Genomic DNA, 141,376 nt, shown 5'->3' on the forward strand with positions numbered 1-141,376 from the left:
TTTCTTCTGAGTTGTTCTGGTTTCTTTTTTCAGCTTGTGGTTCTTGTTATGCACCTGCAGGGGCACAAGAGGGATCTCCACCCAGCTGAGTCATCAGCCTGACTTCACTTACCTACACTCCAAAAGCAGTGCTAGAAACAGAGATATGAAAGAAAGCTGGGAGCTAAATGGCACCTTAAACTCAGGTTATGGACACAACTACAGAATGTCTAGGCTCGCTTTTTTATAACAAGAATACAAAGCTGAAAATTAACTGCAGCTAAAATATTATGTTCATTTTTCACTTGTCCTTCCCCTGCCCACCCCCTAATATTCTTAAGAGGGTCTCTTCTCCAGTCTTCAGAAAGTAGCTGGAAGTGGGGAGACAGAAAAAGGTCCTCATTTCCTTCCACTCTGCAGTTTTAATCTGAAATCTTAGGTGCAATACTGCACACAGAACTCAGAAACTAACATTAATGAAATTCCCTATTGCAAAATGCGCCTAGAACAATGGGAGTTTCAAACACTGCCCAAAAGCCTTCCTTTGAGATTCTGCAGTGTGTTGAGGACTGCCTGTATGCTTCACTTTCTTAACAGTTTCCCCTGTTTTTTTGTCCATCTTTCCTTGGCTCAAAGGTGGAGCCACCTGCTCTGTTCAACTCGGCTTCTTGCACCAGCTACTTGAAGTGGGTTTCAACTGCCTTCTAACCCATCCAAACTTCTTGAAAGCTTTGCTTTTGAACAGGTAGGAATATATTAGCATCACGGCAAGGATTTGGAGACCACTGAAATTGGTTGGGAAACATATCCTTTTTAATTTCCATATATTTGCTAGTTTAACAAGATGACTTCTGGTTGCAATGACCTGTGACCTCGCCATGGAAGTACTGCTGCAAGTCAAACTGCTGTTTTCTGAAAGGTGGAAAAATCCACACACACATACACATCCCCGTCTAATCTTGACTCACCCTACAACCCTAGGCATTAACAGGGAACAATGGATACTGAAAACCATTAGGCTGCTCTCAGGTTCTGTTGGAATATACATATAGTGACTCCCATCCAGCTGGAAGGTAGTTGAAACCAGTTTTGCTTGAGAGAATGTACGCAAGGAGAGCTCAAACCCTCAGGGTCCCTTCCAACTCTACAATTCTATGAAAAGCAAATGCTTTGGGATTTGGCCTGGGGTATTGTTTAAGACAAGAATGGGGAAGCCATGGCACTCTAGAAGCTGTTGGACTGCAGCTTCCAGCATCCCTGACCCTGGCCTAGCTGGATGGGGCTGATGGGAGTTGGAGTTGAATGCTGTAGGACAGGCATAGGCAAACTCGCCCTCCAGATGTTTTGGGACTACAACTCCCATCATCCCTGACCACTGGTCCTGTTAGGTAGGGATGATGGGAGTTGTAGTCCCAAAACATATGGAGGGCCGAGTTTGCCTATGCCTGCTGTAGGACCACAGGTTCCCTATTAATGGTGTAGGGCTTTGTGTGCTGGACTTACATTGCCTTGGGTGGAGGGCCTATGCGCATGCTTCTGCAGCCCAATTTTATAGCCTATACATTTATAGATAAACAGATTATTACAATACGTGATAACTTCCCTACGCTTTCTCCTCCCCCAAAAAAAGAAAGAAAAGAAAATCTAAAATAAATAAAATAAAATAAAATACCATGTAAAGGAAGGATGGGGAACCTGTGGCTCTCCAAAGGTTTCTGGAGTAAACTCCAACTAGCATGGCCAATGACATGGGATGGTTGGGATTATAGTGCAACAGCATCTGAAATGCCACAGGTCCACCATTCATGGTGTAAAGCTGTGAACTTTCTTCAGCTTGGGGAAGAGCAAAACATTAACTTCTGACTGATGAGAAATTACGGAGGCAGTGCTATGGCATTTTGCTTTCTTTTGGATTAGAGTGCACTGCAGACTTACATTTCTTCCTTTTTAAAAATTCTTTATTTTATTTTGACAAAGTAATAATCATAAATAAGAATAAAAATGTGCACCCCACCACCGATACCATTCCATTGTAACTATCCAACCTCCCAAAATTTCAACACCTCTTGCCATGGTTTGACCCCTTCCCGTTTTTACAGTATAAATTCTACAAACACCCTCCATATCTCCTCAAAATCATTTCTCCTGCATATTCCCCCATCTTACCTTAATGGCACGTGTTAATGTATCATTAATAGCTATATCCCACACCTCTTTATACCATTCTTCCATTTCATATTCTGCTTGCCCCTTCCACTTCCTAGCTGTAATAATTCGTGCAGCTGTCAATAAATTTGTCAGCAAGTCCTTCATAGCCTGCAAACCTTCCACCCCATTGTAAATTATAGAATCATAGAGTTGGAGGAGACCACAAGGGCCATCCAGTCCAACCCCCTGCCAAGCAGGAAACACCATCAAAGCATTCCTGACAGATGGCTGTCAAGCCTCTGCTTAAAGACCTCCAAAGAAGGAGACTCCACCACACTCCTTGGCAGCAAATTCCACTGTCCAACAGCTCTTACTGTCAGGAAGTTCTTCCTAATGTTTAGGTGGAATCTTCTTTCTTGTAGTTTGAATCCATTGCCCCGTGTCCGCTTCTCTGGAGCAGCAGAAAACAACCTTTCTCCTTCCTCTATATGACATCCTTTTATATATTTGAACATGGCTATCATATCACCCCTTAACCTTCTCTTCTCCAGGCTAAACATACCCAGCTCCCTAAGCCGTTCCTCATAAGGCATCATTTCCAGGCCTTTGACCATTTTGGTTGCCCTCCTCTGGACACGTTCCTTCTTCAACTGTGGTGCCCAGAACTGGACACAGTATTCCAGGTGAGGTTTGACCAGAGCGGAATACAGTGGTACTATTACTTCCCTTGATCTAGATGCTATACTCCTATTGATGCAGCCCTGAATTGCATTGGCTATTTTAGCTGCTGCATCACACTGTTGACTCATGTCAAGTTTATGGTCTACCAAAACTCCTAGATCCTTTTAAATTGATAATGATGCTACCTCTGGACTTTTTGTCAGCTTTAACCTAGTGGTTTCTGTTATCTCCCTTAAACACCAGACTTTTATTTCTGTCATTGTTGTGTATTGATTCAAGGGTTATCATATCTGTATTACTATTGTCTGTATTCACATTAGGGGAAAGTAACTGCCTTCCTGTTCCAGAAGGAACAGCTACTATTGGTTCATTCAAGTTGCTGCATTTGGATCCTCTCTCTTATTGGTTCCCATCAAAAGGCAGCTTTGTGATTGCTTGAGATTGTTCCCTCCAAAATGTATCCTTTCTAGCCAGTCTTCTGTCCCTATAAATGTAGCTTCCCTCTCCTCAGTTCCCCAGTCTTGTTTGCCTGAATAAAGAGTGTTACATGAAGAAGCTGCCTCTTGCCTGTTATGTCAGAGAGCTGAAATCACTTGCTGAAATCATTATCCCCACGCTACTGCAGTCATATTTGCTTTTACTTGCAAATATACAAGTAGGACAAAGTGGGAAGTGAATGAACGCTCTTAGAGCAGGCAGCAGATCCCCAAGAGAAATCTCCTGCATCCAAAGATTCTTTACCTTCAGCCAGTTCACACCTCCCCCAGGATACACAGTGTCTCGTTCTCACTAAATTCAACTTTTACCTCTTTCTCTGTCTTCTCCTCACAGATGCATAGGTAAAGGTAAAGGGACCCCTGACCATCAGGTCCAGTCGTGTCCGACTCTGGGGTTGCGGCGCTCATCTCGCTCTATAGGCCGAGGGAGCCGGCGTTTGTCCGCAGACAGCTTCCGGGTCATGTGGCCAGCATGACAAAGCCGCTTCTGGCTAACCAGAGCAGCGCACGGAAACGCCGTTTACCTTCCCGCTGGAGCGGTCCCTATTTATCTACTTGCACTTTGACGTGCTTTCGAACTGCTAGGTGGGCAGGAGCTAGGACCGAACAACAGGAGCTCACCCCGTCGCAGGGATTCGAACCGCCGACCTTCTGATCGGCAAGCCCTAGACTCTGTGGTTTAACCCACAGCGCCACCTGGGTCCCTCTCACAGATGCATATCACATTCCAAATGTTGAATAGAGATTTCTAGTTATCATCTTGGGTCATAGATCCCACTGACCAACCCATCACTCTGGACTACTAGGTAACAATCACATTAACAGGACGGTTAGTCAGCATCCATGGCAGTATACATGCATCATGCTCAAGTCCCTTTTAACCTTGTTTTAAGTGAGCTAAATACATCCAGATGCTTAAGCCTCTCAATGAAAGGCCTTGGTGGAGGGGGGGGGTAGATTTTTAAATCATGCCTACATCCCCAATACCCTCTTGATATGTATTTGAGCTATGTATGAATCCACTGCTAAACCAGGAATTGAGAGTAGTGATAAGGAGACTCAGTGGAGATAACACACTTTTATGAATCCGGAAGCTGCGCCTGGACAGATGTAGATTGTATTGTATCTACCTTGGCCAGAGTCTCTTGGGCTCTGCCTCATTCATTTAGAAAGTTCAGCAGCACTGCTATGTCTTGGCAGTGGAAAATAAAGCCTTTTGGATGGGAATCCAAAATGTAGGCTACTTTCCAATTACAGCCAAAAGCCATCCCTGGAGCTTCAGCATGGCCTGTGCTATAAGGGCTGCTAAGAGCTTGTTTGTTTCTTCAGTCCAATTAAGCAACAGCTCTTGATTTTAGAACTAAATAAATGAAACACTTCATCATCTATGTGAGTGCTTGTCTTTGGTATTTACTGGCAAGGGTCTTCCATTTGCCAGGGAACAGATTGAAAGGAGACCATGAGCTCTTTCGAGACTCAGAAGATCAATTTATTCTTAATTGTTTAAGTTGCTTTTTATATAACTGTTGTGCTGGGCTGTGGGATGTTTTTAGTTTTATTGGAAAGAGGTGTTTGAATGTTTATGTTTTATCTGTATATGTAAACAGCTTGTCCTGAAATGTAGAATTCTATCCTGAAAGGATAGAATTTTTGAAATAAATTTAAATATGGGATGGGGTTAAAAGGAGATGATGCGGTGGAGAAGGATTGGAAGAAATTTAAAGACTATCTAAGAAATCATGTTAAAATTAAGATTTAAGAGGAGCAGACGGAAGTAAAAGGCAACAGCTAGTATAATTTAGAATTAAAAGAATAGGTTTAAAAGTATATACTATTGGTTAGATTTATGTGATTTAAAGTTACTACTGATGAGATACAATGTACGCAGAAGGAGAGGGTGTGAGGAGGTCCTTAAGACAATGTAAAGGAGTATTGGAGTATCATAATGTATTGATGTTGTTAGTTTTTCTCTTTTGTTTGTTTGTTTAGTTGTTTTGTGTGTTTTTCTATTGTTTTTACTTTATATTATTTTATTTTATGTTCTTATACCAGAAAATAAAAAACTTTTGGGGGGGGGAAAGGCGAAGAATGTAAATATCCTAAGATCATTCTGTTTAGGAAGGATTTTTTTTAATCACACTTGCACAAAGAATACCTGTAGTCTTTTAAAATGTCCCTGAATTGAACCAGGGGGTGACCTAGGTGACTCCCGAAGTCCTTTCCAACTCTAAATCTCTTTTGATGATTGATTTATAGCAGGGGTGGCCAACTCCCAAGAGACTGTGATCTACTCACAGAATTAAAAACTGGCAGTGATTTACCCCCTTTTTTGGGTTCAGGTCAAAGTTGTTGAGCTTTTTAAGGAAAGGAAGGGACCCAGTGATCGACTGCGATCTACCAAGACCTCCCGGTGGTCTACCAGTAGATTGCGATCAACCTGTTGGACATCCCTTATTTATAGTATTTTATAGTATGTTTGTTGCATTAATATGCTGCTCACCACTTTGGGGGACTGTGGGCCTAAAAGTGATATATAAATATATCTGTAAGATAGCACAATATAATCCTTGAGACAGCCATTTTATAATGTGCCTACTGAGTATTGCTCACATTGCTCTTATTATGGTTGGATAGGACTCTTTAAGCTGAGCACTGTGGGTAACTGCCATTTTTTTTGGGGGGGGGAATATGGCACCCAGATTCTTCTCTGAAGAGTGTTGCTTCTTCCTCTCTTAGAAAATGGCGCAGGCCAGGTGCACCAACTCTTAAGGGGCTGACGTGTCTCTCATCCCCTCAATCTTTGTCGTAAGGGGGCTTGGCGGCCTCAATGCTGAGGGGACTCGGTGCACGTTATGCACATTGCAAATTGCATGTCACAGCTTCAACAGCCAGCTCCTCCAGAGCGCTCAGCCTTTTCCAGATGACACAACATCATGTGCACGCAACGCGTGTGGCATTACACATGCACAATGTGTGTCACTCACGTGTGCCCCCCCCCCAATATTGGGGGCAGCCTGGCACTTCTAGGTCAGGCCATGATGGTTAAAGCTTCACCTATTTAATCTCTATCAAAGGCACAAGAACGGGGGGGGGGGTGGCTCTATTACTACACGTGTACCTTGGTGCTTGTGTGGGATGGTGCTTGGTGTTGACCTGTGACTGGAAAGAGTGGGGCAAATGCTAAGTGTGGAAAAGTCCATAGTATGCAAGGCAAGTTCTATAAGCAACATTTACAGACAGTGCAGAAAATAGCAACACTAATCTGCTTATTAGTCTTTAAACCGAAAAATGTTAAAACTGCTTTCATGTTTTTAACAAGTAGCTTTGTGTGTGTGTGTGTGTGTACGCGCTAAAGCCATCAAAAAATGGAAGCAAAAAAGGAAAGGATTTTACAGTAGATGTGGCCCTGTTGTCAGACATCTGCTTTTGTGCTCTTGCAACTGAAAAGCAGACAGGGATTGGATAATGCTGGCTCCTAAACCTATGGAGAGGTCCCATGTCCCTTTTCAAAAGGCGACTGATTAATTGCTCATTTTGCCTGATGACTCTCTGAGGCAGGCACTAATGCTGACTTCAACAGGGCAATTCAACCCTTTTTCCACTAGAGAGAAGGAAGGAGCTAGCTCTGTCACTTCCCTTTTCAGAATCACTCTGGGGTTTCCACTGCTCTTCTGCGACGACAAGCATGTCATTTTGAAGTTTGTCAATCACAATTTAATCAACCAGCCGCTACATCTGAAGCTTAACTGGTATCAAATCATAATTTGCTTGCTGATTATACCTCTGTGGCAATTTGTCTCTGACTCCATTTAAACGTTCAATGTAAAATGCAGCCGGGTTGTTTCCTCTTCAGCTGATTCAAAGTGCAAGGCAGCATCTGGCAAACTTACAAGAATTTGAGAATAGATGTGGAGTCCCCTGCCTTGGCCCCAAGGCTTCACGCCAAGTGCGACGGGACCAGTCACGCTCCCCTAAATCCGCCTCTGACAGATCTCTAAACCAAAAAGCAGTCTCCTTTCAGATGCATCTTCCACAGTACCTGCCCTAGTCAAGGATATATTCCACTCTTGGTTGGGTATAATCCCTACCCCCCTTGATATGCACCTGCAACAACTAAGTAATCAGGGTACCATTTTTTTCTGACTCCTACTCAAAGGCAGGCACAGGGCAAGGTGATCTGACCTTGCACCCAACCTTCTAAAAATCCCACTTCCAATAGGGGCTTCTATCAAAGCAGCTCAGTAGCAACAACAAGATATTTGGATGCACAAACTTTAGAGTACAGAAGGCACTGCATCATTCACGTGGGAAAACTAATCTGAGTTACACAGTTTTCACACAGTAGTGCTCATCTTCCTCCATTAAGGAAAGTTCACAAGGATCTTGCACCCAGCTTGTAATATCAGTGGCTTTACATTCCACAACATGAATCAAAGAGTCGATGCATGATTGCACTTACATCAAGTGTGCAACAACTCCCAGTTGCACAAAGCACAAAGCAGCTGGGAAGAAAGGACCACCCATAAACAAGACAGTGTGAGCTGATCTTGAGGGCGGATCCACACTGTACCTTTAAATTCAAAGCACATTTAAAGCACATGACTTCTCCCAGAGTCCTGGGAATTGTAGTTTGTTAAAGGTGCTAGAAATGGTAGGAAATGACAGCTCCTAGGATTCTTGGGGGGAAAGAACGTGCTTCGAATGCACACTGAATATGCTTTCTTTGTGTAGTGTGGATCTGCCCATAGTCTATCTAGGATCTATTTTGGAAAGAAGCCAAACTTGCCCTGAGCTGAGATGCAGGTATTTGTTACTGACCTGGTTTTGAATCCATCTTTCGTTTAAGAGCAGCACATTTTTCACCCATCCTGTCAGGGACGCTTTAAGCAGACAATATAAATAGAGCAGAACTGGGGTGCGTTTTTTAAAAGAGCCTTAAAGCATGCCAACTATCTAAATGAGTTTCTGTTTCCTATCCAACTTCTCTTTTTCCTACAATGAAAATGCTACTTCATGAATAGAGCAGGAATTCCCCCCCCCAACCACCCCCTTTTTTTGGACGAACTTTGTATACAAACCCCCGTATAGCTGCACCTTCTCTGTCTCCTTATCTCGTTGCACGGTGCTTATGCCAGCCACATTATGCACAACAGGGGACTCCTGTCTATCTCCCTGTTAATTCAGGTATCCCTCTTCTCCTCTGCATTTTGCACATTGCTGGCGTTCTCGCATCAGTAAATTGCAGGCTGGGGCTCTAGGGAGATGTTGGGCAGACATATGCATAGCTCTTCCATCGTAAAGAGATGTCCAGAATGCAGCAGGAGGAAAGGCATTGTTTATTACAATTATTTCTATCACACATTTCAAGGTGGTGGTGGTAGACGGACCTGTGGGGTGTAGGGAAGGGAGATTTGACTGGAGCGGACTCTAAGGTGGCTTTTGCCGGTGTCCTTCAATGAACTCTATGCTGATCCCTTTCCATGCACACAGTTGAACTGGCAGGCAGTGTTCAAATTACCATTAGATACTGTTTTGAGAAGCTTATGAGGGACACACACATGATTTGACTAAAGTTGGTCAGTGTGGGGTGACCCCCTCGTGGATTTCATTAAGGACTTCCTACTTCCACCTCCCTGTACTCAGTAATGTACCAACTGCCTTCAGGATGTGTGCCATTAATCGTGATTGTACTTTGAGACTGGCATCCAAAATAGGGGGTGTACTGATTTCACATCATTTTAGAAGTATCATGCAATGCCTTTGTCCCTTTGCTTCTGTTCTGTACATGAACAGAACTCCCTGTGCAGGATAATACTTAGACACAAACCACCATAAATTAATTCTTCATTATAATGCTTTCCTAGCCTGGCCACTGATTATTTTGTTCCTTCCTCCCTGCATTTGAAATTCAGCATGCGAAACCCGACAGAACAGAAGCACTTGGAACATGCTTCTGTCCTCCAGCAAGTTCAACAGAAAGAGCATTGCCTGAATCTAGCATTTTTCATCTTCAAAGCATTGCATGGACATTGGCTAATTAATCTTCCCTGCACTCTTGGGAAGGAGGTGACTAAGTACCCTGTGCTATTATGTCGAGCGGCATAAAAATCAAAGGAATTAAGAGATGGGGAAAGACACGGTCTAGCAGAGTAGGTCATGTTTGTTTCCCATGCGCAATCACCTCTGGCTAATGTGCAGAATTATTCTCTACATATTGTTCTCCAGGGCTCTTGTCGAGTCAAGTTTTAAACAGCTTTAGTAACACGATTTCCAGCCAGCTCCCCTAGGATGCTCTTCCCCAGTCTGTTGTATCACTCAGTGGGAGAAATGCTGGCTGTTACTAAGGCTAAGAGTTTGCTCATTTTGCAGCTCCCCCACCCATAGCTGTCAAGTTTCGGATTTGAAAATAAAGGATCAGCACCCTCACCTGTCCCGGGGACAGTCTACGGTTCTCAGGGACAGTCCACGCCATGGTAATCCCCCCAGGCTACAAATTAATTTACACCAGGCTACACACCATCATCTTTCCCCACATTCATATGTGGGATTTGACTGGAGTAACACATGACTGGAAAGGTTTGCAGTTCCACAAACATAGGTGTGCACTGCCTTGAAATAAAAAGAAGTGAACAAAAGAAGGCTCACTAGGGGGCGCATTGCTAAAAAAATGTCAACTTGGTAACCAGAGGTTCAACTGAATAGAATCTGAATCACATGCACCACAAGGCCTATGCAGCCTCAACTTAAGGTGGCTCCCGGCCTGGCTTTTTACAGGCCCCAGCTGACTGCACAACCTGGCCTTTGGAAAGGCCATATAGACAGATACCTTTAGCTTCTGCACCCCTCCTTTGAACACCTGTCAACACAACCACATAGGCGTTTTCCACAACAGCTCCACAGCACAAATGCCTTCTGCAGGCAGGCACCTGTGCGCAAGAAATGTGCTCCGCTCCCCACGTGCAGCATTTGCACGACCTGACAGCACCACACATGGAGGGATAATTCCCACACACAGCTTGATGGGCACATGTGCAACCCCCCCAACCCCATATATATATATATATATATATATATATATATATATATATATATAATGGTTGGCTGTGATGGTCTTTGGTTTCCTGTGTGAGTGGGGTGGATGAGAGTTTTTGACCAGGTTAGCCATATTGATTTGTATGCTGCCGGTAGATTTTTGTCATTGTCTTGTTGGGCTGTGTGTGTGATGAAGGGAAGCCATATCAGGGTGAAGGCGTCATCTTCTATTTGTCCCCATGTCAGTTTCAACTTACTGGTTAGTTTTTCTAGTAGGGCTGTTTCCAATACTACTTGAGCTATGGTTCTTCCAACAGCAATATTGCAGCTGCCAATCAGCACTAGGGAGCTTTCTCACAGAAAGGGACTCCTAGGTTGAAAGCAGCAGTATTTTGAAATAAGTCACTGCTATTCCCAGGATTCTGGCTTAGGGGTGCGTGGTTCAAAAGCCCCATAGGAAATACTATGCTTCTGTGAAAAGTGGTATTTTTACTGGGAACTAAGCAATCAACCATGGACAATCAGTTGGCCATACATTATGTTGACAGTATAAAAAACAGCAATGATAGCAACAATGAAAAAAAAAATTACCAACAACACAGGCCATGAAGAGAACCCAGTATTTACCAGATTGAGTTGGAAGATATTCTCTCAATAAGATGCCACCTCCCTCTGGACACAACAGGCAGGATCTTCAAAGACTTTTGACCCCTCCTCCAGGGTGAGGAGTTGCCCCACCATCCTTCCCAGGGTTCAGGCATGAAAGGTTGGGTCTCTGTTTTGCTCTAAAATCTCCAACTTTTTGTACTGTTTTGTGAGTTTGTATCCTTTTCCCTTTATGAGGTGTTTTTGTGTGCGTTTGTGTTCCCCCACCTATCTCAGTCAGCAAAAGGACCTAAAAAGATATCTTTGTATTTCCCCATTTGTGTTGGGGTTTTCCCTGTTCTTGTGGTTCTTTTCCCAGCACTTGGTGGCTGGGGGAAGGTTTCTTCTAACCCTGACTGACTGGTCCCTGGACACTTTGCATGTGGCCATTCGTGCACTACTGCATTGAGTGGACCTGCCATTACGAAGAGCTCATGGCACTTTCTTTTTTCTCAACAATGGGCCCATAATTTCTCAAGCAAGTGGGGACCCCATTTGAGCCAGGTCTAGAGCTTGTTGCTGGATTTGGCAAGTCCCATACTCACCATCTCAAGGACTGCCTTTGAAAGGGAGTTCAGCACCTGGAATGTTGGCATTCCTTTTCTCGTCTATTCCTACTCTTTGTACAGGAGTGCTAAGTGCATTACATAAATCTTTTGGGATCCCTATCCAATCAGAGCTGATGTGGAGCAAGGTTGCATCGGGGTCTCGCACTTATTCTATTGAGTGGGACTGCCAACTTTGGTTTTGGTTTCCTTGGTAAGAGGAGACAGGACAGGTGGCCAGGTCCTTTCCTACAGGGTCTTCAGTGTGCCATTGCAAAGGTGTAATTTGCCACATAATTCTCTTGTACATCTCCCCTACACCTCGTTTTCACCTGCTAGTTCTATTTCATTGCCTTTCATAAGCAGTGTGTCTGGTTGAGGGGGTTCCTTTGTTGGCATGAGTACTCATTACCAACATTCCCACCCATTTCTTCTGTGCTTTTGTGGGGAACAGGATTCATGGCTACCTCTGCTGAGATGACAGAGGTGGCCCTTCACCTCTCAGGGGATGATGAAACATCTGACTCAAAATGATTCTGCTGCAGATACAATTGGCTTTCATGGGCATGTGATCTCACCTTCTCTCGGTGTCTACAATGGCGGCAACAGGGATCCTCTTTCTTTCAACCCCCTGCCTTTTCCCTTGCTTCTTCCTTAAGAAATTTATATCTAAGGAAATATCCTCATCATGGTCTGAGCACAATAGACAATGTAAGTGCACAGCAAAGTGCACAAATTCTTCTCACAAGGATTCTAAACACCACAGGAGTGAATTCTTGCAGTTCAAGCTCATGGGAGGGGTAGGGGATTCTCCCTTTGTTTCGTTTCAATATCTTCTTACTCTAGAGACCAGTTGTCCTCCAAAAGTTCTAGACTAGGGGGGCTAAAAGGTCTGCTTCTGTCACCATTACTCAGGAGCAGGCAATGCTGACATTGGCATCCATATGTCTGGGGTCCCTCAGTACAAGTGAGGATTGCTTCTGTCATGGGCACCCAAAGAGAACTGTCTGATTTGAACCAGTCACAATCTAAAGTTGTGGTGGAAGAGGGGTCGTTGTCCGAGGAGGAGCCTTGTCTTTTCTCTTGAGGTTTTATCCTAAGAAACATAGGATTGTGCAATTCACTGGTGATGGGACAAACAGGTGCTCTGTGTGTATGTGTCCCACTCTTTGACCACCACTCTTTTCCTGTCTCCCCCGAGGTCTGAATGAAGAAAAATCGCTGGGGAAAATTGTTGGGCAGGATTGACCAAAAAAGGAAGACTGCTAACCCTTATAGTCTTCTTTCTTAACCAAAGGCAAGGATTCTCTCTTACCTTTGCTTGGACCCTCAAATTTCAAAGCCTCCTGATTCTATACGGGTGGCCAGAAGTCTTCTTCCACCTGACCGTGATTAGTCTGGTCAGGGAGAAAACATCTGATGCTGAATGAGGTGTATGCAATTCAATTTGAGAGCATGCTTCGTTATCATTATGTCCCTACCCCTTGATCATGGCAGCCTGTGAAGCATCCGAATTACATGAGGGCTATTCAACACCTAGTGAATAGAATGCAATAGAATTTGTCCCCCCCTCAAGAGAGAGGTCTGGGGTCTAATCATTCTTATTCTTAGGGTCTCAAAAGCACAGGGCCGTTTGGGTTATTTTGGACCTAAAGTGTCTAAACTAAGTGTTTAATAATAGTTTTAATATTGTTTTAAATGTTGTAACCTGCCCTGTAACCTTAGGGTGAAGAGAAGGAAATAAATAAACAAAAATAAAAACAGTAATTGTACAAGAAAACAAATTATTTCTAAATGGAGACCATGTGGTTCATCAGAGGCACTAAGAAAGGGAGACTGGATGGCCTCCACAGACCTTTGAGGCATACAGTGGTACCCTGTGTTACGCACACGATCTGTTCCCGATCACACTACGTAACATGGGCGTGCTTAACTCAAACACCACCCCAAACCCCCCAAAAGTAGTGCAATTTGAGCGCTTCTGCACATGCGCGAAGTGCGCAGAAGCATTCTGCACATCCAGGGATCGCACGCAAGATGCGCATGCTCTGGAAACGCTTCTGGGTTGCGGCCGTTCTTAACTCGAACATGCGCAACCCGGGGTATGACTATCTCCATGGTGCTCTCAGCCCATCACTGGTGCTTTCTACAACAATCTCTACCAGTACTGAGTGTTACCCTTCAGCCTCTTGGTGACACCAAGGGTTTTCATGAAGATACTGATGGCGGTGGCAGCTCATCTCCAGTTGCTCATATCCATCCTTATCTACACAACACCTTGGTGAGGGCCCCATCAGTGGTCAGGTGCTAGATGGACACTCAAGCAATATTAGATTGCCTTTGCAATCTAGGGTTTCATGTTGAATCAAGAGAAGAGTTCCCTGGTTCTGACTCAGGTTCTCACCCATCGGGGGGGGGGGCATCCCTAATATGTTCCAGTTCAGGAACGTATCAATTTCCATTTTCAAAAGAGAAGCAAACAATATAAATCTGTTAGAAGTGGGAACTGGTCCAGAAGTTAAAGCAGCAGCTTTTAAAAATAAAGGACAAATTAAAGCTTGGGAACTAGGAGTCCATTCAAGCTTAAACAGTAGCTTGTTGCTAACCTAAGCCTACATTCTACATTTGAAAAGCAAGGCAGGAATGTGTTGCTCTTCCCTGTTACAAGCGACTCTTACCAAAGAGGCACAAAATTTATTGAAATGGTAATTAAAGATTTTATTTAAAGAGCTTGCCTCATATAGGTTCCTTACACATTACAAACCATGAAGGCAAACCTGGACTAGTAGTGCCCATATTTATGGCTGAACTGCTGATGGCATAGTACTTGATGTAGTGTAGTGACCTTTAAGCTTGTTGCTGCAATTCCGAAAGAAAAATATATGGAACATGTCAGGCCAAAAAACTGTCATCAGCTGTTTCATCTTTGTGTAAGTTACCATCCATCACAAGAAACGGTTCATTTAAAGAGATGTGGTAAACAAGTCAAATACCTTACTGCTTCCATCAATCAGATAGAATCGTTTGGCATTTTAATAAGAAGTAGATGGGATTTTCCTTTTAGACATAAGTGTGATAACAGCAAATTACCAATTAGCACTGATAGTTGACCAAACCCAATTAGCTGCCATGGCTTTTGTCCCATTCAAGCCAGCAGTGAAATAAAAGCAAAATGGAAATTGTAACTTTAAACATTTATTTATGAACTGCTGTTTAATGCTGTATTTAGGAATTCTGTTTCCTGGATCAGATACCCAACACATACAGTCGTTTTATAAGTGGCAGGAAGCTTAGCCTAGCCCTAAAGCTTCTGAGCATGATTGGTATTTAACAAAGGTCTTGCTACCATCTTGTGGTTACACTGACAACTGCAAGGAATCACAAAGGAAAAAGCACTAGCTACATACAAGGAAACAGCACAGGCAGCCTCTTGCATTTCAGAGCCACTTTGTCACACATTTTACATTTTTCTCTATACCTGTGCAGATGTATATCATGTATGAAATTACATTTGAAATAGTTCTTGTTTCCCTTCAGCTGCTCTCCAAACCAAGTATAGTGATATCAAAATGCAGCAGTAATAAATAAAGTAGTCTCTATTTTCTATATTGCATGAATTTAACCTACAAATATTTTCCACAATCAAGACCGTAGTATAGTAATATGTTTACCCTTTCATACACATCACATATGTAAGCATATGTTGCACACCGTCCTGCTCTCAAGAAAAAAAAGGCAAGCCTTCATTTGCCACTGAAGTAGCAATGTTTGTAAAACTATCCATAATAGAGATAATTAATCTCAGAACTTGGGTAGGAAAACTAACCCATCGGGGAAGGGGCAGGAATACTATACTAAAAAGAGCTTCTGTGCTATCTGCAGCTTCTTCCCAACTACTCAATGTTCAACTTAACATGTCTCTTCATGCTCAGTCTACCCATACTCTGATACTAGACTGATATGACCTACTTTGCTGTCAGTACTATATTCTGGAGACCTATTTTTAACTAGCACAAACAACAGATGTGTTTTACAATCTTACTGGACTGTGTGTGCCTATTTACCAAAAAGTCCATTAATGTTCTAGGGCTGGTCAAGCTATCCATCCTCTTTTTGCGCAGATTGTCATTAAGGCTCTGTTTCACTCAACAAAGCATAATTGTTACGAGTCTACTAGACACCAGCATAAATGCACAGGCATGTAAGAGACACTTGCACCATTTTATGCTTGTGTTAGAATTCAGAGGCAACTCTTCCACTTAACTGTAGTTGCCAACCTACAACTGCAGCTGAATTTCTGGAATTAAAAGCCTTGCCCCATCAATTAGTTGTGGAAGCACAACATAGATTTACATTTAACTGCCTTTCAACGTTGACCTGCTGGCCATTTGACTCTCTGATTAGTTTCCAAACACAGAGTGTTGGAAACACCCCCCACAAGGCCATACAGACATATTGGATAAACAAAGATGCCTATCTAGAAAGCCCAAAGGTAGGTTCTCAGTCCTTGGACCAATTCGGCTATTTTGAAGCTACGTAATCTCCGTTTCTAGTGCCCCTGTCTTCTATTCAGTATTATTTATTATTTAAACTTTATTTCTGAAACACACAAACACAAACATACACAAATATCATTATTAACTATAAATGACATGTGGCATCATTTCCTTGTAAAAGAGGCACAGAAATTTTTCGTTCACCCAGAAATCACTGATAAGTGAAAAATAGAAAACTTTATTCCATGATAGTGGGGTCATCAATGTAACTTCCTATTAACGAACTGAAGAAGAGTGCAGAAACTCCTGGCACATGACCAGAACATATTTGCAGCATCCGGAGCAGCTGTCGAGCTGTGGAAATCCTGATATTCTCACACTAGAAGAAGGACAGACAAAAATCTAATAGTTGTAAGGAAGCTAAGGCTGATGCTGAGACAGAAACAGTCATCAATATGCATTTGCTTTATATAACTGATAAAAACTAAAAGGTCACTAAAACCAAACTTAAAAGATAGGACTACCCCACTTATACTTAACCTGCAGTTGTCCCAGTGTGCTAGAAGTCAAAAGGATGTAGACTGCAATACAGAAAGTATCTCCACAATGTCCCGGGTAAATAAAACAAGCACCAACTCCAGTTCTGCAACAGATGGAGTTCTAAACCAAGCAAGAAGAGATGAGCTATGTCCCACCTAAAACTGGTGAGTGCAAACATGCCTGTATTTGAGACCTGGTTTGCTAACACAACCATAACCGAGAGCAAGAAAGAAAGGAATTAAAGGATAACTGGATTAAAGCAGCATCCTGCCTTTCCCCAACATTGGAGCTGAAGAGATGGATGGGACCATCCTAGCAGTTGTCCGGTGATCCACCCGTCTTCTCCTAGGATTGGAGGGGGGGCAGATGCTGTTTGACTGCTATGTTGCCAAGGACCATAGAACAAATTAGCAAGCTTGCTGGCATGCTTTTTGCAGTAATGTTGGTGGGGTGCTGCACACAGTACATACTTAGGACAAAAGAAACACCCAATGACCACAATTTTAGCTCAGTGAGTAAGGAAGTGTGGACCCCTGGTCAAGCAATGTTGACAATTAGCTTTTTATCTCTGTTGTTTATCATTCTAGGTTTTCCAGACCCATACCTCTCTCCATGTCCTTTTAGTCATGGCCTGTGCCAATGGCCACAGTAGCTGAGAATGGAACAAGAAGTGTACAAGCCCGGATAAGATACAAATTTGCAGTATTGGTTCACACTACAGTAAAAAAATAAATCACACAGCAAAAACCCCAAGGATTCTTACTTCCAGTTCACAGAATAGAACAGGGCTGCAGTAACAATCTGCCAGCTTCAAGACAGCGTCCACGTCAACACTGACTTGATTCATTCCACATGCTATAAAAGAGAACAAAAAGAAATATATGTTCAGCCCTGTTTTCCCTGATACAACAGTATTTTTCTTGTGGTTTATGCATATTTATTTTCAGTGTGCATTGAAATACCAAAAATATTTTGTGTTGTTTTTTAAAAACCTTCAAACATTAAAGCCAAAGCTTTGTAGTATAATTGTGTAACATTAGTCTTTTAGTGGATGTAGACCACAATTTGGAGATTCTTATCGGACCCACTACAGAAGATCAAACTTGTATTATAAAAAAATGGTTCAAGTCATCTCTTAATAACGAAGCAGGAGTGCACCATTTTGAGGAATGAAGAGGAAGAAAACAATGTCAACAGCAAAATTCAGGTGGAATCCTGTTACATTTGGGACAATGCAACTGCTACACAATAAAGTTGTGGCTATGATGCTTTAAAGGCTTTAAACAATTAGTGAAAAACATTTGAAGAATAAAACGTGGAACAAGAAATGTGTTTTATACATACCACCTATGACCAGAAAGCACACTTTTCCAAGGAAAAAGTTGGCATCTACATGTAGCAGTGAAGATTCAATATCCTTAAAACTGGTAGAAAAACAAATAAAAAAAGCACCCAGTGTGATAGTTGAAGCTGAAAGATAAAGTTGCGCAACACTAATCTGTGAGCTTCATGGCTATCAAGTCATCCCAATCTTTGTTTGCCACATCCATACCCAACACTCTAACCACACTGACATTAACATTTTTAAAAGAACTTCCTTCATACCCATCTTTCCTACACATACCTGTATTTGCTTTTTACGTTAATCATAAAAACAATCAGATCAATTCGAGGCCGGATGTGATCTCTCTCTGCAGGTAAAGGAAGAGACCTTGTCAAGTGGCTGAAAGAAACCAAGGTGCATTTTTAGTTAAGGCTACAAAACAGATAGATTTAACCTAAATAAGCTGTATAGGAAGGGGGAAACAGATATCATGAACACAGGTATATTCAACTAAACCACTTCAAGCAGGAAGATAGAAATCTAATACTGTAGAACACCTAACTCAGACATCTCCAAACTAAGGCCTGTGAGCTGGATGCGGCCCGTGCAAGCCAATTGTGCGGTCCCCAACAACCGCCACCCACTCTTACCAGCGGGGTGCAGTGCTGTTGCCCAACTCCGGGTCGGTGCGGCAACGGAAATAGCTTTTGCGCATGCGCAAAACGTCATTTGTGGCACATTTTCATGTCTGCGGAGGCCCGTGTGCATGCGCACAAGCTATTTGCAGTTCCGCGTTGACCTGGAAGTGCACCAAAAAAAGTGAGTGCGCACGCATATGGGTGCGCGCTCCGCCCTCCGTGCGATCGGCACCGGAGGAACTGGCCCAAGGCCGGGTACGTTTGGGGACCCCTGACCTAACTGAACATAAGAGATCAAGCCAGTTGCAGTTTTAAATGGCTCTCTCTAAAGTCTGAATATGTTAACTCAGGCTTCCTCAACCTTGGCCCTCCAGATGTTTTTGGTCTACAACTCCCATGATCCCTAGCTAGCAGGACCAGTGATCAGGGATGATGGGAATTGTAGTCTGAAAATATCTGGAAGGCCGAGGTTGAGGAAGCCTGTGTTAACTCTACAAGCTGCTGAACAATGCAACAGCACTATTATATTAATGAAGGCTATATACTTTAGGCTCTCCAAACTGAAAAGAGTATTTACCACTGCCAAGTCCAGAGCGAATTGTGCCCCCCAAAACAGACACAGAAACACAGAATTGTAAAGTTGGAAGGAACCCTGAGGGTAATCTAGTCCAACCACTTGTAATGCAGGAATGTGCAGTCATCCTATATGCGAATTGAACCTGCAACCTTGCTGTTATCAGCACCATGCTCTAACCAACTGAGCTCCTACATGTATTAATAAAATCAAGAACTCAGTTTTGCAAGGGCCATTAATGGGTTGTAAGTAAGATCCTGCTTGTTTTAGAACATTACACGTTCTCCATCGTCATAACAACCTTGTAGTAGGAAACAGTTCACTACCTTAGAACAATGATGTTCCATAGTAACCTCAAAACAGAAATGAGAACAAAACACTAGTATCTTTCAAATGGTAGTTTCCATATTTGAGAGAAATTTTAAGTTCTCTCACCACTTACATATTTATTTTAAAATCTTCTTTTTCCTTAAGCATTGTCTCTGCTAGCTGCTCTTGGAAATCTTCATTTGTTCCAACCAACTGTTAAAGAAAAATAAAATTTGGCTAACAGCTGAGAAAAAAGGGATTATGAATAACAGATCAATTAACAAGTTACCTGCCCCAAAATCCCCATCTCCCTCCACACCTCATTTTTCAAGTCCAGCCCCTATGCCAGGGGTCAGCAACCTAAGGCCCATGGGCTGGAAGCGGCCGGCAGAGGTCATTTGACCAGCCCAGGAGCCACCTCTGAACTGAGCTACTGGCACAGCACGGTGTGGGGACTCGCTTCTGCAGCACTGGAAATTGTGTCTCCACATATGCCAGAATTCGCAGGCGCACATGCGATCCAGCCCATGGAAGGATCTCCGTGAGACCAATCCAGCCCAGGCAAGATAAACCTTGCCAACCCCTGCCCTACGCCCAACTCTCTGTCTTAATCTGCCTTCCAGGATGTGACACCCTCTGGAAGTTTTGGGCTGCAGCTTTGTTGGCAAGGAATGATGGAAGTTGTATGGTAAAGGTAAAGGACCCCTGGACGGTTAAGTCCAGTCAAAGGCGACGATGGGGTTGCGCCGCTCATCTCACTTTCAGGCCAAGGGAGCCGGTGTTTGTCCACAGATAGCTTTCTGGGTCATGTGGCCAGCATGACTAAACTGCTTCTGGAGCAACAGAACACCGTGACATAAACCAGAGCGCAAGGAAATGCCTTTTACCTTCACACCACAGTGGTACCTACCGGTATTTATCTGCTTGCACTGGCGTGCTTTCGAACTGCTAGGTTGGCAGGAGCTGGGACTGAGCAATGGGAGCTCACCCTGTTGTGGGGATTTGAACCAACGACTTTCTGGGAGTTGCAGTACAAAGCAGCTGAAGGGCACGAGGTTGGAGAAGGCTGGTCTTAAGTCATCCGAGTCAACAGTGGTTCAGCTTTACCATTTCACTCGATGGGAGAACTTTAGCAGATGCGGCTCCCATCACCAAGCCTAAGGAACTCCGTGTCTGACTTATTAAAACAAGGGGCTCAAATTTCATCCATCCTTCCTCCTAGCTCAAGAGGGGAAAGAGCTGACGGGGAAATGAACTCTGTACATGGCCTGCGGCTCGAACCCTCCACCCAAAGCAGCTCAGCAGCTGAGCTAACAGAAGCACTCCCGGTTTAGGGACGGTAGAGAACCAAAGCATGGAAGTAAGCAACATAGAAAACCAACGAGAAAGCAGCAAGGGAACCAATGAGAGAAGCCGGAAGGCGGACTAAAAAAAAAAGCCCTAAGGCGTCGCATTGATTTTCTCTGAACAACCAGGGCCCCGGTCAAAAGCAAGCGGGGAAATAACGAAAAGAAACTGCCCGTTTGCGCTACCGGTTGCCGCCCTTCCCCCAGTATCATAAATACGCACCAAAACAGTGGCAGAGTTGATTGCTGGGAGCTTGGCAAAAGCAGCCAACGCCGTCATTGTCACAAATTACAGCAGCGCGACTTCAAGTTTCAAACTGCCGCCAGTACCTACGTCACCAAAACGTCTTTATACGCGCCGCTGCTATAAAAAGTTTGGACGGGGGTGTGGCCTCTAAAAACCCAAGTACTGTAGATGCATTGCGGATTCCGGTCTTATCTGCGCATGCGGAGTTTTGGCTCTTGCCCTGCTGGAGGGAAGAGGGCGCACGCGCGGGCAGCAAACGTTTTCTTTTCTGGTGTTTTATGTAGGGCACTTGCGGGGGTGGCCGTTGGCACCTGCGCGCGCTGTGTGACGTCATTGCTCGTGAGAGGCTCGTGAGGGAGGGGGCGGGGTGTGAGGCTATAAAGAGAGAGGTTTATCTTGGGGAGTTAGTGAAAGAGGGAAACTGGCTTCCTAGCAGCGCTCATTCTAAATAAAATAATAAGCTGGAGGCAAACTTGTAGAAACGTAGCCTCTCGAACGACACTGTTTTTATTTTGTGTGGAGTGGTTCTGCAGCAGTGTTAGGTTTATTATAACCTTTCATATAAACCTTATAGATGCCTAAGGAATGAACGCTATTGTTTGTTTTAATGATGTATCTATTTAATTTTTTTTATTTGTCTTCTCAGGGGAGATGTTCAGGGGTTTGTTTGCACCCAACTAGGAAAATTGATTTAATTGGGCTGTTTCTTTCCTCTTCTCCAGCCTGGTAACTGGCTAAAAATAGAGATAAAGCACATGTTCCACATTTCTTTGCTCAAACAATGTATTAAACAAGCTTTTTCCAACCTGTGGGTTGCAAAGCCTGTGCAAAAGGCTTTATAAGTAAACCCAAAGTAATTACTGCTTTCACTCCTTAACTGGTATGATGATAACTCTTAAAAATGTTTTGTTGGCGTATTATAATGCTGTACTGACTCATGTATTGCTGTAGAAATTGGAGTTCTTGGTAATACCCAGAAGTCAAAAATTAAAGAATCCAAGAACTGTGGCCAGAGTTCTTGGATTCTTTAATTTTTGACTTTTAGTACTGACTGCTGTAAGCAAACATTAAAGTGTAGGACTTGAGCATTTCCAACGTTCACTAACATGTGTCAGGACAGCATTGAAATACAACTGGGAACTGGTGGTTGGCTGCAGACGAAATGATGGTTTGCCACAACAGGCTCATACAGGGTGTTTTGAGTGACTAGTATGGCTCTTTCTGTGGAGGAGAGTAGCTTTTGTCTCTTTCAAGCATGTCTTGGTTGACATCTTCTTGGATCTGGGGAGTTCCCACAACACACACACACACACACTGTGAATTTGGATATAGGGGGATCCCAGGGCCACGGTGAGGGGTGCATAGGAGGAACTGCAAGGCAGGAAAGTGAGGAGATGCCCAGATTCCCAAGCCAGTTACTGGTTGGACAGAGAAAGGAAGAGTTTATATAAATAATAATATGGAAGTTCATGTGTGCTGAGAAGAGCAGACAAGACCTTTATCCCGAACAGTGGTAGCTTATGCCACTTATTCATATTGGATCCCCCACGACACCCACATTCTTCAGATAGAGCTATCTAGGTCATTCACCACAATATATGAACCAAGGAAGAGCCTTGCTGAATCAGGCCAGTGGCTCATTTAGTCTAACATCTTGTTCATAAAGTGGCCAAGCAGATGCCCGAATGGGAAGTCTGCAAGCAGGACCTGAGAGCAAGAGGCTTCTACATTTATTTATGTTGAACAATTTATATACTGCTTATAATTAGACAAACCTCCTTAGCTGTTTCCTTCTCCATACGTTTGGACTTGTGGGTTGCCACACCAAAAATAGTCGGAAACTTCTGCTATTAAGCCACTTGTGTTGCTCAGATGTTGCCTGCTGAAATATGTGGCCGCACTGTGGTTGACATGAACACTTAACAGTGGCCAATAAGCCCACCTACCATGGAGAAGATAACTAGGTCTCTGATTTAGGTTCTCATGTTCAAACCCTGACAGAATTATGCTAAATGACCTACACAGAAGGAAAAATTAAGAGTTTTCAGTTTTAAGACTTGTGTGTATGTAACTCATGCCATCTCTCCAACAGTTCTGTTCGTTTATATTTAAAATTTGGAATCTGCTATATAGTATTGCTGTGTTCGCAATGGCTTGCTTTTTGTAATCAGTTTTGAAAATGAAAAATGGAAAGATCAATCCTTTCTCCATATTTCCTATGTCTAAGGAGTTTTTTATTACTAATATTTATGGAGCCGCAGAACTTTATAAGCAGATGCTGATAGATAAATGAGCAACTAAACGGAAAATACTGACTTCAAGACCAATCAACCTTCTATGGCTACAAGGACAAACCAATCTACAGTAATTTGTTTGCTGTTTCCTTTCATAGTACAACTCAATTTAGCAACATGTTATACTTGGATAACATGTTTCCAACTTGTTCTTGGGCTTGAGGAAATAATACAGTAGTCTATTTTACTGTGGAGGGAAGATGATGTAATGGTATAATACAAAATATGAACAGCATTGTGGGCAGTAACTGTTTTTCACCACATCTTGTGTGCTTTCCTCTTTTGAAATACCATTAAGCACAGACCATGCAAAGGCTTTGTGTGCTAATGCAATCTGACATCATTTTTAAAAATCCTAACAAAGGTTGACAGTTCAGCACATTGCCAGTACTAGACAAATTGCAAGTGAAGTGGAAGAACTCTAGAAATATTTTTGTTCCTCATCAGATTCAGTTAGGGTTCATTGAGAATTATTCTGAAATAGGCTCATTGTAAAGGTATGAGAACAAAAAATAAATAAAACATTAAATCACCAGAAACTGCTATTGGGAATTTTAATTTTTTTTTAAGTGCAATGCTACATTTTGGAGATAAAAGAAATGGGGGAATCTCTTCTTTTATATAAAGTCACCTCTCCGTTTATATAAAGCAGTTAGAGCTATTGCCTGAATTGATGTTATTGTGCAATCTAGGTCACAGCTTCTAACTACCGTATTTTTCATGCCATAGGGCGCACCGGACCATAGGGTGCACCTCGTTTTTAGAGGAGGAAACAAGAAAATAAAGTATTTTTCTGGTTTTCCTCCTCTAAAAGCCCTGTTTTTGTGCAGCTTTTTTGCAAAGGGAAAAGCTCTTTTTTTGAGGATCAGCTCAAAATTTTGCAGCTTTTTTGCAAACGGAAAAACCCTGTTCTTTTTGAGGATCAGCTCAAAGTTTAGCAGCTTTTTTTGCAAAGGGAAAAGCCCTGTTTTGGGGGGGAATCAGCTCATTTTTGTGCAGCTTTTTTGCAAAGGGGGAAAAGCAAAGAGGAAAAGCAAAGAGGAAAAGCCCCGTTTTAATGGGGTCCAACTCACATTTCTACAGCTTCTTAAGGAAAGGGAGCCGTTTCTACAGTTTCCAGACAGATAATCTAATCAGCCAGTCACATGTCGCTGGGGAAACAACCTCCCTCTGCAGCACATTCAACAATGAAGGCCTGGGCAGGTGGGGACTCTTATCTCTCTCCCTATCTCTTGCTGATCAGCTGCTGTGCGGGGTCCTTTCAACACCGCCTTTTCTCTTTGTAAAATAAAAAAGCATGGTCCTCTTTTGGCTCCTGGGCAATTCGGCTCCAGGGACCACCATTCGCTCCATAAGACGCACAGATATTTCCCCTTACTTTTTAGGAGGGAAAAAGTGTGTCTTATGGAGCGAAAAATACGGTAGTCTGAATGCCTTTCCCAATGCTACATATTGATCTTCATCCAGAATTTGATACTTATTTAAGGAATTTCAGGCAGACATCACAAGGCACTTTACAAAAGATCATTACAACAATAGCTTTGATTTTAAAAATGTTACAACAAAATGGAGAGGACAACTGCTTCTTTAGAAGAAGCTATAACTACTTCTCTCTTCAGGGCAAAATGTTCTGCTGAAACCCCTGTGGTGACAGTTGGACTAGCAGTATGTTTGGTAACATCCAGAAAAAAAGCATCACTGGTATTAGCAGCTTACAAGGTGGGATCTCTTATTGAGGCCCAAAGGCTGGTAAGGGCTCACCAAACTGGAAAAAACTGTCATCCCCATTTCACATGGGGCACCCAATAAGATTTTCTCCAGTTTCCCAACCCAGAGCTCATGCTTGTACAACACTGCTACATTACAACACTCCTGACTTCAGTAAGGGAGGAAGAGATAGAAATTCCCTGCATTCTCCAATCCCTTTTCTGTCCAGCATTCTCCATGCCCAACCACATCTTCACTGCTGATTTCCTGTTCTCCATACTTACCTCTCACTCTGTAATGTGAATCATGCCCATAATTTTCTTCAAGGATTATTGCCCTGATTTGTTTGCACTGGTCTTGGTTAAAAATATATACTTACACATAACTAGTTGTGTCAAAACATACACAAGGATGGTCAATAGAATGAATATCAGAATGCATCCCATTGAAAGCAATGTAGCACCAGGTGCAGATCTAATGTGCATTAGTTTATGGGGTGTGGTTCCTGTTCAAGTAAGTGATGCACATGCAGAAGCCTGCTTACAGGTGTCTGGGAAAGCATGGAGTCAAAAGTGGCAACTTGTAAGTGTTGCTGGGGTGGTCATAATATGTGTCTGTTGATGCTCACACATCATTATATTTGCAAACATTTATCCAATTTAAAACTGACTTCCTCAGCTTAGAGCATCTATCTCTCTCCCAGTTCTGCTTGCTTATTCCCTGTACCACGTGCACTGGAGATCTTTCTAGGCTTGTTGCTATGACAACAGCTGATAGTCTGGCTGTGGTGTTTTGATTGGTTGGGGAAGGTCTTGCCTCTTTTGTGAGGGTGAAAGGGAGGGGGCCACCCAAATGGGAGCAAGATGGAAAGAATCCAAAGCCGATCCATTTATGCCAGCAATGTGGGGCGGGGGGGGGGGGGGTGGAGAGCGGGGAAGCAGTCCTCGGCAGCTTCAGATGATGAGGCAGTGTGCTTGACTGTGTGTCATTTACAATTGCATACATGAGCATGCGTACATGCAGGGCAAGCAGCACTTCATTTCTGTCCATGCTATTGACTGCTCTGACACTTTGACGTGCTTGGACTGCATTCCATTGGAGAAGCACTTTGTCCCTTCCTCTGACCCATACATACAGCAGAGAGCAGCATCAGATGAGCGGAAAGCTACTGTTCTGTTCTGGGTAACGACAGATCACAGAGCAGTAGTCTGAATGAAGCATGTATGTGGATCGAGGTAGGTGATGCACCGTGCCCCGGTATTGTACATGCATGACTTCTTGTGTTTAGGGATCTCCTTTGAATTATGTCTATTTGTAATACATCTTCATTTATTTGGACACTGTGATGAAAAACAGAGCCATGGAAATTGAGGTATGGAAGGGAGCACATGGGTCATTTGTTCTAACCAAGCCCATAGAAGAAAATCCTTTCCTAAAGAAGAGAAGAAGAAGCTAGGCTTTTCTTTAAAATCTTCAGTGATGGAGAGGCATGACATGTTCTGTGATAGAGACTGGATGAGAGGAGGATATAGATGCATACCATGGGGCTTAAATTTATTTATTTTATCTAGAAAAAAGTATAGACCACTTAATCATAAAGCTCTATAAGTGGTGTAAATAAGAATAATATAAAAAACCACAGTGCATAAATATGAGTGTGAATAGTATTCTACAATGCTGAGCTAATGATGATTTTATATAAAGTCTGTGTATCTTAGGCTGTGCTGTCCTTATTCTTTTGCAGAAGTGCAGTGATTTTAGGCAGGTGAAGTTTTACTTTCAGTTCCTGATACCATTTTAAAAACATTTAATTTCATAAACTAGCATAAACAGAATCTCAAAGCAGACATATGCAGACTCCAAATATCACATATGGAAAAAAAATAAGGTGTGTGGATTTTTAAAGGAATAACCCTATTTGGGGTCAATAAAGTCCCAGTTCTACTGGGTATTGTTGATTTTTAATCTATGTGGCTGCAGTCTAAGCACACTAAGGAGTAAGTCCCATTTACATCTGTGAGACTTCTGAGCAGAAGTGATTAGGCTTGTGGCAGTAAAATAGATGGATAAAAAAGGTGCATAGGATCTTTGTCTATCAAAGTTAATGCAACATTTACGAGCATCTGAGGATTCACTGGATATTTATTTATTAAAATTACTCATCATATGACTGGCTATTATATTCCAGTCTGGTATGAGGTGTCAATGGCACCTGTTTCTTCCCTTTGCTTGAATCTCTCTCAGTAGCTGCACTTTAAGGATGTCTTTTAAGGATTGTGAGACTCACCATATGAAACCAAGGCCTATTCTTGCTAGTTTGGTTGAGCTGGCATGGGTTGGGTTAATTTCTAGTTGAGGCTGACATATTTTTGTCTGGAAACTGGTAGGGGAAAGAGCTCCTACATTTTTCTTTTTGACCTGTTAAGTTGTTTGATGTGGTAGACCTTTGGATCCTACTAGATAGTTTCGTTAGCTATGGGAAAGCTGTGGGTTGGTTCTGTTCTTTCCTTTTTGTGCCTAGCTGTAGAGTAAATTCAGGGGATATCTGTTCCACACCATGGGAACTGATCCGTGTTCCACCAGAACTGTTTAACGTTTGTGAAACCAAAGACTACAAATGTGGCACCATTGTCATTAAGCTGAAGTTTCCTCCCAGATCTATCTATGTTGTTTAAGTATGCAAGAACAACTAGCATTAACAGCTGCATCTGGTATCCTGGCTTTGTCACTTCTCAATAATTGAGAACCTGCCATTTGTCATTTATGTGTTTGTGACCTCTGTCATTTAATTTCTGTGTGCCCTTTTTGCAGACTCCTTCCTTGGACTATTTTACTCATTTTTGCTGTAGTAATAAGGGGTAGGGAAAACAAGTTCTAGTCATGTGGCATCTCTTCCCTTCTCACCTCTGTTCATTCAAGATCCATCAGCAAAAGTCACCCAGAAGTTTCTTGCTGCCATTTGCTTTATGGAGTACACAGTTTTATATAACATTATATATATTTTAAATATCTGCCAGTGTTTTGCCTAATGGATTTGGCCTCTGTACAATTATGGCAATATGTTGCCAGAGTATATGAAACAGGGCACTTTTGTGCCTGCTTTAAATTAAAAAATCTGCTGCTGTGATCAGCTCTAAATGAAATTGGGGCATTACTTCTAAAATCTAAATGAGAGAGAGAAGTGCCCTCCCAAATGAGAATATGCTTGTAACCAGAGGTGTAGGAAGGGGGGTGCGGACCGCCCTGTGTGTCATCGCTGAGGGGGGTGACATTTGGCACTCTGCTTGCCTGCGACTCCCAAGCCTGCCCTGAGCCATTGATGTGGGGAGGGGGGTGACAAAAATAATTTGCACCAGGTACCACCTGACCTTGCTACGCCTCTGCTTGTAACTTCCTAGTTCTTATACCAAGGATCAATGCCCATGCTGCACCCCAAATTGCTGGATGCTCTTTTTGCATACTGCATATTCATGAAACGATGAGCTGAAAGTTATCCTGTGAAGTTATCCAGAAAGATTTGCCCCTAAAAATCACTGAAATATCTTCACAGGCATTTACCGATACACCCTTAAGACCCCAGGGACAGAGCTGTTCTTTGAAGAGTGACTCCTAATAACTCTAGCAGTTTATATTAACCAAATCCTGAAGTTCCAAAATATAGTCCAAATAGGGGCAGTGGATTGTTGAAACCAGAAAATAGGGACTATCTCTGGCAAAAAGGGACAGTTGGGGTGTATGTGTAGTTCTGAAATTCTCCCACTGAGTCCTGTGGGACTAAATAAATGGACTGCAAGTATCTGAAATGTAGTTGAGAAGGTGGAAAGTTTCCTCCTTACTGGGATCGGGTTCTAATTGCCTCTCCAGTCATGAACCTGAGCTCAAACTTTTACTTCCTACCTTAATGGGAGCAGTGTTGCAGTACACCATCCCTGATGCAGAGTAGCTTAGCCTTCCACACCAAGGATCCCACAAGGAGAAGGACAGTAAAGCAGAATGCTTTTGATGCTTCTCCACATTTCAGACATCATATTTGAGAAGGGGAGACACTGTAAAGCAGTGCCTCCCCTCCCCTCTGCTGCAACTTCTGCTTGGGGGGGGGCAGAGAAGGGTCCTTGGAGCATATTCTGTTTTAGAGGTCAGGACCAGATTTGGAAGTATAGGTCTGGTCTCATCCTTGGCTCTCTCTGATGCTGCTGTGGTGGCTGGGGAGTGGCTGAATGGGGTTGAATAGGTAGGAGAGAGCAGTGGTGGAAAGTACTGAAATGCTCCTTCCTTCATCCATCAAATTTGAAGCGTTGTTGGTTAGTTATTGTTTAATCTAGCAGCATCATATTGGTTCACGGAGTAACCAAAAAGCAGGGGAAGAGGATTCACACAGTTTGCATTTGGACAGTTAGAGAAACAAAAAAGGGAGGAACAGAAAGATGCAAGGACAACACAGAGTCGGAGGAGAGGACAAGGAATGATTGCGAGGAAATGTAGTTATATATATTTTAAACATTTTGTTTCAGCTAGGGATGAAGACGGCAGAGTGGTTAAGATAATAAAGAACCAAATTATGTGAGATAAAATGGGAAGGAATCAGTGGATTCACAAAATATGTCATTGCTATAGTCAATAATAGAAGCAAAGAATGATTGAATAATGAATTAAGGCCACCTGCAGACAGAGGATTTTTGAGTGCCATACAGGACTGTGTGTCTTCTCATGCAGATCACTGCAAGTCCAGATGACAGGCTGGGATCTAACAGGGTCAGCAGTGGCTGCACAGTTGAAAATAATGACTGTAGCGCAACTATCCCACCCTACTTGGTACATCTTCTGTACTTCAGGTTCACCGGTATAGTGCTAACTTGTCAGTGGTGGCAGAAGCTGCCAACTGGATGCAGCCTGAGTGAAAAAAGGAAAGAAGCTGAAAAAAGCAGGAAATGGAGCTCATCTATATTGAATGGCTAGCTGGTCTAGGAAGTGTAAAAGTAGTGGAATATAAAGTTGAGGAAAATGTGTTATCAGTTGAGGTATGGCTGGGATAAAAGGGGGAGTGAAGTCAACAGTCTGGGACCAGTTAGTACCATTTGAAGGTGCCTTTGCCATCCAATCAACAACATAAGCCTTGTTATCTAGCTTCCCTGCTGTGTGCAAAATGATGTGTGGGAACATGAGGCAAGGCTTTGTTGTAGGGGCTAGTTTTAGCTCTCAGTAGGGATCTGCTTCAGGTTATTGGTAGCTGCTGCATTGACCAAACTAGACTGAGTTCTGGATGAGGCAGATCAAGGTCAGAGGGGCCAGAGGCTCCAGAGGAAGTCATGGTTAGGTTGTAGGTTGAGTGGCAAAGGCACCAGGAATATGCACTGCTACTCATAGCAACACATAGATGAGTGTTAAGGAGCAAGGAGAGAGCAAGAGTTGGCCTGTGGGATCAGCTGACACTCAGGTAGGCCGGTACTTCAACCTTGAGGTAAAGCCGAATCTGCCAGGTTTACAGAGGAGACAGAACACAGTGGAGCAGAAGGGTAGGTTCTAGGTCCTGACACTAAATTCCTAAAGATACCAACTTGACTACTTCATAGCTTGCTTCTTGACAAGCGCCAAATATGTTACTTTGTAAACAGACATTTGGACTGGAGTAGTGTAATAGAAGTTTTATTAACTGATTGCACCCTTGTTGTCGTTGTCACCTACCGGTATTTGTTGTTTTATACTATACTGTTTGTGTTTTTATTATTAGGTTATCATTGTTTCTATCTGGATGTTAGCTGCCTCGGATAAAATATTTTAATTTTAAATAATCCAAATACTGCCAAAAGATAAAGGAAATAGGTGCATATTGGCTTGCTTTATTATGATTAGTTATTCCTCCATTTTCTCTCTCAGGGGTATAGCAACTTTACAAAGCACTTCTTAACAAGCAATCTGAGAGAGGAAAAATCAGTTGCTCAAGGTAAGCTATTGTGTGGATTTAGTAGACTTGCATTATTCTTTAGAATCATAGTATAATTATACTGCATTACAAGAGACAATATATTAAGAGAGGCATGGATTAAAGGAGAAAAAAGTGGGGTATCAAAAGTTATGAAAAGTATTTTTTCCCTTTTCTTTTCTTATTCTTCTTCCTTCTTTCCCCCCTTTTTATATTCCTCTCTCTTCCCTTTTTCTCTCTTATCTTTATTCTTCTTTTTTTCTTTCTTTTCTGGCTTTTATTGTGGAAAATATGTATATAAGTTTGTCTGCAGTGTTATGTATTGTTTTCTTTTATTTTCTTTTTTCTTTGAAATAAATAAATAAATTTAAAAAACAAAAAATGAAAGTTGCAATCAGCCTAGTGGGATAGTTGGGGCTAGAGAGCACATTAGTAATTTTGAGAAAGTAAGTACAATGGGTACCAGTCACATAAGAGCTGCTGTGGGGCCATTGTTGTTGTTGTTGTTGTTGTTTAGTCGTTCAGTCGTGTCCGACTCTTCGTGACCCCATGGACCAAAGCAAGCCAGGCACTCCTGTCTTCCACTGCTTCCCGCAGTTTGGTCAGACTCATGTTGGTAGCTTCGAGAACACTGTCCAACCATCTCGTCCTCTGTCGTCCCCTTCTCCTTGTGCCCTCCATCTTTCCCAACATCAGGGTCTTTTCCAGGGAGTCTGTGGGGCCATAGCATAATACAAAATGGCTGCCACATCCAAAAGAGAGAGAGAGAAGACAGGCTCATAAAATTGTGTGGGCATGCTCCTTATCATTCTTCCATCCATGGAAGAAAGGCACCTTACATCAGCCACTGCTGCACTTGCTCACAGAGTGCACCTCTCCAGAACAGAAGGGAATGTGGGAGTTTAACCCTAGGATCTAATGAAATGTGGGCATGTCTAAGGGTTCGTGTCCACTGTAAGAAAGGCTGAACCAATGCAAACAGGAACTGAACAAGGAGGGCAAACCATCTCATGCACTGCGGATTTTTGAGGAAATATTTACTGAGACCTTCTGTGGGTATCATAGGAAATACGCTGGCACCGATGGCTGCTGCGCTAGTGTCTATATAAATATATATATGTTTGATAGTGATTTTGATACTCATCAACCAATACCAACTGCATATGTTTACCTTTCCTTTTTCTAGCAATCATGCCTCATTTCTTGGATTGGTTTGTGCCAATGTATCTGATGATCTCCATCCTTATCTTGGTGGGCTTTGGAGCTTGCATATACTACTTTGAGCCAGGACTTCAGGAAGCGCACAAGTGGCGGACACAAAGGCCAATCATGGAACGAGACCTTCGGAAAACACTGATGATACGAGACAACCTTGCATTTGGGGTGCCTGAAGTCTAGTATTCTTCTTGCATAGATGTGTTGGAAGTATCTAGAAGAAAGCCATCCCCCCTGAAGTTACAAATTAATGTGCACACTCTGGTTTGCTTAGCACTTCTGCAAGTGATGTGGTCAAACCACTCCTTGCTTGGGGCTCTGATAATGAAGCGTTCCTTTTTGCTATTTAGACAAGGCCTGTAGACTCATATCAACTTAGACCTTCTGGTTTTTGAACTTGATCATCACTCCATCACTTGATATTTTTTATCCTCCATATATAAAGAGCGTTTGTTACCTTGCTAGGAGTGGTCACACCTGTACGTGAGCTTTAGACCTCTTAAGTATAAGAAAGCAATATTTCTGCATGACCTGTGTATTTTGGTCGAGTGCCTCCTGGACAAGTGCCCATCTCACAAACCTCACAACAGACACCATTTCATTACTTTATTTAGAGTCTCTTGGGTGAGGCAAAAACCCCAAATTGATTGCACAGACTGAATTCTATTCTCATTCCCAACACTAAGCTCAGCTATGCAGTAGGACACATTACTAGCCAAGTTGTATATATTTTGATTTCAGATCGTTTCACCGCACACAAGCGCCTGTCTGGCTCTGAACTCACTCACTCAGATTTCACTTTTAAAAGTCTGTGCAGATTAATTACCGTTAAAGAATTGCTTTTACTTCTCCATGATTAGGGAATTTGTTTCTAGATGTCGGGTTGTCTGCACTTCTCTATACTTAGAGGATCCAGAATGCTGTCATGTGAAAAGCTGTATTTCACAATCCTCTGCTGCTGCAATCTTTTAAAGTGGTCTGATCAGGAGTCCCCTGTTTAGCACTGTACTTTCTAGATTGTCAACCAGATTGAAAACTGTGAAACACCATCACACAACCTACCTTTCTGCATCCACACCAAAAGCCACTGAGCTAGAGGCTGTGACACTGCAGTTCTAATTTCTATACGTTGCTTCTGGAGCTCCGTTGTGTGTGGTTATGCAGTAGATATGCTCTCTATCCACACAGTGTTTGCACTTTGATCCACACTTCCTTTAGGGATATGTTACCAAAGTACTGTATGAAAACATTAATGCATGTGAAAATAGGCAGGAACCTCTGCTAATCTAATAGTGTGCAGATTGCATACTGATAATATTGGCAGAATATAGGGCCTATGACATGATGGGTATTCTCATAGCTGGTTTTACTGTGCCCATATTATCTCTCACCTTCATTTCAGGGCATCAGTTCTGACTGTAGAGTAGGATTCATTCCCTTGTTGGCAGAGTATGTCATGCTGTGTTAATACACCTGTTCCACTGTGAAGTACTAGTCTTGTGGACATCAGTTTCACCAGTATATATTTCATGTTAGGGACATGTGCCTTTGCTTCTCTACCGTACTCATGTGTGTACATTCCATGTTAAGGTAGCACATACTGTTAATATCTACATCATCCCCCAATTACAGAGACATGTCTATACATTGGATGCCTCATTGGAATGCATTCACTCCCACACCATAGTTTCGTAGAGCATAGTTCTTCTCTACATTCCATACTTTCCTCGCCTCGCCTGTCAAGTGCTGCCTTCTCATACACTTGGATACATTCCGTTGCTTCCATGATCTCATTCAGTGCCATAGACAACTGCACAGTATAGCAGGAACTTGGAATCTTGCTGGAAAGATGCTCACTCCTTCATTGGATTTCCTCCCCAGTCTGCTCACAATGAAACCACACAGCCAGCTGGGGATTGCTCTTACTTGAAAATGTGTGGCATGCTTTGTCAGCAGCTGCTGAATTTGAGCATAGCACATTGCATAAGGTGGTATGTGATTTATTGTGAGTGGCTGCCTGAGGACACTTCTAGTGTGAGTGAGGGTAGTTTCTAGCACAAGGTGGGGGTAAGTGTTTTGGTACGGCTGTGTGGAGCTAGTCTCAAAGCAGGTGTAAAAACCACACTAGGTCTCATTACCTGCATCAAAAATGTCAACAGAACTTGTGTTGCTTCAAATATACAGAACAGGGTGAGATTCCTGCATTGCAAGGGGTTGGACTAGAAGACCCTTGGGGTCCCTTCCAACTCTATGATTCTGTGAGGATGAGACACCATTTCCTAGGTGCCCAAAACAGCAGAGCAGCTTTCTGGTGTGGGGTCATGTGTGTTTAGAACATGGATCTTGGCTAAGTATATGCCATTTTAAGCATTCTAATGTATTAAATTGGCTGCCCCTCTCCAGGGATCCTTGCACACAGCAATAAACTGCATCTGGGCCAGTCTTTCCATTGGGCAGAGTGAGTTGGTTGCCTGAGAAAGCAACTTTTGGGTGCCCTACCAGGGTGGCAAATTGCTTGTTTATATTGTGTCTGTATGTGTTGAGTTTGTAAGGCACCCAAATGTCTTGGCCAGCTGTGAGCAGCATGCTCCAGTGTGCAAAGATCAGATGGCACAGACAGAGCTAATCATCCATTTAACTAGTGGTGATGCACATTATCCTGATCCAACATGTAACATGCGTCTGTGTAAGGGCTACAGATTATTTTTAACCCTGCACAGTCAACCCCTCCTTGGAGTCCTCCATGGACCAATGCAGAAAGGGACCTGCACACACAAATCTACTTCTGTGTGCACAGATTGCCTTTGCTGGATTGGAGCAATTATATTTTTGTTTGAGGGCATGAGACTAGGAAAAAGGCAGCACCATAACTTTCCCAAGTTGTTCTGCTCTAAATGGGCACTTTCCTGTATCCATGACCCATATTTGTTGCTATTTCTACTATAGCCATAGTCTCTGAGTTTCACTTGGAGACCTGTTTTCTGAGCCTTGATTTCATTTGTGAAGACTAGGCTACAAGTACAAATGAATGGACCCCAGGCTGAGCAACGGGGGGTAGCAATAAGTATCCTATCTGGGGCCAGGAGTTTTAAAGACATTGTGGACAGGCTAATTCATTGACTGCTAATACATAGGGGGTGGAGGGTTCTGTGGGACTCATCATGACACACTTTTTTGAACTTAGCCACATAATATTTGTCCTTCCCAAGTTTCTTTTCTCAGGGTTGCATCACATGATAAGGAGAAAAAGAGATGCGTCTTCAGTGAATCAGCCACATGACTTTGCCTGCTGCAAATATGCTTTTCATATTATGTCAAGTATCTCTCAGTGTAAGATAATCTCCGTTAGGAAGTGACTCTGTGACCACACAAGCTTTTTGTAGGTATATTGATTTCAATGGAACTGCAGAATGCGAGTGCAAATAGTCGTTGAGTAATACCCTTGATATTGAGAAGCACTGTAAGGAAACAAATTTTTCTCTTTTCTGTTCAAAATTAAAATTACTGGACACATGAACCTGGGTATATAATTTATATCCTTGCCATTCAGAATTGGTTGGGAGTGAGACCAGCTACCCAGGTTCATGTATCCAGTAATTTTAATTTTGAACAGAAAAGATAAAAATTAACTCCAGCCACGGAGACTGATCAATCATCTTATGGTGTATCCAGTCCAAACTGATTCACATTGAGTGCTATTGATTAAGAGCTCAGTGGAAGTTTCTCACACTTTTCTGTTCTTATCCTTGAGGACATTTGAGGAACTGCATTTGTTACCAGCATGAAATCCACAGTATGTTTTCTGTTTCACGAGCATAAAACATTTTCGAAAAGCCAACTATATAAACAAAAACAAGTCACTGAGTTTTGTGCCAAAATCTGGGAGTTAGGGTAAAACCTGGGAGTTAGGGTTAGAATTATCCCACCTAACTTAGATGGAAGGGGCATCAGCCTATATTTGTGCTTGACTTTGATTAAATAGTAACCACATAAATTGTGTTCTTCGGTGACAACCAATAATTATTCAAAAAGGGAAAAATCAGAATTAGAAGGACCAATGGCCTGTCTACATTCTGTGTGAAGCCCTGGCCTCTTCTCTTGTTTTGTACTGTTTTGTGTGCCAAGTCTTCAATGGTCTTATCTATCCAATTCTGTATCTTACTCCATAGGGCTAACTACCTGCAAATGAACAAGAAGTAAAAAAAATATTTTTGTTTGTAATGTCTGTTTTGATTATGGAGCAATCTCATAAGAGAACTGCGGTGGTTTTGGGATTTGTTGAGAGTTTGTCACTTTTTGTGCTGTTCCTAAACCTACCAGTTTGCCTGTGAAATCTTCAGAATGTAATTGTTATGATAATCTCATGTGCGAATGTTCTGCTTCAGTGGTGGATTTTTAAGCCCATGTGATCTTTTCTTGCATCATGTGCTTTACATGATTGGGCTTTGGTGAGACAGTATGTATTTTCCATTATTGGAACCAACATTTCAGCAGGGTTTGAATCTGATTAATTATAATTAAATATCAAATTTCAATCTGCTCAGAATTTAGAAATGTTAAACTGTTGTTTCTATTTGTAACTCTTTGAGGTGAGAAAGCTGAACTAAAGAAGGTTGAAAAGTTACTCAGTGCTTTGGAACGTTCAGTTTACCTAGTTTTGAAGTTCAAAGTCTAATCCTAGTCAAAGACTAATCCTAAACAGACTCATTAAGAAGTCTCATTGAAAACAGTAGGAACTAATTTTCTGAGCAAACATGCATAGAATTTCTCTGACATTTGGAGCAATTTCAAATGTGTTAAATACCGGTAATTTAACTGGACGTTTGTTTATTTTTAGATTTCAGATTTGTTCTGGTTCTTACTATTGTATTAACTTGTAACATTTGGAAATAGAACAGCTTAATGGTTCAGAAATCAAAACACACATGAGAATTGTGTTTGAAAAACAACATGGAGTTTGGAAACTTGAGTCATAAATTGTTGTGCCTTGGATTATCATGGCTATTTTGGACATTTCTCCTAATCCACAGCCACCAATTAGTGCGCAGAAGGTGGTTTCCTCTCTGTGGAAGTAGGTAAACCTGCAAGTTTCCCATGGAACATGGACAGCTATGGGGAGCACCCAGTTGTCATGTCACCTGCCACAACTAGATACTGAGAGAGACTTCTCAGGAGCTCCTCACAATAAATACTTGTTTTGTGGGATGTGTGTGGAGTGCTCAGTCTGAATCTGGGATTCCTTATGCCTAGCAACTGTCCCCCCTGAGAACTAATAGAAGCTATAAGAGGCATGTATGGTAACTCTCCAGACATGATTGCTCTGTGAAGATCGATGAAACTACATGTCTTCTGCTGTACACATTAATTCTCTGCATTGGGGCTGTTCGGTTTTGTTGTCAACCTATGTAGGTAAATTTATTGTGTGAATTGAAAGCACAAAGCAGACTCTCCAGCAGGTTTAGGAAATTTAAAACTGCAGTAATGCCTCTGAAGTATATACTGAAGTTATTAAGAGATCCTACTACACTGATCCTGATACAGAGAACCGCAAGCAAAATAGAAGGCTGCAGAGCCAACTACATTGCTTGTAATGCTTATAAGGTAAATGGAGTTTCCCCACTGTGCAATTTTTTTTCACAGCTCCAGTTCTGCTCCATGATGAATCAGGAGCAGGGAAAAGGAGGAATGCCCAGACTGAAGTTAAGTATACATTGCAGGGAGTATACTTAATACGGGCAGGGGGTGAATAAGCTGTGACCTTGGTTTCCACTACAAACACCTATTTCTCCCCCACCCCAATTTTTTCTTCCATTGACAGATAGCTTCCTGTGAATTTAACTCATTTGCTTTGGAGCTAAGGGAAAAACAAAAAGTAACCTCACCCCTGTCTGATGTTGTGCAAAGTATATTCTCAGCTTGAGTTTTGCACTGTTTGGTCATAGATGCTCCTGGTGAAATGCAATTTCATGTTAATTGTCATATAGTACTGTATTATGAAAAAAGTTTGAAATTCTAATAAACTATGTGGAGTCAATCAAACGCATTGATGCATGTTCTGTATGTTAATGTTTTTAACAAGCAGTCTACACAACTGCAGTGGGGCTTAGGGTTTTGTTTTGTTTGGTACACAGAACAAGTGATACAAATTGGCTGAAACCAGTTTGCTACTAGCACAATTGTGTCATCAGTTGCTTACCACAAGCCGCACCTTCTGGAGCACATAGTAGCCAGGGTGATATTCTTCAAGAAACTGCCTCAGGCCCAGTCCTGATCAGGAGTAAATCCCACATTGGATCCTGTAACTGCTTTGTTTTTCTTTCTTCAAAATACAAGTGATTATTGTAATGTGGTTTGGCCCTGTGCAGATTTTTCTCTCACAACTGGCCTATTGTTTTGCAAGTGCTTAGTCCACCAGGGTGTGCAGCTTTTTGAAGAAATGGAAGTGCTATATAAAACAAAATGGTGACATGACCATATCTGTACTCGTTCATACATTTTAAGATTCCGTGAAAGGACAATGGGTTGCTTATTTCTGATTGACTGTGAATTCTCATCTTTAGTAGGCCTACCCTGCAAACCCACTTGTGAAATGAAGATACACATTTCCAGTTGTTTTTTTTAAATTACCGGAAGGAAATGAAATTACTAATATCTTGTCTCAGTTCCCAAATGGTGAATTTTGGATACTCTGTGTTTGTTCTGCTCAGGACTGCCCCAAGGCTCATTTTGCTGGCTGAGGCAAAGGACAAGATGGCACCCCCTCCAGTTCCATGTCCGAAAGCTGATCAGGTTGGCAACTGAATCTTCCAATATTGGTGGTTATGGGTCTTTCACTGCACTTGAAGGCAGTATAGGGCAAACCACGCGGCACACACAACTATATTCTTCCAACAACTGGCTGCTGCTTTTTTGCCACACACACACCTAACCAGTTGCTGCCTGAGGCAGCTGCTTCACTTGGATAGCTATGCTATTGCTACTAAAGTAGAATGGAGCACAGATCTTAAGATGTCTTAGTTTCTTAAAAGTGGGTTTTAGGCACTTTACATGAAAGAGCCACCTAGCAATATGTTTGTGTACCTATCCTGTAATGAATCCAAATAAGAACTCTGGCCTAAAGTTTTAACCAAAAAGCATACGTTTACTCGTAAGTAATTCCAAATGTAATATCAATTCTGTAAAGAATTACAGTCTTAAACATCTTCTAGAGATAGATGTCGAGGCTTCTCAAATACGTGTCAGATGCCTTCTTCAGCTTGTTCCTTTTAGGAATCAAAGAAACAGACACCATATATATTTTTCATATACTTCTATCATAAAAAACAAGCTGAAGAAGGCATCCATGCCGAAACGGGGCCCTGTCCTGGTCTCCCTGGTTTACATCTGACACGTATTTGAGAAGCCTCGACATCTATCTCTAGAAGACTTCAAGGAAAATTTCCATATGAAACTATTTTATGTTTAAGACTGTAATTCTTTACAGAATTGATATTACATTTGGAATTACTTACGAGTAAACGTATGTTTTTTGGTTAAAACTTTAGGCCAGAGTTCTTATTTGGATTCATTACAGTGTATTTGGCAATAAGAACTCCAATTTCTTTTGTGTACCTATCCCAGCATTTCCATGCACACATTAGGGATTTTCAGACTTCCTTTTCTGACTATAAGCTCTTTGCTCTATGATGGAGGTTGCTCTATGGGACCCCATGACTTTTTGAAGTGAGATGTTGCAGTGGGAATTGGACTTCAGAGGTCACAATACACCCCTGGAAGTTGGACCGGCAGGTATTTGAGTCCATTCCCTAATGAATACTGAAAATCTGAACACTATGGAAGCAAGTTGTGACCACAAAAACATAGATAATTATAACACTTGCAAAAATGTGTTTTCCATTGTACAAAATATGCATTTTTCAAATTTACATTAAAATTTTTTGACAGGGCATGGTCCCAAGAAGAGGTGTTTTGTGAACATACCAAAACCTCCTTCCTTACTTTACTTGTTTACATTAACTAATATTCCACTGTCAAATTTGGGAAGGTATGCAATCTGTTCAGTGTTATTGTTCAAAAACCCTTTGAACATCACTCCTGATGCTTCTACCAAGTCTGAAAGATACTTTGTGCTGCATGGTGCAACCAAAATAAGGCCTGGAAACGATGCCTTCTGAGGAACAGCTTAGGGAGCTGGGTATGTTTAGCCTGGAGAAGAGAAGGTTAAGGGGTGATCTGATAGCCATGTTCAAATATATAAAAGGATGTCATATAGAGGAGGGTGAAAGGTTGTTTTCTGCTGCTCCAGAGAAGCGGACACGGGGCAATGGATTCAAACTACAAGAAAGAAGATTCCACCTAAACATTAGGAAGAACTTCCTGACAGTGAGAGCTGTTCGGCAGTGGAATTTGCTACCAAGGAGTGTGGTGGAGTCTCCTTCTTTGGAGGTCTTTAAGCAGAGGCTTGACAGCCATCTGTCAGGAATGCTTTGATGGTGTTTCCTGCTTGGCAGGGGGTTGGACTGGATGGCCCTTGTGGTCTCTTCCAACTCTATGATTCTATGATTCTATGAATTCCAGTCTTGCCATCTCATTACAGTACTGCAGTTAGCATCTTGATAGCCTGGTAGACCTTTAAATAGCACAGCTGTGGAAATATCACCTATAATTAAGAAATGTATGCATCATTGGTTTACACCATTTATGTAGACTTGTCTGGGGATGACAGGGTTAGTGTGGCAAGAATGTGGGAGGGTCAAAGGTCTGGTATGGAAATAATGTTAGGATTCCAGGCCCTTCAAGCTTTCCACAAAAAGCTTATTGTTCTGCCCCCTCCAACTTTTATGCTTCATAAACAAACACTAGATGGAGATGGCAGTGGGCATGGTGATGACTGGGTAGATATGTTCTTTCCATGTATGACTTTAAGTAGGTCACGGGTGCTGTAATGATTCAAGAAACTCAAATGATGCAAAATGGTGAAAATTAAACCACTATGAGGTGGAATGTGAAGTGAGAAGCCAAGCCAAAGAGGTCCAGAAAGGTGCTGTAGAACTATGTTTAAGAAGACTTTCACATGCATTTATAAGGTTGCTGCACTGCATCACTATGGTCAGAGGCAGTAGCAACAGGAAGTATTGAAGAGGAACTTCCTCTTGAGGGGAATTTACTGCTCCTGTTGCTCTTCTAGTGCAATTGTAACCCTGCCTCCTTTGGTGGCCTTGCCCTTCCTTCTAGACCAGAAGTAACTGAACAGGGATCAATGACTGAATAACTATATCTACATACAGACTCCAGCATAAGAGCATTCATGTTCTGTTAACCCACTGGCCTATCAAGATTGTTTGGGGCTGTTAAAATAAAAAAAGAAATGGGAATCTGAGAGAAATCAACTTTGACAGGTTTGTCCAACCCTACGTCTCATAGATCTGCGTGGTTTTTTTTCACAGTTCCAAACTTCTAGGGTTGTGGGGGGGTTGTGGGGAGGGGAAGAAGGATGCCTTTTAAGAAGTTTATACTTCCATAGGTGAGAGATCCAAGTTCCAGGTATAATAATAATAATAATAATAATAATAATAATAATAATAATAATAATAATTTATTTGTACCCCGCCCATCTGGCTGGGTCTCCCCAGCCACTCTGGGCAGCTTCCACCAAACATTAAAATACATTTAAAATATCACAGTTTAAAAACTTCCCTAAACAGGGCTGCCTTCAGGTAAAACTGATTCTATTATATGTTCAATTTGCCATATTTCAACATAAAGTTGCTTCATATACCGGTAGTCAATAGGAAGCATATTTTGGGTGATGATCTCTTGTCAACACGGCTTATCAGCTCTGTCCGGGGTACTGAAAAACCTGCCTCTGACTGCCCTTGTTTTGCTTGTTAGCTGCCTATCCTTTCTCTCTGCCCCAGAACATTTGTCTGGACCTACTATACATCATCCTGACCTGTCAATGGACTCCTCATTGCCAGAACTGGATATCTTCCTCGGCAAACCTGCCGAGCTGCATTCCATTGGAATTCTTACTTGCTTGCACAGAAACAAAGGTTAAATTTCAAAGAGCAACACTGGTGCGTTTAAAGTGTTGTTTGCACTTTCTGATGAATTGTGAGCTGCTGCAACACACCACTTGGCTAATCATACCCCACTTTCTCACCTCCAGTGGAGATACTCTTAACTGCTAAATGGATATAAAAATAAAAAAATGACAAAAATAATAAAGAACAATAATCTGATAATTAAAAGCAATTAGGTCAGGGGTTGCCATCTTTTAGGACTTATGGGCTCCTTTACAAGCTGGAGAAAATGCATGGTCACCCAGCATACAGTGGTACCTTGGGTTAAGAACTTAATTCGTTCTGGAGGTCTGTTCTTAACCTGAAACTGTTCTTTAGCTAATGGGGGCTCCCGCTGCCACCGCACAATTTCTGTTCTCACCCTGAAGCAAAGTTCTTAACCCAGTCTGTAATCTGAAGCATCTGTAACCTGAAGCGTCTGTAACCCGAGGTTCCACTGTACAGCACTGCCTATTCTTTCTGTTGGATGTACTGTAGAGTGCTTATTTCAAGCCCACTTTCAATAGGGGGTAGGGGTGGAACTGTGGGCACCACAGAACACACCTGTGGACATGTGTACCTGCATGTACTGGAATCAGGACTTCCGAACTAGATCAAGAAAAACACATCTCAAGACTGAAAATAACATTCAGGCACTAGTGGTGACCTGTCCCCTCAGGGTTGTTTTGAGGATAAAAAAGAAAGTGGAGAGAAATATACATGCCACTCTGAGATCTTTGGAAGGAAGGTAGGAGTGTAAGTTTTAAAAATGACTGCAGAGTTATTGTAATGGTAAGCTTGAATGGAAAGATTCCAAAGGAGAGAAGCCCAAAGTCCTTTGCCGTTTGGTAGAGTGGACGGAGAGGCCTGCGGTTCCACCTCTCTCTCCTCTTCGCTTAGCCTGATGGAATGGCTGCTGCAAATGATAATGATGATTTTATTATTTATATCCCACCCATCTGACTGTTTCCTCAGCCTTTCTGGGCAGCTTCCAACAAATATAAAAACATAATAAAACATCAACCATTAAAAAACTTCCCTATACAGGGTTGCCTTCAGATGTTTCCTAAAGGTTGTATAGTTATTTATCTCATTGACATCTGACAGGAGGGTGTTCCACAGGGTGGCGCCACTACCAAGAAGGCCCTCTGCCTGGTTCCCTTTAACTTCACTTCTGGCAGTGAGGGAACCACCAGAAGGCCCTCGGAGCTAGATTTCAGTTAAGATGACAGTTAAGAGCCTGATGGGGTTAGTTTTTAGCAGATGGCAACAACAGACACCCCAAACCTGGGAAATGCTGGACAAGACGCCTGAATATGGGGGTGTACTCATGATAAGCCAACTGTGACCTTGTCTCCCTTTCCTTTAAGCCTTAGTTGCTGCTGGATTGCAAAGCCTGCAAGGCAAATTTGGGAGAGATTCACTCTCTTGCCTTGTCCATAATGCATGCCAGATCAGCTTGCTCTATATTGTCATTTTTGAAGTGTTACAGAAGATGGATGTTGCATGATGTTTGTAGTTGTTGACATGGTCATGTGCACTGAGACCTTTAGAGTCCACTCGCCCCTGCTTTTTATTTCCTAGTCAGGGCAGTCGATGAGTGCTCTCATTCAGTGCTCCTGCCCACTCCTTCTGGCTTCTGCGTCCAGCTCCAAGTTCTCCCGGACTCTCTCTCCCACTTACTCTCTTGCAGAGGATGGGAAAACACCCAACAGTTCAAGAGAAGGGATAAAGAAAGAGAAGAAACTCACCCCATTCACCATGACGTCCAGGAGGTCTGGAAATGGATGTTCCTTCTGAGGACTGATGTAGTCAAAACATTTCCATAGAATTAACTGTGATCTGTGGGTTGGGGAGCAGCCTGCCTTTGAAAGGTTTGGATTTCTTTTAAGTTCTGGTATAGCAAATGGTTGTTTGTTGTGGACATTCAGCTGCTTCGCACCTACATTGTTCCAGGTAAGCTCCTGGTGTGTTCTTTCAATGTAAGAATCCTCTGGGAAAACAAGAGAAAGATCAGAAAAATCAACAGCTTTTATGAACTGATTGTTCCCTGAAACAGTGCTGGTTGGCAACAGGCAATAGCTTTTAAGAGAGGTGGGAAAGGCATCCTTCCAGTACTAAATAAACATATGTTTCTTTTATCTCATGGTCATAGGGGCTTTGTGGGTGTTTGAGCACTACAACACCCGGTCCACCTTGTTTAATTACCAGAGGGGAAGGTGGGTTGTGAGTGTGCACACACCACAATAATCCTTCCCTTATACAATTCAGTTTTACCTTTCCCAGAGTATTGTCTGCCTCCAGCTGCAGACTTTTTACATACAAATTGGAGCAAGTGGACAGATAATAATGTTAATTTTCTTATATTGTATCTCGTAGCAAGGATTGCAAACATCTTTCTATATCTTAGCAGTTTGTGAAATTATTTAAACAATAACAATATTCTGGAAAGGTGGAGAAATTTATCTCTGTGTGTCATGGGTGGGGAACATTTTGGGGGCTGAAGGCATTGCACTCACGGAAAACTTGAGAGGGAGAGCTAATTCCAGTAGTGGGCAGGGTCAGACCCACAAGAAGCGCCAGACCCACACACTTTCACACACCCTTAACACACCCACACACCATTACAAACAAACACCTCTGTTTCCCATGGAAACAATGGCATATATTTAATTCTTAGTAACAGCAGTTAAGTTTTGCTTTCTATTTTTATAGACTTTAAATACTAATAAAAAGCTTGCTAAACATGGCTTTTTAAAAAAAAATCTGGTTGTGCAAAAGGCAAAAATATGTCAGTAATTCTAGCGTTTATTATATGTCTTAATCGCTTTTTACAAAATGTCACAAAGCAACTTATGAAATACAGTATTAAGAATGTAAATAATGTAAGTGCCCATCTGAACTGCAAAACCCTGCATTACAGCTATTCAAAGCCTCAAACTTGGCACATTGAAAATAGCTTACAGGGAATTGCAAAAGGAATGGAAACTTTATTTGTTTATATACATTATTTTTAAAAAATGTATATGACTGCTCATATTATAATGTAACAGAGTGGTGTAAAGAAAACAAAAGATAAACGTAAAATATACACCATGTGTTGCATCCAACTGAATTCTAAGCAGAGTAGATCAACTGAAATTAATGGACATAAGTTAGCCATGTTCATTAATTTCAATGGGTCTACTCTGGGCAGGACTAGCATTGAACACTGTGCCACAACTAATACTGTTAAAATGACAGTTCAGCACTACAAGTTGATCAGCAGACGATAATTAAAATTTTCATTAAGAAAAGCTTGCGCAAGTAAAGAAGCGCGGTAATATACATGCACCTGAAAGAGAGGATTGTTGGGGCATGCCTTGTCCCTAAACGTATAAAATTCCACATTAAATGGATACAACTCTGAAAGCCTCACTACTGGAGGACGCAGGGTGCGTAGGGAAGGGTCTCAATGCCACCAGGAGGTCCTCTTCTATGAAATGTGGTGGCTGGGCAAGAATCTAAGGAGAGAGGTGGTCTCTCAGGTAGAATAATAGAATAATAGAATTGTAGAGTTAGAAGGGACCCCAGGGGTCATCTAGTCCAACCCCCTGCAATGCATATGCCAGTCTGGGTCACACCCACCCACCCCTCCATTCATGCCATTCATAACTGTGTGAATAGCATTTCCTCTAATTTGGCTCTCACTCCCAGGAAAGTAATGAAGATTCTGTCAAAGGCTTCATAGAAATTTTCAGATTTTTAACTTTTTAAATAACTGGCTTTGCAATAGAACTTAATTTGTTCTGGAGGTCCATTCTTAACCTGAAACTGTTCTTAACCTGAAGCACCACTTTAGCCAATGGGGCCTCCCGCTGCCGCTGCGCCACCAGAGCACGATTTCTGTTCTTATCCTGAAGCAAAGTTCTTAACCTGAAGCGTTATTTCTGGGTTAGCGGAGTCTCTAACCTGAAGCGTATGTAACCTGAGGTGCCACTGTATCAAGAAAATGTGGGGTTCCTTCCTCTGCATCACACACCATACAGTTAAAGCACATGACCTGCGCCAAATAATCCTGGGAACTGTAGTTTGTTAAGCTGGATGGGAATTGGAAAAAGTGTCGAGAGCCAGTGTGGGTGCAATGATTAGACTGTTGCACTAGGATCTGGGAGACCAAGGGTTCAAATCCCCACTTGCCCATGATGCTCCCTGGGTAATCTTAAACCAGTCACAGCCTCTCAGCCTAACCTACCTCACAAGGTTGTTGTGAAGATTAAATGAGGAGGTGGAGAACCACGTATACCACCTTGAGCTCCTTGGAGAAAAAGGTGAATATAAATGCAACAAATAAATAAATTGCAGCTCTGTGAGGTGTAAATTATAGTTCCCAGAATTCTGGGCTGGAGGGGTGGGTATACTTTAAATGTATTGTGGGTATACAATCCTCATCTCTCAAATCACATTGGCTGGGTAGAGTATTGAGTATTTTGTTGCCAGGACAGAGCAGTTGGATCGAGTTGCTTTTTTATTTTTATTTTACAGAGCTGCTGCTGAGTGCTCTGCCTCAACCCTTCCTTTGGTTTTGTTATTTTAGGAAACACGGAAGCAGCAAGTGCCCATGATGGACAAGGACTTTGCTCCTTCCCCACACAGGACCCGGAGGTGTATTCCAACCTTAGGAGCCTCATCCAACCCCAGCCGCATCCCAGGACACACGACTCGCTCCCTTGGAATTGGGGGGCTCACGGCTCTCAGCCCCATCTTGAAAAAGGAAGCTTGCCTCAACTCCTCCAGGCAGGACCCCACCAAACAGCTCCCTTTGGCAAAAGGCAGAGGGATTCCTAAACCTCAATCGAGGCTTGGGCCCCCAAAGCCGCCTCGTTGCCTTGATGGGCTCCTCTCCTCATGCCCAGCTCCTACTGCCTCCCAGTCTCTTCAGTGGACAGCAGCCAATGGTTTGGAGGCACGTAAACTAAGCTCTCTCTCATTTACTCTTCAGAGGAGCACCAGTGCCCCTCCAGCTGGCCGGCAACTCCTCTCACACTCTATGGCAGCAAGGAGGGAGTTCCAGAAGGTTCCCTTCCAAAAGGAAGCATCGGGAAGGAGAGAGGAGTTTCCTTCACCAAGCCATCTGCCATCGCCCGGATTACAAACCTTGCCCCAAAGGATAGCTGAGAATTCAGCTGATATGCAAAGCACTCTTTGCCAGGAAGACAGAAATCATACCTCAGATGCAGGCATGCCAGGTTCCCAGAGACGTTTGGCCCCTGCAAGCCCACCATCATCTCTTCCCCCTCAGCCACTTCCCCAAACCACAGAAGATACCACAAATTCACCCCTGAAGGAAACAGTTCAGGAGGACTTTGCTTCTAATGACAGAAATGGCATCCCAAAAGGCATCGATGCACCCCAAGGCTTAGCTGAATCTGGAAAGATGTTACTACCCTTCCCTCAGGAGTGTCTTGAGGAGCATGCTCTGAATGGCAACTGCTTCGTGGCAGATTCCACAATGTCTCCTGCGACAAATACAGCTGGGTTTGAATGTAAGTCCAAAAGTGGTGTCTTGTCATGTGTTTGCTGTGTGTTTGCAGCATGAGGGGTTCTCTCTTCTTGACTGCTGAGGGGCAAGATGCAGGGACTTAACATGGTATAATGTGTCATGAGATAATATTCTGATTCTACGTTGTTTCATCAGCTTGCATCAGTCTCTGGTAAAGCATAAAACCAGTCAAAACCAGTTCATGCAGATTACTATTATTTTTCCATATGATTCCTCCGTTCAAGCTGCAGAAACCCCAGTGGAAGTGAATATACGAAGGCGCTTTATACTGACATTGATCCATGTAGGCCAGTTCCATCCGCTGCAGCTGTCTGCCACTCTTCAGACATCTTTCCAGCCCTGCTAGCTGTCAGGATCAATGGTATAATGGTGTAGGAACCAGGTAGGTAGGGGGAGCAACAGTTCTGGGCCTTTTTTTCAGACCCAGAGTGATGATGTCATTTGCCAGCGTTTCACTTGCTCTGGCAAATGAATGAGGTAATAGCAAAGCTTTCAAGTGTCATCTGCCCTGACTGCAATAAAACATGTCTCTCCCGTATCGGTCTCTACAGCTGCAGAAAGTGCTTTAACTCTCCAACAGTTTGATTTTACCCCTGATGGCTCACTCTTCCATTGTCTCTTGAAATAGGCAGATGGCAACACACAAGTGACATCACTGTTGGTCACAGATTAGCACAGTAGGAAACCGCGGAATGAAAGGAATAATCCAGTAGAGGCTTTGTTTGTTGGGGTTTCAACTGTTTCATGCTAGCAGTTTAAATCATAACACTTTTTTAAAAACAAGATTGCTAACATTTATGTTGCAAGGCTAGAGGTTGCATTAAAGGGGATGCCATGATGAGCTCCTGCTCTTCGGAATTTACGATGACATCCCTGGTCTGGAGGCAAATAGGGAGTCCAACAAGGATAAGCAACCTACAAGCAATTCAAAATGCATTCACACTGAGGTGCCAGGCCAGTGTCATGTGTCCCCTCACATCAGAAATTGTGTACCTACTGGCTTCTAGCTTCCACCAAGACCACACATCAAAATCCATTGTCTGCATCCAAGCCCTATGACACCGTTTCCTGGACATTTGCTTGAGCACTTTTTCAAAGGGTATCCATTTCCCACATTTCCCCACTTTTGTGTAGGAAACATTGTGCAACTTGTGCATCGCTGCATGTGAAGATTGCACGAGTGTGTATTTATATTTCTATATTTCCCTGTGTGGTCATGGCTTCCCATGCAGCAAAATCCAGTTATGAGAACCACTTATATGTGGGTTATGCATTTTGTCTTAGGTGGAAGTGTTTTCCATTCGTTGCCTTCTGCAGACCTGCTTCCCAGCTCCCCAGCATCTCCAAGGCATTTGTGCTTTGCCGTGACAAATGCGCAGAGACACACACAGATGTAGGTGCCTAAAGGCACCGGGAGAGACATCCTGTGTGTGCACTATGCACACTGACACAAAGACAGATTCTCCTTGCCTAGGCTGACATGCAGACCGTTTCTGGCAGACACTCTGAGCCTCCACATAATGGGTTACTGCTTCTCACCATTTCTAGAAATGCATGCTGATGACAGTTTTAAATGGGGTCCAAATCATAGCCGCATGAATGCTTGCTAGCTAAAGACCCAAATATAAGACTGAAATGCCTAGATGCAGGCACATGGTTTCCTCATTTCTTTGGTGAATGCTGTTGTCTGATGAAAGAGTTAACAATCCCTTTTCATGAAGTAGTTTCTTGTCTCTAGAGATGCTCAGCAGACAGTGGCATATGAAAGCTGCCTGGGAACAGGGGAGGAGAAAGGAGGGCGGAGAGGCAAGGAAGAAAGAGTATATATGTGCGGCGGGGAGGGGACAATTTTCTGGCTTCAGCTAACCCATTTATCACAGCACCTCCCTTCAGGAGCCAGCACACATTTCCATGCCCACCAATCCAGTCAAGGTCTCCCAGATGCTTGGATGATACAGCCCTTGATCCTGGGAAGAGAGGGAGGCAGAGTCTGGGGGAGATTTTGCAGGGATGTTTAATATTCAGGTCACGTGAACATGGCAGTGGCGGCATCAGCATCTCTGCTTATCTGAAATATCCATTGGAGAAGGAAAAAGGAGAGAGAAAGAGAGACGCATATAGGGAGAAGAAAGAAAGAAAGAAAGAAAGAAAGAAAGAAAGAAAGAAAGAAAGAAACGCAATCAGAATCTCAGAGGCAGCTTTTAGGCAGAGGGAAGTGAAGAGAAGGATCATATTCCAGAGACAAAGAAAGATTCATGTTCAAAGGTAGGTGGTCCATGAGGATACTTGCATGCTCTTATGGGTCTGGCGGGGCTCAGAGATGCAGGAGGGATGCTGAGATCCGGCACGCACTCAGCAAGACATTTGGCATTTGGCATGGAGACTGGCACAGGCGCTGCTAATCTTGCAAGGGAGGATTGTGGAAAGGGAAAGCAGCATTTCCTGCTCATCTTCTTCCATCTGGTGTCAAGGGGGAAGCAGGCAGGGCAGCTGCGATGGTGCATCAGAGACACTGGGGCTTTTGTGAAGGCGCACATTAATTCCCAGCTGGCTCAGAGGCGTGAGCTGCCTTGCAGCTGGCTTGGCTGTTGCTGACCGCAGGCGATTCTTCCCTTTCAGTGGCATGAATGTGTGTCATATTGGAAACCTTGCTCAGGCATTGTGGAGTGGAGCACGGGTGGAATGATGGCAGGGAACCCCGAGCTGGGTGGAGAGGCCGTTGTCTGTGGGCCTTGACTGGAGTCCTGTGGGATAATGGGTGGGGAAAGAAAGTGTCTGGGCTGGGGTGGCTGGGAAAAGAAAAGCAATGCTTGGTGAAAGGGGAAAGAGGGGTGTGGTGATGTGGGGGCTGGGTAGCAGGCACAAAAGGGCTGTAAATTAAAAGGGGGCAGGGTAGAGTGGGAGGCTTGAATGAATGAATCAATGAATGAATGAATGAATGCAGTGCTAGGGGAATGTGTTAATAGCAGGAGCTGTCATACAAGGGAATATGCTTGATGTCAAATAGCTGCAGCTATTGTGGCTGTGTGCACACCACATATTTAAAGCACCCCAGCCCAATGCTCATGGGAACTGTAGTTTGTTAAGGGTGCTGGGAATTGTAGCCCTGTGAGGGGTAAACTATAGGATTCTTTGGGGTGGGGAAAATGTGCCTTAAATATTCTTTGAATGTATGGTGTGTGCACAGACAGCCACAGTTGTAGGTGGAACAGTTCTAGTCATCTGAAAAAAAGTGTGCAAATGTTTGAACTACACGGTCTTGTATGGTTGGAGCAAATGCACCCTGCCTTTTAGCTGAGCCATTTCATGGGGGCCTGGGCAGTTGTCTTATTCAGAGTCAGACCATTGGTCTATCTAGCTCAGGATTGTTTACCTTGGCTGGTAGTGGCTCTTCAAGGTCTTGGGTAGGGGCCTTCTCAATGCCTACCTCACTGGACTCCATGGGCCTTGATTTGGAATAAGACATTTATAGGGTTACCTGAATTAATCTTTTTTAAAAGGGTATTGGATTCACATCCTCATGGAAGTAGCATCCTTTGTGAAGATAGTTGAGCCTTGCTTCAGATTATTCACAATCAGCATCCATGTATCTTCACAAAGAGCGATTCCCTTCAGAAACAGGTGGGTAGCCGTGCTGGTCTGCCATAGTCGAAACAAAATAGAAAATTCTTTCCAGTAGCACCTTAGAGACCAACTGAGTTTGTTCTTGGTATGAGCTTTCATGTGCATGCACACGAAAGCTCATACCAAGAACAAACTCAGTTGGTCTCTAAGGTGCTACTGGAAAGAATTTTCTATTTTGTTCCCTTCAGAAACATTCTCTGCTTTGTCAAGAGCAGCCTTTTATTATGTTCCAAGGTTGGGACTTAGGGCTCATCCACAACTCCACTCACCTTATTGCTTTCCCTTGGGAAAGCTCACTGAATCAGAGCACACATCAATTGGGCTTTTTCTGAATTGATGTTCACTCCAATTTAGCATTGAAAATTGGGTTTCCAAGGAGAAAGCAGTGGGGCGATGGCAAAACCGCAGAAGTGTGGAAGATCCCTTGCTAGCCAGAGCTTGGTGAGTCTGCCCAGCTTTGTGCAGTTGTGACCTACTTGAGAATGGATTGTCTTAAAGCTACCTTCCTCGACCTGGTTTTCACTAGATGTTTTAGAATACAACCCCCCTCAGCCCCAGACAAGATGGCCAATGGCCAGGAATACTGGGTAGGCCAACAACACCTGAAAGGGCACTAGATTGGCCTATCCTAAAGCCTACTTTGGTTCTTGTTTTTTTAATAGGATGGGTGTATATTGGAACAAAGGTCCTCTCCCCGGTGTTCTGGAAACAGCACCTGTATCTTCTCTTTGTTTTCTTATGACAGAGAGTTTAAAAAGAAAGCCACATGCAAACTATTGCAATAAGAATAGTACAGCTCTCAGGGGAGGTATGCTCAGTGCGTTCCTTTTGAGGACCTGTGTGTGGGCGCTTTCACAAGCTGCAGTGAAAATGGAGCCAGATCCCCACTGAAGGGCAGGCAGCAGAACTGGAGGTGTATTCAATCAAAGCTGGTTATTATTGTGCTCCATAGAGTTACTCAGACAAAGTCAAGAAAGGCAAAGGGTGGAAGAAGAAGAGCCTTCCATATCTAAACTGTAGAAAATAATTACATCAGGGGTTATTGCTTTAAAATAAAGTTACTAATTATCATCTGGCCCTAAGCCAACAAAATCCAAGGGCTGCTGCAAATTCTAGAGATGTGATTAAATGTGTTGACCCGAGGGAATATACAGCTCAAATTCAACTAGCCCAATTATCAACTAACCCAACCCTTGGGCAGCAATTTTCATCAGGGTTGAAAAATGTTTTTTTGCAAAGGAGAACAATCCTATTTTTGATACGATCCTTAATATTTTTGATGCCTGAGGTGGAAAACAGTGTCTTGAAGAGAGCAAAAATATAAAAGCCAGCTAAATAAATGATAATTTGCTGCCTCATATCTGGTGCTTGAAGCAGGCCACTTTGGCCTGTTTAATGGTAGGACTAGCCCTTCCTCATTTTAAGCTGTAATTCTGGTAAGACAAAATGTGTACCTTTATCAAACTTACAGATCACCCAGTCATGTAGGATTATCAGTTTGGAACCCTTGTCTCCGAGCCTTTTTGGGTTTTGCTCAGAACTTCCATACGGAGGTTAGAGCAGAGAGGAGGGGAAACTCCAATTTTGGCTCCTTTCTACAGCCCATAATTTACCAAGACAAACAGACAGAAGGAAATCCTCTCTGACTCCCTCAGACTCAGCTGCTGTTGCTATGCTGGTGCTATGGAAGGAGGGGACACGTAACTCAAATTCTCGTTTGCACAGCAAATTATTGGGGCAACAGAAAGATTGGGGCAACTACTGCTGATTCAGGGAACGGCAAGGTAGAGTAGTGTGGTGCAATGGTAAAAATGTTGGACTATTGCTGGGGTGACCCAGATTTAAATCCTCTTTCCACCGCAAAGCTGTTCCTAATTCATCTCTAGCCAAGGTGTGAACACCTTTGCATAGGACAAGACATCTGGGCCTCATCAACACCCCCCTGGTATGTGCAAAAACAGAAATGAATTGAAGCTGCACTGGTGTGAACACCCAGGGGGCAAAGAGCTGTGAAATGCACCCAAAACCCAACAACTTCACTGTCTGAAGGTGGTGATGTGGACACCTCTTTAAAGGCATTTGCAACAATTAAGGGACCAGCAAGCACCTATTGTAGGCTCAGCAGCCACCAGTTATTAGCACCAAGTAGAAAACACTGTACCCGATTCCAGAGGATGTAGAGGAAGTTTTTATTTATTTATTTATTTATTTTTTAAAAAGGAGAGCAAGTTCATTGCAGCAGGGAGATCCTTGGCCAGGCTTTGCCTGAAAGAAAGAGGAAATCTTGGCAGAGATAGAATAGACTGGAATTCTAGGCAGCTATTCAGAATAAGAACAGTTCCAGTCTAAAGAGCTGTGTGGTTACCCAAGGGATGCTTGTGAACAAAGAGCTGCGTGGTCTACCAGGAACTGGCATGTGAGTGGAAGGAAGAGGATCTGGGCCTCAGGGATGCTAAAAAACAGTGCTGATCAAGACCACTTTGGGGTATGCATCTCAGCTTGTGGACTTGTGTGTTTTCATCCCACAATGCTATGCAACAGGTGATCCACAATTAGTGTCTGTTGAAACGTATTATTATGTGTGCATGTTATGAACACGTGTTAGGGCAATCCTAAATAGAAGAAACTGCAGTTCCTAGGATTGGGCTGTTGAGAATGCAGCACAAAATGGTTTAAAACAAAAAGAAAGGAAGAAAAAGCAGCATGAGCTTCTCATGTTTTGTCAAATTGCTGGAGGTTTTCATGGCCAGCAGCAGCTTCAAGAAAGCTCTAAAAAGACAACAGACGCCTCAGGGGATACCCCATCAATAGAAAAATCACAAACCGATTGTGAAATGTTAAATGAGAAACTTCCGGTGATGGAGAGCTCACTTTGGCGCTCACATCCATGATCCGGAGCTTGCTGATTCTTCACTTACGTGGAGAAAAACCTGGGTCACCAGACTGGAGAAAAGCCCTCTATGAAAGCCCAGCTGCACATTCAGTGGAAATGGCATTTGGAAGTGGTGGCTGCTGGGATAAAGGAAATAATTGGAGTATATCTTGTTCTTGACACTGAATGTCAGATAAATTAAGGTTGAATGATGTGTTGGATCTATCAAAAGAACTCTGAATCATCACCATGAAAAATCAACGATCATGAATGTGTGCAATCCTATTTCTGCCATGGATTCATTGCAAGGCCATGGGCAGTAGCGGTAGTCATGATGCTGTTATGTTTTCAGGCAATAAGTGCTTTGCACATATTATACTGTAATCCTAACATTAACCTTATAAAATCGGCCAGTACTGTTGTCCTCAAACTTCAGATGAAGTTCCAGGTTTGGTGTCTTCTGCTTGGTCTCCTCCCACATCAGAATAGACCTCACTGACTTTGCCTGGTGGTGACTGGCAGCGGCAGGAGTGCTATGAGGAGTGGCAGGTGGTTTGGGACCACCATGTAAATTTCCCAGAATGCCTCATGGTTACACTACACCAGGTGCATTGTGGGAAATGGAAAGGGCAGGTGGCTGCCAGACTCAGCTGCCTGTCAGGTGTGTGTGCACAGGCAGAGAGCACAACAGGCATCAACACAGTGGTGGGCTGTGCCAGGACCCTGGCAGCTGCATGAGGATGCCACGTTATTCACTGAGGCTGTGCTTTGTTTAAGACCACCTAGCAAGTTCATGGCAAAGATGAGATTTGTAGCACAGTCTCTTAGGCACAACACAGTGCTGAGGTGTTTCTGAAGGGCTTTCTCACCACGAGAACTTGGCACCAATACAAAGCACTAGAGGCTGCTGGCTGTTTGACACAACTGGGCATTGCTGTTGGTACAGGTTGTTCTATGAGTGGGTAGGACCAGTTTCTTAAAGAGTGTGACAGTCTCTGTGCTGGAAAGATCCCAAATCACTTAATTCTCATTTCGGGTGAAAAGATGTCAGTTTTCATCAATCCCTTAAAAAGGGATTTTTATTTTTAGTGGTGAAAACTCTAGCTAAATGGACCCTTTGTGTTCTGGGAAAAAGAGTTATTAGATACAAACTAGGGACTGGATTGAATGGAAATTTTGTCCCTTGGATCCTTACCATTGTCAAAGCAAAGTAGTACCTTTTGTCTAGTTTTCCTAAAGAGTGCATGGATATTCTGATGTTTCAATGAGAATTGCTGAAATGTTTATTATGCTGTGGTTTATTAAAACCTTAGAATTTCAGCTGCTTTGTGGGAGTGGGGGGGGGGAGGGACCAGGGACATGATTCTGCAAGGCCCTGTTTTAGTATTTTAATGATTTTCTGTTTTCAGCCTGTTGCTATCCACCACATGTAGTAGGGGATGCTGTGGACTGCAAATCAACGCTATCAATCAGCAAATAAGGAACTGTTGTTACCATGATGTGATGCTATTTCTCACTTGTCAGATCTCATGCAGGGTACTGTACCCTGCAGGCCTGGCATTAGAGTTTGGTGGATCCTTGGCATGGTGCTGCCACAAGGCTCCATGCCTGGTGCCATTGCTGCGCTGCCACCGTAGGTTCCACTTTCCACCACAATATGTCACTGCCATGGCCATGCTTCATGGGGCAGACAGCCCTGCCATGCATCAAATGGCTCATGCAATGACAAGAAGATAATAACAGAAGCACATCTGCAAAAGCACAAATGGATAGAGAGAAGGGCCTTTGAGGAGCAGCTGTCTCGATTTGTTCTTCCCTTTCCCAATGGAAATGGAAAAGACCCGGCATTTTTCTATGAAATATACTGTTGCTGTTTTTTCTACATTTTTATTAAATTTTCTGTTTTACATTTTAGAATACAGTATTCATTTAAACAGCCTTAAAATATCAATGACTCCCCCCCTTCTCTTTCCATGGTTCATTTTGCATAACATAAATCCCTGCATATTTTATATAAACTAAACCATTCAGTATTCCATTATTACATTCATCAAAACTTATTTACACTGTTGAATTTATCTTAATGCTGCCCACATTTTCAAATATACACAATTTTCCTCCCTATATTCAATAAACATTTTCCAATCTTCTTTAAATGTATATTCTTCTTGTTCTCTTATTCTATATGTTAGGTCTGCAAGCTGCGTACAGTATATTCCATCAGTTTAAGTTGCCATTCTTCTTTGGTTGGGACTTCACTCATTTTCCATATCTGGGCTAACGAAACACAAGCCACAGTAGTGGCAAACATAAATAACCTTTTTTGACACAACCTTTTTTGACACCTGGGAATTTCCGTCTGAATTATCCCCAAGAAAAGGACTCTGGTGTTGTTGTTTTTAAGTACCTCTAAACATTTTTTTTCAGTTCATTGTGAATTATTTCCCAATACTCTTTTACCCTTTTACAAGTCTATCACATATGATCTCATTGCATCAGTAAAAATACTGTTTATTTGCTCTCTCCACTTGCAGGGCCAGTAGATACCAAGCCTGAAGCAGCCATGTCTGAGCTGGTGCCAGAGCCGCGGCCAAAACCAGTTGTCCCAATGAAACCCGTTGGTATCAATTCCAATCTGCTGGGCTACATTGGGATCGACACCATCATAGAGCAGATGCGCAAGAAGACCATGAAAACTGGATTTGACTTCAACATCATGGTTGTCGGTAGGAAGGATTGGATCCAAGGATCTTGTGAAGGGAGGCTTTGCTATGAAGTCAGGGGGCTAAACTAGGCAGCTAGTTAATCAGCTAGATTGCTCTTGCGTGTCTGTTTTTAAAAAGTTAATAGCCAATGTGGTGGGGAGGGCAGCTGAACGGGGGTTGTGGTGTAGAAGGGTATGTTTGAGTGTGTCTAGAAACTAGTCTCCTGTTGATATTCATTGCTCCACCCACTTTTGCTTGTGGCCCCACCTACCACTGGCATGTGGCCTTAGAAGGTCACCCAGAAGCCAATGAACCTATGGGTTGAAAAAGATTCCCCATCCCCAGTACAGAGGAAGGGTTATAAAACCCTTTCCCCTCACCATGGTTCAAATTGCAATCTGACTCCACACCATGCAATGCAGGCAACTCCCAATTTACACAAGGGTTATGTTCCGAAATCACACATATTTTAAACACCATTGAAAATATTAAGTAGTGGGTGGACACATAACAGAAAAAGTCTTCAAACGCCCTCTGGAAACCCTCGAAAAGCCCTCGAAAAAATGGCAGCACTTACCAGACTGGCAAGAAGGATGGCAAATTCGCCATTCCACCACAATCACTCCAAACTTTTCTCAAACTCCAAAGCTCCACAGGCCTCATCAGTCGGTGCAAGGGGGTCCTGGGATTGCACTTACAAAAACTCATGGGATTGCTTGGTGATGTTTTGTGGCTTTTTTGCCCTTTCTGGGCTCTTTCAGAGAGCAAGTGTGGTGTAGTGGTTAAGAGCAGTAGACTCGTAATCTGGTGAACCGGGTTCGTGTTTCCAGTCCTCCACATGCAGCTGCTGAGTGACCTTGGGCTAGTCATGCTTCTTTGAAGTCTCTCAGCCCCACTCACCTCACAGAGTGTTTGTTGTGGGGGAGGAAGGGAAAGGAGAATGTTAGCCGCTTTGAGACTCCATCAGGTAGTGATAAAGCGGGGTATCAAATCCAAACTCTTCTTCTTCTTCGCCATTTTTGCAAGACTTCCAGGTTTGGCATGATGCGTGTGAGCGTGGTGGCACATCAACTGGACATGCGTAAATTGGGAGTTGCCTTTAGAAGGAAAACTTCCATTAACCTCAATACAGTGGTACCTCAGTTTCCAAACATAATCCGTTCCGGGAGGCCGTTCGGGTTTTGAAACGTTCGAAAACCGAGGCTCAGAGGGCGGTCTGCAAATTTAATTGAGAGAATTGAGAAACACCCAGGGGAAACTGTTCGACTCCTGAGGCGCGTTCAAAAATGGAAGCATTTACTTCTGGGTTTTTGGTGTTTGACTTCCGAAACGTTCAAAAACCGAGGTACCACTGTACTACCACTGTTTAACAACATGAGCCACGACCTGAGACAAACATGGCCTGTGCACAATCTGCATGCATGCCTTGCCACATCTACCATGACAAGAGCATCTCAAGGAAAACCTTCATTTCATTGGGAATGACTGCTTGCACCCTCCGTTGTCTGCTGATAGCCAAGCCAGGAAGCCATTGTCCTGATGAGCTCTTACTTTTACACCAGCCCGTGCCTTCTCAGCTCCCAGCAGCCGGGCTATAAATGATTCTGCTGACTGGCTTGAAAAGGCTGTGGTGAATCCTGTATGCTTCTTTTAACAGGCCAGAGCGGACTGGGCAAATCCACACTTGTGAACACCCTCTTCAAATCCCAAGTCAGTCGCAAGTCTTCAGGCTGGAGCCGCGAGGAGAAGATCCCTAAGACAGTGGAAATCAAGGCCATTGGCCATGGTAAAATTGCCTAATGTTTACATCAAAGAGAGCTTTCAGGAGAGGGAAAGTAGACCTGGGGTGTTCCAGGAAGTAAAGCCGAGGCTGGCAGAGGCCCAGGAGACCTCCATCTGTTGCAAAGGACTTGTCTGAATGACACCTGAAGGATCAGTCTGGTCCAGTGCACCATCCTTGCCTGTACCATCTCCAGGAATCTCTGTGGGGATGGCCTGACTTGCATAGCCCAAAACTGCATGGTCAAATAATAGATTTTAACTGGCTGATCAACCATTCAATGTTGGCCACGTTGTGACTCCACTGGGATATGCTGTCCCTGCATGGATGACTGGGAATAGCAGAGGCGGAGAATGCATATTGTCTTCATGTGATGAAGCCCTTTCAGTTGTTGTCTGAATTGGTCCAGAGTTGCTACAGTGACAGTGTCCATACAGTGACAGAATATGTGGATGCTCACTCGGACTAGCTTGAGGTTCAGTTAGGGTGTCCATGTGTTTTACAGAGGACAGTCTTAGAAGTGCTTTCGAAAGACAGTCAACTCTTTGAAGTGTATACTATTTGACAAGGTGTCTGGTCCAAGTCCAGTTTAAGGATGAAAACTATAGGAAGAGCGAGCGGGCTGCCTTGGAGTTGTCCAGCAGCAGTGAGCACTTGGGAAGCAGACTGAGCAGGCACAGAGGTCTCCTAGTTAGAGTCTCCCCCACTATGATGAGATGCAGTGTATTGTGTTTATTTCTAAATTTGCATCTGTACATATAAATTAGCATATGCCAATTGCATGGGAAACGGCGTCCTCTTTTAGTCATAGGCCACCCTGGAATCAATAGGCCACCCTAGGATCAATGTGTCTAACCTCTTGGACTTGAGGATATGTCCTTCTGGACAAAGACATGCCCCAAATTAAAGATCCACTTATAGGGCTTATCCACACTTACCTTTTGCCCTGGTCTCTCCAGGCACAGGTCCGTGCTTTAAAGCTCTGTGTCCGAGTACCCTTTTTTTGGCCCTGGAGCTTTCCATGCAAAACCCGCTCTTTATAGCTGAAGTACAACAAATGGCAATTTGGGTTTTCAAAAAAGAGAGAGAGAGAGAGAGAGAGAGCTCTCAGAGATGCAGCTTCAAACATAGACCATGACTACAAAGAGCAGTGGAAAGGAAGGTGTGGATAAGCCCATGCTGGAGAGGTGCCATACAGAAACAGGCCTCTGTTTGGATCCAAATTTTTAGGGTTTTCCCCTCCTCTGTTGTCTATTGGGGATTGTTGCAAAGGGTCCAAGCTCTGTTGTGCTCCCCTTCTGCCATCAAGCTAGATCTTGTAATGTCCTAGACAAGGAACTTTATTTCTACAAGGGCCACATAGAGCTATATGTTCAAAAAGAGCCTCTCCTTTCCTCGCTCAGTACTACGGTATGTAAAGGCCTTTATGCTATCATCTCTTTAAAAGTGTTCAGTTTTGGAGGAAGATAACTGTAACATTTCTCCCCCAGTTATTGAAGAAGGTGGTGTCAAAATGAAGCTCACAGTTATTGACACGCCTGGGTTTGGTGACCAGATCAACAATGAAAACTGGTGAGTGTTTTGTTCCTTCGCTGATTCTCAGTCTCCTCCCTACTTTCTTTCTCCTGCATGACTTAGCATAACTAGATGATGGGAGCAGGACTTAAGATGGGTAGATTTATTTAATTTTTAGCTCTGAGGTAGACTCCTGTCCAGTGTTATTAGTGCCCAAGAACCCAAGATAGGGATGGTAATATTTACCAGTCAAGTGCCCACTGTGATGCTTAATACACAAAGATAAAAATAAGCTACAAAAACAGACCTTGGGCCACATTAAGGGCTTATGTTGCTCAGCAATTCCCACATTAGGACCTACTAGTGGGGCTGCAGGAACCCTGATTGTTGCCAAAGCGGGGAGGCGTAGGGAAAGCATGGATCTTCCAAAACCAAGTTTATATTGAAGGATCCTCTTCAAGGCTTGGACTACTGACATTGCAATCTAGTTTCCTTGAATATGAGATAAAGGTATGTCTACCTCTTTTCTCCCTGACCCTCCTAGCTGGGAGCCCATTGAGAAATATATTAATGAGCAGTATGAGAAGTTCCTGAAGGAGGAGGTCAATATTGCAAGAAAGAAACGGATCCCAGACACGAGAGTCCACTGTTGCCTCTACTTCATCTCCCCCACAGGTCACTCGTATGTATCTCATCCATTCTGGTGCATGCCCATAAGACTGGGAGGGAAGGGGAGTGGGAGGGCCCTGAGGTGCTAAGTGAACAAAACAGAGATTTCCACAAACTACCTGGCACCATGTGCACAAGTCTCCCCTGACAAGCCACACAGCAGACCAAGGTAATGATGGGGTAGCCATGGGGCTGCACAGTCCTAATAGTAACTGGTATATCTTCCACTTTTGTGCCATAATGAGAGTGTGTTATGTCGGATGTCCCTCTAACGTCATTGATGAATATGGAGTTCCAGAAAAGAACATTTCAACCATTGCTTGTCTATTCCTGCCCATGTTCATAAATGGCAGGAAGCTAAATTGTTAGGTTCACACATGCATTGTTATGGTTTTGCCAGTTGTTAGGAAACTGCTAACAGTCATGGTTTTTCAACAAGCGTCTACTTGGCAAAATTTGCATCATCTTGTGTAATGCTCACACAAGATTCTGGACAGCAGAATGCCTTTCCACCTTGCTTCAGTTTTTTTCATATTGAAATCTCCCTCTTATCTCTTTATGTCTCCACTGAATGTGTCCAGTGGGTTTTTAATGCTATGACTATGGAGGAAATTAAGAAGTAGAGCTCCAGAGCTATAGATGAGAAAGACTCTAGTTCATTTTCTCTTTTATAACCTAGAAACAGAATAAAAACGGGAAGGGGTTTAATTTTGTGAATGCTAGGAGGAAGACAATATGCTCTTCATTAAAGGTAGTGGTGGTTTCTTAATAGCATTTTTTCCTGGACTGTAGCTTAAGACCTTTGGATATGGAATTCATGAAGCACTTGAGCAAAGTAGTCAACATCATCCCAGTTATCGCCAAGGCAGACACCATGACTCTGGAGGAGAAGATTGAGTTCAAACAGAGGGTAAGGATCCTGGGAAACAACCAGTATAAAACACAAACACACAGTCCTTTAAGTGTTGTGCCAGGAATACTCTCTCTTACATAGCTTTGAATTTTATTTTATTTTATTTTTCTAACCAGGTCCGCAAGGAACTGGAAATCAATGGCATCGAATTTTACCCCCAGAAAGAGTTTGATGAGGACCTTGAAGATAAGACAGAGAATGACAAAATCAGGGTAGGATGCTTATGATTGTGGAGTAGATTTTCTTGTTGGAGATGCTGGTGTAACTTGAGTCCAGTGTTTTCTTCTTGGTCCTCACCATGCTTGATTTGAGTTGGATGCAGTAAAAGTTGGCTGTAAACATTATAGCCACTATGGAAGCATAAGAAATGGATTCTTCCAACCTTATAACTGTATACATTTATATTTTGTAGTTCCTGAGGTGAGAATTAAGCCTTTTGGGGGCTTAATTAAGAGTTAATGTGGGGTTCCTGTCCTCACAAATGTTTTTTCCCTATAAGTTTCCTATAAGTTTACATGGGACTTCCTTCTGAGTAAACATGCTTTAAATTTCATTGCAAAGGTGTAAACAGTCTAAAGAATTGGAATGCTGAAAAGAGTATAGCGGGAAGGGCCAGCATGCATGTCTGCTAGGCATGGGGGTTGGTAACTGGGACAGAATCAAGTATGTAGCAAGCTGGGGAAGAAACACAAGAAAGAAAAACAAGCAATTGTCCATACGTGTCACGTAGAGAAGCAAAGTCATTTCACTGTGTATTTTCAGCAGGAAAGTATGCCATTTGCCGTGGTGGGCAGTGACAAGGAATATCAAGTGAATGGGAAAAGGGTCCTGGGGAGGAAGACACCCTGGGGAGTCATCGAAGGTAAGCTGATGCTGATCCTACAGTTTCTGGCAGTTACATTTTTAGATTGCCAATAGGTTGCAGAAGCTAAAATGGCAAAGTCAACATTCCCAGCAGGGAGCCTCAGTATGGTGCAGCGAGTGTTTCTGGTGGAGATGTCTTGCTTTGTTGCCATTTGTGCTCCCTGGAATTGTCAGCCATCACTTCTTTCTCCTTCAACAGAAGCTGTTTGCCGGTAATGATTTGAGTGAATAAACAATGGATATGTTTATCAGAGTTGCCCATGAGGGCCCAGTTTGCACATAACATGAAACCAAACCAAGGCTTAGTGCACTCCTCCCTCAGTCCTCCTCCTGGGGCTAATACATGGTTTGCCTTTGCATTATGTCCAAACCTGAGCTCCTGGCTTGTCTCCCTCTGAAAAACCATGACAGCTTGTGGTTTGTCTGGAGCAAAACAAACCATGAGCCCAGGTTTGGAAGGGAAAGGTAAACAGTAAGCCAAAGCATGGCTTAGGATTGGGTAGTGTTGTGACAGCAGGACTGGGGGAGGAAATCAGTAGTTATAATCTTCATTGCAAGAACCTACCTGCTTGTTTGTTTGCACTAAGCCATTGTTTGGCTTAGCACACAAAATGAGTGGGCCACAAGGCTGGGCTAAACATTTAAACTAATCTGGTAGTGCATAAAGGTACGGTACCTAGAAAGATTGTAGACAATTCTTATTTGAGATTGTCAAAGAAAGGCTTTATAGGTGTCCTACTGGATACGATTTAGACAGCCTGCCTTCAGGCCAGCGGTGATGGGACTCAGCTATACAGCTGCAAATAAAACGTTTTAAATGTGTTGTAAAGTGCAATATACAAATGTGACAATAGATGGCAACAGTGAGCTATGCCAAATTCAATGTATTTTTCAAAATGTTTTTAAAAAGCATTTTCACAGTGATTTTTTTTTTATATGTGTGTAGATTCCACTATGGGGGGTGGTATAAGCAGGTGTGGAGTACTGGAAAAGTATAATGAAATTCCTGTGAATTGTTTCACCTAATTCAGTTTGTTTAAACCAGGCATGGGCAAACTTGGCCCTCCAGATGTTTTGGAATACAACTCCCATCATCCCTAGCTAACAGGACCAGTGGTCAGGGATGATGGGAATTGTAGTCCCAAAACATCTGGAGGGCTGAGTTTGCCCATGCCTGGCTTAGACTATAAGGGAGAGCCTGAAAAACTACAACAAGCAACAGGTGGGTAGCCGTGTTGGTCTGCCATAGTCGAAACAAAATAGAAAATTCTTTCCAGTAGCACCTTAGAGACCAACTGAGTTTGTTCTTGGTATGAGCTTTCGTGTGCATGCACACTTCTTCAGATATCTGAAGAAGTGTGCATGCACACGAAAGCTCATACCAAGAACAAACTCATTTGGTCTCTAAGGTGCTACTGGAAAGAATTTTCTATTTTGTTACAACAAGCAAGCCACTTTTATTAGTGCTGCTTCAGGTGGAAGCTGGCCTTAATGTATTTCTCTGAGTTCTGTAATACTGTACCAGAACCACCATTCAAGGCATGATTAATGTATTTCCCTTTATTTACAGTGGAAAATCTCAGTCACTGTGAATTTGCTCTACTTCGAGACTTTCTCATTAGGTGAGTCCGTTGGTTGTTAAAAGGTGCTGCTCATTGAATTGAAAATGACTTTCTGGTGAGATCTAAACTGGAATAGCAATGTGACGTGTTTATGCTAGAAGGGATGATTGTGCTGCAGCTCCAAGAAAGCCTTAAAAAAAGCACTTTAAAGCCATTTAAATCGGGACCTAAGGGCAACATATACAGTACTTGCATAATAGACTCCCCTGTATTTTTTTCCCTGTAATCTCTGTCTTTTTCTCCTACTCCTTAGGACCCACCTTCAAGATCTAAAAGAAGTAACGCACAACATCCACTATGAGACTTACAGGGCTAAACGACTGAATGACAATGGGGGGCTCCCCGCAGTGACCGTAGAAACAGAAGAAAACCATGAAAGCAACCTGTGAAGGACCCATCAAGTTATCTGCCATCTCCGAATTATAACCACTACTACCACCCCATCCCTTGATTTGAATTCAGGCCTCTCTTTGAAGCATGTGGAATATCCTTTGTGTGTGCATACTGGGGAAGAACCCCAACTTCACCCAAATGTCCCCATCTATTATTATTATTATTATTATTATTATTATTATTATTATTATTATTATTATTATTATTATTATTTGAATTTTGTATTTTGCACAGCAGACTCTAGTCTTCCGTTGTATTCCAAGATTCAATTGTGCATCCTGATTGTGGGGAAAGCTGAAGGAATTCTGGAAGTGGTGCAATCTCTGGGGGTCACTTGAAATGCCTCCGAGGGAGAATAATGAGATCAATGTAAGGATGTTGTATGCACTGTGGTGGAAACAGAGAGCCATATTTTGGATGCGAGTTTCACAGGTCTGGAAGAGACTGGGTTGCTCTGCAGCTGTGATAGATGGTTTGTGTCGTAGGCTCAGTTCTCAGCATGGAAGCGGGGGAAATGGACTCAGGCTAGATCTCGCTAACACAGTTATGTGAATTAAGGTGCAGTGAAATAAACAGGAGGGAATCTTTTGCCAAGTAAATGTGTTTCAATGTGCCAGTGTAAAAAAGAAAAGGAAAAAAAAGACAGGATTTTGGCCATTTTGGACCATACTGATGGGAGGCAAAGTTGTTGAGTGAAAAACAAGAGTGGAGATTTGATTTGGGAGTATTAGTTTTCTTGGTGTGTGTGTGGGGGGGAGCATTTAATAGTGAGGAACTGCTTTCAAACTGCGCTTTAAACATTTTTGTTAAGGTTCAAGACCACCCTTGTCACCATTGCATATCTGATATCTTGATCCTGACTGGCTCTTAGATTTGTCAGATCTGCTCTTTTAACAGAAACATTACTGTAATAATCCCCTTTGGATTGTTGCAGCAGCTGGAAACACCAAGAATGCAACATGTTCCAATTGTGCCTTTCCACTCTCCACGAGAAGACAGCTTTCTGCAAAGCAGAGAGCCCCTTATGCTGGGAGGATTCCCCTCCCAAATAAGATGTCTCCCCATCCATTGCATACTGAGAGGTCAAACAGCATGAAGAGGCTACTTGGACAGAACACACTTGTCCTTGATCCCATAGCATGGCATTCTTAACCTGACTTTGCTCTCTATAGGCTTTCCTTGTGTGGTCTAGGAATCAGCTTGATTGCAGGTATGCTGCCAATTATATAACTTTAGATACAGGTATGTAATTTGGTAGCACCATCCAAATTCTGAGAATCACAGCCTTTGTTTTTGAAACAAGAGCAAGTGCCTAGGTTTCACGATGGTGGAGTGGGGGAAATGGTTAAGATGTTAATGCATCTGCAGAAGGCTGAGAAAGCAGAAGTGGCTTGTGTGGGACTTCTGCTGGTCAGGAGGACTTACATTGACCCATGTGGGCCCCAGACTGTCCCTGCTCCATCCTGTTTTTGTTATTTTGTACTGTCTCTCAAAGTGCCAGAAGTACTATATCTCAAAGTGCCGGAAAAACCTAACTCCTTTTCAGATGTTAATTCATAAACCTGTATTCAAATTCAATGGATCTTTCTGCCCAATATAATTTAGTAAAAAAAATAAAAAACCGTGCCTCATATTTCTCCCAATTGGAACCAAGCCAGCTAACAATAGCAGAAGATACAACGCAAAATGGGGACACAGAAAGCCATTGGTTCACCTAGTTCAGTACTGGCTACTTCACTGCAGTCACCAAGGTTTCAGACAAGACTCTGACTTTATAGCCCATCCTCACTGTAGATTATGTCACAGAAATGTAACAAACTCTGTTACCAGCTGTATGTAATCCACAGCTTGGTACAGTAGTCACAATTCTAACAGGAAACTCACCTAAAAATCAGATTTATTTTTTTTACAGTATTTCCTAAATCCTAAAGATTCAGGCACTGGAGGTGTTTCCTTCAGAGTTATATAGAATCACAGCGAGAGCTCCAGGCCACTGCATGTTTTTCTTGGTTTTACAAATGGGTGATATTGCATCTGGAATAGACCATTGTCAAATATCCTGAACCGGTAGGAGGAGAAACATAGAGAGAGGCACTCTGCAAGCTATTATAGCTGAGCTTTAGAAAGTTGAGTGGCAAGCCCCAATGTAACCACCAAAAGCTGGTCAAGCAGGGAAATGAGGGGCATATGTGATGTTGTTGCTGCTGCAAGGGATGTTGCTTTTTGGAAATTTGGAGAGGACAGCATAAACAAGGTCCCATAGCTTCTTTGAGCCTTATCACCTGTTTCTGATGGTGTTGAAATCCAGCCTATGAAAGAGCAGGGATGGTAAACACTCCAAAGCCCTTCCAAATAGATTTTCTGCCACAGGGACCCAGATCCTGTTGCTGGCATACCTCAAGGTCCACAGACCAGGTAGAACATCCTTTTGGAGCCTTGCAACATCAAAGGTGGGCACTTATAGCAATATGCATTTAAAACAACAATTGATTAAAGAAGAAACATTTTGACCATTTAGCATTATTATTCTGTCTACTAGCCCAGCTTATTGGTCCCTTGCTATTTAATCATTCTCCATTACTCAAAACATAAAACATATAGTAACCATGGTATTTCCACATTCATTTCAATAGTCATAGGTGCTTATTAGCAGAGAATATTTTACTGAAATCCACTCAAACATGAGGATAGCAACTGCTGTCTAAGTTGATGCAGTGGTGATATAAGATGATAATGCAAAAACGTTACTGTATGAGCCAAAAGACCCTGGTTTTTGCTCAGGCCAGTATCAAAGTTAACTAATTACTGTATTTTACAACATCACCACAGCACCAGAACTTTAGGACTTTGGGACAAATGATCTCACTCTTCAATAAGGGCAGAATATCTGTCTGTCTTCAGTGCAGGCCCAGTCAATGAAATCCAGGTTTGCCTGAAGTTGAGGCAGGCCTTCCAATTTATTTCTGTGCATAAAATCTTCCTTAGCATAAAATCTAGCTTAGTCATTGAGAGGCCAGTGAGACTAGCAGGTTACGAATATGCCTAACCCTTGCATAGCTGAAGTCAAAGATGAAATGAGCTTACTGGTTTTAGCCTGGTCCTGGGAGGATTTTTGGAAACCTTTTATGGTTTTCTGTAGCACAGCAGTAATAATTGCATGACATTTTTGAAGAACAGAGGTAAAATCGTTGGAGTCCTCTGTGGTTTTATGCCAGGGCAGGGATGTTTTGGAAGATTGCTTTGATAAAGGTTGTTGCAGCATTGTGGTTGTTAGAACTGTAAGGTTGGTTTTTTTTTTAAAAAAAAAAAACATATTACCGGGTAGATGCTGTAATGTAACAGAACCATGTGAGACTAAGTTGGGTAGTGGAATAACAGACAAAGACTCGGAAGAGAATTGATCTGCATGTGAAGGGTTGTATCCAGTGCTTCTTTTCTAAAGGAAAAAAAAGTTTGGGGTACTCTCATTTTCCTACTCATATTGAAATACTGCCCCTCAATGAGGCCAAACTTAGATTCATAAAATGTTTAGGGGTATGTGTACCCCTGCATCCCCCCCCCCCTGAAAAAAGCACTGGTTGTATAAGAGATTTATGACTGCATTATGCCAGTGCTTAGGCTTCTGTATCTGTGTGGAGGCCTCTTCAATATCATGTTGGTCTGTCAACATACATCAGAATCACCAGGCATGACATGGCATCTCTAGTAGTGTTGCTTTTGTCCATCTATCTATATCAGCTCTGTTTAGCTTTGTTGGTCTCTTCTGGGCAGAGGAAGCCTAGAGATCCCACTGCCCTTTAACCTGCCTCAGTATGACTTGCCTATTGGGTGAGGAAAGCCCCAGCCATGGTGCTTGAATCCAGGCATATCAACTGTTCTCTGCTCACATGCAAGCGGATGGTTGCATCCAGTTCCACCTGACCTTCCTTTTATCTCACTTGTAATCAGACCACAAAACTGCTTATTTGAAAATCCTGTTTCTGTTAACTTTTTCCTCTACGCTTCTGGTGGCAAACTTGTCTAGGCAAGCGTCAGCAGCCTTTTCTACATTTTTCATTGTTGAACTATGCTCATCATGTCCATCTCAGCAAGCCACAGCCCATTAATGGTATAGCAAGGACATTTCACAGCCAGCAGTCTCTTTCCAGCCTTGCATTTGATCCACACCTAGGACTGGTGCACGTGGTACAGCTACTACCTGGGAGCCACCAAAATGTTGCTTTAAGTGAAATGGAAAGTTATTTTTTCATTGTTTATCCAGAGGCAAAATGGAACATCTAGAATGTATTTGGCACTGTACATATAAATGAAGTGAATGGGTTGCTTCCTACACTCACAATCTAAAAGGGGGGGGGGGGGCTCATCCAGACTTGCACTTGTCCCATGCCTAGAAAGCCCAGGCCTGAGCAGTTTTCCACTTGTCCCATGCATGGGCCTGAGTGGTTTCGCCCTTGCCTAACTGCTTTCCCCTGGAAAATCTGCCCTTTAGCAACAAAGCAGAGCAAACGTGAGTCTGAAGAAAACCTGACTGATGTTTACTCTGATTCAGTGGAAAGGATCAGGTTTTCCCAGGTGAAAGCAGCAGGGCAAGGACAATTCTGGATGAGTAGAGGGAGAGATGGAGAGAGGGGAGGGGTAAGGGGAAGGGTCTAAGAGAGAAAATGGACAACTTTGCACTGGGTGAGACAAAAATAAACAACCCCTCACCAAAGAGTAATATAAAAATACTGTTAACCTAAAAACATAGAAGTCAAATAGAGCACCAAGAAGAAAAAGCAAAATATGAGGTTTAATTTGTTTATTAAAATTGAACAAATAATGCAGGAGACTTCTATAGACTAGTGCAGGTACAAGGCTGGCCCAATCATGAAGCTTAAAAGATAAGTATCTTAAGTGGTAGGGTACAAAAGAGAGGCAAATTGGTGTCCCTGGGCCTTCTGCTCACTTGCCCCGTTATTTGCTGGCATTCCTATTGCTGCTGGCACTGCCAGCCACTCATCCAGCCAGCCAGCAAGGGAAGGCTCTCTGCTCCCCCCTCTGCCTCCTCCTTTCCTTTCTCTAAGGAAGGCATTCTGGGTTAAGTGACCAGGAGCAAACCTGTGCTGCTGAACTGATTTTCCCCAGCAGCTAGAAATGCTGTTTAAACTCACTTTAAAAGAACTTATTTTTTTCTCAAATGAGGGGAGCAGAGGAGGAATACAAATGAGGGGACAGCAGGGGCAGGGGAATGGCAGAATCCAATGTCTTGTGCCAACCCTGTTCAGTAAGGTTAAAACAAAGCATCTTTTAACACCTCAAAGAGTGATAAATGGTAGTTTCGAAAGTGCCACAAACCTGGGGGGGGTTTTGCTAGAAAAGACAAAGGTGCCATTATACTTATTTACCTGGGAGTAAATGTGCATAGGCTTGTGTTGTAAAGGTTTCACACATCTCTAGGCTGTTATAAAATTATTGCATAAATAAAAAATAAAAGGGAATTTTGGTGTGACCTCTCCAAGTGAAGCATTAGGAATTTCAAGGGAATCCCAAAATATAGCAATAAATGTAGCAAAATGTCTCCCTTGTGGGTGTGTCAAACATCCCTAGCTGGCCGTCATTACATAATGAACCATTTATGTCCAGTGATTCACTGTATGGATTGGCATATTTCCCCATGCTGCTACACAGTTTTTTTGGGGGGGAGCCTTTTACATTGTGGGGAAAACTGACCAATTCATGTGGTGAAAGCTGTCATAAAGGGCAATTTAAACCAGGTCCATCTCCATGTGGCAGCTGTAACATGTGCATTGCTTGTGGTCAAGGCTGCTGGAAGCCATGAATGTTTATCCATTTAAGCTAATTTTATTTCAAGCATAGTGGTAAAACTACCAGAGTGGTAGCTTCATCCTAAACCTACATCTTCAGGCACTGATGCTACTGTCCGATGGTTTGGTGCACTTGACTACTTAGTCAAAGGGAAATTATTTTCACTCAAGATTTAACTGCTGTGACTATAGGGCTATATTTTACTTTGTACATGGGACCAATAGGTGTGAGGAATGCAGATTTGTTTTCCTTGGTAGAGGAACTGTAGTCTGAGAACTCCAAATCCAAGTTTTAATGGTTTGAATTTCTGCTGCAGAATTTCTACCTGCATCAATCTAAACGGCAAAGTATTGTTCGTCAATTTGCTGCATAGCAAGATTAAGGTTACAGTTTCACCCTCAGGCTGAGCTGAGCAGGTCCATTTATTTTAAGAAAATTTCCATCTATATTATAGCAAATCTAAATTTACATGGTATAGTAAATGCTGTCCATAAAAGGAAAAAGCAGAGATATGCGCACACTCCTTGTAAATATGGATCTTTGCTTTTCTAGCTGAGAATGCTACGGTGTTCATAGCCTTTTGCTGCAGCCAGTGGTGTTTACTAATATGAAATTATCTTTTGCTCCATTCCAATCTGCCCAGATCAAATGCCACCCAAGACACACAAACTCCCTAAATAGCACTCTGCTGACTATGATTACTACTACAGTACTGCTACTGTTATAAATGTAATAAGAAAGCAAATGCCCCATAGTAATATATTGGCTTCCCTCTTTTGGGGGTTCTTTAATGTTACACATGGATCTAGACAAGAAGACCATAAAAGAGACACAGGTGCAGAGAAAAAGATACCAGTGGAATCCTACTGTAGTCTCTGAAAATCCTACATTGTCATTGTGCAAACTGAGATGTACCTAAAGTATTTTGGAAATCTAGATCCTCTTGCAAGCAAGTTCATGGATAATTGTAGATTACACTACGATTCTTTTCTGCTTCTTCTGGCAGAGAAACTAATACAAGCATGGTAAATGAACGTAGCCTAGATTTTCCTGGTGCCTCTAGCTTATGGAAGTATCATAATGAAGTCCTCTTGTCATCTGTCCAGTCCTGGTTGAGATAAATGGAAAAAAAGACACATACCAGTGATGTAAATGTTACTAGACTTAACTTTCTGTGTTCTATTGTCGGATTAAAGAAAACGTTCTTTGAACAACTGGTTTATTTGCTTAGTTTTTCTTACACACACACACACACACACACAATCCATTTGGGTCAGAGTTGGTACACGTGACATCTACTTTCAGCATTGTTGTGTCACATATATTATAACCCTACAACCATGGGCTGGAACTTTCCCAGCTTGGAGAAGAACAAGAAAAGAAAAAAAAAGGCGGCCAGTCCTTGGTGCCACCCCTATCGGCTGGTTTAGCCCTCCAAGCCTCGGGCAAGTGGACACTGCTGCCCACCCCCACGGCACAGACTTGGTTGTATGAGAGTTGATAATATTTTATGAAATAATCATAGTCCTTTGAGAGTACATTTCCAGATAAATACTGTTCAAGGCCATCCTATGTGCTTGTTGCCCTGATAATATTTGTAAGTAGATTTTGTCATTTATTCTAAGCCCTTAGTCTTCAACCTTTTCAGACTTGCAACCCACCATTAGCCCAAATATGCATTTGGGGATTCACTTTTCCCCGCCACTCGTATATAATTTGTATGGCAGTAATATTGCTGCTTGCAGCCCACCTTGTCTTTGGTCCCGGCTCACCAATGAAAGACTAATGAACGAACTATAAATTAGTTTCCATGCGCTGCTCCGGTTCGCCAGAAGCAGCTTAGTCATGCTGGCCACATGACCCGGAAGCTGTCTGTGGACAAATGCTGGCTCCCTCGGCCTATAGAGCGAGATGAGAGCACTGCAATCCCAGTCGTCCGTGACTGGACCTAACGGTCAGGGGTACCTTTACCTTTATAAATTAGCAGAACGCCTGCTGTATGGCTGACGTTATAACACACTTTTTACATTAAGGAACCCAAGGTTGCATGACTACAGTATGTCTTCAACATGCACTATGAATGCAACATAGTTGTATTAAAAATAGTCTTAATTGATTCAAAGGTAATATTAATATTATAGTCACAGCTGTCCTTGTGAATCGTAAATTTCCACATCTGACATTTATTGTAAAGCTGCTATTTCCATCCCGAACAGTGGACTTCTAAAATCACAATTTGTGGTTTTTTACCATTTACATAAGAGACTTCCCGCATCAGACCCATCAAGTCTAGCATCCTTCTTACCACAGTGGTCTACCAGCTGTCTCCAGGAAGCCTACAAGCAACCTAACATCTGAATTACTGTACTGTAGGCATGCGAAGAGATGGGATATGAAACAAGGTTTTGTGATTGGGGTAGGGGGTATGGAACCATCACTACTTTTTAGAACCAAGTACACAGCTATAAGAGCATAGTACAACTGTTTTAAGGTACTGTGCCATATTCTTAAATAGCAATATGTCAAACTGTTGCCAGGACTATAGCAACAAGCTAAATGCAAACAGAAAGAGAGAAGGGTAAGAAAAACAAACCTTGAGCATTTAAAAAAAGTTATAGCACCACAGTTATCAAGAGGTTCCAGAAGGGCAGTAATGTTAGTCTGCAGCAAAAAATCATGCAGCACCTTAAAAACCAATACATGTATTATGGCTGTAATAAGCTTGGGTTCAATACCTTGAGACAAGATTTAGTATAGTGAAATTTATTAGCTGCTACAACAACTAGGAAATGTCTCTGAATCACTACAATGGCCTGGTGGCACAGCTTTGGCGGACTAGAGTCCCCTTCCTCAGAGGTATGAAGCGTATAGAGTGTGCACTAGATGGAGGAAATGTAATCCCTGCGGTGAGATGGAAACGCAATGCAAAAAAATAAAAATAAAAAATAGTCTGTATTCCCCCCCCCCTTTCGTTTTCCTGACTTCACTGTTGACACCCCACTTCCACACGTTGCTGGGAATCGCAGGTAGGCGAGTGGTGGTGAGGTGGGTTGGCTGTTGTTGCGTCCATGCCCCACTTTGCCGACTTCTCACAGCAAAGTAATCTTTGAAGTCGCAGAACAGAATCCTAGAATGGTAGAGCTGGAAGGGACCGCCAGGGTCATCTAGCCCAACCCCCCGGAATACAGGCATTAAGTCCGGGATACATTTGTTAGATCTGAATACGCCGCTGAGTTTAGGCTCTTTATTGATTTTAAGCTATGGGAAGAAGATCTGTCCCTGCGGCTGAAGGAACTCGATACCCCGCTCTGCTCGTTTCCCCCGTTCCTCGCTCTTTCCCTCGCTTTCCCGGCGCGCCCGCCCCATTCCCCGCCCCACCGAGAGGCGGGCCTGTGCGCCGTGAGGTCACGGCCGCGGCGAGGCCACTCGAGCGCCGCTTCGTATAAGGGACGAGGGAGGAGGGCCGTCTCGGTCGGCGGCGCTATTGGCCGGGAAGATGGCGGTGAACAGGCACCACTCGGCGGGCGGCGGGGTGATCCCGCCCAACGGGGAGAGGTAACTAAGGAGGCGAGGCGAGGGTAGACGTGGAGCGGGGGAAGGGGGCGCCATCGCCGGCCTCGGGCGGGGATCGCCAGGTGGGCCCTCGCCCGCGTTTATTTCGGAGGAGACCGCGGGCGGCTTCTCTAGAAAAGTCGCCCCTGGTTCGGCCACCGAAAGCAGCGCCAAATGTTTCCCCAGGAATTGCGATTGTGACGCACGCGCGCAGCAGTTAGCCCGTGTGAATGCTGTTACGCAGGGCGTTCCCCGCACCCCCTTTCCTCCCGTGCCTTCTTCCCTCGGGCTCCTGCCCTGTTGATGTTAATGGGGGGGGGGGCGAAAGTTTTAAGGGGTAAACATTCCTTGAGCTGTGTTGTTGTGGGTAGATAAACTCGCTCCCTTGTAGCGCAGCCCTAAAGGTGTTTACTCGGAAGTAAGGCCTTCTGTTCTCCGTGGCGCCCCCTTGTCCCTTTGCATACTTAGGGTCGGTGCCTTAGGCGTAAGCTGCTGCGCAGGCTGATTCAGTTCGTGACATTTCCTCCTCTTCAACCCTCGGTGGGTGTGACCATAATCCGTGCTTACCCTTTGTCATGTGCTACACGCAAGTTACACGTTGATCCCCCACAGTATGAGAGAGTGGAGACCAGCGTACATTTATTTCCGTGATATTTCGCCGGCCGGGTTGCCACTTTACAACCCGGTAAAGTGACTAGCATGCCAGTGAAGCATGAAAGAAAAATGTCGATTTTACCAGTGTTAACAAAGTAATTCTAAAACCAGTTACATTCCTTTGAAGCTTATTTGGGATAGACTAAGCAGATGGGCTGTGGGCAGCCATTTATCCCCTTCAGTGAAGGAAATATCCAATGTTTAAATATCCAATATTGCAGCAGAGAACTCTCTTGAATAAAGATCTCTTGCCATTTTTTTCCTCATGAAGAACTGGAAAGTATCTTAAAAGTAAGGGTGCTGTGAATTGATGTATACAAGTGTGGTTCTCCAGGTGGTTTTAGTGTCAATTTTTACCTCACTAGGTAATTGTTGATAACAATTGTTATTGTTATCAGTTGATAACAGTTGGCCAAAAATATTTGTGGCACAGCTCATCTCATTAATATGGCTGTGATTTTGGTCCTATCCAAATCATCCATTTTAAGCATGTGATTCCCTCAAAGAATAATGGGAACTGTGGTTTAAGACTGTTAGGAAATGTAGCTCTATGAGGGAGTAAACTACAGTTCCCAGAATTCTTTAGCGGAAGCCATGTGCCTTTTTATGTGTAAACAGAGCGCCATTGGTTTTTTAGGTTGTGTGAGCATCAGTCTCCTGCATCTGTCAAAAATTACTTGCTGGATTGGCAGCATGCCGGAAAATATAACTTGTGAATGATTGGCCCTCAAATTGTATCTAAGGGAAAATAATTCTTCCAGCCTGCTGGCTAGTTCACTTGATCTGGTAGACTTCATAGTTGTCTTCTCGAGACTAGTTGTTGTCTGGCCAGGGCAGACGGAAAAGCTCTTGATAACCATCACAATACTGGCATCTCTTTCTTACCCTTGTTTCTGTTATTGCTGGAATTGACATGTTACTTTCCCAATGTAAGCTAAATTCGACAAATGGAGCAGACATCCCTTCTCTGTGCTGTCCCTATTCCTGGCATATGGTTCCTACAACAACTCGCTGCTGAGATTTGAGCTACCATCCTAGAATCACAGAATTGTAGTTGGAAGGGACCATGAGAGTTATCTAGTCCAGCCCCCTGCAATGCAAGAATCTCAACTAGATCATACATGACAAATGGCCATCCAACCTCTGCTTAAAAACCTCCAAGGAAGGATGGTCCACCACCACTTGTGGGAGTCTGTTCCACTGTTCAACTGCTCTATCAGAAAGTTCTTCCTGATGTTTAGTCAGAAACTCTTTTCTAATAACTTGAATCCATTGGTTCATGCTCTACCTTGCAGAGCAGGAGAAAACAAGCTTGCTCCATCCTCCGTTTGACAGCCCTTGAGATAATCTGAATATGGCTATCATATCTCCTCTCATTCTCCTCTTTACCAGGCTAAACATACCCAACTCCCTTAACTGTTCCTCTTAAAGTTTGGTTTTCAGACCCTTTATCATATTGGTCGGTCGCCCTCCTCTGTACCAATATCTTTCTTTTACTGTGGATATTGACAGTTATATTATTCAGTTGATTATTCAGCTGAATGACCAAAAACAATAAAAGCAGAGTAATGGTGAAGCCAAGTGCATGTTAATTGTACTTGCAAATTATGAAAAGTGTAGCACAGAGTCCAGTTTGTTTTCTAAACAGAAGATCATGGTTAGGAGAATTTCAGATGCTGGAGAAAATAGACTGGCCCAAGACACTTTGGCACCTGAGGCAAACCACACAATGTCCACAAGGAAGAAGGGGTGAGTGAAGATCTACATCAGGAACAAGGATGGTAGCGCCTCTTATTTGCCTAAAGGCGGTATGTGGCGGGAGTCTGCTGAGGGACACAGCTGATCTGGCCTCCTGAAAGTGCCACAGTTGTCATGGCCACCGCAGCAGCAGCAGGCAATGCATTTCTTGGAGGTCAGATCTGTGGATCCTGCCCTCTGAGGCGGTCGTCTCACCTTGCCTCATGCATGAGCCAACCCTGCTTGCATGCAAATTTATATGTTATTGCATATTGTTGTAAGCTTCTGAAAGCTAATGGAAGCAGTGTTGCATTTTTGAAAGATGAACTGAGCACCTATAAACGACAGTCACAACAGGATTAATGATTTCAACTTAATTATTAACAAGTTTTAAGTTTCCACAGTATTGACTGTTGGTGCATTATTTGATCTATTATTTATTAATTTTTGTCCCACAGCACCTGTGCTTCAGGATCGCTTATAACAAAAAACCTGACACTATAAGCCACAAGACCAGTTACAGAACAGAGCATGCAAACCTTGTTGGCAGAATGAAATTCAGTTGACTTAGAAAACTCTCACTAATTGGCTCTGGGCTAACAAAAGAGCTGGAAGGGAAGCCAGAGCGAGTTAAATCAGTCACATGATTCTTAGCTGGTCAGTGAGAGAGCTAAATTGAAAGGCATTGCACAGCTCTTTCATAACCTGTTCGTGAGCAGTAGTAGGTCACCAGTAAAATTTCCCTGACCAAGAAATGGTTTAGGGATTTCCTGATGAGAACATTCAGAAATTTTTGCAGAAAATCCACTAAATTAAATTTTAAAAGGCACACACTACAAAGACTGTTCATATGGGGGTTTCCATAGCCTTAATATTAGCAAGTGTTTGACACACACTTGGAAGCATGCAAAATGAGAGGCAGCTGTAGCACACATCACATGGGCATCTGCCTTGTCAGGATAGAGCTCCCAGTATTGCTCAGCTGGCAGTAAGGAGGAGGGTTTTTTCCCCATCATTCCCCCTATACAGCCAAAATCAGTTCTTCAGACTTGGGGAGGCTGGGGAAGGGGAGGGGAATTGCTAACTTGCATTTTCTTCTGTTCACTAATTGAAGCCTTATTGTCAACTGAGTAACACGGTTGGATACAACCCTCAGGTTTGGGGGGGGGGGAGTCCCTTTGCACAAGTAGAAGCCCTTGTTAGGTGAATCCCATCCACTAGATTCTCTCACGTCCTGCTTTAGACTTGAAATGTCAGGAGAATTGTGTTCCTATTTAGTGTCTGAAGGGGGAGGCAAATATATCTGCTGAGTTGGGCTTTACTTTCTGAACGGCTTGTCTGGGCTTGGCAGTGGCTCTCCCAGTGAGTATTGTAGAGTTGGTTCTTCACCGATCCGTACTGGCAGATTTTGCATCACCCACTAAGAAATGCTAACGTGGCCATATTTTTTTCTCCTTTCCTGAAGCATTCTCAAGCACTGCAAAGATGTGGAGCTGACCTTCTCTGATGTGACTGGCAAACCAGAGATCTTCAAAGGCACCAAGAAAGGAATGGTGTTTCTCACTCCTTACAGGGTAAGTCTTGAGTGAGGGCCAGTTGCATCTTAGACACCTTTAGAAGAGTCATTCAGTCAGGACAGGAGTCACTTGTAGTTTATCTAACTACGGCTAGTTAGATTCTTCAGTACATTCTTTCCTATGCTATTAGTGTAGGTATTTTTTTTTCTACATTAGTTGAAATCATAGAGTAGAAGTACCGTAGTTTTCTTCTTTCAGGCATTCAGCATGGCTACTACAAATTCTGAAATTTTCTAGATTATTTTGTTCTGAAATTTCTTGTTGGCTTAAGATACAAGAAGGCATTCTGACTGACATAAGACGAAAACGGTTTTTGTGGGTTGTTTGATGTTCTACGTAAATCTGTCTTTAAATACTGTACAGAAACTTCTGCTGGTATAGAATGCCACTTCCTTTTTCCAGCCCCCACCTCTCACTGGCTTTACTTTGTGCCTTCCAGGAGTGGTGTTGTTTTTGCCTGGTTGGAATGTGTCCTTGAATTCTGTTAGTGCCAGGATGGAGGACAGAAAGAGTGTGTAGAAACTAGCAGAATCTAGAGTGTTCAGAAAGAGCATGTGACACTTGGAAGGTTACCCAGAAGAGAATTTGGCCTCAATATGAAACTGGTTAGGAATATGCCAGAGAGAGGTCTTAGTGGGGAACCTCCATGCTCTTAAAAGAGGCCTGTCTCAGCCCAATTTTGTAGACATTTAGGAAAAGGGTGAAGACATTTGAGTGGGGGGAGGGACTTCTGTAGAAAACAGGTTATGATTCCTTATTTTTTTCATTTATTTTAATAAATATTAAATAAAAATTCCTGACTTAAGTCTTCAGTTGATGGTTTGATATGGGGGGTTGGCTTTCTCTCACCTTGAAGAATTAGTTATTTGTCCTGGATTGTTTCATACATAGTTTTATATTACATATTCTTATCCCTGTGTTAGCTGCTTTGGGCCTTGTATAGAAGAGAGAGCACGTGGTATAAGTTTGATAATTTAAATGTATTGCAGGTTATTTTTGTGTCCAAGGGCAAGGACCCAATGATGTCCTTCATGATGCCCTTCTACAAGGTAAAAGGATGCTCCATTGAACAGCCCGTATTCTCTGCTAATTATATCAAAGGAGTGATAGAAGCAGAACCTGGAGGTATGTCCTACACCTTGTGGTGACGAATGTATTTATTGTATCACTGAGTTTAACACAGGTTGTGCAAAATCTACTTCAGTGATTTATTTTCCATTGAACTTGAAGAGCATGATTGCATAGGAAATGTGGGGCAGTGTCTCTTGTGAATATCACATGTTAGAAATGAATTTTTTTCTGTGAGTCTGTGTGTTTACTAAAAACACACCCCTCCTTGCCGAGTTTGATTGTCTTGCAGCACTCCTTTTATTAACATATCCTCTTGGTTTGCAAATCATTTTCATTGTAACTAGTGTAGTTATGAGGATTTTCACTTTAGTGTTTTTATTACTATAGCTTGATTTGGGAAGAGGAAAAAAGTTGTTTTATTTCAGAAATGTATTTTTAAAAAACTTTAATTTCAGTAAATATTTTCTTGCCGGGTTATGAAGGATGCTTGCTGAATAAGAAAGTGAAAGATTCTGCTGGTAGAAATTCTTATTTCACTTTCTAGTTAAGTTCCAGACCCTGATTAAATTAATAAATCCATGGAAAACATCTGATTTATTGGTCTTTCTTTCAATCAAGTTGCCCATCCTCCAGCCTTATCAAATCAAATGCTAATTTTATGTAGATATTTTTTTAAATACTACCTGAAATAAGATGAATCTTCTTTGTATCTGTAAGGGGGTGAAACCTAGTTTGCAGAAAAAGTACTTGATGGGTTAATACTGGTGTTAATACTATAACTTGGTTGAAACTGTTCTTGATTTTACTTTCTTACCCAGAAGTGACCAATCTGTTGTGCTCCCTCCCCTCCTTGATGTTGTTAGATTACAGTTTCCAGCATTCCTAACTAATGGCCTTGTTGGCTGGGACTGGTGGCAGTTGAAGTCAAACAACATCTAGAGCTTCCCCATCTGTTTTAGTTACCTTTCGTGCCATCAAATTAAAATACAAATGCTTTCATTTGCCCAGAAGCATATGGATCCAAATTAACTCTATTAACTTTTATCTTTGCAATCTCTTGGGAAGCTGTCTTAGTTAAAATTTAACCTGACTTGTTTTTCTTAGGTGGCTGGGAAGGACAGGCTTCATTTAAGATGAGCTTCTTCAGTGGAGGTGCCATAGAGTTTGGGCAACTGATGTTCAAACTTGCTAGTGATGGTAAGATTCTGTCCCCCATGCCATTTGCTGCTTAATCTATAGTTGCTTTGCTTTCTGGTTTTGCTAGCAGTAGCTGGCCTCTAGTTAGTCTGGCTGCCTCCATTTACTGACCTGTTCGTTTTCATCCTCATGGTTCTGTCATGCTCTAGGTACAAAACTGGCAAAAACATCAACAAGGGAAAGGAGATAATTTTGCCTTAATCAATTAAATGTAGACTGATTTAACACATCGCCATAAGAAGTCCAGGGTTTCATGTGCCAATTTTAGCTTACTAAACATATTCCTCTTCAGCTTCTAGGGGAGTGCCTGCCCAGAGTTTTGGCTATGGCTATGCACCTGTTCCTGGGGGCTATGCCCCTCCGCCTGCCCAGAGTTTTGGCTATGGATATGCACCTGCGCCAGGGGCCTATGCTGCACCACCACCAGGACAATACGGTTATATGCCTACACAAATGAATGGATATGGACCTGTTGCACAACCTATGGGATATCCATATGCTCCTCCTCCAGGTAAAAATTTCAACAGATTGCATAAAAGAATGTCACTCAAAAAAGGGCAGTAGTATATACGACCAGAAAAAATATATAACTATTCCATGTAGGTGAGATGACTAATGCTCAAATCTAGAGAATATCAACAGTAGCATGAGAGTGGAGGGGATCCTATTCAGTGTAAAATGCTTGGAACTTACTAAATGTGGATTGAGTCGTTTCGCTAAACAAAGTAAGACTTAGTCCTTGACTTCAAGTATTGCATGCATTGTTTTAGTAGGTACATTCACCACAGTACATCTGTATGTGGTGACTCAGCCTCTGCTGCTGTCTTGCAGTTGTCTCAGTTTAAGCATTTAACTGATGTGGGGAAAGCTCCCTGAGAGCTTATGGGAAAATCCTGTCATGGTGAACTGCTCCTCCTTGAATATTTCTGTGGTGTGTGTGTGTGTGTGTGTGTGTATGTAGACATGGCATCTGTTATCTGTCCTCAGGCATGTATCCAGCACCTCCTGGAATGAACTCCATGTACATGGCTCCTCCTCCTCCATACCCCGGCCCTTCTGCAGGACCTTCAGCCCCATCTCAGACAGATCCTTCGGCTCCTAGAACCTGGACAGAGCCAGGAATGCCAGGTAAGTTTCCATTTATAATGGGGGGAAATTGGATCAGTCTCCCAATGTATCTTTTTTTAAAAGTTTTGAATAATTTCTTTGTTGAAGAGGTGAACTGTAGAACTGTGAGGAGTTACCCTGCTCTAATAGCCATGACAGCTAATGAAGCTGTGAAAATTATTATTATTATTATTATTATTATTATTATTATTATTATTATTATTAATTTATTATATACCGCCCCATACCTGGGGGTCTCAGGGCGGTTCACAGAATAAAATCAAGATATAAAACCACAAGATACCTAATAAAAATAAAAACAGCAACCCAATACCTCCCAAAAAACCCACACATTTTAAAAGGGCATAGGATGTAAATCAGATCAACCAAATGCCTGCTTAAAGAGGAATGTTTTTGCCTGATGCCTAAAGGTGTATAATGAAGGCGCCAGGCAAACTTCCCTGGGGAGAGCATTCCACAGATGGGGAGACACTGCAGAGAAGGTCCATTATCGTGTTGCCACCCTCCAAACCTCTCAAAGAGGGGGCACATGGTCCGGGTAGGTTCATATGGAAAGAGGTGGTGGTCCTTGAGGTATTGCGGTCCTGAGCAAGCTCTCAAAAGGTTTTAGGATCCCAGGATACTGGTTTACAGAATACAATCAGTCTAAATTCCAGGTGGCTACCTAATTCTGAAAAGTGTTGGGACTACTATTTGTATAAGTGGATACCTCTCTCTCTTGAAATCTTGTTCCTTGATCTTTGTCTCTGTGGTCATTGTGGCATCTTTTCACCTGTTCCCTGTCTCCTCAGAATGAATGCTGTTCAGCATGTCCCCAAACCAACTGCTGCTAAGTGTCTAGTCATGTCCTAATTCTTTTTTGCTGACACTGCAGAATCTGCTCTTTTGCCTAATCTAAAAATTGTGCTAAAACAAGCAGCATTTCTTTCCTTCTGCTCTAGGTGGCAACAAAGCAACAGAGGCAACTTCCAGTGCATATTATAACCCGGCTAATCCTCACAATGTCTACATGCCTATGGTAAGGAAGCTCACTAGGTCTGATGGGTATAGGGAGGAGAAATAGCAAGAACTCTTGCTATGCTAGCAATCAGCTGAACATAACTTGCAACTGGTTGAAGTATGCAGTACAGCTTCTTACAGCACAGTAAGCATACTTGGTATCTTTGCTTCCTGTAGTAGAGATACCAGCCGTACTAAAAAACTAAAAAATGGGGAGCACCAAATGTAACATCACATAGGGACCCTGAGCTTTGCCTATACTCCATCTGCATAAACATCAGTGAGGACCTTCCCCACAAGGGCCTCCTTTACTTCTTGCTCATGGCTGGCAAGCTCATGATATCGCATTACTAGAAGGAGGCTGATTTCTGTAGACAGATGGTATGATGAATTTCGGAATGTAGCTCTGTTGGGAAAAGATCACAAATAACAGAAAATCCACGAGAGGCAAATCAGAATCTATGAAACATACTGCAGTTTCATAATTTGATTCAAATACATCCAAATCTGACACAAGATGGCATCCACTTTCTTGGTACAACATTATTTGATTGAACCACTTCTCCTTTTAGCTTTGATGCTATCTTGGAATAATGTGAGAAATGCTCACTGTAGCTTATTTCTTTAACCTGTACTGGCAGCCAACAAGACAATTTTTGTTACAAGTAATAACCTCATTTGTATTACTAGGTTTTTGTTCTTGCTTAGTTTTTAGTATATGTCAGGCATGTCCAACAGGTAGATCGTGATCTACCGGTAGATCACTGGACGTCTATGGTAGATCACTGGCAGATCAGTGGCTCCCCCCAACGAAACTAACGAACTTTGGCTGCCCTAAAAAAAACTCAACATCTTGCACCCCTAAAATGACCTGAACCACCAAAAACAGGGCTTTCCTTCCTAAAAAAAAAAGCTCAGTGTCACTTTCCTCCTCCCTAAAGAAGCTCAACAACTTTTACGTGAACCCCCCAAAACAGTGCTTTCTTTCCTTAAAAAAAAAAGCTCAAGAACGTTGACCTGAACACCCCAAAAGGGGGTAGATCACTGCCAGTTTTTAACTCTGTGAGTAGATCGCAGTCTCTTGGAAGTTGGCCACCCCTGGTATATGTGATTAATGTTCTGTGTCGCTCTCAGTAAGCTATAAAGCTGCGATAAAGAGCCTTTTCAGTTGAAGTTTTACACACAGAGAGTGAGTCTTGAATTCTAAGGGGGAAAGGCTATATTAAAACAAAATAAACCTTAAATTAGTTAAATTACACTACGGTGGTACCTCTGGTTACGTACTTAATTTGTTCCGGAGGTCCGTTCTTAACCTGAAACTGTTCTTAACCTGAAGCACCACTTTAGCTAATGGGACCTGCTGCTGCCGCTGCGCCACCAGAGCACAATTTCTGTTCTTATCTTGAAGCAAAGTTCTTAACCTGAAGTGTTATTTCTGTATTAGAGGAGTATGTAACCTGAAGCGTTAGTAACCTGAGGTACCACTGTACCTAAGACAATCCAGAGTGCACCCCTCCTTAAAAAAAGGTGTCATTGCAGCCATGTGTTAAGTGCCATCCTATCATTGGCATTTGCAGATTATGTAAAATTGTGTACTCTATCTTGAAGTGTATTGCTAGGGGGTACTGGACTTAAACTTATATTGAGAGAAGAACAAGATACCTTGTGGGTTGAGGACCCTCATATTAGATGTCTTGCCCATTTGAACATGATGGCCCCCCTAGCATGATGATACCGTGCTGAAACTATGAAATGAGCAAAGTATTTGTTTTATAAAAAAGGCGACCCATGTACAGTGGATGTGCCACATTAATGCTGTCTCCATTTAATTTAGGATCAACCACCTCCTTATTCACCACCTGAGGAGAAGAAGAACAACTGAGAAGAGCCCAGGGGCTGTCCTCCCATGTTTTTGTCCTAGAAGATTTTGCCATTGCCGCTACCTCCTCTTGGTTCTGTATACTCTAGGTCATCCTGTGTCACTAACCTGCACGATGTTGGGTGACTCTTCAACACCCGCTGTTCTTGAAACTTTCCTCATGGCAATACAAAAGAGCAGTGTCAGTATTGCTTTCCTAAGTACTTGCTTTCTCTCCTGAGACCAGAATAGAACGGCCATGACTATTTTAGCCCTTGGTTTGACGGGAGAGGTGAAATATGCATAATGCAAATGAAGCCACTTCACATAAGTAGGAATGAAGTACTGAAGCTCTTTATATGGAACAGAAACACTCATATATTGACACACAGATAGGAGTATGACAAGAGTATTCTGCTTCCATGCTTCTCTGCTTGTAAGCATCAGTGTGGCATGTTACAACTGCGTTAACTCCATGCATTTTTTAAAAAAAATCTCTATGCAGTTTAATGCATGAGAGGGAATTCTATAAATATGTGGAGGCTTATGTTATTTTCTAGGAAAGTAGCAGAGAGGACTTATGGAGAAATCTCCAGTGATGTATAAAAAGATAGCCTGGGGAAGCAACCAAAGGGCTAACCAGTAGCTGTCTTTTTGAATATGTCGGTGCATCTCCAGCTTATCATGGTGAAACTACATCTGGCTCTGCAACAAACATATTCTCTACACTTTTGCAACCTATCCCTTGCAAAAGGAAGCCTGGTGGAAACTTAAAATCATGTGGAATAACATGTAATAGGTTTCTCCTCTGCTTTTTCTTTTGACTGTTGGATCAGTGTCTCTAAAGGTGTATTCTATCTTTTGGTATAGGGGATATTAAGAAGGTCTCAAATTCAACAGAGCCAGACTATCTGTCTGATCATCTAATTCCTAGTGCAGCTGAGAAACCTGGAAAGGATCAATTTATCTGAACTGGAACCAAAGATGTGGCTTTATGAAATTAGTAGTTTGGATTTGAGGGGTGAAGCTAAGCAAAAAGTATAGGGTACAGAAATAAGAGCAGCCCACCCGTGTCAAGCATTCTGGAAACACAACTCAAGCAGAATGTCTTGGTCTCCTGGAAACCAGCCCAATCCAGGTCCAGAATGTCTTGGTACCCAGTAGCAGCAAGTGCAGCAGAGTCTATTTAATAGGAGAGTACTTTATAGAAAAGAGCTATTATTCTAGCAAACTCCTGAGATAGATAGTGAAGCCATTTCTCCTTGCTCAGCCAGCTGAGCTAGGCACTAATGTAACTAGAAAGGGCTAAATGGTGAATGATGTGGATGAGAGGAAGTATTGAAATTCACTTTGAAATAGAGAAAGGCATGTCAGACTTGCTTTTGAACAAAGTTGGAAGAGATGGCAAATGAGTAAGAAAGAGCTAAAAGGATGTTTGCCAGCAAGCAGCACACAATATTGTGGTTGCTTACATAAGTTGTTGCTGGTTTAACTTTTATTTTTCACATGATAATCCACCCCTCTATCTGTTCCAGAGAGAACTCTTGCTCCACATATAATGGAAAATATAACTTAAGTAAAGCCTAATCTCTTAGGATATCTTTTCCTCTCCTCTAAAGGGGCTATATTTTGCAAGGACCATTCAGACTAGTTTGTATTCATGGATCCCTTTCTGACCATCTTCCCTTTAGTAACTGAGAATATTACTCAGTATAGCAGGCATAGGGTGAAATTTTCTAATAACCATTTAAAACTAAATCCAAGAAGCTTAACCACTTTCCATAACTTAATAGTTTCCTCTGTAATATTTTTGGATTGCACTTTAATACAGAAGTATTGAAATCTTTATATTTGTATCTGTCGTGATGGTGTGGACAACCTGGTTTTTTGTGTGCATGTCTGTGAGAGAGGAGAGAGGGAGAGAAGGTGGGGGGGAGGAGAGTTTCTTTCTAAAGGAGTTGTATTAAATACTGTTCTGGCATGACATTACCAAATAGATATTCTAAGAACTAACATGCAGAACAAGTAATATAGCTGCCATTTGTCCAAGTGAACAGGGAACATCTGAGAGAATAATTCTGGGTGCCTTACTAGAACACACACATCAAGTAAAGGCATGGGGTTCTTTGAGGAGTGGGATCTCATTCTGGTAGAATGACTTGAAGCCAGCCTGGGCGCTATATTCTTGGACTCCAGCTCCCATCAGCCCAGACAACAGGGTCATTTGTAGTCCAGCAATATTGGAGGGCCAGAGGTTCCTCATCTAGGATATAAAGGGAGGAATGAGCCCATGAATGATTCTCTTTGAGTTCAGTTATCAAGGGAGATCCGAGGTTTATATACAAACAGAAAAAAATCAGGTTTAGAAGTACGTGAGGCTTTCCAGAGCTTGGCACACAGCATTAATCATTCCATTTTAAACAGCTACTCAGTTCTTTGTCCTTTATCTGATTCCTGTAAAATATACTTATAGAGGTAGGTGTATAACCTACCTCTATAAGTATATTTTACAGGAATCAGAGCAGTGAGAGATTTCACTTTCTTGGGTTCCATGATCACTGCAGATGGTGACAGCAGTCACGAAATTAGAAGACGCCTGCTTCTTGGGAGAAAAGCAATGACAAACCTAGACAGCATCTTAAAAAGCAAAGACATCACCTTGCCAACAAAGGTCCGTATAGTTAAAGCTATGGTTTTCCCAGTAGTAATGTACGGAACTGAGAGCTGGACCGTCAAGAAGGCTGATCGCCGAAGAATTGATGCTTTTGAATTATGGTGCTGGAGGAGACTCTTGAGAGTCCCATGGACTGCAAGAAGATCAAACCTATCCATTCTCAAGGAAATCGGCCCTGAGTGCTCACTGGAAGGACAGATCCTGAGGCTGAGGCTCCAGTACTTTGGCCACCTCATGAGAAGAGAAGACTCCCTGGAAAAGACCCTGATGTTGGGAAAGATGGAGGGAACGAGGAGAAGGGGACGACAGAGGATGAGATGGTTGGACAGTGTTCTCGAAGCTACTAACATGAGTTTGGCCAAACTGCGGGAGGCAGTGAATGATAGGCGTGCCTGGCGTGCTCTGGTCCATGGGGTCACGAAGAGTCGGACACGACTGAACGACTGAACAACAACATATAACCTAAGACAAATACACCTTGACACAAGCAGAAAGGTGGTTTTATATGGCCGTTCTTCATTTTGACAAATTTCAAATGTATAAAAAATGATTGCAGAAGGTAAAATGATAGTGATGACAGCTGGCTCATCAAGTGGTAGCCTATAATATTCATGTTAGATTGTGGCTGCCATCAGTTTGAAACACCTTTGGTAACCTGTAGTTTTCATCTCTATACAGCACGTGCAGGACCCTAAATTAGTCAAAGGAGATGCTGAGTTCACTGAACCCCAATTTGAGTATGTGTGACTAAGTACCATTGTGGATCCTAACAAACTGCTGCAAAAATCATAGATTGCATATGGAAACTGCTCCTGGGCCTTACTTGGATTGGCATGCCACTCCTGGCTTTTTAAAAATAGCATGTTGGGGAAATGCTCTTAAAACAGATTGCAGTACTAAATCTACTTATTTTGCATATCTCCCTTCCCCTTCACAGATAACAGTAGGAAGATAGCAGCCATCCTGAAATCTGTCACCCAAAGTTACTGCCTCTTTTGGATAAGGTTGCCCTTCTTAGATTCCTAATTTCTGGAATGTATTTTATAGTAGTTTGGCCAAACTGCGAGAGGCAGTGAAGGATAGGCGTGCCTGGCGTGCTCTGGTCCATGGGGTCATGAAGAGTCAGACACGACTGAACAACAACAAAAATTTTATAGTAGCTTTACCAGTCCCAAAGGCTCCTTCAGCTCCAGTTCTGCCTCTGTACAGCTGAAGTTTCCCACTGTTACACTTCCACCGTTTTTACCTCATATAAACGTACTGAATAAATAACCACCCCATAACAAATGAAAACTTAGGCTAAAATGAACTATAACATTTTTTAAAAAGTTAAAACAGAGAGGCTGAGATTATAAAAGTCTTTATTTCACAAAATTTATATATTGCTTTTTTTTAAAAAAAAGCCTGATTTAAAGTCATAAAAGATTTGCATAAACACCTGTGTGTGCAATTAATGTTAATCCATATATACACGTGTTTCCCATATCAATTTTATAATAGGTGAGGTTGCCTTTAGCCCAAGACATACAGCTTCTGATTAACAGGTTTGGGGGGGGGGGGGAACAGAGGAAGTGTGTTGCCTTTGCTTCCAGGAGGTTGAACTAGATGGATCTGTTATCTGAAATAGAAAGGCACTGATATTCCTAAAACACAAAACTATGTTCAGCAACGTGATACATCCTTCCTGAATGCATGCAAGCCTATTTTGACTGTTTCCATAAATTGCCTTGCTGATATGCTAGCATGTCAAGGAAAAGACTAACTAGATTCCTGTGACCTGAGATGCTAGCTTTCATAACTGGTATTTAATCTTAGGACTCTCAACATGCAGAAAGGACCATAAGAGTGGTGTCTACAACTATACATTCAAAGATGTGAATTGCTGTTGTGGGTTCTAGTAAGTCTTGGATACGGCTAAGAGTGTTTGGGTGTCTCTCCATGTGCTTCACTATGAACCCTAACTGCCCCAGATACTACAACAGGTAAAATATTTGCAGCATGGAGGAGAAGAGAAAGAAGAAAATGGTTAATTTGAAGCTTAATCAGATTTTTTTCAGGCCAATTTTGGAAAATCCCAGGCAAGTTAGTTTTCACTGACATGAATATCTTAAATTTCCATTTACTGTTTTAAGATGATCGAAACTTATATTTCCAATGATTTCAAAGCATTTGGCTACCCTTAAGGCTGCAACTCTGTGATGCAAGTTAAGACTTAACTTCCAAGTGGATCTATAGAATCAGGCAGTAGCACATTGGAGGTAGATGGTGCATTGTCTCAGTTTTTACACTGCATGTGTAAAATCCCCCTTCTGACCCACCCCCCATCTACCACACTTTGAGGTGTCATCAGCGATACAAGGGGAAACACTTTTGCACCTGGCCTGGCTTGCTGAGAAACCGTAGCAGCTAGCAATTGGCCCTTTGGCATCACATGGCAGAGGGATGGAACTTCCTGGCTTCAGGCAGCTGCTTCACAAAGCTGGAAGGCTGTCTGAGGTATGTTGTTGGGTAGACAAACCACATGACTACTCCAGACGGGTTAATGACCACTGTGAAGTTATCGGCAGCCTTCAATCCAGTGATAATTTGACCACTGTACACATCCTGTGCCTGAAACAGAAGGAATAATTGTGACAGGACATAGTTAACTGTGTGTGTATGTATATTATATACAGATAAATGAATGAATATGGATACATCTGCTTTGAACATACTGGATATAGTTGCTATTTCACAGCCACAATAGCAGACAAATGGAAAAGTGCTATAACCATCTACAAGATGGATTTTAAAATGATAGAAAACTTAATTCCCCATCTCATTGTTTTGTGCCACCCCTCCACCTCAAACAAACAATGATGGTGAGTTTCTGGTTTGCATTATAGCTTGCTGTGTAGTAGTATTCTTGATACTGCTGCAAATGCACAGCTCGCTGGTAAAAGAAGCAGCAAGGACATGGTGACCTTTAAAAAATGTAAATTGTGGTGAAGGCTGCTTTGTGGGGCAAACACACCATGGGTAAAGAGCACCATGCTAATTTTAACTCCGCTATCTGCTTCAAACACAAAAGACAAACATTTGCATGGCCAACTCACAAATCTGTGGGCCATGCAGAGAAGCAACACCAGTGTGGCTCTATTCAAAGCACTTTTTACATTGATGCTCTGTTGTGTCTATCCACCAGGCCTAATTCAAGGTAGGCAAGGGGAAGATTAATGCTAGAGGGAGGGGCCTCAAGGTTGGAAGGCTGAGAGTGAGATTTCTCCATGGTAATGCAGAGAATCTTGAGACACACTATTAACATACAGATCCTTGAAGATGATGTGTATGGAATCTGCACCCCCAAAGGCCTCCTCCCTCCCTCTACACAGGACCAGAAGCGGCCCTGCTGGTGTGCAAGGATAGGGACCACTCCAAGATACTGATAAGCCTTGTCATTTTCTTACCTCATACACAGCATTCTGGGTAAAATTGAAGTGGGTGAGGGATGTGGTGTAGCGATATGGCATGTCTGTTCTCCGACTGAAAAAAACCAGAGCGTTGGCTGATTGGGAAAGGGGGCGCAGGAACACCTCTATGCGAGATTTCTCCTACAAAAGCAGATTGAAGAGTTATGTGGCAATAACAGGAACGCTCCTCTGGGACACACAATCAATTTAGGAAGCTGCCTTATACTGGATCAGGCCATTGGTCCATCTACCTCAGCATTATGTACATAGACTAGCAGTGTTTCAGACAGAAATCTGCCCTTGCTCTCCCTGGAGATGCCAGGAATTGAACACTGCAAATGGCTAAGTGGCTGGAAACAGTATATTGTTACTATAGCAAACAGTGCTCAGTAAGGTCTAAGTTGTAGATCTACTTCTGTAAATACGCTGCAGAAAAAAAGAGCACAAGAGTCTAACTGCACCCTTTAAGATTATATGTCTTGGAAGAAAGTCAGGATATAAAATGAAACTGCCCATATTTGGCTCAAGTTATCACTCAGATCGAAAAGCAGAAGACAGCATTCCCATCTCCAAGGGTTTGTAGGCTATGTTTATCTGTTGAGTTACAAGATCCAGGCCTTCCCTACCTGAAGGATTCTGCGTCCTTGAATTCCCAGAGGATCTTGGTTAATTTTGATCATCAATTTGTTCTGTAGAATTTCTCGTGCTTGCTCAGAAATGGTGCGGAGGTCCGTGGACATGAAAAGGGGAGCAGCCATCACAGTCCATAAGGCCATTTGGGAGCGGGACTGTTCATAGCTGAGGCCAAAGTTTCCAATGATTAGCTGCAAGGCAAAGAGGGAGGTTAAAACTAAGGATGAGATTGAAGTGAAGGATGAAAGTAAAAGGAGATGATGGCTCGATTCAGAGAAGGCTCTAGTTCAGTATTGGTCAACTTTGCTTCCTGGGATGCTGCTGGTCTACAACTTCCATCATCCTCAGCCAGCTTAGACAATGGTCAGGGATGATGGGAGTTGTAGTCCAACACCATCTGGGGACCCGAGGTTGAAGAACATTGCTCCAGTTCACCAAACAGAAATCAGAAAAGCAGTTCACTTCTCTGTGATTGGGCAGACGTGTTTCTTTTTTCCAGTTACCAAACCTGTATTGAAATCTATAAATATCTGGTTTAAAATCACAACACAATTTGCTTTGAATTGGAGGACGTGAAATATTAAGTCTCTCTCAGCAGCACTTCTGTACAGCATGTTCTGAGAAATGTTGTTTTAAAAGGTAAATTGGAATATTCTGCATGATTTGTGGTGATCCTCTGTCCCCATTGCAGTCCCCGTCCCCAGTGCCACAGCCTGGGTCTTCCTAGCAAAAGTATCCAGGTCTGATTAATAACGGAAGATACAGGCTGTAATGACGGAAGAGATGTGAATGAACCAAAGAAAAAATGGGAGTCTGTGCCCTGTGAACCGAAAGGGGTATAAGTGCAGGGTAAAGTCCCCACATCTAGTCCAGGCGCTGCATGCACAGGCCACTAGGACTATATCAGTGGCATGCAGTGAAATTTTTCATAGGGGAACAGTTAGGGCCAGAGGTGCTAGCTTGCAAGGGGCATGGGGGGTCGATCTCATGTTTGTGATGTCCTGATGTTGCACACATGGGCAACGCACCTCCCTAAGCCAGGCAGAAGCTTCCTGGGCTTTGGGAAGGAGGCACAAGGTGAACATTTAGGGGACTAGCATAGTTCCCTTAGTCCAATGACCGCACGCCACTGGACTATATGCACATCACCAATTGGACATGTTTCTAAAGATGTTCTAAGATATATTTTTCAGGGACCAAGTGCACAAGTCCAGAAACGGCTGCCATGCATAGCATCCAGGGAACCTCATGGTTTCCTGTAAATCTTGAAGGCTTGAAAGAAACAAACCTGAAAACGGGTGGAGACTGGTAAACATTTCAGAAGCCAAAATATCTGTATGTTTGCATGAAGATGAGGGATTTCTTGGGGGAGGGAAGTTCTGTGTCATGCAGAACTCTTTGACTCTCCACACCTTACAGAATAAATGATGCAACATATGTTTACATGCAAAACATTTAGAGGTTACAGAAGAGAAATGTATAAACAACCCAGGAAGGATGGGCATTGCAGTGGATTGAAGGATTCCCAAAAAGAAACACAAAAGCCAGCTAAATCACTTAACTTACAGGCTTCGGCCCTTCTACGCAAGATGTTGAGAACAGAGGAATTCCTGCCAACCACAGTCTCTGCTGCATCTTTCTAACTTTAGAAATCCTGAGACAGTCCTCTCTCCCTCTCTCCTAGCTTTCATGTTAATCTCCTCGACTCAGCATTACCATGTCTGGGTCGTTCCAATGGCCAGGGCCAGACACTGGCTGAAGTACATCCTGATTGGCCGAGAACCAATCCACTATGGAGAGGACACTCTCCCACGAGTCTTGTATATCATCATAGTTTCGCCAGAGATTACATATGTTTGCCAGGAGTGTGTAGTTCACCTGGAAAAAAAGATGTGAAATGGGTTATTTACCAATAGAGCTGTACACTTTACCCTTTGGAGAAACAGAGGGTAAGGTGTAGTTTTTCTAATGTTAGAAATTCTGAGACCATCTCTCTTCTAGCTTCAATGTTAACATCCCCTGCTCAACATCACCATGTCTATTGCCTAGAGTGGAAATACCTATTAGCAGTACTAACCAGCATGAAATTTGGCCCCAACTTCCTACAAACCCTCAAACAAATATACTCCCAAGCCTCAGCAAAATGCAGAATTAACAACATGGACTCAAACACCATTAAAATCCAAAGAGGCACAAAACAAGGATGCCCACTGTCTCCCTTCCTATTTATCCTGGCTCTGGAACCTTTAGCAACCCGAATCCGAGCAGCCGCAGACATCAAAGGGATGGAAATAAAAGGCAGAACCTATAAACTAGGGCTCTTTGCAGATGACCTAATGGTCACAACATCAGATCCCTTAAACACAGCAACCTCCCTAATAAGAGAACTTAACACATCCGCAATGGTGTCGGGCCTACAAGTAAACTTTGCAAAATCAGAAGCCATGTGCTTCAACACCCCTCCTCACATCCAAAGAGAACTCACTAATATCACCAAGAACATCACTATGTCTAGGTCACTCCAACCTGGTGCCCTCCAGACGTTTTGGACTACAATTCCCATAAGCTCCAGCCAGCACAAAAAGTACGGGGAAACTGACCACAAATGGTAACATTGCACCCTGAAGCAGTACCCCAAAACAGGTGCTGCAATCTAGGATTATCAACAGATAGAAATGGTGCCAATATATAATCCAGCCATGCTTTTTTTCAACTGGCCAACTAGTCCTTCACTCTGTGTCCCATGTGGCCAACAAGAAGCCATTGGGAAGCTCACATTGGCAGACAATGTCCTCCTCTTCTTTTCCCTAATAGCTCAATGTTTCTCAAACTTGCATCTCCAGCTGTGGTTGGACAACAGCTCCCATCATTCATAACTAGCAGGAGCAGTGGTCAGGGCTGATGGGAGTCCAAAAACAGCTTGAGACCCAAGTTTGGGAAACACTCTTCTAGTTACTGTACTCCACTTGGACAAAACCACTCAAAGAGAAACCACTTGGGGCTAATTTACACTGTAAAGAGTGTGTGTTGGACTTCGGTCAGGGAAATAGTTATTAATCCCTGGTCAGCCATGAAGCCTACTGGATGATCTTCAGCTAGTCATCAACTACCATCTTAATTTTCCTCACATGGTTATTGTGAAGATAATATAGGGGGAATCAAAATAACCTATCCTGATTTTGAAGGAAAGGAGACATAAAATATCACAGATGTTGTCCTGGAGGCTTTTTGTTCTACCCCTCCCTTAGCCCCTGTGGACATGGAACGATGAGTCGGGGAGGACTGAGGTCTTGCTCCTTGTTAGCTGAGCTGTTTCCAGAGTGCTTCCAAAAGTGTAGAACCAGATCAGACTGGAAATCCTGCCTGTCTCTTATCAGCTTAAGAAGCACTTGATTGGTGGCCAGTGGTGGGCATAGATTTGTTGGATCCGTGCTCACTCCACCCAAACTGTCAAAATGGGATGGGAAATTTCCACTCAGAAATTCTGAACATGCTTTAAAGGACAGAGCAGGTGACCTCCGCCCCAAAGCCTCTTCAGCTAGGCCTCACCTTGGGTGGAAGTCCCCCTTGATATGCTGGCCAGCTACAGGAATAGGCAATTGGGCGGCCTGTTGCGTTCAGAGCACTGGACATTCTAGGATAACCTTTTAGGGATAAAGAATATTCATAATTTGAAAACTGAGCAAGTTGCAAGGGGACAGGCATGGAAACTGGAAAACAAGAAAATCTATTTGTGTTCCAAGGATAATCCTGGTGAGGTACACAATGCCGTCTCCTGTATTCTTCCCTTGTGGTGACTTGGATCCAATTGAAAGCCCACAATAATAAACACAACATGAGGCATATTGTGTTGTGTGTGTGTGTGTCAGAAATCAAGTTATTTCCCTTCCCACTCCATTTTTTAAACAAACAAAAAATCAATGCCTTTCAGTTAGCATGTTTTTAAAGATGCCCATGATTCTGGTTTAAAAAGAATATCTAGACATAACATGATATCCAGTGTTAGTGACAGAGCAGACCCACTGAAATCAATAAACTTGTTCACTGATTTAAATGGGTCTACCCTGATGACAACTTAAAGATAGCACCCTTATAACACAATTGTATTAAATTCAGATTTCCTCTTAAACCAGATTTTTTAAAAAATAATAATAATAAAGAATGATACCTTGTGTAACTAACATTTAAATATATATATATCTGAGAAACACACACTTCAAAAGCAGATTCGAATAATATTTTTTATCAGCAAATTGTACCTACCCTTCTCAAGATCAAGCAGCCGGGGTCGGTCCAGGCCCAGGCAGGATGGAGATGGAGGACTGAAGGGGGCAGGATAAAGCTAACAGAGGCAACAAGGAAGCCTCAGTCCTTACCTTTAGCCTGCTGACATGCTGAAGAATAGCAGCCATCCAGCTTCAGCATATCCACTTCCCACTGGGCAAATGTCGAGGCATCTTGTTCAATCCGGTCCAGCGTTGTTCCAGGATACCCTCCACAAGTATAGGTGCCTAAGTCACCGTAGATGCCGAGCTTCAGCCCCCGGGCATGCACCTACGAAAAGAAAGAAGAATTGAAAGATGGACGGGAAACTCCCATGGACAAACTGTGATGTCGACCAGTCAAAGCAGCTGGTGTGTTGCCAATGCTTGAGTGTCTTTCCCCATTTATTTTAATTTTAATCTATTTCTACACCGCTTTTCATTCAAATAAATCCCAAAGCAGCATACAAACAAAAGACATCAATGAAACATCATGACAATACAGCATAAATCACATAAAATACTTAACAAATCTTCAGCAAAACCATCGCAAATCACAAATAAAACAAATAAAACAATTACCCTCTATGTAACACTATTAACAAAACAACTAAAAAAATAAGCTAAACATCACAGTTACACCAAAAATCATATTATAGGATTCACAAACAGTAGTACAGCGTTCATATCTATAAAACAATATTAACAGCATTAAAAAAAATTAGCAACAAAACAAAGACCTGTTGAATTTGTACACATGCTCTCCCCTCTGCCTCATAAACTTTCATTCTATTCAATGCATCAAAATACACCTGCACATAATGTCCCTGGCAGCAGCTCCCTTCTGAAGGATCCTTGCAATGGAGGTGGTCCGCACAAAGACTCTCTCCCCTCACATACTTTCTGCCACTATGACACTTCCATTTTGATAACAGAAAAATGGAATACCAGAATAACGACTAGGCTGCAGTTTGGAGGTTAGAGGATACTCTGGTCTGGTATGTGTTCAACTATGATTAAAAATATCATTAGTTAACATAGCTACATGATCAGTGTGGGAAAGATAAAATACTTGTAAAATCAGATTAGACCCTTAAAACTTGTTTAGGAATAGGAATAATTTATTGACCAAGTATCAACCATACTTGGAATTTTGCTTCGACTACATTGCATACAAACACTATTCCCCTCACAATACAACAGCACAGTTTCCAGTTTTCTTAGGGGAAAATTTATTACACAGATGGTATAGGACTTCCTTGCAAATGTCGAAAATGTTTTATTTCCGCATCACAAAATTGTTTGGAGGGCTTGCTATAAACTTGGTACATATTATAATTTATGGTGGATTGAATGGCACTTAGTGAAAGATTTTTGGAATTCAATTTTGACAGAACTATTAGTAAAGAAACAATTGTTTGTTGTCAAAAATGAATGTTGCTGAATATTTTTGATGATACCAATGTCAAAATTGGCCTCAGGTAGGATCTTGGCAGCAGAAAGTTATTACAACTCAGTGAAAAACAACCCAAAAGCTTACACTGGATGCTTGGTACCGCTCACTCTGGAATATAGCTAAAACGGAGAAAATTCCTCATAATTTCCCCATCTCTTCCTCCTCACTCGCAGCCCATGTTCAGAGCTTATGGGACCCATATCCAGTACATGCTTTGGGGCTGTTTCACACAGGACTTTTCTCCTACGGTCAGCGTAGCTGAGAAATGAGCATTAGAACAAAAGAAGAGCTTGCTAGATCAGGCCAACGGCCCATCTAGTCCAACACTGTGTTCTCATCGTGGCCTACCAGATGCCTGTGGGTAACCTTCAGCAGGACACAAGCACAACTCTCCTGCCCTGGTGGTTTCCAGAAACTGCTATTACCTATTACTGCCTCCAACCACAGAGGGAGAACACAGCCATCATGGCTAGCAACCATTGATAGCCATCCAAGTTAGGGACCATCACTGCCTCTTGTGGGAGTGAGTTCCACAGTTTAACTATATGTATTCCCATGACTGCAGAAATGCAAGCATGAGCCAGGTGGGAACTGGATACAACTAACAGCAATATTTGCGATTTGGACAGCACCTCCCTGTGGGTGTCCCTCCCATCAGATGCCAAGGAGATAAAGAACAACACAAGTTTTAGAAGACATCTAAAGACAACCCTCTATTGGGAAGTTTTTAATGTTTGATGTTTTATTATGTTTTTTATATGTTCTGAAAGCTGCCCAGAGTGGCTGGGGCAACCTAGCCAGATGGACGGGGTATAAATAATAAAATGATGATGATGATGATGGGCAACTCTGCTCCTGAATCCAACAGCTGTCTGGTTCATATTCTGCTTCTTCACATGACTAGGTCTAGCGATGATGGCCCAAGCAGCTGTCGTTATTAGCTTTCTTGCCACAATCCAGGTGGGCCCGGGAGATCAAGGATACTAGAATTAAATGAAAGCTGGAGGGAATGTTCTGCAGGCTACTCTGAATAAGCAAGTTGAAGCCACTGAAGGAACAGGACCTTGTTCCTTTGGGGACTCGTGATTTTAGGAGCCAGCATTTCACAAGTTTTTTAGTCCTCACTACTGATGGCTAGAAGGGGATTCTTGTTGATTGACTGATTGAATTTATATACCGCCCTATATCCACAGGTCTTGGAACGGTTCACAGAATAAAATCAATATATAAAAGCACAAAATACATTCTTAAAAACCACAGGTGAGAGATGACCCGGATCTTGCTTCACCATCAGGAGTCAGGGATCACTCACATAATCTGCTAAGGCCTTGATGCCGCTAGGGAACCTCTCAGGATCTGGAATCAGCTGCCCTGTTGAATCTCGCTGTTGTGCCATCCAGCAATCGTCTATATTGACATACACGTAGCCCAGCTCCCTCCAGCCGTCTGCTGCCAGGCGATCTGCCATGTCCATGAAGAGTTTTTCACTGCCCCACAAAGAGAAAAGCAGGTTAAAAACAAAATCCAAGTGAGCCTGAACTATTTGTGGCCACAGGGAACAACACGGAAGAGACCACGCACGCAGGGCTGTACACCCACGGCAAGCATGCAGTTGCCTATTTTCACCAACAGGTGGCAAGCTTTGCCCACGACAGCTTCCACAGCTGAACAACAAAATAAAATGGAAGTTTCGTAATGCATTTCATATTTTTTTTTTCTGTACTTAATGTACAATAACAAAAATCAACTCCCTCTCCAATGGTTCTCCTAAACCCAGGCCACTGCCACTATTCAGTCTCCTTTCCCCCCTCTGAACACTTAACTCACTGATAACTGTAGGCTACAGGCACGGTACAAAGACAGTCAGATACAAATGTTAAATTTAACAAAGCTGTTTATTTATTACAAGATTAAATCCCCAAGCTTCTCTGGTGGTTTAAATATAGGATTGTTTCTCTAAATTAGTATATGCTTTGTCAACTTGTTGCTGCCACTTTAAATATTCAACTATTAATGTTAAACTAAGACAGCTTTAGACAGATTTTCCTTTTATCTTCTCCACCTCAGTTGTGCCTGCCATACACAATAACTGAAGGCTGTGCTGGAATCCTCTTTTTCCAACCCTTTACTGTGGGTTTCTCTTGCTGTGCCCCAGATATCTTCCGTCTGGCTTTCGTAACAGGCACCGTCTCACTGAAAAGTCTAAAGTTTCACCTAGCAAGTGAGTTATATATTCCTTCTCTCCTTCTTTATCATACCGAGAATTTGAACATACAGGTGCCAGTTCAGGCTTCAAGCAACAGTTAAACTAACTTTGTCCAGACCAGACAAAAACTTCCCACATCAAACGCAATGTGCATTATAAATAAATGTGCGTTACAATGCCAACGTCAGAATACATTACACAATATTAAATCTTTAGTCAAATAAACAAGATTTCTTAGCAAGCACTTGAATCTAATGCTATATTAATCCAGCAGTGCTCTTCGTCATACTCAAGATCCTTCTAATGTTTACACAGAAGAAAACCCCATTCAGCAAACATCCCTCCCAATGTAAAACATAAATTCGCTGCCCTTTTATTTCTCCACATTGAACACAGCAGTGATGATGGCAGGGGACATGTGCCTGGGCTGTGGGCCCTGTCATGAAGTAGTGATTCTGTAAGCAGGTATCGCTGGGTGGGGTCCCTCAGGAAGGTGGTGACAATTACTGGTAGTCCCCAAAGTGGGAGCAGGTGATGGGGCTGGCTGGCTGGCTGCCAGCATTCCCCAGCCCCTGTAAATATTCAAGTTAACCTGCCGAAGGGAGGAGAGAATTGTTAGCAAACGTCCCACGGGGGCAAGTTGTGAGACTGATCCCCCGGTTGGGACGAAGCCTGCGTGCCCTCCTGGCTACTCGAGTCCAGGGGCACATTGATAATATGCGATTGTTCCCCAGCGTGAAGAACAACACACACAAACCATTGAGGCTAAACTACTTTATTACAGATAAAATGCAGAGTATGCCTCTGCTAGCCAGCTCAGTAAGTCAGAGCTGTGCATTAGCGTGTCCGGCATCTCTGAGCCAGAAACGAAAGTAAAAGACAATAGTAAAGTACAAAAACATCACGTGTGTGAGAAAGCTGGTAGAACTGGTAGCTTTCCCACAGGATGAAAACAGACACATAGTCATGCTGGCCTCGCTGCTGCAGCTTTTGCAGCTCGGCTTGTAATAATATCCTGACAAGAACATGTCATGGATGAGACTGCTGTTTGATGTTCTGTAGCTGGTGCCAGAGAAAATGTCAATAAATCCTGATAACCCATTTGGTGCCTGCATGTGAATGATTAGTAGTTTGGAGGGAGGACTCGGCAAAGCAACCCCCTCCTTGAAAGGCCCATCAGAATTCATCAAGCCCACCACCAGTTTTTGTTTTTTTTTGTTTGTTTGTTTCAATTGTACACTGGTACCTTGGTTCTCAAACGCCTTGGTACTCAAACGCCTTGGTTCTCAAATGCCGAAAACCCAGAAGTAAGTGTTCTGGTTTTCAAACTTTTTTTGGAAGCCGAACATCCGATGCAGCTGTCGGCTATTGTTTCCAGGGCACCTGCACCAATCAGAAGCTGCACCTTGGTTTTCGAACATTTCAGAAGTCAAGCGGACTTCCGGAATGGATTAAGTTTGGTGCTTTTGTTTTTGCTATTTATTTTGCATTTTTGTTTTTTAGGCTTTTTCGGTTAATTTGTTTTTGTGACTGTGGAACCCAGTTCAGCGACTGATTGACTGATTGTGTGACTGCGGAAATGGATAAAAGCCCCCCATCCAAACAATGACTAGCATCAGTGCAGGTAAGAAAAAAAATGATAATTTTAATTTTTATCATCTATAATACTGTCTTAATTATTTTATAGTACAGTACATTGATTATTGTTTCATTTTATGGATCAATGGTCTCATTAGATAGTAAAATTCATGTTAAATTGCTGTTTTAGAGGTTGTTTTTAAAAGTCTGGAATGGATTAATCCGTTTTGCTTTACTTTCTATGGGAAAGCACACCTTGGTTTTGGAACGCTTTGGTTTTGGAATGGACTTCCGGAACGGATTAAGTTTGAGAACCAATGTACCACTGTAAAGCTGAAAAGTGGAGAACAGCTAGTGGGTATTCAGATGGCAACATAAAATAGGGATGGACGGAAAGTAAAATGGGCATTCCTCAAAGTATCCTTCCTGCAAAACAGATCCAGCTTTGTGTGAAATGCAAGGGGACTTCACTTCTTTCTCGTACCCTCCCTTGCCCCTGCCGCACATGTATAAGTTGCAGAGCTTCCAAGGCTCTTCCACTTACCTGATGCAGTTCTGTGGATCAGTCTTGCAATCAATATTGCAGCGGAATCGTTCCCATGCAAGCCACCCCATTGGAGGCGTCCTCATGAGCCCATTCTCCAGAGCCAGGGAAGTGGTGACTAAGGCCGCAAGCAGTACAGATGCTACGAGCTTCATGACTACCGATCAATAAATCAATGCTGCAGAGTGAGAGCAAATAATATTAGCTTTCAGTAAGAAGGTTACTGAAGGTAACAGCAACCCCACTCCACAACCCTCTTCGCTCTTTGCTTCACAGCATGCTTCAGTGAAATGAGAAAGTCCCCAATTAACCATTGCTTGCTGTCATGTCCAAACCGGTAAATGATGGTAGACCTATTTCGAACAAGCTGAAATCTTGAACTGCCTCAGATTGTGATTTAAGATCTTGGCTTGTTTCCAAGGATGGTAACCCTAGTTTCCAGGTGTAGGATGGAACACGAAACTACATTTCACTGAGATGGATCACGAAGGGATGAGAGAAGGGGAAGAAACACTTGTGCACGTCTCAGTCTATTAAACAAAGGTGTGATTATCCGAGTTTTTCCACATTGCCTGCACGCAGTCCCCTACTTATACTATAAATCAGTTGTCCAACATGATCCAAACTTTACAGTACAACACATGACTCAAAGTGCTCTCATTCCATCCAAGAGCCTCTAGCTACTGCCAGCACAATGCTCTCCTGTGCTATCAGATATTATCTAGATCCCCTACCTTTCCGATCTGCATAGCCCTTGGAGGATATAGCTCAGTGGGAGATCATTTGCCTTGCATTCAGAAGGCCCCTTGTTCAATCCCCCAGCATCTTCAGGTAGAGTTGTGAAAGACTGAAATCCTAGATCGCTGCTGCTAATCAATGTAGACAATACAGCGCTAGATGGAGCATTGGCCAGACCTGGTATGAGGCAGCTTTGTATGCTCCAGCCCTGCAGTTCATCATCATATATGCCATCAAATGAATATGAGCCGCCTTCCAGTCCTACTACTCCTCGAGTGCTAAAGTCATTCCAAAGCTTGAAACCACAGCACAAGGCCAAAGCGCATATTGACAAGCAGCCTTGGTCTCAAGGCCAAATAGGTTTGTAAACGTCCATGGGAGGATTAGAGGTTAAAGAAAGGCAGGATGCAGCTGTGGTCCCTCCTTGCATAGTGTCTAGTTTGTAGCTTGCAGTTTAGGGATACCTAGGCATGACCTGCCCCAGTTTCTGAAAGTTAGACAAACTTCTGCCTGCAAGAACATGACCTACCACTGAGCCACAGCCCTTCTTCAGAGAAGGGTGGGGTGAGAAGTGACACATGCAGATAATATCTGACAGTATTGGGGAGCAGTAGTAGCTAGTGGGTTAAGGATGGAACGCCCAAGTTTCAGAAAATTAGACAAACTGGCACAACAGCTACTGAGACAGAAACTGTTTCCAGGTGTTCAAGTTTTCCGGTGTAATGTTGTGTGATGCCATATGGCCTAGTTGTCGTAACCCTATTATGCTTGGCTGCAGAAAGAACAGGGTGCTATGCAGTTTCTATCTCGGAGCTGTTGCAGTAGCTCCCCCAGCTGTTACATTGGCTGCTACACAGCCAGGTGGTCATCTAGAATGCAGATATGCCTGGGCTTCATGGAGTTTCAACCTCTGCCATTCTCAGGAGGGTAAAAGACAGAACAGTGGAGCAGTTGGGAAGCTGTATAGCTTGTTTTACATTTCTAACGAGTCAATTACATGGGTCATACCTATTTGATCATTCCCATCCAGCCCTGTCCCCATGAATGAGACCACAGTGGTCTTGCAAATATGGAAATGCTAAGGAAAACTTGCCCTCTTTATGAATCTCTATAAAGTCCTGGGTTGTTTCAAGAACAAATCTTAACAATTAGCAACATTTTCTCTTCCTCAGATCAGCTTCAATGATCCGTGTTAAACAGATGATTTTTGAAAATTATCCCTTTTTCTTGTTTTTTAGTTTTGCCCACCTTATTGCAAGAACTCCAAAAGAGATTCCATTCCTTGCCAGCCTAAGATATTTTCTGCCCCAAGCAGCTGCATCTGAAAAATCCAAGAGATGCAACTCCCAGAATTATCTGCAGCTTGACAAAGGATCCTGGGGGTAAATTCCTGGATCTCAAGCTGCTTCAGTGCAAATAACTCCATGGATTTCTTGTGTAGTTGGCCTGATCCTGATTACAATTTCAGTTTCAAATTCATTGAATTTGCAGCCAAAATTATGAGAGATGTTTAATCCTGAAAGGGATCGGACTATCACTTAGGCTACTAAACCACACTATCCAGGTAAACTCAACAACTCTAAAGAGTAGGCGATGTCAAATGTAAAAAAAAAAACTGGGTGTGGCCAAGGAGTCATGAGGTTGCTCCTGAATAAAAACAATTTCCCTATTATCCTTTGGATAATAAACTCGGTACTCAAGATAAGAAATGACCTTGAGAATCACTACTCATGGAGTGAGATATTATTATGTTCCAGCATAATAGAGGCACCATGTAGATAAAATTCATTTTAAAGATCAACACTTGGAGCTTGTGCAGCTTACATTTTTTTTTTATCTCTTAGCTGCTGAGGAGCAAGTGTTGTGATTAAATCATAGCAGTGTGGATGCAAAACCATCTACTGCTAAACATCAGCTAGTCGATATTTCACTAGAGGTAACCAGGTGGAGAAGTAAAGCCTTTCTAGAGTGTGGAACAGACTTTCCAACCTGGTGTCCTCCAGATAGTTTAGACTACAACACCCATCAGCCCCAGCCGGCATGGCTAATGGTCAGGAATAGTGGGAGTGGCTGGTGTGGAGCAATTACCTTAGGTGGAATTACAGAGCAGGAGGATTCATGTATTCCAATCAGCCACTGCTCAATGCAGGATCTGCAGTGCAAGAAATAACTACAGCAACATCCCTAACAGCCCTAACTTACTTCTCTCCAGTGACAGAGCATCTACCCCCTTCCCCTCTGAAGGCAGCCAGCTCCCAAGGTTTAGCTTAAATTTACTAGCCCTGCCTTCTGGAACAACATAGAAGAAGTTTAGAGTACAGGCAACAAACTATTACACAACTTTAAGAGTTTGAAACACCCACACCTGTATACATTACTTGGCTGTTACTATTCTAGGTGGGTCAAGAGGATGCAGAAGTCAGTCTGTATTTCAGATGTCACTTCATGAGATCTTACAGCAGCCTTTCCCAACCTGGTGCCCTCCAGATGTTCGGAGGACTGTGCTGGCTGGAAATAATAGGAGTTGTAGCCCTAATCATCTGGCGGGCGCTATGTTGGGGAAGGCTGCCTGGCAGGATCTTTCCCAAAATGCAGTTAAGAACTTTGCTAAAGGCAAAGCGAAGCATTGACTGGGGGCCGGGGGGCGGGCGGGAAGCATCACTACAGTATTATTGGGTGTTCACACTTTATGTTGTTCCTTGTCACGTTCTGGAGACAAGATTCTGTTCGCAGAGAAAATAAACATTTCATTCCCAAGAGAAACGGGTAATCCCGATAACCGCCGCCCCCCTTGCTCAGCTCCCCTGTCCCCCCCCCCCCTGTCTCCCAGCCGGAGAGCCTCAGCAAAACATTCACTTCTCCAACCCGCCAGACAACGACTCCCGGTCAAATCACGCGCTTACCATGCACGACTGCGAGCCACACTTGAGCATAGACACACCAGGTGCAAGGACGAAGGCTCATAAGAGCCTGCTGCAAACCGCATGATTCCGCTTTTCTACTGATCACATGATCGAGGGATGTTGGCTGCAAGCAAATAAGGAAGCAGCAGCAGCAGCTCGGGGATGGGGCTTGCTCATGGTGGCATATATGGCAAAGCTTACTCAACGCAAGAGAAGACGGAATAAAGGACTGAAATTCGTGCATCTCGCCCCCACAATAATAAATATTGCTCCCTCCAATCCATACCTCCCTCTTAGGGCTGCCATACGCCCAGATTATCCCGGACACCAACAGGGTTTCAAAAGCGGAATTGACGTACTGGGGGGTTTTCCGAAAGGCTGCACTTTGTTCTGGATATAGCTAGTCAATCGAGAAATATCGGGTTTTGTTTTTTTTTTTTAAACCCTCAACATGGGGTGTCCTTATTTTTACTTCTTGAAATTTGGCAACCCTGCCAGGAGACTGTGCCCTTTTCCAGATGCTTTACCAACATACCCGCCTGGAAACTTCCTTCCTCCGCTTTATTTTTGGGCAAGGCAGCTGATTCCACGCCTTGAAAAGACTAGGTAGGAGGGCTGTGCTGGCGGGGGGTGATGGGAGTTGTAGTTTAAAATGCATACAGGTCGGCGAAGGCGGTTGCAGCAGCCCGTCAAGGGTTGGGAGGCTGCAAGAGACTGGCAACCACTTCCTTAACTTCTTGCTGGCCGGAGGTCATTCTGCTATGCCCTGCTTGGCAACTTCCTCTCCCTTGCCCCTTTCCTGCTTTCTTGGTTGCTTAACATATCAAGGACTCGCGAAACCTTGACTTCGCTGCCGCCTGAAGCGTTTCGCCTTTTCAGTCCTCTTCTTCGGGAGTCCGGTGCTGATTTTTTTTTTCCGGACTGAAGGGCTTCCTTCTACTAGTCCTGTGAAATTGCTACATGCGGCAATGTGATGCCCTCTGGTGGCTATAAAGTAGCATGTATGTTTTTAAAAGCCCATTCTGCATGTTCTTTGTTTATGTTTCGCACAACTTTAGCACCGACACGTTAGTGGCACCGCCAATATTGTACTTCCAGCTTGACCCGACCTTAGCGTTGCTGTCAAGGAAGACTCTAGCATAATAAGCAAGAGTCGCCATGGATGTAAGAGCTCATGGGAGATCCTTATAAATTAGCACGATCATCAAGAAAACTTGTTGTATGTCCTTTCCTTTCCTCTCCTCTCCTCTCCTCTCCTCTCCTCTCCTCCTTTTGCGAATAGCCCTGATCCGGCTCTTGCAAACGCTCGGGCGGAGGACAGAGTGAGAAATATACCATTTCTCAGTAAAAATACGATTCTTTGGGACAAAGGATCTGGGGCGCCGGGGAGCAATGCAGATGCTAGAAGAGATGTGGCTGTTGGTTATTGAACCCATTTCACAGAGTTAAAGGAAAGATGGGGTCATGAAAGGGTTTGAAACATCCAAGGAAGAAGATTTAATCATAAAGGTCGGCGATGGCGAATCAAGTCCTCCCTGTCTGATTCTTCTCTACGTGGCTTTCAAGACCTCGAGAGAAAAATCGGAGCAGTTTGGAGGGGTGGGGAATGGGGGAATTAAAAAAAAAGTGAAACCTCCGCTCTGTAATGTGAGGCGTGTTGGAAAACGTGGATTGTTAAAGAGCCATCCCTGGGCTTGCTGCTCCAGAAGCTATCTTGAACTCCGGGTTTTGCATTACGAAATTGTTCTAAACCAATAATAGTCAGAGCTCCGCAGAGAAAGAGGGAGGACAAAACCAAAACAGCCGCTTTAAAATCAACACGTTAATTAAAACAGGGGTAACGGGGTACGCCGAAATGGATGAAGAGGTTAGAGATCCCGCGTTGGAACAAGGTAAGTTTAGAGATAAAATGTGTCCCCTGGCTTTCAGAGCAGGCCTGCTCTCCCCGAGTCCAAAACCATCTTCCGCAAGCTCCGTTTATAAGGAGATCCCCACACAACACACACACTCCACCCCACCCTGGGGACTAGGCAGGCAGCCCGAGTTCTGGGGCTTTAAAAAGATCTCCATCTCCTCCCGTGAGCTTTCTGGCTCTGGAGACTCAGTTCAGTTGGCCATTAATCCAACTTGCTGTTACTCCAGTCAGCTTGATGGCTCTAAAAAAGGAGAAACATCCGAATGTGGTTTCCACTCCAGCTTCCAGAAGAGTGTGCCGCTATTGATTAAAGAGTTTTAATGGCAGTAAAAGCTAAGTGAAGTTTGAAACTTTTGTCCCTTGTTTTTCCAGAGCAGGGTACCTAGTGGCCTAACAGGAGACTGCAGCACACATCTATCCATGGAAGAAGGCAGATCCATCAAAATCCAGGCTTTGGGTAAGACTCTCCCTGCTCTCTCAAACAGTATAGATGAGCTGGAATATTGACTAAAATTATATTCCGGATGTCACTGGGACTTTAAAAATATCACTTTTTGATGATACCTGTCTGTCTCTATGCTCCTCAGGGGACCCTTATGGCAATGAAGCTGAATGAGCGTTGCGTGGCACATTATGCCACTTGCGACTCTCCGGCAGACCACACGGGCTTTCTGTGCAAGCGTGTGGAGCGCCGCCACCACCACCATCACACCAGTTCCTACCACCGCTGCTGGTTCATCCTCAAAGGCAACTTGCTTTTCTACTTTGAGGAGCAGCAGAGCCGTGAACCCCTGGGTCTCATTGTGCTGGAGGGCTGCACGGTGGAGCTGTGCGAAGCCGCTGAGGAGTTTGCCTTTGCCATCCGCTTCGATGGCAGCGGTGGCAAGGCCTATGTGTTGGTTGCCGACTGCCAGGCTGCGATGGAGGTTTGGGTGAAGGCCCTTTCCAGGGCCAGCTTTGATTACATGAGGCTCGTGGTTAAAGAGCTAGAGAAGCAGCTGGAGGAAGCGCGGAAGAGCTTGGTCGCCTGTCACAAATCTCCAAAGAGACCTTCCTCTGGCTGGAAGCGACATCTTTCCAGTTCCACAGCAATACCCTTCCAGGAGCACCCTGTCATCTCAGAAAATGGGTACTCCACATGGGCCAACGGTCGCACTGTTGCAGGAGCTGTTTTGGACCATGATGTGGGGTATCTGAAACCCCCACCTTTACCCCCTCGCCGAAGACCAGCTTGCAGCAGTGCAGGTGGAATGCTTGCTCCAGGCCTTGGTTCCGCTGTGCAGGAAAGCCCAGTGTCTCCAGAGACAGCATGTTTCTCAAAGCTGCACGATTGGTACGGTCAGGAGATAGCAGAGGCGAGGATGGAATGGCTGCAAAGCCAGAATGTACTGTGAATGTATTGAGGAAAGTATTTTGGGATGTGGGGAAGAGGGAGGGAAGGAAAGAGAAAAACAGATGCAAACCAAGTTTTCACAGACCTCTTGTGGATTTGCTCCTGGCCAACAAAATTGCCAAATAACCTATATTGCTTTCTGGAATAGTGGATTGCAAATATATGTATGTTCTAAGTTACTCTCAAAATTTAGTATCCCCATGGGGATCTTGAAATGCCCAGAATATCTCTGAAAATTAACCTTTCACCATCTGTATCACAAGCAGTATTACCCTGTTTCTCCTAAAATAAGACATAGCCATAAAATAAGCCATAGCAGGATTTCTATGCATTTGCGAAATATAAGCCGTTCCCCAAAAATAAGCCATACCCCGAAAATAAGCCATAGTGACATGGTACCTCCCATTAAAACAGCCTGGAGAGGCGTGGCTATGCAGCGTGCCGATGCGACACGGTTAAAATAAGACACCCCCTGAAAATAAGCCATACTGTGTTTTGTTGAGCGAAAAAAAATATAAGACGGTGTCTTATTTTAGGAGAAACACGGTAGCAAAAAGCTATGGTGTACTTATTACACTACTTTTTTCACACTGTGCTGTAAAGCTCAAGATGGCACTCTCATGTTTCAAGTGGCTTCTTAACACGAGAGGAATCCGAATTTCTGTTGAACCATACAATTCAATTAATGACATTCAATCTATATATTCCAGTTGCTTTGAGCCTTATGTTAGACTAATAATACTAATCATTTATACAGCACATTTCAAATATCCAATAATCTTCACATACATTACATAAAGGTTACTGACAACAATCTGAAAAGGTAGGCTAGTATATTTATCGCCATATGGAGGGCAAAGCAAATTGCCTAAGACCACCTCTTGCCGAGGTGAAATTTGATCCAGTAGTTTCACACTCTTAGTCACAGTGTTGCCCTAGAGTAGACATTACAAAATGCTTCCAAGATCCATAACTAAGGAATCCCTCACTTTTAGAGCTTTCGCTACATTTTGAGTCAGTATTTGAAGATAACCTCTTCAAGAGGCAACATGACCTAGATCTGAGTAAGTGAACCAATAAATTAGGGACAGTTGCTCCCACATACTAACATATAATGTGTGACCACTTAATTACACTGAATGACAGCAGTGAGCAGAGCAGATGTTAGCATTGTACTGTAGTCTAGTTTCTACATGCACTTGCACATATCTTTCTATCCTCCAACTAGACAAGCAAGAAGCATTATTGGAGTTCAAGAACCTGCTCTAGCCAGGTAAAAACAATCAGGGTGCAAAGCAGAGCCAGGGAGGAGTGTGGTTTGGGAAATGTTCTAAGGCCCTATGGAGAAACCTGGAGAGCCAAATTTGTCCCTTGGCCCTGTTGTTCTGACCTACACAATAGTCTCCTAAGGAAGCCGCTAATATGTATATAGCCCAATTAGGGTGAAGAACAGTATAAACCTAGACTTCTCAGCCATCTCAACTGCAATCACTGAGTTGTGAGTTTTGTAGTCATAAGTCCATGAACTTCAATTTAAATGATGCCAATAGGCACTGGATTCACTGTTCCATGGTGTCCAGTATACACTCCCTTTATATCATATTGCTGCATTCTGATTTCTGGGATCAGGTTTGTTCTTTAGCGTTCTTGCACATCAGTGACTTTAACTATAACTAATTGGCTGACGAAACCATTGTTTACCAAATCATCATGGGCTCAGACCAGTGCTGGTAAATTGGTAATAACCAGTTGCAATGACTGTCCCTGCTGGGAGGAAAGAACCACCATGACTGTTTTTAATATGATAAAATCAAGTTAACATGGCAAATAATATGTCACTTCCAACAGTGAAAATGGTTAATGTTGTGAAGGAAGATAGTAATATATCTACTCCAAAGAAAAAAATTCTGATCTGCAATAATGTTAGCAGCAGCCAGAATATACCTGCTAAGGTTGTAAAACAAATGGAAGCTAATAACTTCATGGTGCTCTACATACATTCTTGAATTACATTTTTTTGTATGTTTGCATGGGTTATGCTTTACACTTAAAACAAGAATATACACTACTGTTCCATAGTTATTTGTAGTACAAATTTATTCTTGAATAAACTTTTTAATATATATATTGTAGTGCTTGGCTGCACGGTGATGAGGCTGTGTCTTGAGTTCCCTCCCTGGGAGTTCTAACATAATTAGTGTCCTGCAGGATCAGACCAAGTATTTACCTAGTCAACTTTCCAATGTCCCACAGATGCCAACCAGATACCCAGTCTGGCAAGCCCTCTGCTGTTCTGTAGCCGCAGCCCCCTCCACTCTTGTAGGTAACAATTTAATTTATATACAGATTTATATACTCTCTTCACTAAAATGGTCACAGGGTTCTTTACAAAAAGAAAGGTAATGTCAAAACATGATGCACAATAAACAGAAACATTAGGACAATTCTTTTATATATCACAGAAATGTCATGACCCATAAGCCCTTTAAAAGGAATATAAGAGTAAAGAGGGACTTCATTGACAGGTGACCTCTTTGAATATTGGCAAAGCAAATAAACAAGGTTACAGGTAACTGGATTAGAGTTGGCAAAAGTAGGAATTCCTACTGTTTGGGGTCAAGCCCGATAAGCTAAAACATAAGATTCCTCTGTTGGGTTTTCGGCCTGAGGGACTTTTCAAATAGGAACCAAGAAATGACCCATCCGAGGCGATGAGAGCAATCTCTGTAATTTTCGAATCTCTGTGGCATCACTCCGCCCACGCGCGCCCTGGAGGTATTTTACTCCTTCATCGTCATATCGCGAGATTTGAGAAAGCACCTCCCATCCTTCCGACACTTGGGACGCGTCGCTATAGCTGTAGCGCTACAGAGAAGATGGCTGGGCGCCTGTGGGCAGCGGCAGGGTCCTGGGCGAGGCCTTTCGGGAGCCAGAGGGGTCCCTCAGTGACCGCTGCCCCCTCGCGAAATATCACCGTCACCCGGACTGGCGCAATCTTGCCCAAGCCCGTCAAAGTGAGTGCGCGAAGCGAAGCCTCGGGTCGCGGAGGGGAAACGAGCTGGGAGTGAAGCCAGCCAATCGCTAATCGGGATGGGCTGCCTGGCTTGGAGGGCGTTGTGTCAGCCAATGGTTTGAAAGGATTGTTGTCTTGGCAGATGGTTGCCCAATGGATAAGGCGGCAGGGGCGGGCTTTAGAACAGAAGCACCACTAGGAAATGATCCCGTAAAGGGACGTTCCTATTCCAGCAAGACAAGAGCCGCATAGAGGGATAGTGAGCGCTTCCTCCCCTCTCCTGCCTGTGAGCTACGGGGGGAGGGGGTGTCGTTTATAAAAAGAAAATGGTGTGTTTGTGTGTGTCGGTCGTCGGCATGTTTCATTTTCCTTCTTCACCTCGGTTAAAGCCTTTCCCGCAGATCCTACCTTCCTGCCCCCTTTGCTTCTTGTAACAGGTGACAGGAAATGTTAGTAATGCGGATGACTGATACTTGGCCGACTGCTTTCGTGTCCAAGTTGAATTTGACATGTATGAAGTGGGATGGACGGACCAGCCACTTTTTGTCAAGTTACTTTGTCAGGTGTCTGGAATGTGGCCTTTCAGAGTCCCTTCCCTGCCCCCTCCGCTCAGCTTCCAGGAGAAACGTTTTAAGGGAAGCCCCACATTTGGTTTTCAGAAGTTCCACAAGCACTTGTCTAGAAAATGAGGGCTGCAAGGAGGAGCAGATGAAAGGGAGTGGGTCCCAAAACGGGAGACAAAGGGAATTGCCAGGAACACGAGATAAAGGGGGAGGTGAGCTAAAGTGACCCCTAGAATAAAGGATTTTTGCTGCTGTGTTCAAAATGCATTTCAGGTGCTTATAAAATTGAGTAATGCTGTTATACTGCACTTCTGTTTTCCATTATTTGAGTTTCATGCTTTGAATTGAGAGCAAAACTGTTTTGCTGGATCATTTACTACAGTAGGTTCCCCAACCATGAAGAAAACACCTTGGAGTATCTGATAATACGCAAACTTTTAGTTTTCCTATTTATGTATTTAGGATATAAAATGTGTTGCTTGCTTAATACTAATATTCATTTTTGTTTTTTGCTTAGTTTTTCCATATATTTGAAGACACTTTTACATATATTTTTCTATGTGGGTTTAAATGTGAATTAGTAGAACGGTAACAATATGTGCCATTATTTATGGGTGCAAGCATTTGAAGGGTGATGTCATTTCTTTAAATCTTTCCATCAGCTCTAGACTTATGTACATTGGCAGCTTTATAGAGATTTGTGATGACCAACTTTTTCTGCAGAACTTGCATTGAAAGGGATATTAAACTGGTTCTCAATTAATCTCTCCAGATGCCTTTTGGTCTCCTTCGTGTGTTTGCCATTGTAATTCCCTTCCTCTATGTTGGGACACAAATCAGCAAAAATTTTGCAGCCTTGCTAGAGGAACATGATATTTTTGTACCAGAGGATGACGACGACGATGATTAATAGGTATGACTATAGATAAAAGCATAAACTTGATCTGAAGTCCCCCCCCCCATTGATATAGGATAAGTGAAATCAGAATAAAACACTTGGAGAAAATCCTTCATTGGCAAACCTGTTACGGTAGGTCAAAACAGATACCCAAAAACCATAAACTCCAGCTATACTTAAATTCTCATGATAAGTGGTACTAACATGTAGAGTATAAGTGAACAAGATATGCAAGAAATGAATGTGGTTGCATCTCAACCTCTCATACACTGTCCTACAGGTGGGGAACCTCAGGCCTGAGTGCTGAATGTACCTCTTTCCAGGGCAATCCCCTCACCAGCCCTGCTCCTCATCCTTAAATGCTTTTGCCTGGCTGAAATGTGTCCTTGAACTGTCAGAATGTCTCTTGTTTGGTGAATGAAAGATGGGAGGTATGGGTGTGCATGTGTAGAAACCTCTTGATTTTTGCCTGGCTGGAATGCAGTCAGCTACATAAAGAGTTGCATCCATTGCCCCATCCAGTACTTGCATGCACCCCCAAAAGCTTTCTCAGATGGGAATGTGGCCTTAAGACAAACACTTTCCCTATCCTGCATGTCCCTACCTTGCTTGCAGTGAAGGCCCCTGAACAGCTCATCTTTTTTATTGGAGTAGTTGCAGCAGCCTTTGAAATCTCACCCTATATATACCCTAGAATAGATCACAATTCCTGTCCTAAAAACACTGTTTCCTATCTTTCCTTTCCCATTCTTTTATTCCTATATAATAAAACTAAGCATATGCAAAAAGTTTTGCTTACAGTTTAGTTACTATTTAGTCTTACTTTTTGTGAGTATAACTTTGAAAGAATTAAACTAACTAGACAATAAATTCATTAGGCCATGATGAAAATGTCTACACTGATTTGGCAATATCACTGTTCTATATTTTAAGTCAATAAAAGTACCGTATATTGTTCTGCTAAATACACTTGCCAATGTCACAATGAACTTGTTTTAATAAGCCATGTTGTATAGAAAGCAGCAAACACTGTGTTTATAATATGCACATGATATTGGCGTTTTGTGCTATTCTCTAATTTTTGCAAAGCTAGTATCCTATGGTTGATCATTGGGCCAGTTCTGCAGTGTGAAATAACATATTCTTGTTTCTTTACAGGGTTAAAATAGGAGAAAACAAGAGTGAAAGCCATAGACAACTATTCTGATGTCAATGTCTAGTCACGGCCCCTCTTTTCAGTTTTTAAAGAAGACATTTTGGGAGAGTTGGACCCCCATCCTACCAGTAGATGCTCTGTGCATGTCTAAATGAGGATTGGCTACATACATAGGCAAGATATATGCTTGGTTCAGCAATCATTGTATGTAACACCTAGTTCATGAGAGTGCTTGGAACCCTGTTCTAATGAGAGTGAAGAAATGGTTTAGATTGCAAATAAAGAATAACAGACCAAGGCCTGCATCTCTTCTTTAAATTGTTCTAGGCTGCACACAGGGTTCCAAGTGTGATGTAAGTATTACTGCACCATACCTTCGCTGAAAAGCATTAATAATTTCAATTCCCTTTCACTCCTTTACATTTTTTTTTTTAGAAACTGCAAATTCTGTTTAACAGAAAAAGTAACTTTATTCAACTCTGCTAGACTGACTTGTTCCAAAAAAAGAAGCAGTAGCACAAATACTTCTTTTTTGAATCTTGATAACTAATAGTGAGCAGATGCCCTTTGATATCAGGCACTGTTTTATTTTAGTGTACAGTAAATGATGATGCCATAACTTTTCGAACTTGACATGTTACAGTATTGACTGATAACTGGTATCTTGAGTTCATGGCACCTACCAAAGTCCAGAGATGCATGCATCTAAATTCTGATAAAATTAACTTAACATTTGGCAAAGAGGAATTGCTTCCTGTATCATCAGTTTACCTAAACATTATTTTTATTTGTGCCACATGTTTTTCCTTTGCTCTGAAGGTCAATGGAATTAGAGTCTATGGATTCAAAAATGGATTGCCACTTTTCAGTACACATGCCTCATTCAGCAGACCTGGCTAATGCCATGCTTGCTATAAAAAAAAAGGATGGCTGCTAGCCCTGCTATGAAATAATTGTATACATGATCCTGTTTGCATAATTTAACAAAATTTGGCTTCCACAATAAAATGCATGACCTTGTATAGAACAGGATTTTGTACTCTTGAACACTGTTCCGAGCAGTTGGGGACATTACCAACCTCTAACTTCAGATAAACAGGATTTTCTTGTGGGAGCTTTTGAAGGAGGAACTCGTGTTAGAAGCTAACTAGAGGCCACAGCAGTGCTGCTGCATGTGGTTCTACCACAGGAGGGCTCCCTTGCACAGTGGGAAGGAATACAGTGATCCCTTGAGTTAAGAACTTAATTTGTTCCAGAGGTCTGTTCTTAACCTGAAACTGTTCTTAACCTGAGGTACTTTAGCTAATGGGGCCTCCCGCTGCTGCCACACAATTTCTGTTCTTGTCCTGTAGCAAAGTTCTTAACCTGAGGTCCTATTTCTGGGTTAGCAGAGTCTGTAACCTGAAGCGTCTGTAACCCGAGGTACCACTGTACTGTATTAAATAACCATGAAAGTTGGGTTAAGGAGCATTAAACTACTTGCATAATAGGTGTCTTTTTTACACTTGTATTTGGGATGGTTGGAATAGGGCTCAGTTTTCTTAGACGGAATGGGGGGAGGAAGCCCCCAAATACCTCTCCTGGCAAGCAAAGGAAATTATTAGAAGCCTTAGGCTACAAACTCATAAGTGTAATCAAGGCAGTTTAATGGCTAGCTTCTTTCTGGTTGCTGAATTAAAGAAATGTTCCTGCAAGGCAGGTAGAAGACTCAATAGGCTGAGAAATCATTCCTCAGGAAAGCATCAGTGTGGTGATACTATTTCAAGGGCAGTAACACAAACTAGGCAAAACTATCAGCACAAAGAAAGCAGGCAGGAGAAAAGTGAGCTATTTTTTGCTGCCAGGTTACTCTCAAGATTGCTCAGGTTTGGCTTACCAGTCTTTCCAAGGACAGTGGCATCCAGGCTGTAGAGTTAACAGTTGGATTGCTAAAACTACTCACCAGTTTAGTGCTCTTTTACTTAATGGTATTAAAGTAAATGTATATGGGAGTGAGAGCTGGACCATAAAGAAGGCTGATTGCCAAAGAATTGATACTTTTGAATTACCAGTATGGTGCTGGAGGAGACTCTTGAGAGTCCCATGGACTGCAAGAAGATTAAACCTATCCATTCTTAAGGAAATCAGCCCTGAGTGCTCACTGCAAGGACAGATCCTGAAGCTGAGGCTCCAATACTTTGGCCACCTCATGAGAAGAGAAGACTCCCTGGAAAAGACCCTGATGTTGGGAAAGATTGATGGCACAAGGAGAAGGGGAAGACAGAGGACGAGATGGTTGGACAGTGTTCTCAAAGCTACTAACATGAGTCTGATCAAACTGCGGGAGGCAGTGGGAGACAGGAGTGCCTGGCGTGCTCTGGTCCATGGGGTCACGAAGAGTCGGGCATGACTAAATGACTAAACAACAACATTACACACTCATGGTATGGCAAGACACCCAGTACCAATGGGTTCCAGGTTTTCTCCAGGAAGCAAAAGCCCACTGTAATATATCAACTTGCCCTTTGGATAGCCCAAGGGTTACCACTTAGGTTTTAAGCATTTGGAAAACTCCATTAATATGTTCCAGGTTTCTCTTTCTGGAAAAATACATGTTCAACTATTAATAGTACATTCTTGAACAAAATCTTTATGATTTTATCGGAGCCAATGCATCCTGGATTAAAGTACATAAAGTAAAAGGTAAAGGACCCTTGGATGGTTAAGTCCAGTCAAAGGTGACTATAGGGTTGCGGCACTCATCTCGCTTCAGGCCAAGGGAGTTAGTGTTTGTCCAGACAGCTTTCTGGGTCATGTGGACAGCATGACTAAACTGCTTCTGGCGCAACAGAACACCATGATGGAAACCAGAGCGCACAGAAACGTTTACCTTCCTGCCACAGCAGTACCTATTTATCTACTAGCACTAGTGTGCTTTCGAACTGCTAGGTTGGCAGAAACTGGGACAGAGTAACACAAGCTCACCCTACTGCATGGATTCAAACCACTGACCTTCCAATTGGCCAGCCCAAGAGGCTCAGTGGTTTAGACCACAGCGCCACCTGTGTCCCTTGAAAGTACATATATTCTACTACTGAACACAATCTTTCCCACACAGACTTCTAACCTCTTTGTTCTTTGAGTACAGAATCATTTTAACTTTATTCAAATGGGACTAACTTCGAAGTACACGTGCGTAGGACTCCAGCATGTTTTTCAGGTACTCCAGTATTATTTTTTAGGTACTTTTTTTTAGGTACCAGTTGCACACCCAGGCTATCATAAGTAGATAATGCATGAAAGGAATCAAGGATGGCTGAAGCATCTGCACCAAGAATTCAGAACCAGTATGGAACAGAGAGTACCAGCATGGATACCTCCCTGCTGAAGAGCTCTTCAATATACAGGGCTTTATTTGGAACAGAACCAGACAAACATACAGTATCTCAACTCCACAAAGTTCATTTAGTTCATGGGTCATGGCCTGCATAGAACTTGGACAGGAAGTCCTTGGGTCGTGGCGATTCTGTCTCATGAAAATACCTCATTAAATGGGTCCGTTGTTTCCATACGTGAATAGTCTCTTGGAGTTCCATTTTCCCCTATATCAGACAGAAAAGGAAGAAAGGTGTTTATATTAGCCTATTACCACAATAATTTATTATGCTAATACAGGGTAGGCACAACTATCAGGTTTCTATGAAATTGGGGCCTTTAAGTACCAAATTAGTGGACATGACATAACAGTGGAGGTTCATTATGAAACTTGCATTACATGCTGTGTGCTTGGAAGAAATATATAGTGAGCTGTAGGCAAATGTATTGTCCTTACCACATTGCTACTGACTCTCAATACTTTTAAAGATTGGGGGCAAGGCAGACATAGCAGACAGGGAGGTACCGGTATTTTGAAAGGTTCTGCCACTTCAGATTTAGATTTGGACACTGATTCCTTTGGTATATAGTAAAACTATACAGTGGTACCTCGGGTTAAGTACGCTTCAGGTTAAGAACTCCGCTGAAGAACAGAAATCGTACTCTGGCGGCGCAGCAGCAGCAGGAGGTCTCATTAGCTAAAGTGGTGCTTCAGGTTAAGAACAGACCTCCGGAACGAATTAAGTACTTAAACCTAAGTACCACTGTAGTCTCATATGCTCCATGGTGGTGGCACTACTGTACACTAAAGAAGGCATAACTGGTCAGCATTCTGGGGCAAGGCAGTTGTGCCAGGAAGGACATAAGCAGGCTCTCCCATGTCTCCCCTACGTTACCTAAACTTGGATAAGACCACATGAATATGGATTGTTTCTGTGATGACACAGCATTTGAAATCTCAAGTTTAGAGACCCACCTGTATTGCAAGACATGGTTTAGCATTCATAAAGGAAAAGTCATGTATCATTTATGATTGAAAGAGGCATTCTCTTAAGTCTATTATGGGCTTTCATCCCCTTCTCCATTTCTATAGGGGTCTGATAACTACTTTTGCTTTTATCTCTATATACCAGACATCCTATGCTTGCTTTGAATTTAAGGCAAATGTTATTTAGTTTACCTTAATAACGAGCATATCAATAACTCTAGGGTCTGTGACATGGGCATTCTTCATGAACAACTCTCGCACCTTATCCCGGCCCCGTTTCACTGAGATGTCCAGCTGGTATAGATGCACTAGATAAGCAAATAATAATAATGGGAGAGAAAATGAGTGTTAGCTCTTAACTTACAAAGTTACTGTTTACACATTTACTTACTATCTCCAAATGAACACAGTTAAACTAGTGGGCTGTTTTGTTCCATTCCACTGAAAGCGAGCTCCAATTAAACGGAAGTTCTAATAGGTGATAACAAGCCATTAAGTCACAGGAAAGACAAAAGCTCATAGCTGTCATGAGCAAGGTCCTTCAAGCTTTCATGACATGTAACTGTTACTCCCAGCTTGTAGTGTGAACCAACACCATTCTCCATAAGGACCGCCCCATACATGCCACCAGGGTTGGCACCAGTGGCGTACAGTCCATGGACGAGGAACTAGCCTAGTCCCTGAAGTTCCTGGTAAAATATTCACACACCTCCCTCCATGCTCCCTCCTCCTTCCTTCTTTTCCTCCAGCCCTCCTTGAACCTTACTTGCTTACGCCTCTTTCTTAGTTTAGCTGCTCTACCCAAGCTGCTCAGAGGGTTGCACTCCTTGCACGGAGCTATACTCCTTGTAGTCGTTTGTCCTGGTTGGTGTCAGCACATGCCCAGACACGCAGGGAAGTGGGTTCTTGATCCAAGTCTCTCTATGCAGTGTGTAATTAACAGAAAGACACACAGTATGCTCATTAGGTAGAAAGTATGAGAGAGGGACTCTAAGAACCCACCTTCCTCCTCATCTGAGCATGCGCCGCCCACACTTTGCCTGGGTTGGCAGCACAGTTACCAGGTCTCGTCTGGGTGGTGTGCACGTCTGCTTGGCTCGACCAGCTTGGGCCAGAGAGAATGCTGGTGAGTGGGGTTGTGAGGGAGACAGGCACAGCTTCTCTCCCGGGCATGTGTAGGGTGGCAAGATAATCCTCCAGTCCTGGCCATAGATAGGGCATCTTTCCCGCTCTGCCTGCGTCTTGAAAAACGCAGCTCTTGTGTCAACATTTGGAGCTGCTGGATTTTAAAAGTCCTTCGGTTCCAATAGCAATCAGAGGACAGAGTGACGCAGCTGGAACCCCTTCCCCACACAAAAGCAGGTTGAAGGAGATCTCCTTGCACCGTCGCAAAGCACAGCAAATAGGAGCGGGCAGCTGGACTTGCAGCTCAATCCTCTTCATGTTTACTCAGAAGTAGCCCCCCTTTTGTTCAATAGCATTTCCCTCCCTCCAGGTTGCAGCCTGGATCAATGGGGAACAGTACCTTGGGTTTATTTTGTAAACGACTTGAGCTTTGTGCCAGACAGCAAGCTATTCCCAACAAGATCTAAACTGCCTGTGCCAAAGAGCGCCCGGCAGCAGCACAGCCCACAGCACACGTGAGGCAGAGACCACTTCCCACCCTGAAGGTGCCTTCTTTTTGTTGTGAGGCACCCAGCTGCTGCCTTCCCCAACTCTGCAGAGGTCAGCCAGACCCCACCCCTCGCCACTGGGGGGGGGGAGGAAGCAGGACACAGAACAACACTGCTGTCACAAGCAGGTCTTTATAAAGGGGCTCTTTTTAAGTACATTTTGACGGCAGCTGCTACAGTGCAGGAGTAGCTGTTTAAAAAATAATAATAATCAGGCAGCTTGAGTTTGAAGGGGGGAATGCAGCCTTTACGTAGCTGCCACAGCTGCATCCGTAGCAACGGCTCTTGAGTAAACCTCATGTGGGCTCTGTTTGTCCTCCACCCCTCACTCTGCCCCCCCCCAGTGGGCGCGCATTGGCGCCCTAACTGTTCCCCAACCACAAATGTCACCGCACGCCACTGGTGGCATCTATCCTGAATGGATTAAAGGCACACTATCTTACTATCATAACCACCGCTAACGCTGAACCAACCCTTCTTTGGGTACTCGCAGTTGCCAGTGTAGATCAGAGTGCCAACTACATCCAACATCCATGGCATGATGCGCCGTAGATTGGGATGGCGTGACCCCAAGTGTCACAGAGGAGCGTGACACGAGTGGGAAGGGGGAACAGTCGAAGCAGGGAAGCGATCTGCCTTCCCTGCCCTTGGTTTTAATTCTGAGCAGGCCACTCTCTCGGCAGCGGCCTCAAAGGAAAGGGAGTCCGGGGAAGCGGGGAAATTTGGGGAGGGGGAGCAGCCCCCGACGACGCCCTCCTGCCCTCAGCGAAGCGCCCGTCCGTCCCCCTTAACGCGCCGCCCCCCTCTGGACGCGACCTTGAGGAGGAGGTCGCTCGCCTGCAGCCGCGCCTCCTCACCAGCGTTTGGTATTTCTCGGTACCAAGCCCTATACAGTTCTCGCACGCGCCGTTTGGCCTCCGCCAAGTCCCGGCTGAAGATCGGCTTTACAGTTGCCTTCGCGGCAGCAGCCGCTACCTTCCCGGCTCCGGGCGCCGCCATCTTGCTCGGCCGGATACGCCCCGCCTACCCATCCCCGAACGGATGTTTTCCGTACAGAGTAGACGGGCTTGTTCGAGGGTGCTCGAGTGCCATTGGCTTAGGGCTGTGCTATTTCTCCAAGGCTCGCCAGCCATTGGGCGGTGGGAGGTTCCGACTGGCGAAGCCTTCCGGGTTTCGTCCTTGAGGGAGCAACCGCCGCTGGGCAGCGCTCTTTCTTGTTGGTTTCAATATCATCAATTGAATGAAACTAAATAAAAGATAAAGAAAAAGGTTTTTCAGAAGATGGTTCGGAATTCAAAAGAGCTCCATTGGAAAATAATGAGAAATTAGTCTCATAGATTTATAAAATTCTTCTAGAGTAGGAGACAAAAGATGAGATGATAAAAGCAACTATAACTCATTGGGCAATTTATATAGGACACAATACATACGGAAATGAGAGTTTGGTAGAGATTATGGATAACAATGAACTTCTCTGCCTGCTACACACTAAAGGAAAATCTACGAAAGATGATGTATAGATGGTATCTGACTGCAAGCAAGCTCTTAAATACGTTTTTTTAAAGGGTCCAAATTATGCTGGAAATGCCAAGAGATAGAGGTCACTTTCTTTCATACGTGGTGGTTGTGTAGGGAGGCCAAAAAGTACAGTACTGGGAAATGTTTTGCATAGAACTAAAAAATATTTTAAGGATGACACCCCACCCCCACCCCGCGCCAAAAACAGAGGCCTTCCTATTAGGAATAAAGAATGGCGAAATTCCCAAGAGGGTACCGGTACTTTGTCTCTTCTTCTATGCAACCACCACTGCAATAATCATATATGCGCAAATATGGAAAGAGAAAGAAACCCCAGCAAAAGAAGAGTGGCAGTTTAAATAGCAGGGGTCAGCAACCTTCTTCAGCCATGGGCTGGTCCACCATCCGTCAGACCATGTGGTGGGCCGGATCATATTTTTTTGGGGGAAATGAACGAATTCCTATGCCCCACAAATAACCCAGAGATGCATTTTAAATAAAAGCACACATTCTACTCATGTAAAAACACCAGGCAGGCCCCAGAAATAACCCAGAGATGCGTTTTAAATAAAAGGACACATTCTACTCATGTAAAAACATGCCGATTCCCAGACAGTCCGTGGGCCGGATTGAGAAGGCGATTGGGCCGCATATGGCCCACAGGCCTTAGGTTGCCTACCCCTGAAATAGAGTATGTGGAGCTAGCTACGATGACCGCAAAAATAAGATATCAAGAAGAGACAAAGATATGGGAGGAGTGGAAACACTGGAGAGTATCTAAAGAGGTAAAGGTACCCCTGACCGTTAGGTCCAGTCACAGACGACTCTGGGGTTGCAATGCTCATCTTGCTTTACTTGCCAAGGGAGCCGGTGTTTGTCTTTGTCGGCAGACAGCTCATGGGCGTACCTGGGGGGGGGGCAGCAGGGGGTAGCTGCCCCCCCCCCAAGCAAAAATGATCGGCGTCATGCTGAGGAAGAAGCGGGGCGGGAGGAGAGGAGCAGAGAAGAAGGGGATGCAGTGGAGGAGGAGGAGGCTGCTGTCCCCGCCGCCCAAGTTCCTCCCTTTGCCCCCCCCCTTGCCCAAGGCAGCTCCTGTCCCGGAGGCGAAGGAGGAGCGCCTGTCGCGCGCTCACAGCGGCGGACTGCGGTGGGGACGGCTCTGGTCACTGTGCTGCCGCCGCTGCGTCAGGCCTCACTCTTCCCTCTCGCGCCTCCCTCAGCCTCCATCCCTCCCTGCCCGGCTGTTTCTCTCTTTCTCTCTCCCGCCCCCCCCCCCCGTTACCCCTCCATCGGGTGCCTGCGCCCCTTCCCCTTCTCGCCCTTTTTCTCTCCCCTCGCTCTTCATATTCCCTTCCTTTTGCGCTGCCGGTCTCCTTCAGCCTCCTCCTGATTCTCGTTCGCTTTCTGTCCCTTTCCCTTCCTCCTTTCCTGCTCCTCTTTGCGTCCTTTCCATTTCTTCCACCCCAGCCCCAGATATATTTCCTTCAGCCTTCTCCACTCCACCCTTCATACTTTACCTCCTTTCTTGTGCCATTGCCATTTTCCTCACTCAGCTTTTCTTTCCTCCCCTCCCCTCATTCCTTCGTCACTTTCTCGCCTTTTATTGCCTTCAGCCTGTCGTCTGCTGCCCCTTCATTCCCTTTTCCCTTCCCCTTGGCCCCCAGGCAGAGACCCAGAGAGGGGACCCAGTCAATGACACTTCCCTTGGCTACTGTTTTCTGGAAGCAGTAAGGAAGCTTTCTTTGGCGAAAACTGGGGTGGTGGTGACAATCAATGGGGCTTGTGCATTTCATGGAATTGTAGAGTTGGTCCAAGTACCCCCCTGCAACGAAGAAATCTTTTATCCAGCATGGGGCTCAAACCCAAAAGCCTGAGATTGAAAGTCTCCTACTCTACCAACTGAGCTATTCCCCTGAGGGCTAGCGCAGGACATTTTGCTGCCTGGGGCCAAGGATGAGAGTTCACCCTTCCCATCCTATGCATTTAGTAATTTGTTAGGTTTCTATCTCATCTTTCCCTCCCCATACATTTCTCTTTCCCCCATTATCTGTGCAACAGGCCTATAGAAGAGGTTAGGCCATGGGTAGGCAAACTAAGGCCCAGGGGCTGGATCTGGCCCAATCGCCTTCTAAATCTGGCCCACGGACGGTCCGGGAATCAGCGTGTTTTTACATGAGTAGAATGTGTCCTTAAAATGCATCTCTATGTTATTTGGGGGGCCTGCCTGGTGTTTTTACATGAGTAGAATGTGTGCTTTTATTTAAAATGCATCTCTGGGTTACTTGTGGGGCATAGGAATTAGTTTATTTTTTTAATTTTCAAAATATAGTCTGGCCCCCCACAAGGTCTGAGGGACAGTTTGCTGCTGAAAAGGTTTGCTGACCCCTGGGTTAGGCTAAGAGAATGTGTCTATGAGTGGCTTTCAACACTGCTCATCTTGATCCTCTAACCACTAGACCACACTACAGAGGCCCACCAGACTGGCAGAGGAAACTTCACTGCTAACAAAACAAGAGTCCATCGCTGCAACAGGTTGGCCTAGTGGGCACAGGGCAGGCTGCATGGCACTCACAGCTCTGTGGAGCAGACAGGGAAGGAGCATCACTGCTTATTTCACAGTTGAGTATGGCAATGCTCTCTGTGCCAAATAAATAAGCTTTTATTCATTCATCCTTTTCCTTCTAAAGACCTTTTTATCTGCCCAGGCTTCTGCCTAACCCCCTGCACATAGTTCATTTTCAGTACTGCCTATTACTGTTTTTAAAGTAATTTGTCTTAGTTCTTATAAACTGTCTTGGGAATTTTGAATGTAAGGGCAGGTGCATAAATATTTTAAATACAGTGGTACCTCTACTTACGGACGCAATCCATAGTCTGTAAGTAGAGCGCTGCTTCTGTGCGCCACGGGAGGCGACGGAAACCGAGGCTCTGGCGCCTCTGAGCCAAATGCAGAGCGCCTCTTCCTCCCAACCACCAGCAACCCCCACAGCAAAACCTGGGATCGGTGGGGCGGCGGGGGGGATATTCTTACACATTGGCTGGGTCCCCGTCTGTTGGCTGCTTCTCCGTTGGGAGTCAAGAAGAGAAACCGGGGCGCCTCTGAGCATGTGCAGAGTGCATTTCTGTTCCCGCTGGGCAGTAAGTTCACAGCAAGACCCAAATGGTGGTGGTGGTGCGAATGTAAACCTCGCGGGCAGGGCCTCAGAATGACGAGGAGATGTCCACTCTACCGACCAAGCAGAAACGCGGCCCATGTTTTTTTTGGGGGGGGGGTTCAGCATCTCTCCTGCACGTGTCAAGGTTCATGGGGTAGCTAAAGACAGTTTGGATATGTATGAAGCCTCTTTGGAAAGGGGCAGTTTCAGGTACTGCTGGGGACAGAGGGAAAGTGGGGCATCTGGCCAGCTCTGTTGGAAATGGGGGATGGGGTGCCATCAGGGCAGGACTTTGGGGGCAGAAGTCCATGACCCCATTCATAGGAACAAGCAGGACCCACACTATACACAGCAGGGCTATCAAAGCATCCCCCCCCCTTTAAAAAAATTTCCAGAAGCATTTTTTCCCAGCTCAGCACCATTTCCCCCCCTCTCCCTCACTGCATACTCCCTCCTCCCTCCCTCCTCCCGGTGCAGCCATTGGCTAATATTGCTGAGGCACAGGCCAATGGGCGGGCAGCTCTGCATGGCTGAGAGCAGGAAGAGGGCTGGGCTGAGTGGCTCAGCGCCATTTGCAGCAGCCAACCATGCCCGAGCCTGCTGCCAGCTGTTTCAGGTAATCTGTGCGTTTTTCCTTTATTTTTTAAATAATGGATGTGGATGGGGTCTGGATTGAAATGAAAGTTTTGAGCAAGTTTTCTTCAAACCCAAGAAAAATGATATTAGTATAAGACATGTAACTAGAATAAAAATTAAATTTTTTCAAGCAAATCATTGTAATAACTACCATAATAAAGCACTGCTATAATTAAATAATAATTTTCTTTAAATTTTGGTTTCATTCACCTTTTCCGTGCTGAAATGTCACAACCTGAACAACCATGGCTGCCCCCCCCCCCAGTTTTGATCCTGGGTACGCCCCTGAGACAGCTTCCAGGTCATGTGGCCAGCCTGACTAAGCTGCTTCTGGCGAACCAGAGCAGCGCACGGAAACGCCGTTTACCTTCCCGCCAGAGCAGTACCTATTTATCTACTTGCACTTTGATGTGTTTTCGAACTGCTAGGTTGGCAGGAGCTGGGACCGAACAACGGGAGCTCAACCTGTCGCGGAGATTTGAACCGCCGACCTTCTGATCGGCAAGCCCTAGGCTCAGTGGTTTAGATCACAGCGCCACTCACGTCCCTAAAGAGGTATAATAGTCAAATAAACTTTCAAGTAAGAATGACCATGTGAGACTGTAAGCAGCAAGTAGGATAATGAGTAGGTTGATAATGGGTGGTGTAAGAGGATATGCAGCATAATAAGGAATAAATCGGAGGACATGGAGGAATTGATGGGGAAACTGCGAGTTATGAGACAAATAAAGATATTCATAGAAAGTATGTACCAAACAATGGAAAATGCATTAATAATACTAATAATAATAAAAAGTATAATTAAAAAATAGTCAAATAAAAGTTTGGTGGATACCAAAAATGCCATTATAAAAGATGGCAGAACTCCATTGAAGTACTGCCTATTGGAGCAAGGCAGAAAGGAAAACTGAAAAGGAGGGGCTTATGCACTCAGCTGGGCACATGTTGGAAGCTGGTTGATCCATGTACCTCTTATCCTTGACCAGAATCCAAGACCATCCTTGTATTCCATATCTCTCATCTTCCAAACCATCTATCAGAGGTGTATAACCCTCACCAGAGGATTCTCTACTAGGTTCAATGACTTACCTAAATTCAACTTCATATCATGTCAACGACCTTCCTTATCTGACCTACGAAGGTTAAATTTGATTAACTGAACTTTTCACTTGTACACTGGACTTTCAGTCCTTGTGCAATCGCTCCTCATTTATAGTATTAAAGCCCTTGCATACCTTTTAAGATAACCATATTAATAGTGGCACATCATGTTCCAAAAGTGACTCAAAGCAGAGAATAAAAGAGAACAAAGGAGAATTAGAGAAACAAGCAGAGGCAAGAACACCGCCAGCCTGCAGAACAAGAGTTGGGGAGAGAGAAACTAAGCGGAGGGAAGGGGGAGCTTCCAATGGCTGGGATCGCAGCTTCCATCTCTTGGCTGGGGAGCCAACTCTCCTCCAGCCACAACAACCTCCCAGCTCTGGCCTTGTCTCTCATACTGCTTGCTCTGCTGCTTGATTATGTCAAGTGGAGGAGGAGAAGCAGCCGCTGGCCACCAGGACCCACCCCTCTGCCTTTCATTGGGAACTTGCTGCTGCTGGATTTAAAGAACCCACATAAATCTGTTCAAGATGTAAGTACTGGCTGCACCATCTCTGAGGACATTGCATGTTATTGAATGATTCACAAACACACCACAAAGACGTAACCGGCTACATCTTTGTGGTGTGTTTGTGAATGCTTCCACATAACCTAGGTTTCATGTTGTTTTGTGGTTTGTTATTGAATGATTACATTAGCCAAGCTCTTAGTATTATTTAATTAGTTAGCCAGATAGTTATTACCTGTTCTTCAGCCTAAGGCTACAGGGCAGGTAGTGGCTGTACTAGAATCCCAACCCTCTCCATCATATTGCACAATATTCAGCTACAGTTTTTGTTCTAATTAATTGATGCAGATTGACAAACACACACACACACACACACACACACACAGAGAGAGAGAGAGAGAGTTTATTTTTGACACAGCCCTGCTTCCAATGTTCAATGGCCTGCCCAGGACACTAATACCATACCGTGGTGGCTTTAGTCTGAGATAATTAGGATTACGGTAGTAAGGAGAGCTTTCATTTAAGTTTGGCCTTGTGTTGTTACATTGGTCTTTTTATGAACCATTTTTTTAAAGGCCCCAAGGGTTTCTTTCTTTACATGATGCATTTTCATTCTTCTCTTCAACCAAAAGGTAGTAGTCTGTAGTGTGCAGAACAGCAACCCCTCCGTCTGACCACCCCTGCCGCCTCCCAGCCACCAAGTGAGGCTCTCAGCCTCCTCCCTTCCCAGAACAATGCCAAGAGGGCAGAGGTCGAAGCAAAGGGTTTTGCTACCACTGCTGTTGTGGCTGCCACGGGAAAATTAGTATAACCTGTATTTTTTGACTGCGCTGGTAGAAGAAGAAGAAGAGTTTGGATTTGATATCCCGCTTTTCACTACCCAAAGGAGTCTCAAAGCGGCTAACATTCTCCTTTCCCTTCCTCCCCCACAACAAACACTCTGTGAGGTGAGTGGGGCTGAGAGACTTCAGAGAAGTGTGACTAGCCCAAGGTCACCCAGCAGCTGCATGTGGAGGAGCGGAGACGCAAACCCGGTTCCCCAGATTACGAGTCTACCGCTCTTAACCATTACACCACACCATTAAGGGAAGATATATCTTCCCTTAATGCTCAAAATAATTGGCTAAATTGTAACATTTACTACATTAAAGAATTTAGGGGGATCTGGCCGCCCCCAACAAACCCATAACAACATATTCTGGAGAAAATGAATATTTTTCTGAAACATTTCAAGCTTGAAATTAGTTTGTGCTTTTTGGATTTTCCCATATATATTGTGCTGCAACATTATACCTTCCCTACTTTTATTGTCCTTTACCCTTGGATAATTGTCTCCCTTTCCTTCCTATTGATTAAAGCTGGAAAAAAAGTTTGGACCAGCCATCTTTCTGCAGGTTGGATGGAGAAATATGGTCATCCTGAGTGGGTTCAAGACAATAAAGGAGGCCCTGGGACGAAACCCTGAGAACTTTGTTGACCGAGCACCAGTTCCACTGCTGAATCTAATAAACCACGGGAAGAATTGTGAAGGCAAGTATTGCTGATACCTTGATGAACTGAATATGCAGTAGGATTGTGACCCATCTCCCCTCACACACAAAAGTAGCTGAGGAAGGAAGAATTTGGAGAGGATGGAACACACTTTCAAGAGATCCAGAAACAACAGAGAAGTACACCAGTGTGCTAATTCTGTTGTCCCACTTGCCCTTCCCATTAAAATGATGGAAGAAAAGAATCAGGAGAGTAGGAGAAACAAGCAGCAAGTGAGCAGGCATGCAAGTGGGCCAGGATGGCACTTCAGGTTGTAAATGAAAGATTCTATTGCCTGGGAGAAGATACATATTCATGTGACATGTCAGGGAGATTTTTGAGGAGTTCATTCTTCTTTCACTCAGCTATAAACAACTAACAGAGGTAGAGACAGGAAGGTGGACTAGAAGCGTTTGTAGATTTATTTGCAAGTTAACCATACAAGTGAGCAGGACAGCTACCACCTGCTGGCTGGCTGTCAACACAAGATGGCAGGCAGCAAAAGCGTTGTTCAGTCTCTGCAGTTGTCTATGGACTCCCAGTGCCAGAAGAATGGGCCAGCAATCTAATGCGGACACTGCTAGTCTTCATTTTTAAAAACAACAAACAATAACAAATACAAAGGATTAACTAGTTCATTAGACAAATGGTGAACTGCCATGAAGCTATTTTACATAATATATAAATTAATATTTATTTTAAATAATATATTATTTTACATTATATACATATTTATTTTATTTTACAAACTTCAGGAATAACAGTAGCAACATGCGACAATGGCTGGAGGGAGCAGAGGCGATTCATTGTCTCCCTCCTCAATAACTTTGTGAGGGGGAAGCCAACGCTTGAAGAAAGAGTGTCTGAAGAAGCTGGATACTTGTGCTCTGAGTTCAAATCCAAAGAAGGTATATCTCATTGTTGGGGACATTCTTCCTGCTGTGGGATCTCATTGATGCAAAAACGCTAAGAGGATTCTATAAAGCTCATTCCCATCTCAATATCTTCTCACATTTCATTTTTGAAGCATGTAAAATTATTTTGCAGCACTATAATTTTGATTAGCACTATAAAGAATGCAAAATTTATTATGGCACATGCTTTCAAGGATTAGAGTCCTCTTTCTGAGATGCACTGAGTGCAAACCTAAATGAGCAGACAATATAAACACACAGTGGTGGGAAGGAATTAAGGTCAGACAAAAAGAAAATGCAAGAAGAACAGAGAGTAATACATAAAAATGACATGGTTCCATTGACACTTGGCAATGCAGTTGCTGGTGATAACACAAACTTCCTGGCATTGGTAAGCTGGTTGACAGGTGTAGTTTGATACACAGCTATAATATCAATTCAAAAAACAAATGATAAAGTTGAATGTCTTTTTTATAACAATTTTTATTGTTTTCCAATTAATTCAGATTACATCAAATAAAACATCTACAAACATACAAACTTAAATCTGTGCTCTGCCGAGCTGCGACTCCCCTCCCTCTCGTCAGCAGGTTTTCTAGTCCAATCCTATCGCGCAGTTTTTACCACTTCAATCTATTGACCTTTGTCAAAGGTTTATTCCAATCCTACTAGTGTTTTCAAACTTCCTCGATTCAATCTTAAATAATCCACAAATTTACTCCAATCTCTTTGAAACCTTGAATCATCCTGGTTTCTGACCCTGCCTGTCAGTTTTGCAAGTTCAGCATATTCCACCACCTTCATCTGCCACTCATCAATCGTTGGTAACAAAATTTAATGTCTTTTTTGCCTTCATTTTTGCATTTCCCATTTCAAACATTTCTTTCACTGTGCTATTCTAGTTTCCCCCCACCATCAGCTCTTTTGAGCCTCTAATACAACATCTAATACAATGATAATTATCTGTTACAGCCATGAAACAACTCTAGCTATTTCCTGTCACAAGAAGACTTCCCAGTCTATCTTTCCTTGACATCCTCAATTTTCATTTGGTTTTGCTGCTGCTCCTTGGTTTATATTTTCCTCCCTTTTTATATACTGTATCTCCTTTTACCCTTTTTTCTGGTGTTCATAAATCTATCCCTGCTTGTATATTTAACATTATTCCACTCTTTTAAAAAATAGTTTTCTAGTAATTCCCACTCACTTATTATTATTTTCTTATCCATATTTCTTATTGTACCTGTCATATTGGCTGATTCTATAAATTCTGTTAGTTTAAACAGCCACTAATCTTTTGTCAGTGTTGCCTTTTCTTCCCACATTTTTGCATAAGCTATTCTTGCCGCTGCTGTCGCGTAGAGGAATAGGTTGTTTGTTTTAAATAGTTTGTTAATTTGAAAGTATTGAAACCAGTCACTCACAAATTCTGAAGTTTCTTCTCTTCCTTTAAGTCCTACTTCGTCTTCTTCGATAGTCACAAGATCTCTATAGGTTCCCCATTTGTCTCCCATATTCATCTTCTTGACTCCTACTGCTTCTGTCGGAGATATCCACAGAGGTGTTTTTCTTTCCAGGAGATATCTGTATCTCCTCCATACATTGTACAGACTTCTTATTACATGACTGAAAAAGGCCTTGTGTACTTTTGTTTTGCCATAGTATAGATAGCTATGCCAAGCATTCCTTAGACCATGTCCTTCTAGGTCCAGGATTCCTGTGTTTTTCAATTCAGTCCATTCCTTCAGCCATACTAGGTATGCCATCTCATAATACAACTTGAAGTCTGGTAGAGAAAATCCTCCCCTCTTTTTGTCATCAGTAAGGATTTTATATTTAATTCTGGGCTAACCCCCCCCCCCCGCCATACAAAATTGGTCAGGTCCCTCTTCCATTGTTTGAAGTGATTCATATTTCCTAGTACATGTAATGACTGGAATAGGAAGTTCATTTTGGGGAGTAGGTTCAACTTTATTGCAGATATTCTACCCTTAACAATTTAACATATGCTAAAAGAATTTGAATCTGGGGAACTTCAAATTCTTCTCCGTGTACCAGTATTGACAGCAACATGGTTAGTTCTCTTTTAGGTCCTCCTCAGTTCTGGCTGCTATGAGAAAGGATTGGTGGAATGTGGGGGTGATTTGATGCTGTGAGGTATATAGCTGTTCATCTGTGTTATGTGGCAGGAATTTACAATTATTTGAGGGGTGAGTGAGTAGTTCTTGGTGGCATGTGATTGCCACACCTTTTGGATCTTTTTATCTTTGTTAATTTGTATCTTTAATTGAACTTTTCTGTGCTTTGTGAATGGCGTAACAATATAGGAAATGCCAGTTCCATAGGAAAGACCCACACAATTGGCTCTGCTCACACTCAGTCCCTAGTCATGGGATTACATTATGGCAAAGTAGCTTCTTCATGTTTGGGGCTGTGCTTGAGGGGACCCACAGGCAGAAGGCTTTCTTTATTATTTAGACTTCCACACCAACCTCCAAAAACTGCACTCCAAAAACTGCTGTACAACTTCCATCCTTTCTTTTTTATTATTAAAGATTTTCTTGATTTACAAAAGTGTGTGCAATGTCTCTGATAGGTGTTGAAGCCAAAGATACTTGGAGGATGCCAAATTGGAGAAGGCCAGCCTAAACAATGGCTGTAGAATGAAAAATGAGTAATATATGATGACATAGCTCTAATCTGTTCATTGTTTTTACATCTCATCAAGGTTCTCCTTTTGATCCACAAATCCTCATCTACAGGGCTGTTAATAATATAATCTGCACCCTAACACTTGGTGACCGCTTTGAATACAGTGATGAGAAATTCCTGAATATAATGCATCTGACTGAGGAGATCTTGAAGGAAGTAACCAGAAATTTGCCCCAGGTGTCGTCATGAGTTTGTCTGGGTATTAAAAGGAAACAGCAATTTGGGGTTTGATGAGTCAACATAAAAAGGGGCAGGACTTGTGCTTGTGTGTTTTGTGTGGTACCACATCCTTGACTGCCCTTCAAAATATATTTAAAACCTGGCCTTCTTAATAGAGGAAGAACACAGGCTAAAGACAAATACAGGAAGATTAAAACATGAACATAAGCAATCAAAGTCAAAGGTGGTTTATGAAAAATATTAGAGGCAAAATAAACCTTTTTATAATACAACTTTAAAAAGAAAATCAGAAAGACAACAATTCCTTTAATTAAAAAACAATTGTCAATATGTTACTAATGAGCATAAACAAAAGGAGGTCAAAATGATAATAAACAAAATAATAAACATATCAGTTTAATACATAAAATGGGAGAAAGTAGCATCCACTAGTATTTTGACAGATGCGGAGAAGCTCCAGCCCATCAACCTAATTCAGCCTAGCACGTGACCCAAATTTTCCCTCAAGCTACAGCTACCTGCTGGGACACGGGTGGCACTGTGGGTTAAACCACAGTGCCTAAAGCTTGCCAATCAGAAGGTCGGCGCTTCAAATCCCCGTGACGGGGTGAGCTCCCATTGCTCGGTCCCTGCTCCTGCCAACCTAGCAGTTCAAAAGCACATCAAAGTGCAAGTAGATAAATACGGTAGGTATCACTCTGGCGGGAAGGTAAACGGTGTTTCCATGTGCTGCTCGCGGCTTAGTCATGCTGGCCACATGACCCAGAAGCTGTATGCCGGCTCCCTCGGCCAATAAAGCGAGATGAGCGCCGCAACCCCAGAGTCGTCCGCAACTGGACCTAATGGTCAGGGGTCCCTTTACCTTTACAGCTACCTGCTACCTGCCTGCCACCTGGTGTTTTATGTGATATCATGCAGCTACAAATGAACAATCAACAGCTTAAGGGAGCTTCCGATTGTTCATTTGCAACTGGGGCTCCCTTTCAGTATTCATCACCCAGACACGCTGAGATTGACTCCACTAGAAAGTTCTGCATCGGGAATGCGAAGCACTTCCTCAACTACTTCGACCTTGGAAGCCCTTTAGGTTTTGGGAATAGGATATTTGAAGGAACTGAAATCTCCTTCCTATGTTAGCTTGCCTGCCTATTGAAATCATCACCAGAGACCCTTGTATATCCTAACACCCACACCCACATCATGGCTAAGGAAAGGGCATTATATTGTGAACTATAGCAGTGTTTTTCAACCACTGTTCCGCGGCACACTAGTGTGCCGCGAGATGTTGCCTGTTGTGCCGTGGGAAAATTACTTTATATATAGTCAATATAGGCACAGAGCTAAATTTTTTAACATTTTCTAATGGTGGTGTGCCTCGTGATTTTTTTTCATGAAACAAGTGTGCCTTTGCCCAAAAAAGGTTGAAAAACACTGAACTATAGGAACAAACAAGAGTCCTTAAATGTACCAAATGCAGGAACGGGGGGGGGGGGATGGGAATGGAGCCAAGGGAAAAGAATCCCCACATAAGCATGAAGAAGTAGCTAGTTAGGAACTTCCTACTAGAATGCAATTTCCCTTCAAGTGAAATATCTAAGAAATGTATCCTGTATCTGAAAATGTGATGTCTCTTTCTTTTGTGATTTCTGCTATGCCAGCTTATTGTTGCGGGATCCTGGTTTTCCTGTTTTCCTGGACCTCATCGTAAACTGCAGAAACACTATGAAGAAGTTAGCACTACCCTAAGAGAGATTGTGAATGAACATAAGAAAACAAGAGATCCCACCTTTCCAAGAGATTTGATTGATGCATTTCTGGATGAGATGGATAAGGTGGGGAGACATTTATGGACTCAGAACCTCTGGGACTTCTTTTGTAGCTTCTGCATTGGGATTGATTACTTTTGTTTAGAATTTGTGCCACCTAGACTATGCCAGTACAACTGCAAGACAGCTCCCCTCCTTTGTAAGAAAGCAGAGGAAGAAAACTTCTGCAAGGAGGAAGGAAAATTATAGAGCCCTCCCTTCTTTCCCCTGCAGTCCACATCTCAGTGCTGCATGATTCAGAGCAATGGTTTGCGGCCATTAAATGGTTCAAACGTGTTAAGTTGTGGGTGGACACAACAGACGACACAGCGATTTCCAAAACAGCTCTTATTTATTTGCAGGCTGGAACAGAACTGAGCTGGAGGCCTCAGCCACCAGCTTATATAGAGCTCAGCTACAATGTAACAGTAACAACATTCTGCAGCTAACCAATCCCTGAGTGTCAGTTTCTAATCCTTCATTTGCATAAGCTGACCTGAGTGAAAACCGCAGCAGAATAAACTATATACACACACCCCTGGTGGCCAAGGTGAGAACTTCAATACATAACACCCCTCCCCACCGAGATAAGGCATTAGGTTACAAGCATAGTGGTTCCATTATATACAGCAATATTCATTAAAACACATAGCATAACAGTTCAATTTACGATGCAGCATTATGTGTGCAAATTGTGTGTCACATAGTCTTTTAGATATGCTGGGCGTTTGGGAACCCTACCTGACCGCCGTGGGCCAGTATCAGAGCCCGGTTGGCTGCCCGAGTCCCGTTGCGACTGCTGTGCTACCACTGGTGTCGTTGGGCCTGAGGTCTCCGGCTCCGCTGCTGTTGGAAGGCCTGTCACGATCGGACTTGGTGGACACTCAGGCAAGGCGGTGGTCGGCGTCTCAGGGGAGTCAGGCAAAACCCCTGCAGTGGCTCGGCTTGGCCCCATGTCCGCAGTTTGTGAAGGGGGTGTAGATGGAGCCTCGCCTTCCAATGGTGTCGGTTCTAGAGCTGAGGCTGCCGTTGAGGGTACTGCGGTATCGTCCAAAGTTCCAACCCGGCGCCTCAGTTGGTCTATGTGCCGGCGCCACAAACGCCCGTCCTCAAGTGCCACCTGATATGAGCGGGGCCCAGTGACTCCCACTATCGTGGCCGGCACCCAAGGAACGTCCCCCACGTAGTTTCTGGCAAAAACCTTATCCCCGGGAATAAAAGACCTTGGTGCGTTAGCACCGCCCGGGGGCTCGGCTACCCCGAAGTCTGGATGCAACCGGTCGAGCGGAGATCTGAGGCGACGGCCCATAAGCAGTTCAGCTGGACTCCGCCCTGTGGCTGCATGCGGGGTAATGTGTTGCACGAGCAAGTATTCCGTAACTCGCTCATGCCAGTCCTTCTGGTCCAGGCGTGCCAGTGCCTCTTTCGCTGAGCGCACCATTCGTTCTGCCTGTCCGTTGCTGGCCGGGTGGAATGGAGCTGTTAGGGCGTGGCGGATGCCCAGCCCCAAGAGGTACCTTTCAAAAGCGCCCGATGTGAACTGTGGCCCGTTGTCGGAGACGAGGACATCAGGACATCCATGCGTTGCGAATAGGCCCCGCAGCACCCGGACTATGGCTTCGGTAGTGGTGGAGGGCATCAGAGCCACCTCCAGCCATTTCGAATAAGCGTCCACCACTACCATAAAGGTCCGGCCGTGAAAAGGGCCAGCAAGGTCAATGTGCAGCCTCGACCAGGGTGCCTTTGGCGTCTCCCAGGTGTTGCCCTTAGCTGCCGGTGGTGCAGGTCTCGATTCTTGACACGCTTGACAGGAGGCAACCCAGGAGGTGATGGCCTCGTCCATGTTAGGCCACCAGACGTAACACCGAGCCAACGCCTTCATTTTAACGATCCCTGGGTGGCCGATGTGCAGGGCCTCAAGGACGCGTTGGCGGAGTCTTTGGGGAACCACGACTCGGTCTCCCCACAGTAGGCAGCCGCGATGAGCCGAGAGCTCATGCTGTCTGGTCGCAAATGGCTGGAACTCAGATGTGAATGGCCCTTCTGGCCACCCCCTCCACACCCAGTTGAGCACACGTCTGATGGTGCGGTCCTGGGAAGATGCGGAGGCCACATCGGTAGCCGACACTGGTGCAGCTGGGAGGTCCTCAAGCAGGAGTACCGATGAAGCAGGAGCTGGATCTTCCACCAACGCCGGAAGGGGGCAACGACTGAGGGCATCAGCATGGCCCAGCGACTTTCCCGGGCGATGAATGAGCCGATAGCTGTATGCTGCCAGAAAAACAGTCCATCGCAGCATGCGTGGCGAGAGGATCGGCGGAGTAGGTCTGTCTCCTGCAAGGAGGCCCAGGAGCGGCTTGTGGTCAGTGATGAGGTCAAAGGTTCTCCCGTAGAGATATTCGTGGAACCTCTTCACTCCAGCCACAAGCGCCAGTGCCTCCTTGTCGAGCTGGCTGTAGTTCCGTTCCGCCGGAGACAGCGTTCGAGAGAAGTAAGCAAGTGGTGCTTCCCTCCCATCCGGGAACCGGTGACTGAGGACTGCACCGATGCCAAAGGGCGAGGCGTCACAGGCGAGGACCAGTGGTATGGCTTCACTGTACTGTACCAGCACACTGTCTGAGGAGAGGAGGGACTTGACTGCGTTGAAGGCCGCTGTCTCCCGATGACCCCAGGACCATGGCGCCTTTGTGCTGAGCAGGCGGTGGAGAGGCTCAGCTAGCGTTGCCTTGTGGGGCAGGAACATATTGTAGAAGTTCAGCAGCCCCAGGAACGCCTGCAATTCAGTCTTGTTCTTTGGAATCGGGGCCTCCTGAATGGCCCGGATTTTGGATGCCGTTGGGTGAAGGCCAGAGGCGTTGATGAGGTAGCCCAGGAACTCCACCTGTGGAACGGCAATCAGACACTTTTCCTTCTTCACCTTGAGTCCGGCCTCCTGGAACCTGGTCAGCACAGCGCGGAGGCGCTCGAACAGCTGCTGATTTGAGTCTGCGGATACCAGTACATCATCGAAATATGGTACCACGCCTGGCAGTCCCTGCAGAAGGCGCTCCATGAGGCTTTGAAAGATGCCGGGAGCCACGCTCACCCCGAACTGTAGTCGGCGGCATCGGAACGCTCCTCGGTGGGTGACGATCGTCTGAGCTTCAGCGGTGGCGTCGTCAACAGGCAGTTGTTGATAGGCTTGGGCAAGGTCCAGCTTAGCAAAGACCTTGCCTTCGCCCAAAGAATGCAGCAGGTGTTGGACGACGGGAACTGGATACGCGTGCTGCTGAAGCGCCTTGTTGATCGTGCACTTGTAGTCTGCGCATATCCTCACCGACCCATCCGGCTTGACAGGTGTGACGATAGGCGTTTCCCACTTGGCATGGTCGACCGGCTCCAAAACCCCTTGCGCGATTAATTTGTCCAGTTGTTCGTCCACCTTAGCCTTGAGGGCGAACGGAACCCGGCGTGGCTTTAGCTTGATTGGAGCTACTTGTGGATCAAGGCTAAAGGAGATGGGTGTGCCTGTATATTGGCCCAAGGTGCCATCGAAAACCTCGGCAAATTCTTTAGTTAACCTTTCCACTTCCGTGTTGGAGATGCAGTTGATGCCGGTGACTTCCAGGCCGAGGGCGCCAAACCATTCTAGCCCTAGGAGGCTGGGCCGCGGGTCTTCAACTACCACGAGTCGGAGTGGGCCCGAGAAGTTCTTGAACTTGACCTGGAACTGGCCGACGCCCGTCACGGGAATGTCGTTCCCCTGGTAGTCCCTCAGGTGTACACGATGTCGGTCAAGCTGCCTCTTAGACAGCTTGGGCACAAGTCTTTTGATAGTGCTCCAGGACACAACGGACAGGGCAGACCCGGTGTCGATCTCCATGTCACACGGAGCTCCTTCGATGAGCACCGTGATGTGTAGTTTGCGTCGCGTAGGCGAGTCGGTTTGTCCAATCGTGGTTCCGGATGAGCAGCAACAGTTGGTGAGAGCGAAACAGTTACTGTTTGCGGACCGGGTTGACGACTTGGACTTGCGAGATGGTGAAGAGGCTGTGTTTGATGGCGTAGATCGGCAGACCTTGGCGATGTGACCCTTTCGGGAGCACTGCCGGCAGATGGCGTCTCTGAATCGGCATTTGACGCGGGGGTGGTCGCCTCCACAGCCGGCGCATTCTGATTGGCCCTTGGACTTCTGTTTGAACTTCCCGCGTTCCCGCTTCGTCTGGTGCACGTCATCGTCTTCGCTGGTTGATGCCTCGTCGCTGCTAGCCTCTTCATGGTGTACGGCGATTGGCTTTTTTGTAGGTCGTGGGCTGCTGGCCTTGCGGATCTCCTGGGCGGAGAGTTCAGCCGCTTCTGAGGCCGCAGCCTCCTCGATAGCCTTCTGCAGCGTGAGGTCTGGCTTGGCAAGGAGGCGCCGTTGCAGGCGGTTGTCCCAGACCCCGCAGACGATCCGATCCATCATGGCATCGTCTAAGTCTCGGAACTCGCAGGTTAATGCGGCCTTTCGGAGAGCGGCGACGTAGTCGTTGATCGACTCCCCCTCTGCCTGGTTCCGGTGGTAAAAGGCGTGGCGGGCCGCAATTTTGGACGGCTTGGGCGCGTAGTGGCCGCGTAGCTTTTCTTGTAGTGCGTCCCATGGTGCTCTGTGAACTGCGAGTGGAGCGACTAAAACTCTGGCCGTCTCAAACACTTCGGGCCCGCAGAGGCTGAGGAAAAGGCCTCGCTTCCGCTCCTCTGATACCTCTGTTAGCTCGTTTGCCTGAAGGTAGCATTCGAACCGAGCGAGATATGAGTCCCATGATTCAGAGGCCGGGGCAAACGGCGGTAGAGGCACTAGTGTAGCCATGATTCCGATGCCGACGTGGTGGGCGATGGATGGAACACAGTGCTCTAGCCAGAACGGGCAGCTCTGAGTTGGTTCTGTTCAGTGATTTCGCTCAGCGTTTCAGCTCAGTGATTCAGCTCAGTGATTCAGCTCAGTGATTTGCCCTTGCGCTGACTGGCTGTGTGCTGTCTGTGTTCTGATGTCCATTATCCCATCCTCGTCGCCAGTGTTAAGTTGTGGGTGGACACAACAGACGACACAGCGATTTCCAAAACAGCTCTTATTTATTTGCAGGCTGGAACAGAACTGAGCTGGAGGCCTCAGCCACCAGCTTATATAGAGCTCAGCTACAATGTAACAGTAACAACATTCTGCAGCTAACCAATCCCTGAGTGTCAGTTTCTAATCCTTCATTTGCATAAGCTGACCTGAGTGAAAACCGCAGCAGAATAAACTATATACACACACCCCTGGTGGCCAAGGTGAGAACTTCAATACATAACAAAACGTTTCGGCTTTCAAAGTTTTTTCCCCTGCTTCTGAGAGGTAAGTTCTCAAGGCAGAGTGGTAGGGCATAGCTTCCTTTTGAATTTGAGAGCACTGGAGTCTTGAAGTACCTGTGATGTTTGCTTTATTTACAAATATAGAAGCAGAATGTACCGGAAGCAAACATGCTCCTTCAGTTGAGAGCAAATCCCAGAAAGCACAAGGGCTGTACCCTCAGTTTCCACAAACGACTGCTAGAAGCTTTCCTTCACTCTGTCGCATTCCAACCTGCAAATAGTTTTGGGCTCCTTCACTCTCTTTCTGTCCATCTGCATAGCTGGAGGAGCTTCACTTTCTCTGCACTCTGCTTTCGCCCACCTGCCACCCTCCAGATATTTTGGACTGCAGTTTCCATCAGCCCTCAAGACATGTGGAGGCTGGCAGGTTGGTGGTGACTGATTCCAACCATCCCTACTACATGTGCTGCCTCAGCTTGTGTAGTGGCCAAACACAAGCCCCACAGATACTACATGCACCAGTTTGGGATTCTCTGCTGGGTTTTTTTCAGGACTTGCACAAGGATAGGGTGATAACCTAACACATCCCTTGGTGTCTGCACTTGCTGTGTCTTGAGATCAATTATGCAGGGTGGGACTTACATGTCCCGTTCCCTCTCCCCATCTTTTATTCAAGTTGGCACCCCTGCACCCAGCACACTTTCCAGCAGGGTCAGCAAGAGTGGTGCTCAGGGGGAGTCAAGGGCACTTCACCAAGAGCCCCCTCAGACCTTGCACTGGTGTTAGTTGCCACCAAAACCAAAGATGCAATTCAGTATGCAATTCAGGTCTAAAAGAGACTTTTAGTAATATTGGATGCTGAGCCATGTATGCACAAAGGCATATGTGGCCTCAGTAAACAACCATTACATGCAGTTATGATGCCTCTTGGCAGATATTAAGCAGTTGTTTCTCTAGAACTGGGGGGGTGGGATGGGGTGGGAAGAGAGGGGTGATTTCTCAGCGTAATTATGCCAGAATAAGAGCTAGGTTGTATTAGATGTTACTTCGGGGAGGGGGTTGCCATGTTTTTCAACAGCCATGTGCTTTTGGAAATGTCTAGTTTCCCACTGTTTCTCAAGGAACCGAGCAGTTTTCTTTATTCACTTCACTTTGGTCTGATACATATCTTGCAGACTATTGATAACAAGGGCAACAATCATTAGTACACACTATTCTCTCACAAACATGACATAAAATTGTGCTTTTTGCATGTGAGTAACCGACTTGTTCCATTTCCTCCAGGCTAAAGGGAAACCAGAGAACAGTTTTAATGAACGAAACCTTATCAATATCATATTTGAGTTGTTTGGGGCTGCTAGTGACACAATTTCTTCCACCTTGCTCTATGGACTGTTGAACATAGTCGATCATCCTGAGGTTCAGAGTAAGTGATCAGTACTGGAGGAAATGCAAAACCCTGTGAAGTATCTGTCTTTTTGAAGGCTGGGTGACAGTCCTGCAGAATGAGCAGAATTAGCTACGTGGGCTGTTCAGTTGCTTTATATCTGATTTGGATTCAAAAATAATCAGGAGGAGGAGTGGGTTAAGAAATCAGTATATAAATAATAACAGCAATGATAAAATGAACCAAAGTTAGAAGCAAAGCAACTGGAACCCAAGCACTTGGAAAACAAAGCTGTTTTGCTTAATACAGTAGGATCATGTCTTTTGGGTTGGTAGCATGTAAAGCCAAAATTGCTTATAGTCAGAACAATCTTCTGGTAACTACCGCCACATGGGAAATCTTATCTTCCAAGCTAGCACAGGATCTCATGGGACTGTTTCAGATCTTGCAAGATCTTACAAAGGCCTGTACAGCTCACACAGGTGTTTCCCAGAGCCCAGTAAGAAAGGCAGAGAGCTTAAAATGTCTTTCCATGCCAGGTTTTCTGGCTTAGTCTACTCTCCATCTCTGCCCACCTGATTGCTGTCAGGTCCATCTCCTGTTCCCAGCTGAATACTACCCTTTCTTTTATTTAACAGCATTTGTATACCACTTAATTGTAAGTAAAACCTCTAAGTGGTTTACAGAGTGCTGCCCAAAGTGTTGTTTGGTTTATATTGTATGCTGCTGTTGATCTGTCTGCATCTTTCAACTTTCTCAAAGCAAATAGTGGTGGAATTGAAGCTAGGTTGGCTATACAACTCAGCTGTTTTTCAGCATTTCATAGGATCATTTGCTACCAAGGAGTGTAGTGGAAGCTACTAACATGAGTTTGGCCAAACTGCGGGAGGCAGTGAAGGATAGGCGTGCCTGGCGTGCTCTGGTCCATGGGGTCACGAAGAGTCGGACA

The 141,376-nt window shown here is 43.6% G+C and overlaps 8 protein-coding genes and 2 long non-coding RNA genes across 15 annotated transcripts in view; 6 read left to right on the forward strand and 4 right to left on the reverse strand.

Annotated features, from left to right (window-relative positions):
- Positions 1 to 14,702: 14,702 nt before the first annotated feature.
- On the reverse strand, positions 14,703 to 21,080 carry CENPM (centromere protein M). Its single transcript, XM_033162652.1, has 6 exons — positions 20,978 to 21,080; positions 19,542 to 19,621; positions 18,188 to 18,286; positions 17,908 to 17,987; positions 17,327 to 17,418; positions 14,703 to 16,402 (listed from the first exon to the last, which is right to left on the reverse strand). The coding sequence occupies exons 1-6, from the start codon at positions 21,032 to 21,034 to the stop codon at positions 16,262 to 16,264; spliced, it is 549 nt and encodes a 182-aa protein (XP_033018543.1). The 5' UTR covers positions 21,035 to 21,080; the 3' UTR covers positions 14,703 to 16,261.
- A 4,852-nt stretch (positions 21,081 to 25,932) lies between these two features.
- LOC117053974 lies at positions 25,933 to 33,939 on the forward strand. Its single transcript, XR_004427453.1, has 3 exons — positions 25,933 to 26,237; positions 30,877 to 30,943; positions 32,109 to 33,939. It is a non-coding gene; the product is annotated as an uncharacterized LOC117053974 (long non-coding RNA).
- Positions 33,940 to 46,780: 12,841 nt separating this feature from the next.
- On the forward strand, positions 46,781 to 64,860 carry SEPTIN3 (septin 3). Of its 3 annotated transcripts, none has more exons than XM_033162430.1 (10): positions 46,781 to 47,723; positions 56,771 to 56,962; positions 58,599 to 58,727; positions 60,212 to 60,293; positions 60,781 to 60,918; positions 61,698 to 61,815; positions 61,935 to 62,030; positions 62,581 to 62,680; positions 64,253 to 64,304; positions 64,558 to 64,860. In XM_033162430.1, exons 1-10 carry the CDS (start codon positions 46,799 to 46,801, stop codon positions 64,691 to 64,693), a joined length of 1,968 nt encoding a protein of 655 aa, XP_033018321.1. In that variant the 5' UTR covers positions 46,781 to 46,798; the 3' UTR covers positions 64,694 to 64,860. The 3 variants fall into 3 exon arrangements, with proteins under 3 accessions (XP_033018321.1, XP_033018320.1, XP_033018319.1); XM_033162429.1 differs by lacking the exon at positions 46,781 to 47,723 and adding an exon at positions 49,542 to 50,005 and having other exon boundaries at positions 62,584 to 62,680; XM_033162428.1 differs by lacking the exon at positions 46,781 to 47,723 and adding an exon at positions 49,543 to 50,005.
- Positions 64,861 to 70,906: 6,046 nt separating this feature from the next.
- Positions 70,907 to 73,435, reverse strand: LOC117054370. The gene is made up of 2 exons (XR_004427480.1): positions 73,238 to 73,435; positions 70,907 to 71,610 (listed from the first exon to the last, which is right to left on the reverse strand). It is a non-coding gene; the product is annotated as an uncharacterized LOC117054370 (long non-coding RNA).
- Positions 73,436 to 73,899: 464 nt separating this feature from the next.
- Positions 73,900 to 86,121, forward strand: WBP2NL (WBP2 N-terminal like). 2 transcript variants are annotated; one of them, XM_033161705.1, is made up of 8 exons: positions 73,900 to 74,057; positions 77,911 to 78,019; positions 79,012 to 79,147; positions 80,198 to 80,290; positions 80,583 to 80,801; positions 81,278 to 81,418; positions 82,360 to 82,436; positions 84,252 to 86,121. In XM_033161705.1, exons 1-8 carry the CDS (start codon positions 73,999 to 74,001, stop codon positions 84,297 to 84,299), a joined length of 882 nt encoding a protein of 293 aa, XP_033017596.1. In that variant the 5' UTR covers positions 73,900 to 73,998; the 3' UTR covers positions 84,300 to 86,121. The 2 variants fall into 2 exon arrangements, with proteins under 2 accessions (XP_033017596.1, XP_033017597.1); XM_033161706.1 differs by lacking the exon at positions 73,900 to 74,057 and adding an exon at positions 74,441 to 74,594.
- A 2,236-nt stretch (positions 86,122 to 88,357) lies between these two features.
- Positions 88,358 to 104,799, reverse strand: NAGA (alpha-N-acetylgalactosaminidase). The gene is made up of 9 exons (XM_033162425.1): positions 104,719 to 104,799; positions 101,078 to 101,255; positions 98,062 to 98,236; positions 95,408 to 95,585; positions 94,581 to 94,675; positions 92,748 to 92,909; positions 91,025 to 91,222; positions 90,396 to 90,539; positions 88,358 to 89,559 (listed from the first exon to the last, which is right to left on the reverse strand). The coding sequence occupies exons 2-9, from the start codon at positions 101,230 to 101,232 to the stop codon at positions 89,377 to 89,379; spliced, it is 1,290 nt and encodes a 429-aa protein (XP_033018316.1). The 5' UTR covers positions 101,233 to 101,255; positions 104,719 to 104,799; the 3' UTR covers positions 88,358 to 89,376.
- A 1,637-nt stretch (positions 104,800 to 106,436) lies between these two features.
- PHETA2 (PH domain containing endocytic trafficking adaptor 2) lies at positions 106,437 to 108,218 on the forward strand. Of its 2 annotated transcripts, none has more exons than XM_033162033.1 (3): positions 106,437 to 106,610; positions 107,006 to 107,090; positions 107,193 to 108,218. In XM_033162033.1, exon 3 carries the CDS (start codon positions 107,230 to 107,232, stop codon positions 108,025 to 108,027), a length of 798 nt encoding a protein of 265 aa, XP_033017924.1. In that variant the 5' UTR covers positions 106,437 to 106,610; positions 107,006 to 107,090; positions 107,193 to 107,229; the 3' UTR covers positions 108,028 to 108,218. The 2 variants fall into 2 exon arrangements, with proteins under 2 accessions (XP_033017924.1, XP_033017923.1); XM_033162032.1 differs by having other exon boundaries at positions 106,439 to 106,610; positions 107,221 to 108,218.
- Positions 108,219 to 110,849: 2,631 nt separating this feature from the next.
- SMDT1 (single-pass membrane protein with aspartate rich tail 1) lies at positions 110,850 to 113,954 on the forward strand. The gene is made up of 3 exons (XM_033162034.1): positions 110,850 to 111,040; positions 112,375 to 112,515; positions 113,659 to 113,954. Exons 1-2 carry the CDS (start codon positions 110,903 to 110,905, stop codon positions 112,510 to 112,512), a joined length of 276 nt encoding a protein of 91 aa, XP_033017925.1. The 5' UTR covers positions 110,850 to 110,902; the 3' UTR covers positions 112,513 to 112,515; positions 113,659 to 113,954.
- Positions 113,955 to 117,009: 3,055 nt separating this feature from the next.
- Positions 117,010 to 120,709, reverse strand: NDUFA6 (NADH:ubiquinone oxidoreductase subunit A6). Its single transcript, XM_033162935.1, has 3 exons — positions 120,529 to 120,709; positions 118,191 to 118,306; positions 117,010 to 117,237 (listed from the first exon to the last, which is right to left on the reverse strand). Exons 1-3 carry the CDS (start codon positions 120,668 to 120,670, stop codon positions 117,106 to 117,108), a joined length of 390 nt encoding a protein of 129 aa, XP_033018826.1. The 5' UTR covers positions 120,671 to 120,709; the 3' UTR covers positions 117,010 to 117,105.
- A 5,533-nt stretch (positions 120,710 to 126,242) lies between these two features.
- The window catches only part of LOC117054169 (cytochrome P450 2D14-like), a 20,639-nt gene continuing 5,505 nt past the window's right edge, over positions 126,243 to 141,376 (forward strand). Inside the window, exons 1-6 of one of the 2 annotated variants that reach the window (XM_033162706.1) lie at positions 126,243 to 126,613; positions 127,948 to 128,119; positions 128,875 to 129,027; positions 131,762 to 131,922; positions 133,584 to 133,757; positions 140,325 to 140,466. In XM_033162706.1, coding sequence (XP_033018597.1) covers positions 126,389 to 126,613; positions 127,948 to 128,119; positions 128,875 to 129,027; positions 131,762 to 131,922; positions 133,584 to 133,757; positions 140,325 to 140,466 — 1,027 coding nt within the window. In that variant the 5' untranslated portion in view covers positions 126,243 to 126,388. The remainder of the gene's footprint in view (positions 126,614 to 127,947; positions 128,120 to 128,874; positions 129,028 to 131,761; positions 131,923 to 133,583; positions 133,758 to 140,324; positions 140,467 to 141,376) is intronic. The other variant, XM_033162707.1, reaches the window with a different exon arrangement.

Source organism: Lacerta agilis, chromosome 10 (genome assembly GCF_009819535.1).
Source record: "Lacerta agilis isolate rLacAgi1 chromosome 10, rLacAgi1.pri, whole genome shotgun sequence".
Classification (NCBI taxonomy): Eukaryota; Metazoa; Chordata; class Lepidosauria; order Squamata; family Lacertidae; genus Lacerta; species Lacerta agilis.

Excerpts from the sequence above, each read along its gene's own strand:
- NDUFA6 (XM_033162935.1), bottom strand. The coding sequence starts at position 120,670 with ATGGCGGCGCCCGGAGCCGGGAAGGTAGCGGCTGCTGCCGCGAAGGCA. Across the intron at positions 118,307-120,528 it reads CCGAGAAATACCAAACGCTG|TGCATCTATACCAGCTGGAC; the intron begins GTGAGGAGGCGC and ends TTGCTTATCTAG. Across the intron at positions 117,238-118,190 it reads TTGATATGCTCGTTATTAAG|GGGAAAATGGAACTCCAAGA; the intron begins GTAAACTAAATA and ends TGTCTGATATAG.
- SEPTIN3 (XM_033162430.1), top strand. The coding sequence starts at position 46,799 with ATGATGGACAAGGACTTTGCTCCTTCCCCACACAGGACCCGGAGGTGT. Across the intron at positions 47,724-56,770 it reads AAATACAGCTGGGTTTGAAT|GGCCAGTAGATACCAAGCCT; the intron begins GTAAGTCCAAAA and ends CTCCACTTGCAG. Across the intron at positions 62,681-64,252 it reads ACCCTGGGGAGTCATCGAAG|TGGAAAATCTCAGTCACTGT; the intron begins GTAAGCTGATGC and ends CTTTATTTACAG.
- SMDT1 (XM_033162034.1), top strand. The coding sequence starts at position 110,903 with ATGGCTGGGCGCCTGTGGGCAGCGGCAGGGTCCTGGGCGAGGCCTTTC. Across the intron at positions 111,041-112,374 it reads TCTTGCCCAAGCCCGTCAAA|ATGCCTTTTGGTCTCCTTCG; the intron begins GTGAGTGCGCGA and ends TAATCTCTCCAG.
- CENPM (XM_033162652.1), bottom strand. The coding sequence starts at position 21,034 with ATGACGGCGTTGGCTGCTTTTGCCAAGCTCCCAGCAATCAACTCTGCC. Across the intron at positions 18,287-19,541 it reads GAAGATTTTAAAATAAATAT|CCACTTGACAAGGTCTCTTC; the intron begins GTAAGTGGTGAG and ends GGTTTCTTTCAG. Across the intron at positions 16,403-17,326 it reads TTCTATTCTGTGAACTGGAA|TGTGAGAATATCAGGATTTC; the intron begins GTAAGAATCCTT and ends TCCTTCTTCTAG.
- PHETA2 (XM_033162033.1), top strand. The coding sequence starts at position 107,230 with ATGGCAATGAAGCTGAATGAGCGTTGCGTGGCACATTATGCCACTTGC.
- NAGA (XM_033162425.1), bottom strand. The coding sequence starts at position 101,232 with ATGAAGCTCGTAGCATCTGTACTGCTTGCGGCCTTAGTCACCACTTCC. Across the intron at positions 92,910-94,580 it reads AAGGGGGACTTCCACCCAAG|GTGAACTACACACTCCTGGC; the intron begins GTGAGGCCTAGC and ends CTTTTTTTCCAG. Across the intron at positions 91,223-92,747 it reads ATTGGAACGACCCAGACATG|CTAATCATTGGAAACTTTGG; the intron begins GTAATGCTGAGT and ends TTTGCCTTGCAG.
- WBP2NL (XM_033161705.1), top strand. The coding sequence starts at position 73,999 with ATGGCGGTGAACAGGCACCACTCGGCGGGCGGCGGGGTGATCCCGCCC. Across the intron at positions 79,148-80,197 it reads GATAGAAGCAGAACCTGGAG|GTGGCTGGGAAGGACAGGCT; the intron begins GTATGTCCTACA and ends TGTTTTTCTTAG. Across the intron at positions 82,437-84,251 it reads ACAATGTCTACATGCCTATG|GATCAACCACCTCCTTATTC; the intron begins GTAAGGAAGCTC and ends CATTTAATTTAG.